General features: G+C 47.1%; 5 protein-coding genes across 7 annotated transcripts; 3 read left to right on the top strand and 2 right to left on the bottom strand.

The window, feature by feature from the left end:
• Positions 1–5,977: 5,977 nt before the first annotated feature.
• Positions 5,978–7,879, bottom strand: Cby3 (chibby family member 3). The gene is made up of 2 exons (XM_051167262.1): positions 7,829–7,879; positions 5,978–6,598 (listed from the first exon to the last, which is right to left on the bottom strand). The coding sequence occupies exons 1-2, from the start codon at positions 7,877–7,879 to the stop codon at positions 5,999–6,001; spliced, it is 651 nt and encodes a 216-aa protein (XP_051023219.1). The 3' UTR covers positions 5,978–5,998.
• Positions 7,880–28,534: 20,655 nt separating this feature from the next.
• Canx (calnexin) lies at positions 28,535–59,285 on the top strand. 2 transcript variants are annotated; one of them, XM_051167419.1, is made up of 15 exons: positions 28,535–28,702; positions 38,843–39,026; positions 40,161–40,234; positions 40,646–40,704; positions 43,762–43,903; positions 44,503–44,584; positions 45,368–45,560; positions 47,810–47,999; positions 51,947–52,060; positions 52,568–52,724; positions 54,160–54,375; positions 55,118–55,237; positions 56,388–56,508; positions 56,634–56,713; positions 57,912–59,285. In XM_051167419.1, the coding sequence occupies exons 2-15, from the start codon at positions 38,850–38,852 to the stop codon at positions 57,963–57,965; spliced, it is 1,779 nt and encodes a 592-aa protein (XP_051023376.1). In that variant the 5' UTR covers positions 28,535–28,702; positions 38,843–38,849; the 3' UTR covers positions 57,966–59,285. The 2 variants fall into 2 exon arrangements, with proteins under 2 accessions (XP_051023376.1, XP_051023377.1); XM_051167420.1 differs by having other exon boundaries at positions 28,540–28,702; positions 38,847–39,026.
• A 1,894-nt stretch (positions 59,286–61,179) lies between these two features.
• Positions 61,180–94,794, top strand: Maml1 (mastermind like transcriptional coactivator 1). Of its 2 annotated transcripts, XM_051167418.1 has the most exons (8): positions 61,180–62,223; positions 63,305–63,414; positions 69,193–69,201; positions 73,538–73,547; positions 83,043–84,458; positions 86,199–86,420; positions 88,807–88,903; positions 93,025–94,794. In XM_051167418.1, the coding sequence occupies exons 1-8, from the start codon at positions 61,900–61,902 to the stop codon at positions 93,996–93,998; spliced, it is 3,162 nt and encodes a 1,053-aa protein (XP_051023375.1). In that variant the 5' UTR covers positions 61,180–61,899; the 3' UTR covers positions 93,999–94,794. The 2 variants fall into 2 exon arrangements, with proteins under 2 accessions (XP_051023375.1, XP_051023374.1); XM_051167417.1 differs by lacking the exons at positions 63,305–63,414; positions 69,193–69,201; positions 73,538–73,547 and having other exon boundaries at positions 61,182–62,223.
• A 14,857-nt stretch (positions 94,795–109,651) lies between these two features.
• Positions 109,652–111,975, top strand: Ltc4s (leukotriene C4 synthase). The gene is made up of 5 exons (XM_051167429.1): positions 109,652–109,927; positions 110,892–110,991; positions 111,068–111,138; positions 111,226–111,307; positions 111,711–111,975. The coding sequence occupies exons 1-5, from the start codon at positions 109,870–109,872 to the stop codon at positions 111,850–111,852; spliced, it is 453 nt and encodes a 150-aa protein (XP_051023386.1). The 5' UTR covers positions 109,652–109,869; the 3' UTR covers positions 111,853–111,975.
• Positions 111,976–112,786: 811 nt separating this feature from the next.
• Mgat4b (alpha-1,3-mannosyl-glycoprotein 4-beta-N-acetylglucosaminyltransferase B) lies at positions 112,787–122,955 on the bottom strand. The gene is made up of 15 exons (XM_051167427.1): positions 122,647–122,955; positions 117,504–117,689; positions 117,273–117,413; positions 117,050–117,183; positions 116,525–116,571; positions 116,170–116,283; positions 115,895–115,970; positions 115,612–115,726; positions 115,258–115,388; positions 114,950–115,057; positions 114,663–114,856; positions 114,195–114,273; positions 114,028–114,115; positions 113,836–113,948; positions 112,787–113,564 (listed from the first exon to the last, which is right to left on the bottom strand). Exons 1-15 carry the CDS (start codon positions 122,741–122,743, stop codon positions 113,541–113,543), a joined length of 1,647 nt encoding a protein of 548 aa, XP_051023384.1. The 5' UTR covers positions 122,744–122,955; the 3' UTR covers positions 112,787–113,540.
• Between the last annotated feature and the right edge of the window lie 8,066 nt (positions 122,956–131,021).

Below are 131,021 nucleotides of genomic sequence, written 5' to 3'. Positions count from 1 at the left end.
CCCAGAGTCAGAGTGATCCTGTGCCTCCGGTTCTACAGGACCAGCTCCTTCACAAGCTCCGGCAGCTCATAGATGGAGTAGATGCTGGGGTGAACCAACTCACCGTGCCAGATCTGGGCATGGACGGTAGCTGAGTTGGTCGGCCTGGGCCTTTACCAGCCTGTGGGGCCTGCCTTCCCTCCAGATGCCGGGCCAGGTCCTTTAGTCTGTAGTCAAGCAGTTTGGTCATAGCTATGTAGTGATTAGTATGGCTAATACAGTAAAATATACAGTCATACTGGTTAATACAGTAATCACTAATGCAGTGATACACACAGTACAGCTCTGCATACGTTGGCTAGATTTTCTCAAATTTCTTACTTAAGAGTGCTGTCTCAGCCAGGTGTGGTGGCGCACGCCTTTAATCCCAGCACTCGGGAGGCAGAGGCAGGCGGATCGCTGTGAGTTCGAGGCCAGACTGGTCTACAAAGTGAGTCCAGGATGTCCAAGGCTACACAGAGAAACTCTGTCTCGAAAAACAAAAAAAACAAAAAAACAAAAAAAAAAGAGTGCTGTCTCTAGATGGCTCCGCCCACCCACCATACAAGATCTAATGTATCTCAAACTAGACCAGAACTTGCTATTTAGCTGAGGATAACCTTGAACTTCTGTTCCTTCAGCTTCCACCCCTCTAGTGCTGGGGTTATAGAAGTTTAACACTGCCCAGTCCATGCAGTGTTGGGGGTCAGCCTTAGGGCTTTGCACATTATAGACAAATATCCTACCAAGTGAGCTTGCCCTCTTACCATCACCGATTTTACTTATTTGTATTTGTTTTGGTTTTCAGGCAGAGTTTCATGTAGCCCAGGCTGCCCTCAAGTACACAAAGTCAAGAATGGCTTAACTTCTAATTGTCTTGTCTGCACCTCTGAGTTCTGGAATTACAGGTGGACGCACTGTGCCCTTTTTAGTTTATGCAGTCCTAGAGATGGGACAATTGGGACTGTATAATTTGGCGTCTATTCACAATCGTGTATAACAGTTGCCACACTCTGACTCCAAAGCTGTCCATTTTTCCTTAATTAAACCTTGCACTCAATTACATATTTACTCATTTATTTTGCCTCATAGTTCAAAGGTGTATTCAAGAGGGGCTCAGTGGCTCATACCTGTAATCCCAGCACTCGGGATGCAGAGGCAGGCCTACAAAGTGAGACCAGGACAGCCAGGATGACACAGAGAAACCCTGTCTCACCACCCCCCCAAAAACCCAAAGGTACATTCAATTCACCATGTCTAGGAAGGCTTGAAGCAGCTGCTAGCACTTGGTTTTTGCCAGTTTACAGCCCCAAGAATATCAGGACAGCAGAGGAAGGATCAGTATGACTGAAGGAATTGGGCATCCTGCTGAGCCAATTAGTACCGAATTTGTGAGAGAGTTAAGAAAGATCGAATGGGACTGGGTGTGGTGGCGCACACTTTTATGCCAGCACTCAGGAGGCAGAGGCAGGTGGAGCTCTGTGAGTCTGAGGCCAGCGTGGTCTACAAAAACGAGTCCAGGACAGCCAAGGCTAACACAGAGAGACCCTGTCTCGAAACACCCTCCCCCCCCCCAAAAAAAGAAAGAAAGATGAGCTGAATTAAGCATAGTGTTGAACACTTTTCATCTCAGCACTCAGGAAGCAGAGGCAAGCAGATCTCTGAGTTCCAGGACAGCCTGTTCTACATAGGACAGCCAGGGTCACCTAGTGAAGCCCTGTCTCAAAAATCAAATCAATCAACCAGTAAATCGTAGGCTGGAGAGATTACTTGGGGGCTAAGATCACTTGCTGTTCTTGCAGAGGATCCAGGTTCAGTTGCCAGCACAGACAGTAATTCACAATCATCTGTAACTTCTTTTTTTCTTTTCTCTCTCTCTCTTTTTTGTTTTTGTTTTTGTTTTGTTTTTTGAAACGGGTTTTCTCTGTGTAAGGTTGGCTGTCCTAGACTCAATTTGTAGACCAGGCTGGCCTCAAAATCACAGGGATCCACATGCCTCTGCCTCCCCGAGTGCTGGGATTACAGACGTGTACTACTGTACCTGGCCTAATTTTTATTTTTATTTGTTTTGTTTTGGTTTGTTTGTTTATTTTTGAGTCAGGGTTTCTCTGTATAGCTCTGACTGTCCTGAAACTCACTTTGTAAGTGTTGGGATTACAGGCTTTCCCACAACCTCCCAGCTAAATAATTTTTAAAATAACATTTGCAAGCCAGATGTGGCAGCACACACTTTTAATCCCAGCACTCGGGAGGCAGAGGCAGGCGACTTCCGTGAGTTCAAGGCCAGCCTGGTCTACAAAGGGAGTCCAGGACAGCCAAGGCTACACAAAGAAACCCTGTCGGGGGCGGGGGGGAAGGAAGACAGAAAAAGAAAAACTAAAGTTAAAAAAAATTACATTTGCAGCCGGGCGTGGTGGCGCACGCCTTTAATCCTAGCACTCGGGAGGCATACACAGGCGGATCGCTGTGAGTTCGAGGCCAGCCTGGTCTACAAAGTGAGTCCAGGATGGCCAAGGCTACAGAGAGAAACCCTGTCTCGAAAAACCAAAAAATAAATAAATAAAAAAAATTGTTTGCTCCTGTTTCTTGTGTTTTGTTAAACAGTCTAACCTGAAAATCTGAAATCCAGAACACTCCAAAATCTAAAATGATCTCACGAGTACAAAATTCTGCACTTTCATGTTTTCGTTCTGAAATAACCCCCAAAGGCCTACATGCTCGTTGTGTAGCAAGACTTTTCTTAGGTGAGGATGCAACACACATCTACTCATCCCATTTAGGGAACTTGTGAGAGGCCAATGTATGGCTATTATCACCAAAGCCCAATTTGGTGGAACCAATGATATGGTTACTTACAGGAATATGGGTGAGGGATTACTAATGGGCAGAAATGACTCAAAGACAGCTGAATCACCAAAGCCCACCCGGCATGAATGATGGCTCAAAAAACCAGGGCCCCGGAGCACACTGCACAGCCTGCAGGCAGCTCCACAAGTTGGATTGTAGCTATTCCAGGTGCCTTGGTTGGTCTCAACCTCTTCCAGGCGGCTTGGCTGGGTTCTGCTTTCTCCAGACAGCTGGTCTGGACTCACACTCTTGGAAGCTTTCCTCCTCGGAGAGTCTTCTCTGAAGCTCAGCTTGTCTGAGTCTTGGCAACTTAACTCTCTGAGAGTCAGTTTTTATTCACCTGAGAGGGACTCACAGCTTTTCCTGTTTTACTCTGCCAGGGATGGGCTTAGTCCATCTGCTCTGTTTCAGGGACTTCCTGAAGCTATTTTGAGTCATTTACCCTCCAGTTTAAGGAGCTTCCCTGAAAGACGGAAAGACTATAAACCTGCACGTCCTCGGGAGATGGAGGCGTCTTTGGGAAGTGGGATCTGGAAGAAGGCAGGTGGTCACTAACTACCTGTCCCTGAGGGGACGTTGGACCCGTCTTCTCTGCCTTCCTGCCTCTGAACAGATCTGTTCCTCCAGGTGTTCTCACCATGTTATACTGTGCAATCAAAGGGGCCAGAGACTAAGGCTGAAACCTCGGAAACTGTGAACTTTCCCCCTTTAAGTTACTGTTGGGGCTCAGTGGTCAGAGTGCTTACCTAGCATGGGTGAAGCCCCGAGTCTGATCCCTGGGATGTCTTAAATCAGGTGTTGTCATGGTGCACACCTATAGTCTTAGCACTTAGGAGACTGGGACGGAAAGATTGCCATGATTCTAACAAAAAATGAGAAGGCTACTTAGTGAGAATGTGTTTTGCTGTTGTTGTGTGGTTGGTTGCTTGGTTTTGGTTTTTCAAGGCAGGGTTTCTCTGTGTAACAGAGCCCTGAATGTCCTGGATTGTCTTTGTAGATCAGGCTGGCCTCGAGCTCATGGAGACCCACCTGCCTCCGCCTCCCGAGTGCTGGGATTGAAGGCATGCAGTATCACGCCTGGCATAGACCCTGTTTTAAGAAAAAAATAAATAATTAGGGGCTGTAGTAATGGCCCAGTGAATCTTGTTTGATCCCCAGAGCCCACAGGAAGACTCATAACCCATGTAACTTTACCCTTTTCTGGCTTCCACAGGGTCTGCACGCATGTGATGCACAGACATAAGTGTAGAGAAAATGCCATACACACTAAACAAATTACCTCAGGCTACATGTGTAAAGTGTGCATAAAATAAAACTAAGTTCTTGTTAAGGCTTGGGTCCTCTAAGATACCATATTATGCATATGCAAATGACTATAAATTAAAAATGACTCTAATACATGGCTGGAGGAAGGACTCAGTGGTTGAGCTTGTTGCTTTTACAGAGGACCTGGGTTCAGTTCTCAGGTGGCCCCCAACCATCCTTACCTCCAGTTCCAGGGGTTCTGATGACCTCTTCTAACCTCAGAGGGCATGAGACAATTATATGGTGCACATACATACATGTAGGCAAAACACAAAACAAAAATTTCACAAAATACAAAACAATAAAATCTGATATACTTCTGGTCGTAGGTATTTCAGAGAAGGGGTCCTCAATCCATTCTGAGTTTCCTTTTTGCTTGGTTAGTTTGGAGCTCCTGTATGCATGTACGTATTTGAAGCAAGGACTTACTGCAACTATGTAGGCCTTGTCTAGTCTTGAACTTGAAACAGTCCTCCTGCCTCAGATTCCCAAGTGCTACATGAAATTACAGGTGCAAACCAGTAACATTTTACCACTAGCCATTTTTTGCCTGGCTCCTCGCTCTACTAATCTGAGATGTAGGTAAAGGCTCTGGTCTCATGACCTCTGCTTTGAGCTCACCACCCGCTGTGGGATTTTCCTACAAGGGACGTGCATTTGGTCCCTAGACAAGAGCCTTCCAAAGAATCAAATACCCCTTGCTGTGACTCAGCCTCCCCTATGTGTCTCAGCGTTTCCACAACCACCTCCAGTGTATTAGAAACGAGTGTGCGTGGCTGTTTGCTGCTGGGTGTGGTGGTGCATCCCCTCCTCTGGTTTTTCAAGACAGGGTTTCTCTGTGTAGCCTTAGCTATTCTGGACTCACTTTGTAGACCAGGCTGGCCTCAGACTCACAGTGTTCTGCCTGCCTCTGCCTCCCTAAGGGCTGGGATTTTAGGCGTGTGCCACCATATCCAGTTGGTAATGTATATATCTAACCCCAATATATATATCCATCCCCAGTATATATATAACCCCAGTATATTTATATGTGTCTGTGTGTGTAATTATGCCACATGGATATGTGAGATTGTGCTGCCCCAATGCATTTGTAGTTTTTTGTTTTAGTTTTTCCAGACAAGGTTTCTCTGTGTAGCACTGGCTGTCTTGGAACTCACTCTGTAGACCTGGCTTGTCTCTTTTTATTTTTTCTTTGTTTTTGGTCTTTTCGAGACTGGGTTTCTATGTGTAGCCTTGGCTATCCTAGACTCGTTTTGTAGACCAGGCTGGCCTCGAACTCACAGCGATTTGCGTGCCTCTGCCTCCCAAGTGCTGGGATTAAAGGCTTGAGACACTATGCCCGGCTGGACTGGCCTCTTTTGAACTCAACTTGCCTTTGTTCCCTAAATGCTGGGATTTAAAAAGTGCGCCACCGCCAGCCACCCAGTTTCCAAAGCATTGCTGTTGTTGTTTTGTCTGTTTAAAATGGGTTAAACAGATTCCTTTATTCCCCTTAGAGAAAATTGGACCCTAAGGGAGATGATTCAAACAGATTCCTTTATTCCCTGTAGGAGAAAATACGACCCTGAGAGCAAACTATTCCTGCGAATGCCGGAAAACAGAATCTAAGGTTTCAAGAAAAAAAACCAAGCACAACCCCCAGCCTGACCACCGCTTCCCCAGCTCATGCGCCACATGCTCTCCGACTCCCGCACCCGAACAACAGGCCCGCACGCAACGCACCAAAGGCGCACCGGGTCTGCCCGCTACCAATGGACCACCAGATCACCCGGGCGAGGCGAGACGAAGCGCGCAAACGCAGCTCGGCTTTATGCACGGTTTTATTGCGTCACCGCGACTCCAGAGCGCGCGGCTGAATCATAAGCACGCCCGCATCTTCGGGCTTGCGCATGTTCCTCTGCCAGGCGCGCGCCGAGGCCGCGGGGTCGGCATCCCTGTCCACCTTCTTTTCCAGGAGATGCATGCGCGCCGTGGTCTCGGTCAGCATATCCATGAGCAGTTCTTGTTGCAGCTTCAGGTAGTTGTTTTCCTCCAGCAGCACTTGGTTCTTGATCGGCTGCGCCTGCGCCTTCCAGGCCTTGCCGGTGGGCGAGGACAGAGGCGTGCGCGCGTGTGCGCGCTGCACCTCCGCGCTCCAGCGGCCGCCGCGGAACACGAAGGCCATGTCGCTCAGTCGGGTGCGCGGCGCGCCGTAGCTCAGCCCCAGCTCGGTCTGGCGCGTGCGTTGGTCCAGCAGATAGAAGGTGGACAGGGATGAGATGCGGCGCAGCGGCGGCCTCCGCGGCGAGAAGCGGCGCGAGAAGTGGTCCGCCCAGAACTGCCGCAACTGCTCCCATAGGCGGCCCGCGTGGCTCGCGGCCAGGCAGTCAAAGGCCTCCAGGTTGAAGCGTGGGTGGGCCCGCGGGGGGTGACTTGGAGCCCTGCTGTCCTGGAATGATGAAGGCGAGCCAGTGGCACAGCTGAAAAGCAAATGGCTGGTGAGCGGCCCGTTCAGGATTGGCAGCCCCCAAACCCAACTTCCCCAGGACCCTTCATTTGTGGGTGCATAAGAGAGAGTATAGGTGAAAGTCTGGGAACCCCGTTCTCAGAGATGCAGCTGGAAGAGACCACAGGTGGGGATCAGGTAGAGCAGGCCTTTGCTAGGCGGAGTGGGAACAGAATGGAGAGCTTTGAGGAAGTGTGACTTGTGGGGCAAAGCTGTTGTTCCAGATGTGTGGGAGAGCCTGGGGATAGGGTTAGTTCTGAGAATTAGCAGAAAAGTAGGCTAGAAAGGTGAGCCAGGGCATCTTGAGGTGCAGTACAGGGAATCTGGATGGTTGAGTTGTCATTCTTTAAGGGAGGCTGCTGATGGTTGCGACGCGAGGGTTAGTATGGATTCTGCAGTGTCCGCTAAGGTGTCTAGTGTAATCGCATCTCTCAGGTGATGATATTCTTACACCGGCACCTGCCCCATGCCAGGTCTGGCCTGCACAGAGGATACCACCAGCACATCCTTTGTCTACCCTCGAGATGCTCCTGGTCCAGCTGGAAAGACGTGTCTTAAAGTTCAGTGTGGTCAGTGGTCACATCCCCCTGAGACAGGTGCCTTGGCCTAGACCTTTGCTTAGCTTTAAGGTAGCTGGGATTCTGCATACTGGAGTCGACTTCTGTTCCTAGCAGACCACTGCTTCAAGCAATGTAAAGGCCAGATAAGTGTCTTACCTCCTACAATTACTTACAAAGTGCTGATTCTACAGTGTGTGGTTTTTCATTTCCTTTCTTTTCTTTTTTTCTTTTTTGGTTTTTCCAGACAGGATTTCTCTGTGTAGCCTTGGCTGTCAAGGACTCGCTTTGTAGACCAGGCTGGCCTCAAACTCACAGCAATCCGCCTGCCCTCTACCTCCCAAATGCTGGGATTAAAGGTGTGTGCCACCACAACCGGCTACAGTGTGTTTTAAATACCTCTCCTGCCCATGCTGGGAGTAAAGAGAGATGCCAGCAGGGTCCCTCTGCCACACCTTCATTAAGTCAGCACACACTTCTGCAGGCAGAGAGAGGCAGACTGATTCCTGCCCTCTAGTTCATAGAGACCATCCCTACAAATACCTACACATCCATCCTGGAGGGCACAACTCCCCAGAAGACTGTTCCTTGACATTCTTTGCAAGGTGTTCCTCACCTGGAAGATGTGGTGGAGGTGCCCAAGCTGCTGTCCCAGGCTTGGCCCCATTTCTGGATCACTTCACCCCACTTGCCTGCCAGCTATGACTCACAATGCCTCCTAGGGTAGAAGAGGTGCTAACAGGGAAGTGTGTTCAGTAAAGTGAAATTATTGAGCATTTACTGGGCTCCCGGGACGCTGTTCTAGGGGGGGCGAAGGCGTTCTGTTAGTAAATAGCACTCCTTGTCCTGTTTAGGTCTTTGTTGTTTTGATCTGGGTCCTTTTGAGACAGAGCAGCCCTTCTCTGTAGCCTAAGATGGTCTGACTATGTGTCAAGCTAATAAGAGTCCTGCTGAGCAGGCCAGCGGTGGCACATACACCTTAATCCCAGCACTCCAGAGACAGAGGCAGGTGGAGGTCCAGGCCAGCCTGGGCAACAGAGTGAGTTCCAGGACAACCAGGGCTACACAGAGAAACTCTCAAACGACTTCATGCTTCTGCCTTCCAGCTGGATTATAGGCTTAAGCCACCATGCTCAGGTTTTTGTTTGTTTGTTTTGTTTTGTTTTTTGCTTGAATGTGGGAAGTAGTGATATGGGTAATGTGGCCCCTAGCCAAAGGTCAACATCCTTGATCACTCACCACCTTACTTATTTATGTATGTTTTTAGAGACAGGGTTTCTCTGTAGAGTCCTGGATGTCCTGGAACTAGCTATGTCAACCAGGCTGGCCTCAAACTCAAGAGTGTTGGGATCAAAGGTGTGTGCCAACGGCCCTGGTCTTCAGCCTTATTTTTTGAGTCAGGGTCTCTCATGGAACCTGGAGCTCCCAGAATCGGCTAAGCTAGGGGACCAGTAAGCTCTAGGGATCATCCATCTCTCTGCCCACCTTTGCCAGGGAAGTGTCTTCCGGAGTTGTGATAACACCAAAGGTGAGTGTCCAGGAGCTCCCAGAGATGGTATTTAGGAATTTCTCTCCCTTCCTCAAGTTCCAGATCTGTGCCCTGCAGAGTTTATATGTAGGGGTGCATGTACGTCACTCGGTGTCCAGTGTTGGCCTGTCTCTGTACCCCAGTTCCACCCAGCACTGGAATTATAGAAGCAGGCCGCCACACCCATTTCACTCTGAGTGCTGGTGTCTGCGCTCAGGTTCTCAAGCTTATGTGGCAGCACTTCACTCACTGAGCCTTCTCCCCAGCCCCTTTCTTGGGCGTTTTAAGTCCTGGTCTTACTTTATTAGCCTAGGCTGGCCCAGTCTCCTAGGCCTGAGTTTTCTGAGCAGCTCCAGCCCTTAGGCTCACGGCACACAGTTGGCTTAAACCACCATTTTTAGCAGTGGTGTGAAGTGGGAGGTGATCATAGGGAATCTGAAATTGTTCTGGTATGTATGTGGATTGTCCTGTCTTGACAGCTTAGTCCTTCCTGTGTGTGGCAATGGAACCTTTTGGGGGCAAGGGATTGAACCCAGGACCTCCTGCATAGTATTTGTATACTCTTCTACAGGCCTACACCTCTAGCCCCTAGTGGACCTTTAGAAGGACAGGTCTACTGAGGGCAATGAGCCATTGGGGCTGCTATACGGAAGAGGGATTAATGCTGGGCTTGCATGGCTAGTTCCTCAGAGACTGGTTTATAGAGTGAACCTGGGGCCCCACCCCTCCCTGAGGGTTTATATGCAGTTAATAGTTGATGGTGTGGCCACAGGTTAAGGTTCTAATGTTCCTGTAAAATAAAAAACAACACCCACATCCCTATCAGCATCCCTAATGAAATTCTTTGGCTCATTTTGAGCTTGCACAGGCTCCTGGTCTCTCCCCACACACATAGCACATACAACTTGAAAGTAGAGGAGGGCTAGTTGCAAAGAGGAAGGGACTGGTGATAGTGATGAGTGAAGAGAGAGTAAGGGGATGATGAAAATACCCTGTCTATTTATTAATAAGCTACAGTGAAACCTGCTATTATGTGTAATCTATACTACTAAAGCATTTTTAAAAAGATTTATTTATACAATATTTGGCTTGCATGTGAGCCAGTAGGCCAGAAGAGGGCATCAGATCACATTACAGATGGTTGTGAGCCACCCTGTGGTTGCTGGGAATTGAACTCAGGATCTTTGGAAGTACAACCAGTGCTCTTATCCTCTGAGCCATCTCTCCAGCCCCTACTAAAATATTTTTAAAGAGCATGAATGCCAGGCACAGTAGCCCCTACCTGTGTTTCAGCACTTAGGAGGCTGAGGTCAGAGGCTTACTCTGAGTTCATGGCCAGCCTAAGCTCGATCAGCCTGGAGTAGAGTGAGACTGACTAAATGCAACAACAACAAACAAGAGACCAAGAGAGTAAGCTTGGGATCAGCTTTTCCATGTGGCCCCTCCTCTTGAACCCCCACTGTGGCACTGTCTGCCATGTTGCGTTGCAGCCAGAAAGACCTCATCGGGCCAGAAGATATCAGTACTAGTCTCTTGGATGCCCCCACCCCTCAATAGTCAGTCAAAATGATTCTGTCTCTATGTTTTTTTAAATTTACTTTTGTTTTTTTGTTTTTTTCTAGATAGAGTTTCTGTATGATAGAGCCCTGGCTGTCCTGGAGCACCATTGTAAACAAGGCTGGCCTCAAACTTACAGAAATCTGCCTGCCTCTGTCTCCCCAGTGCTGGGATTAAAGGTGTGCCACCATGCCCAGATCTACTTTTTATTTTTAATGTTATAATGTGTGTGTGTCTGTGGGGTTTGTGAACGTGAGTGTAGTGCCCAGAAGAGGGCATCAGATCCTTGCCAGCAGTTACACGGAGTCGTGAGCTGGTCTTTGCGGTGCTGGAAATCGAATCAGCAAGTGCTCTTAACCTATGAGCCAATTCTTTAGTCCCAAATCTTCTTTTCTTTGCGAAGCATCATCTCAAGTGTGATAACAGAAAGCAGACTGATAGGGGGAGTTACCAGACAATCCGTCATGACATGGTGTCATGCAGCAGGTCCCCGAGAAGCACAGTATAAGATGGAAATTCTTGTTGAGGTGATTTATGAAGGATGTGCTTTCAGGAGAAAAGATGGGAATAGGGTAGGCTTAACACTAAAGGGAGACTGGTGTAAATGGAGATTAGCTTCTGTATGACTCCGTGGGCAACTCAGCACAGGTTGTACCACAGTCAAAAGAGGCCTCACAGTTACTGGCAGGGGCAGCTATGCGTTATCAAAGCCGCAAGAGGATGGATGGGACACCATCAATAGTAAGGTTCTGGGTGGAGGGTTGGAGAGATGGCTGGCAGGTAAGAGTGCTTGCTCTTCTAGAGAACTCAGGTTCGGTTCTCTGGAACCCATGTCAGCTGGTTTACAACTTCTGTAACTCCCGCTTCAGGGGAGCTGATGCCTTTGCTTGACCTCCACAGGCATATGTGTGTACGCACTTGAACAAACACACAGACAGTCCTGGTTTGTTTTATGTCAACTTGATATAAGCTAGCATTATTTGGGAAGGACTCTCACTTGAGAGTCAGGTGTCGTGGCGCATGCCTGTAATCCCTAGCACTCTGGGAGGCAGAGGCAGGTGGATCTTTGTGAGTTCCAGGCCAACCGGGTCTACAAATTGAATCCAGGACAGCCAAGGCTACACAGAGAAACCCTGTCTTGAAAAAAGAAAATCAGTCTGGATGCAAATCTGTAGTCCATTTTCTTAGTTACTGATTTAGCCCCTTATGCCGAATGGTACACAGTCCTGGTGCAGTCCCTTAACAGGTAGTCTGCCCAGGGTGCTCTAAGAAAGCAGGCTGAGCAGGTGAGGAAGGAGCAAGCCTGTAAGCAGCACTCCATGCCCTCCACTTCTGCTCCTGCCTCCAGGTTCCTGCCCTGACTTCCCAAACTTTTTCCTCCTCAAGTTGCATTTATTCATGGTGCTTTATTTCAGCAACAGTAACCCTAACACACCCCCACCATCCCCACACACACCACTCCCCAACACACACACACACAAGCCTTTAAACTAGAATGTGCTGGAAAGGTGGCCCAGTGGCTCAGACCATGCACTACTATTACAAAAGACCTGAGCTTGGTTCCAAACACCCGCTGTGGTTGGGTGGCTCATATTACCCATAGCTTCAGCTCCAGGGAATCAATCTCTTCTGGCCTCTGCCGGCATCTGCACAGACACGCACATGCCCAACGAGATGCTTAATTAAACATAGGAACAGGTGGTGGTAGCACACGCCTTTAATCCCAGCAGTCAAGAGGCTGCAGCAGGTGGATCTCTGAGTTCCAGGCCAGCCTGGTCTACAGAATGAGTTCAGGACAGCTAGTGCTACACAGAGAAACTTTGTCTTGAAAAATAAAAAGAGAAGTAAATCTTAAAAAAAAAAAAAAAAAAAAGAAAGAAATGCAAGCCAGGTGGTGGCGCATGCCTTTAATCCCAGTACTCAGGAGGCAGAGGCAGGTGGATCTTTGTGAGTTCAAGGCCAGTCCAAAATAACCACTGCTACTCAGAGGAGCCAGGCACAGTGGCATACACCTTCAGATGGACTGTGAATTCAAAGCCAGCCTGGCCTATGGAGCAAGTTCCAAGCCAGCCATGGCTGTACAGGCACTGTCTCAAAACCCAAAGTAAATAAATACATGGAAAATGGCAGGAAAATCATTATATGGAGAATAATTTCTGACTGTAATACATGGCAGTGAAGAACATGGCTTAGGACAGGTGAAGCGTGAGAACTTAGTTATTGATGTGTTGTTTGTTGTGAGACAGGGTTTCTCTGTGTAGCCCTGGTTGCCCCAGAACTTGCTTTGTAGAGCAGGCTGGCCTGCTACTCAGAGATGGGCCTGCCTCTTCTTCCTGAGTACTAGGATTAAAGGCTTATGCCACCACCTCCCCAAGAACTACTTTAGACATGGTACTCAGACAGGGCACTTAATTACCATGCCTAAGTCTTGAAGGATGACAGCGGGGAGACCTCACTGAAGATCTGCAGTCTAGACTGGGAAGACATTTGCCATCCATGAAGGCCATGTTTGGGACAGAGGAAGGAAATGAAACTGCCCCAAATGACTGTCTCTACTTGCTCTTTCTAATCTCAGTGGTTTCTTCTCAGGGCTTCCTAGTTAATTCACCTCTGCGCGCCCTAAGAGGGGTTGAACCCACCCCCAGGGGAATACTTGCAGGTGGCAGCACTGCTTTCTGGAAGTTTCTTTAACTGTTTTTTTTTTTTTTAACAACTAGTTTTTAAAAAAATACGTAAAGTAAAAAAAAATATGTAAAGTGACATTCAAGATCACATAACTTTTAAATTTTTATTTATTTATTATGTGTACAGTGTTCTGTCTGCACACCAGGAGAGGGCTCCAGATCTCATTATAGATGGTTGTGAGCCACCATGTGGTTGCTGGCAATTGAACTCAGGACCTTTGGAAGAGCAGCCAGTGCACTTAACCTCTGAGCCATCTCTCCAAGCCTCTCTTCAACTGTTTAAAGCCGGGTCTTTCTATATTGCTGGCCGTGAACTTCTGGACTCAGCAGCCCTGAGAACTGCAGAAACCCAGCACATCCACCCTGCCACAGTTTTATTGAGGTATAATTGATACAATAAACTGTATTTGTAATGTGCAATTTGGTATCTTGATAATTTATGTGACCAAAAGTATATGGTAATAAAAATATGGTAAAGGTTTACATTGCCTGCAGAAGTTCTCTGTTCTCATCACTGTAGTGAAGAGTCTGTGGAATTTTAGGTAATAGAATTGGTCTTTATGTATTCCTGTGCAAAAGGGAGGGAGTGGTTGGCTTTGAGGTATCCATGTTGTATTGACAAATCATTTCATTTTATAGGTGATTAGTATTCCATTGTATGGAGGTACCACACAATTTGTTTTTTCTGTTGGTAAAAATTTGGGTTGTTTCTAGTTTGGAAACAAGTATACATAAAACTTTAGTGCACATATCTGTACAAATCATTGTCTGAACTGCCCTCACCCCCATATACACACACACTCCGTTTCTATTGAATTATTACAAATATAGGAATGGTAGGGTCACATGGCAGGCATGCTAGCCTTTTCCTAATCTGCTTATAGCACATCCTTAATACCAGCAACCCCAAGTTTCAGCTCCTCTGGGCCTGGCTAAAGCTCGGTAAAATAGGAATTAATTTTAGCCATTGTTTTACCATGTCTATTTTGTCTAATCTGTGGTTTTGTTTTTTGTGGGGTTTTTGTATGTATGTTTGTTTTGTTTTTGAGACAAGGTTTCTCTGTGTAGCCTTGGCTATCCTGGACTCTCTTTGTAGACCAGGGTGGCCTTGAACTCAGTGATCCAACTGTCTCTGCCTCCCAAGTGCTGGGATTAAAGGTGCACACCACCACACCCAGCCCTAATCTGTGGTTTTAATGTGCAGTTTTCTAGCGAGGTGGTGGTTCAAGTCTTTTGCACTTGGGAGGCAGAGGCAAGTTGATCTCTGAATTTGCGACCAGCTTGGTCTATGTAGAGAGTGCTAGATCACCTAGAACTACATAGTGAGACTGTCTTCAAAAAAGGAAAAAAACCAAAACCTTTTGTTATGCTGGGGCTCGAGCCTAAGCCTAGCACATGTGAGCCACGTGCTTTGAACTGAATTATATCCCCAGCTGTCTGATCCAAACGTTTCATGGTGTGGAAGACTCATCCTTTCCAGACTCACCTGTTGTATATAGCTTATTTTATTACATAGAAATGGGGCGATGAAGGAGAGATAAACCTGTTTTTGTTATGATCCCAAGTGTGGGATTGGACCGGTCTTGTGAGAGAAGAGGTGAGGTTAATCCACTAGAAGACTGTAGGCTCTGTTTCTTAACAATTAAACTTTATTATACAACCCAACTAGCTTACACAAGAGGGAAAAAAGGTTAAAGGGAAAAAAGAGTGAACCTTCTGGTATCCGTTCCACAGGACGGGTCCTTAGGTGTCTCTGGCCTGCGTGCTGGTCCAGCCTGTTTGCTGATCCACGTGTGCTCAAGCCCGGTCTAAACCTGCTGCTGCTCCCTCCTCTCCGCCTGTCTGTGTCACGTGCGGAAGGGCGGTCTCCTTCTCCTGTTGAGGGTCGATTAGACAAACAATAGTCCAGGTGGAGTCCCCAGGTCTGCTTCCTGAATTCCAGGTCCAGGATGGCTCCACTCGGTCTATCTCAAGGTATCCATGGTGTGTCCAAGGGTAAAGCCCGCCAAGACTGCTTTCACCTGTGACAAAGCTTTCAGTCTTTCCCACAGAAGACCAACCACCTCGTGTGGAAGCTTGATTGTTGTCAGCGGAAAAGATCCATGAACAGACTCTGGGAGGAGATACATAAATGAGCCCAAAACTGGAGGCGGGGCCTTTGGAGACTTGGGATAATTTTGGCTGTTTATTGCTCCACTTTGAGATGCTCCTAGAGAGAACTGCTCGAGGGAAGGCTTTGGGGCTCCGGGCTCCTGCTGAGGTTCCGGGTTCTGGTTACTCTAGGTTCCAGCAGAAGAAATCCTGCTGACTACGCCAGGAGAATCGTTCCTCAGAACTGATATTCTTATGGTTTTGTTATTCTTTAATCCTCTTTTCCTATTGTTTTGGTTAGTCAGGTTATAAGGGACGTACGCTCGGTTAATAAATTCTTAATAAGGGGCTGGGGAGATGGCTCAGAGGTAAAGAGCACTGGCTGCTCTTCCAGAGGTCCTGAGTTCAATTCCCAGCAACCACATGATGGCTCACAACCATCTAGAATGAGATCTGGTGCCCTCTTCTGGCCTGCAGGGGAACAGGCAGGTAAAAACACTATATACATAATAAATAAATCTTAATAAATTCTTAATAAAATATATTGGTTAAGAAAATTGAGCCTACACTCACCCTTTTCCTCAACTCGTGTCTGTCAGTTGACCCTTAGCAAGCTCCTGGAAACAAGGATCCATTTTCTTCTCGATTGATTATTGATCTGTTTACTGTCGGTATGACTTACTTGGATATTTTTTACACACATTTGTTTATGGCATGGGCACACATGTGCTGTAGTGTACATGTGGTGGACATGCTGCCAGGGTCAGTTCTCCTCTTTCACCCTGTGGGTTCTGGGACTGCCATCAGGCTAGCTATCAAGTACATTTACATCCGGAGCAGCTTGCTTACTCTGATTTTATGTTTGTCTTGAAGATTTATTTTGTGTATGTGAGCCAGAAGAGGGCATCAGCGTCCCTGTAACTGGAGTTACAGGTAGATACGAACAACACATGTCAGTGCTGGGAACCTGACTTAGTCCCTCTGCAAGAGCAGCAAATGCATTTAACCACTGAGCCATATCTAACCACGCTTTTTACTTTTTTTGTTTTGTTTTATTTATTGGTTTTTCAAGGCAGGGTTTCTCTGTGTAACCTTGGCTATCCTGGATTCACTTTGTAGATCAGGCTGGCCTTAAATGCACAAAGATCCTCTTGCCTGTCTCTCAGAGTGCTGGGATTATGGGCATGCACCACCATGCCTGGCTGGGTTTTTGTTTTGTTTTTTGTTGGTGGTGATGGGTTTTTGTTGTTGTTGTTGTTTGTTTTTTGTTTTTTTGAGACAGGGTTTTCTCTGTGTAGCTGTGGCTGTCCTGGAACCAAGCTGGCCTCAAGCTGATAGAGATCCGCTTGCCTTTGCTTCCCAAGTGCTAGGATTAAAGGGGAGTACCAGTTCCTGTCTTGTTTTTGAGACAGGGTCCCATATACCATAGGCCTTGAATTTTAAAGCTTCCTGTATCTTCCAAGTGTGGGGATTACAGGTAGGTGCTACTGTTCCTGGATTAATTTATATTTTTCAGTGGTTTATAAGCCCTTCAGTTACTTTAGTCATGAGATGGCTAAGCCCTAACCCTGAAAAACTGGAGAGAATTTAAAACTACTCAGGGTCAAGAAGATTCTGTTGAAGGCCCACTTAGGCTATGAAGTAAGTCCCAGGCAACTTTGGCTGTATGTTGAGACTCTGTCTCAAAAAACAAAACAAGAGGCTTTGGAGATGGCTCACTGGGTAAAAACACTTGCTACTCAAGTGTGTGGAAGCCTGCAATCCACATAAAAAGTATGAGAATCCCCAGGACCCACAAAAAGGCTGCAGGTATAGCACAAGTGGCTGTGACCCCAATACCCTGACAGGGAAGGAAGAGGCAGAGAAGCCCCAGTTTGAGGGCCAGAGGCCTGGTACACACACACACACACACACAGAGTTAGGGCACACACACACACACACACACACACACAGAGTTAGGGCTCTGAAAGTTGACCCAGTGCACTAGAGCAATTGCAGAAATGTTTATCCAGGAGAAGCTTGGCACAAACAGCGTAAGAACAGTAATATTCCTGCCTGGGGCTCTTACCTTTCCTCCACCCTAGTCAACAGGGACAGTGTACCAAGAAAGATTAGGCAAAATGTACAAAGCAGCAGTCCTATTAGCAGAGGGGACTCATCTGGCCCAGAAGGACCCACAGTGAGATAGCCTCTCACCCACTAGGTTGCTTTCAAAGTGGTGGTCTACGCCTTTAATCTCAGCTCTTGGGAGGCAGAGGCAGGTAGATTGCTATGAGTTCGAGGCCAGCCTGGTCTACAAAGCAAGTCTGGGACAGCCAAGGCTACACAGAGAAACCTTGTCTCCAAAAAAAAAAAAAAAAAAAAAAAAAACAGATAATAGCAAATTTGCAATGACATAGAAAAACTGGAACCTTCCACAGGGTTCTTCCATAGTGGAGGACAGTTTGGTAGTTAAACATAAACCAATGAATCAGGAATTCTGCTATGTGCTATGTGCACAATAGAATTGGAAACATGCCCACGCAAATACTTGTACACAGACATTCATAGCAGCATTACTCATTACAGCTAGTAACTGGAAGCCATCAGATGTCCTTCAGATGATCAGTAGATAAGATGTGGTATATCCATATAATAGAATATTATTAAGCCATAAAAAGGGATAAAGTACTAATGCATGCTTCGTTGGGAACAAGCTAAAAAAAAAAAAAAAATTTCAAACCAAAAGAAATCAGATATTGCCAGTCACCAATAGCATATCATCCCTCTGCTAAAATGGAAATTCCTTAAATAGTAAATCCAAAGCCAAACAAAACATGATTTGAAAGTCAAGCAGCCAGTGACTTGATCACACATGGAAACCAAGTGAGACGTTACAAAAGCAGCCTAATTGCCTGTAGCTCAGTAAACCAGTTAATTGGTTACAGTTTTTTTTTTGTGTGTGTGTGTGTGTGTGAATGTCTGCATATATGCATATGCACCATCTGTGCGTCTGGTACCCAAAGAAACCAGAAGAGGTTATCAGACCCTTGGATCAAGAGTTAGGAACAAAAAAAAAAAAAAAAAAAAAAAAAAGAGTTAGGAATAGTTGTGAGCTGACATGTGGTTGCTGGGAACTGAACTCAGGTCCTCTGCAAGAGCAGCCAGGGAGTGCTCTTAACCACCAAGCTGTCTCTCCGGCCCCAGGTTACAGGTGTTTCTGTGTTTTTTGTTGTTGTTGTTCTGTCTTTTGTTTTTTGAGACAGGGTTTCTCTGTGTAACAGCCCTGGCTATCTTGGAACTCTTTGTAGACCAGGCTGGCCTTGAACTCAGAGATCCCCCTGCCTCTGCCTCCCCAGTGCTGGGACCCTCTGTCACAGTTTTGACGCTAACTGTAGCTTAGTTCACTGGTCACAGGGCCTTTTGCAACCAGTCCGAGCTCAATTACTGTGATAACGATGTCAGTTTGGTCAGCCGGACCCCGTGTGGACGGCCACTCCAAGTCCACAGCCTATTACAAAATATGATGTAAAGAGAGACACTCATTTCAGTTGTCGGGAGTTGACTGTCAATAAATACTAAGGGATTTGTTGGAGGTGCATATACTATATAAATTCAGGGAAAGTAACCACTCTTAAATTGGGTAACTTTCTTAGTTTGTAAACTATGTTTCCTAAAGATTGTAGTCCTAGGTAGAGTTGTCTGAGGCTGGGTAAAAGATCACTTGATACCAGGAATTCAGAGGCAGCCGGGGCAACACAGTAAAATGCCATCCCTAAACTAAAACACCATAAAATCATGTAAGTCTGATCCCATTTTACATGAGCACTTCTACATGATGAAAAGGGTTTTACGTGTGTGTGAATATCTCAGCACAAGGCAGCTAATGCCTCTGTTCCAAATTGATTCCATTAGCCCAGATGGTGCCTGGAGGAGCAGAGATGATATGGGCAGCTACTAAACACCAAGTCCAGCAGTCCAGAGGCACAGCACTGAGAAGCACAAGGCCTGATGAGACAGTGAATCGCAGGAGGGCAGCTGAGCATGGATCAGCGCGTCACATGTAGCTCCTGGATGACTGACTGGCTTTTTCTTTCTTTTGTTTTTGTTTTTGTTTTTGTTTTTGAGACAGGGTTTCTCTCTGTAGCCCTGGCTGTCCTGGAGTCCCTTTGTAGACCAGGCTGGCTTCGAATTTACAGAGATCCACCTACCTCTGCCTCCCAGAGCCCTGGGATTACACCTTGACTGGCTGTCTTTGCCACACCTTCTTTCACCCCACTGTAAAACCATCTCCCTACTGTGGTGTTGACAGTTTCTCCGGGGTATTAAACTGGTAAACTTCTCAGATGATTGACACTCTGAATAAAATACAACTTAATTCAAGCTGGGGCCTAGAGAAGTAGCTCAGTTGATAGCATGCTTGCTTAGCTTGCAGGAAGCCCTGGGTTCAATCCCCAGTACTGGATAAAACTGGGAGGAGAGGGCACACACCTATAATCCCAGCATGAAGGACTGGACGGCAGGAATTCAGAAATTCAAGATCATGCTTGGCTACATAGTGAATCCAAGGCCAGCCAGGAATACACGAGAACTGACCCTGTCTCAAGAAAATAATAAATCAAAATTAAGAAAATCAGCTCCAGCCCGGTGGTGGTGACGCACGCCTTTAATCCCAGCACTTGGGAGGCAGAGACAGGCAGATCTCTGTGAGTTGGAGGCCAGCCTGGTCTACAGAGTGAGTTCCAGGATAGCCAGAACTACACAGAGAAAGCCTGTGTGGTGGGGGGAGAAAATCAATTCCTACTTCTGCCCATTGGTCTTTGAGATATTTATAGTAACAGGAAGCATGAGATCCTCTATTCTGGTTATAAATTAAAAAAAACTTTTTTTCTTCAAGACAGGGTTTCCCACTGTGTAGCCTTGACTGTCCTGGACTTGCTTTTGTAGACCAGGCTGGCCTTGAACTCACAGAGATCCACCTGTCTCTGCCTCTCTGAGTGCTGGGATTACAGGTGTGTGCCACCGTGCCTGACTAACAGTAGATTTTATTTTATTTTATTTTATTTTTTTGGTTTTTCGAGACAGGGTTTCTCTGTGTAGCCTTGGCATCCTGGACTCACTTTGTAGACCAGGCTGGCCTCGAACTCACAGTGATCCGCCTGCCTCTGCCTCCTGAGTGCTGGGATTAAAGGCGTGCGCCACCACGCCCGGCTAACAGTAGATTTTAAAAAGTTACTCGTTTTTGTGACAAGGTCTTGTCAGGTTGGCTAGGCCAGTTCTAAACTCCCAGCCTCGTGAGTAACTGAGTGTGCAGTTTCATGCCATGCTTAACTGGCTGAGAACACACATTTTTATTTTGCTTCTACCATTATTTTTTATTCTATCTATCTATCTTTATCGTGTGTGTGTGTGTGTGTGTGTGTGTGTGTGTGTGTGTGTGTGTGTGTGTGTGTGACTACAAATATGTCAGAGTCAGAGGACGATTTGGTGAGACTTCATAATATAGGGTCCTAGGGATTCAGGTCCTTGAGTTTGGCTATAGGTGCCTTTCCCTGCTGAGCCATTTAACGACACCTTTTTGTTGGTTGGTTGTTTTTTGTTTTGTTTTGTTTGTTTTTGAGACAAGGTTTCTCTGTGTTGCCCTGGCTGTCCTGGACTCACTTCATAGACCAGGCTGGCCTCGAACTCACAGCGATCCACCTGCCTCTGCCTCCCGAGTTCTGGGATTATAGGCATGCACCACCGTGCCTGGCTCGTTTGGTATTTTTGAGAAAAGATCTTACTGTGTAGCCCTGGTTGGTCTCCTCTGTGGTAGTCTGCTTCTGTCTTCTGAGTACTGGGAATCCAAGCCTGTGTCACTGTACCTGGTTTACATTTTCTCATTTATTTTAATATTGAGACAGGGTCTTGCTGTACTGTCAGGCTGGTCTCAAACTCTTGGAATGAAGTGATCCTTGAGCCTCCACTTCCAACTGCTGGGATCATAAGCATGTACTAGCCTGCCCTGCTAGAACACACAGGTTTGGGGCTGGAGAGAAGGCTCAGCAATTAAGAGCACTTGATGCTTTTGCAGAGGTCATGGGTTCAGTTCCCAGAACCCACATGGTGACTCAGAACCATTTCCAGGGTTTCAGACACTCTCTTCTGACCTCCATGGGCATCAGGCACTCATGTGGTGCCCAGACAGACAGACAGACGATAGAATACACATTCTTTTGGTCAGCACAATTGGCTTGGTGGGTAAAGGCATTTGACCATCAGCTTGAGAACTTGAATCCAACCCCTGGAACCCACATGGTGGAAGGAGAGAACTGACTCATCACAGTTGTCCCCGATCTCCACAGTCACGTGGTGGCAAGTGTATAACACTCCATACACAAAATGTGAAGATTAAAAAAAGAAAAAAAAAAGAATTTATTATGTGTATAGTACTCTGCCTGCTTGTACAGCTGCAGGACAGAAGAGGGCGTTAGATCACATTATAGATGGTTGTGAGCCACCATGTGGCTGCTGGGAATTGAACTCAGGACCTCTGGAAGAGTAGTCAGTGCTCTTAACTGCTGAGCCACCTCTCCAGCCCTGGGAAGAACATTTTTTAAAGAATGCATGTTTTAGTGGTGGTGCACACCTTTAATCTCAGCACTTGTGAGACAAACTCAGGTGGATCTCCTTGAATTTGAGGCCAGCCTGGTATACATAGCAAGCTCTAGGCTGGCCAGGGCTGCATAGTCTTTTTGTATTTTTTAATTTTTCCCTGTTTTTTTGAGACAGTGTTTCTCTGTGTGTCCCTGGTTGGCTTAGAACTCACCATGCCCTGCTGGAGGCTCTGTCTTTTTTTTTTTTTTTTTTTTTTTGGTTTTTCAAGACAGGGTGTCTCTGTGTAGCCTTGGCCATCCTGGACTCACTTTGTAGACCAGGCTGCCCTCGAACTCACAGCGATCCTCCTGCCTCTGCCTCCCGAGTGCTGGGATTAAAGGCGTGCGCCACCACGCCCGGCTTGGAGGCTCTGTCTTAAAAAAAAAAAAAAAAAGAAAAAAGAAAAAAGAATGAAAAAAAGATGGAGACCACCAGAACACTGCTCCTTCCTACAGTTCTGCCTCAACATCGTGGCACAAGTCTCATCGGGCCTATGTCTGCATCCGTCCTGAGAGGGCGCGCCTCTTCTCCAGGTGGCCCGGCAAGAGTTCCTGACCACTGTTGTCTCCTGGGACACAGTTGGTGCAGCTCCATCAGGGGCTGGCTGTTGTGGTTAAATTACAAGTATGGCCTAATAACGTGTATTATTATTATTAGGCCTATAATTAGTATTGCGGCAATATTCTCTGACCTGCTAGCAGTCAATCAAGACACAGACACCTGTTATATTTTAAAACAGCCTTAGTTAACCTGGGGCAGGGCAGATATTAATCCCCTAAACTACCTCCCCCAGCTATGGGATGCCTGCCCCAATCCCATGCCTTCTCCTCTTAATTTCTATCAAGCTACCTCCCATCCATAATCCCAGATACTTCCTAATTAGCATCATCTGGGCCAAATCCTCCATCCACGCCAGCCATGTGCCTCTCTTCCCACCTCCCTATGAGGCAGCTTCTGTCCTCTCCTAGAGTCTCTCTCTCCTTCCATGCTTCTCCCTCTATCCCCCAGCCCAGGAACCTTAGCCATGCCTATCCCATTTGTCTTGCCCAGGTGTCATGGCCTTTTATTGGTCAAATAGGTTAGGCTCTTAGGCAAGGTACAAGTGGGTCAGAGACCGCAAGCAGTAATGAGCATCAGAGTACAGCAGACCAACCTCCAACAGCTAGCACTGGAGTAGTGTTTAGCAGCTTCGTTATTGGCTATGTGTGTCTCAAGCAGCAGCTCTCCCGCGCCATTCTGGGCTCTGCCCTCTGTAAGGCCACAAGGTTCTTCTGTTTCGTGGTCATTTCCTTACTTTGTCATGTAAGGCTCCACTGGGTTACCCGATGGTCCCTGATGCTTTGACTCCATGCCACCTCTGATATTAGAATGTGATAAAGTGTACCATTAAAGGAAGGAAGAAGGAAGGAAGGAAGGAAGGAAGGACCAACCTACCATAAAGATTACAGTGTAAACACCACAAAATAAAAAGAAGGGCTGGCAAGATGGCGCATCAAGTAGGGATACTTGCTGCCAGTGTTGATGGTCTGAGTTCAAGCCCTGGGATCCACATGTTAGAAGGAGAGAACTGACTCCTACAAAATTGTCCTATGATCTTCATACGTGATTTATGACACACCAGTGCATGTACGATATGTATAAAGAAGCAAAAACTAAGAGCCAGACATAAAGTACTGTAAAGTTGTCTGCCACCTGTCTGGAATCTGTCCTAAGGTGTTGCACAGGTGCCTGGAGCCTAAGCCACTGACGAAGCTTTTACATCTATCTTTGCTAAACTCATACACTCATGCTCATGGCAGTTAATTTATGGGCATAAGAGCTTAACAACAATAGCTAATAATAGGATAGTTGTAACTATACTGTAATAAAAGTTATTTAAAACGTGGTTATTTTTATTTCTGGAATTTTCCATTTACTAATTTTGGAGCGAGGTTAATTGAGGCAGCTGAAATCTTAGCAGGGCCTTGAGTAAGGGAAGGCTACTGGTGACTCTGTGCCTATGAAGCTCTATGAAAGACAGCTCTTACCTAGAGAAGCAGGTCAGTTTTGCTGATCCTGGTGGCAGGGAGAGACTTGGAATGGGGCAAAGTGTAGTCAGTACTGTGCTGTTCCTACCATGGAGTCCTAAAGCCTTTGACTTCCTGTATGATAGAAGGGAACCGAACCACCTCCCCTCCCCCACTGCACTTAACGTTAAACATGCTCCAAAGCAGATCGACCGGTTAAATGTGATTGTGCAGAGCCAGAAGGTTCCCCAGGTGAAGAGTCAAATTCTCTTGGGATGTCTTTAGCTCTTTAAATGAGCCATTGCCTACCTCTCTGTGTAACCCAATGTCCTTATACTTACTGAGTAAATCCTTTTAGAATGTACCAGCAAGAGGCCTATCTTCCAGAAGAATGTCATCAGATCACATCTGAGGCCTAGAGCAGAGACTTCCCTGAGCTGCTGTAGGCAGTTTACCTCATTTAAAAAAAAAAAAAAAAAAAGCCAGGCGTGGTGGCGCACGCCTTTAATCCCAGCACTCGGGAGGCAGAGGCAGGCGGATCGCTGTGAGTTCGAGGCCAGCCTGGTCTACAAAGTGAGTCCAGGATGACCAAGGCTACACAGAGAAACCCTGTCTCGAAAAAACCAAAAAAAAAAAAAAAAAAAAAAAAAAAAAAAAGATTTATTTATTATGTATACAGTGCTCTGCCCACATGTATGCTTGCAGACCAGAAGAGGGCACCAGATCTCTAGATGGTTGTGAGCTACCATGTGGTTGCTGGGAATTGAACTAAGGGCCTTTGGAAGAACAGCCAGTGCCCCTAACCTCTGGGCCATCTCACCAGCCCTTTACCTCGTGTTTTTTACCCATGTATTTCAGGTCTCTTGATTTATGGGTTTTTTGTTGTTGTTGTTGTTCTGTTGCTGTAAAACTTTCAGTAAAAATTAGGTCCCTGGGCCGTAGTTACTCATTTTTGGCTCCAGAATAAACATATTCCTTTTGAGGGGAAGATATGGAGTTTTGAGTTTTGAGTCATATCTTTGGCACGTCACAGAACCCCTTTTAGCCATTCTAGAGATTGTGCTGGTGAGATGACTACTGGTGGACTCGAGACAGCTTCATCATGAGAACTAGCGACCCATGTGAGCACTCCATGTGAGCACTGCCTTGGAACTTTCTATTCTTACTCTGGGGTGCGGGGTGGAGGGGAAGGTCTTAGAGGCTGAGTTCACTCACCTATGGCCAGTGATTTAATCAGTGATTCCGTGTAATGAACCTTCCACTCCTGCTCCTCCAACCCTGCCCCCCAAATCCAATAATTATAAAATCCTAGCACATAGAACTAGGACAGTTTCCCACTCAACAACTGAGGTACAAGGAGAGTACACACACACACACACACACACACACACACACACACACACACACACGGCATGGAAGCTCCAAGCACACACCCTATTGCCCATCTCTTGCTCTATGCATGTCTTCATTTGGCTGCTCCTGAGCTATATCCTTTAGAATAAACCAGTAAATATACATAAAACACCTCTCTTGAGTTCTGGGGTGATTCTATTTAGCAAATTATGGAGCCTGCGGAAGGTTGTCAGAATCCTCAGATTTGTAGTCAGTCCAGAAGTGTGGCTGGGTTAACTGGGCATCCTGTTGGCAGCTGGCATCTGAGGGGAATGCAGTCTTATGAGACTAAGCATATGGAGGCTGGTTTGTAATTAGGCAGTGTCAGGAGAGGATTGAACTGACAGAGTGATGTCAGAAACCAACACTCACAGGCTTGGTTGGCATCGGGAGAAATGGAAACAGCATTTGGGAAATGGAAAGATTCTCTGCCATGACAATGGTAGTGGTTAAATGGGATGTGTTGTACATTTTTCAAAATCACGGAAGTTGATGTTTTCAGATCCAGATCCAGGAGTTAGCAGATGGGTCAATGGGGGAAGGTGCTTGCATGAGCCTGACAGCTGGGTTCAAATCACTGGAGCCCACATAAATGGTGGAAGGAGGGAACAGACTTCTCAAAGTTGTCTTCTGACCTCCACATATTTGCATATGCACCCCACCCCCAGGCCATGCATACAAAATGAATTTTTTTTTTTTTTTGAGACAGGGTCTCTCTGTGTTAGCTTTGGCTGTCCTGGACTTGCTTTGTAGATCAGACTGGCCTCGAACTCACGGTGATCCCCTGCCTCTGCCTCCTGAGTGCTGGGATTAAAGGCATGTGCCACCACACCTGGCAATTTTTTTTTTTTTTTGAGACAGGGTTTCTCTGTGTAGCCTTGGCTATCCTGGACTTGCTTTGTAGACCAGGCTGGCCTCGAACTCACAGCAATCTGCTTGCCTCTGTCTCGTGAGTTCTGGGACAATGAAAATACTTTTATGGTTGGGGTGACCATGACACGAGGAACTGCATTAAAGGGTTTCAGCATTAGGAAGGTGAGAACCACTGCTCTGGGACATATTCTTAATAGTGATTTATGGGGGAGGGCCCAGCCCATTGTAGGTGAGGCTGCCCCGGCCTGGTGGTTCTGGGTTCTATACAAAAGCAAACTGAGGAAGCCATGGGGAGCAGCCAGTAAGCAGCAGCCCTCCATGGCTTCTGCATCCGATCTAGCCTTCTGGATCCTGCCCATTTGAGTCCCTGTCTTGCCCTCCTTTGAATAGTGATGGGAGTTTATGTGGAAAAATAAAGCCTTTCCTCCCGAAGTTGCTTTTATCACAGTAGTAACTCTAAGATAGCACCAGGCCTGATGACAACCTCAGTTCAATCCTTGGTATGTACAAGGTGGAAAGAGAGAATTGTCTCATGAGAGGTGTCATCTTTCTCAGACATGTAAAACATGAGCACATAAATAAAAACATGATTTTTAAATATTTAATTTAAATTTTATTTTGTATGTATAGTTATTTTGTCTGCATGTATGTCTGTGTACTATGTATGGGTTTGGTGCTCATGAAGGTAAGAATTGGGTGTCAGACCACATGGTACTGTAGTTACAGTTTTGAGCTGCCATTTGAGTATTGAGATTTTAAGTAGCAGTCAATAAAGCCAGTGCTCTTATTCACTGAGGTATCTCTCCAGCTTCAAGAACATTATTTGTTTAAAAAGAAAAAATAGGAGCTGGGTGTGGTGGTACATGCCTTTAATGCCCGCACTTGGGAGGCAGAGGCAGGTGGATCGCCGTGAGTTGGAGGCCAGCCTGGTATACAAAGTGAAGTCTAGGACAGCCAAGGCTACACAGAGAAACCCTGTCTCAGAAAAAAAAAAAAAAAAAAAAGTAAAAATAGGGCTGTGATGGCGCATGCCTTTAATCCCAATACTTGGGAGGCAGAGACAGGCAGATCTCTTTGAGTATGAGGTCAGCCTGCTCTATAGAGAGTTCCAGGGTAACCAAGGCTACACAGAGAAACCCTGTTTCAGAAAAAAAAACAAAAAAGATAGAATAAAGGAAATATATATGTGTGAAATTACTTTAGGATAAGTAAGAACACTTTGTATAAAACTAGAGCATGGTGCACATGCCTATGACCCAGTGCTGTTGCAGGCAGAGACAGGAAGAGCACTGGGTCCTGCTGGCTGGCAGCCTAGTTCGAAGTTCAGTGAGGAGATCCAGTCTACAGTGTCTCCTGGGATTAGGGTGAAGAATGGTAAGGATATAATCATCTTGCTTCCACATACACAGACACATGCAAGTATAACACACATGTACAGCCCTCAAACCCACACAAACCATAACACGAAAAAGAAAGAGAAAAAAAAAAAAACCCACAATGAGAAAAGAAGGTATAAAAAGAAAGAGCTCCTAATTTAAAACTTATAATGCACTCAGGAGGTAGAGGCAGGCAGATCACTGTGAGTTCCAGGCCATCTTGATCTACAGATTGAGTCCAGGACAGCCAAGGCTAACACAGAGAAATCCTGTCTCAAAAAAAAAAAAAAAATTAGAATTGGCAGTTACTAAATTGACTCAAACATCAAACCCTGCCTGCCTCTTCGGGTGGCTGAACAGTGCTGGTTTCGTGAGTTACATAGATGATAAAAACCTGCTGATTCTTTCCCCAGTGTTCAAAACGCTGGGTCACCAAATACAACCAGAGGCGATCAAGATGTTCAAAGATCTAGCCAACCGGTAGCCACTGCAATCTTACAGGGCTTTTAGCATACTGAAGATGAAAAAAGAGTGGGTTACGGAAATATGTATTTTAAACCTGCACATGGCATCACCTTTTTTTTTTTTTCCTCGACCCTGTCGCTAGAGTATGTCTGATTTTAATGGCCAAAATCAGGAAACGGCACGGGAATATGGGAAAGGTGACTTCATGTTGCATGATTAGGAGCCTAGATAGTGTTTTGTTAGGTGAAGAGGTCTAAGGCTCCAGGGCTCTGGGCGATGACTCCGCAGGAACGGTGGCGTCTGCTGCCCACAGGGACCTTTCACCATTTCTGATGGAGGCCATGTGTCCCGTAGCGAAAGGTAGCCGGGGCTGAAACAAAGTTCCTAATTTAATGGGTTGGAAAGGCGTCTTCTCCAGATGGCCGCCGACACACCTCCCACTGAGGAACCAGGGTAAACCCACGCGAGAACCCGTGCCAAAGCCGCCCGGCCTCGGGAGCGCGCACCCGCCCGTTTGATGATGGCCCGCCTTCTTTCCTGTTACCCAATCAAAACCCACTTCCTGCCTTGCTCTTGACCAATCATCACGCTCCACGAAGAATAGCCCTAGGGGGCGTATGGGAAGGCTCTTGGAGCGATGGCCGTAACTGCCAATAGAGTCTCAGATTTTGCGTGAAGGGGCGGGACTTGGCGTTTGTTGTAGCCACTCAAGAGCGAGGGGCGGACGCGGGGCTGGGCTTCGTGCGGTGGGACTCGTTCGCGCGGCGGCGGTAGTCGAGGCCTCTTAGTTCTGCGGCACGTGACGGTCGGGCCGCCTCCGCCGCCGTGTCCACTGCAGCGCGGGGCCGGGTGTGCGAGTGGGAGAAGGTGCAGGAGCCGCTTGTAGTCCCCGTGAGGCTCGAGGTGAGACGGGAAGCGTGTGCGGGGGGCCTCAGGCCTTGGACGAGCCCGGGGCGGGAGCCTGGGAGAGCGGCGCCGCGGCGGAGGGGTCGGGCGTGGCCGGAGTCTCGACGGCCGAGGGGTCCGGCGGTCTTTGGGGGTGGCGCAGGCCCGGGCAGACGCTCAGGACAGCGAGGAGAACCGCCAGGGTGGCTCGGCTGGCCTGGGCAGCGCCGCCGGGGTCGGGAGGCGTGGCAGGTGTCCTGGGGTTTCCTTTGACCTCTGAGAAAGCTAACAATTTCCCCCTAGCTTTGCTTCTAGAGTTTTCTTAGGCCCTGTCTCGGCCCACCCGGAGGTGGACTGAGTAGCCCGGTACCTGTGTAGAAGGAGAGCCGGGCCTAGTAGGTAGCCTGAGCAGTAGGGTAGGTGAAGTGAATCGAGAGAGAGAGAAGCGTTCCAGTTCCGATAGGAGAAAATAACTTGCCCGAAGCGAAGACTGGACCACAGCACCCTGACGAAGGAGTAGAATGTACTAGAACGTGTAGCGCTTGAGAAACTTAGGGCTTAACTATTTCAGCACCTGCCTAACTCAGTGGTGGATAGTAATCCAGTGGGGCTACTCACTGAACCTTAAAAGCAGGAAAGCCAAAGGAAAAGTTCGGGTTAGCGAGTGGAGGAAACTGAGGCCTAGAAGTTTGAATTGGCTGGTCCAAGGTCATGCAGGTAGTTTTAGTGGTCACGTTGGCGATGTAACCGAGGACTAGCCACTTTTGGTTTTGTAGTTAAGGTTAGAAGCTTGGGTTCAAACACCTAATCTGTTTTTTTTTGGTGGGGGCATGGGAATTTGGGAGATTTTTCTTCTTAGGACTCAGACCCCAGTCGTAAATAGAATGCCTCGTGGCCTTGTATTAAATTAATAAAGGAGATGGGAAGCTAGCTGTGTAGCAAAGGTTCAGTGGGTAGTCATTGCAGTGGCTTCTTGTCTGAATGCCTTGGTCCATTACACTGACATACTAATTTTTGGGTCAAGTCTTCTGTGCCAGGACCTGAAGACACATTCATCACACTTTGTGTCTTACCTGTTAGTCCAGACGATAGTGATTACTGGTTGTGTGAAGTTAAACCGAGCTGAATATTAAAAGCTTGAGGAACAAAGGTGAGCTACAGTTTCTGCACCCTGAGGAAATGGAAGATTCTGTTGGTTTTTTGTTGTTGTTCTGTTTTTTAATAATTTGCCCTTTTGTTATTTCTTACTTTTTTTTTTCCAATAATGTTTGAAAGGGCGCGAGCAGAACCGATTCCCATGTTGTGCTTGTGCTGTAATTAAGTTTCCGGGCCAGACTGGGTGCACAGCTTAGTCAGACCCTGATGAGCTGTGTTGTGATGGACCATCCACAGTAGGAGTTTCACCAGTCTCTCTGAAAATGGTGTCAGCGTCCCTTCTCCACCTTGCTATCTTAACCAAACGGTGCAATTAGCTCCTTATCTTTCAAGGGCCACAAGCACGTACATCTTGACAGAGTTGCCGGCGCTTTGACAGTCACACCGTTGCATCCTTGTCCTGCAGAGGTCACTTGCCCTGCAAGAGAGCTTTAAAGGAGTAGAGTGGCAGTTGGTAAGGATAACTATAGAATTCTGGGTCCAGTATGGTAACTTTGCTTCCTTTCCCTTTAAAATGGGAGTGAGCCTCCTACCTTCTCCACCTTTGAGGGGGCAGATACCATGAGACTGCTTTGGGAAGTGTAAGGAAGTGGGGAAGTAGAACTGGCAGCTCTAAGAAATAATTACAGTGCTAAGGATAGTTGTCGTCTATATAGTTTACTGTAAAAAGTGCTTATTGAATTCTCACCTACAAGTGGTAGGTGAGAATTAAAGTCTTTTTAGGTTTATTTATTTTTATTTTATGTGTATGTGTTTTGCCTGTGTGTATGTTTGTACTATGTGTGTGCTGCTTCCTGAGAAGGATGTAAGAGGCCATTGAATCCCCTGGAACTGAAGGTACAGATGATTGTGAGCCACCACCATATTGGTGCAGGGAATCAAACCTGAGGCCTCTGAAGAGCAGCCAGTGCTCTTTTTGTTGTAGACCAGGCTGGCTTTGAACTCACAGTGATCCACCTGCCCCTGCCTCCCGAGTGCTGGGATTAAAGGCTGCACTACCACACCCGGCCAGCCAGTGCTCTTAACCACTGAGCTAAGTCTTTTTAAGTCCTGATATTTTTCTTTTCTTTTTTTTTTTTCTCTTTTTTAAAGGAATCTAGAAAAAAATTTAAATCTCTTTTAAAAATTTATTTAATTTTAAAAGAATCTGTATGTAGGTGTGAGTATATGCAATATATTCATATCTTAAAGTGAATTAATAGGGGAAAAGTTGCTTTAAAAAATTATTTCTGGGCCAGGCGAGGTGGCGCACTCCTTTAATCCCAACACTTGGGAGGCAGAGGCAGGTGGATCACTGTGAGTTCAAAGCTAGCCTGGTCTACAAAGGATAGCTAGGGCTACACAAAAAAACCCTATCTCAATAAAACAAAAAATTACTTCTTAGCTGGGCCGCAGTAGTGCACACCATTAATCCCAGCACTCAGGAAGCAGAAGCAGGTAGATCTCCGAGTTCCAGGCCAGCCTGGTCTACAGAGTTCTAGGGCAGCCAAGGCTACACAGAGAAACTTTCTTTCTTTTCTTTCTTTTTTTTTTTTTTTTTGAGAAACTCTTTCTTGAAAAACTTAAAAGAAAAAGGTTACTTATGTTTCTGTCAATGAAAAAAAATACAAGAAGGTGGGATGCTGTAGCTCTTGCCTAGCAAGCTTGAGACCCAGAATTCTACTACCAGCAAGTGAACCAAAAAAACTCCAAGTCTGATATGTGAATAAGGTATTGCATATCTCATTTATAGAGCAGGTCTCAGATCACACTTTACAAGGGTGAAATCTAGGACCTTGAATTTAGCTATTAGGAAAACACTACTGCTTAGCTCTATCCCTGACTGCCACAGTGATCTTGAATTTCTAGGCTCACTCAATCCTTCAACTTTAGCCTCCCAAGTAATTTGGGGCTACAGGAGTGTGCCATCATGTATACCTAAGTTTATTTTTTTAATAGATGAGCATTTAGCATTATATGCATTTTCCCCTATTAAATATTTTTTTTTTTTTTTTTTTTTTTTGGGTTTTTCGAGACAGGGTTTCTCTGTGTAGCCTTGGCTATCGTGGACTCACTTTGTAGACCAGGCTGCCCTCGAACTCACAGCGATCCGCCTGCCTCTGCCTCCCGAGTGCTGGGATTAAAGGCGTGCGCCACCACACCCGGCTTATAAATAAATCTTTTAAAAAAATATTTAGCCGGGCGTGGTGGCGCACGCCTTTAATCCCAGCACTCGGGAGGCAGAGGCAGGCGGATCGCTGTGAGTTCGAGGGCAGCCTGGTCTACAAAGTGAGTCCAGGATGGCCAAGGCTACATAGAGAGACCCTGTCTTGAAAAAACAAAACAAACAAACAAAAAAAGATTTATTTATTATGTATGCAGTGAGTGTTCTGCCTACATGTACACCTGCAGGCCAGAAGAGGGCATCGGATCACATTATAGATGGTTGTGAGCCACCATGTGGTTGCTGGGAATTGAACTCAGGACCTCTGGAAGAGCAGACAGTGCTCCTAACCACGGAGCCATCTATTTTTCAAACTATTATTTATACAGTATTCTGCCTGCATATGGGCCAGCAGCAATCCAGAAGAGGGCAGCAGACCTCATTATAGCTGGTTGTGAGCCACCATGTGGTTGCTGGGAATTGAACTCAGGACCTTAGGAAGAACCTCCTGCCTCTGTCTCCCCAAGTGCTGAGATTAAAGGCGTGTGCCACCACACATGCCTGAATTTGTTTTTAAATTCTTACAAGAAGCCTGGTGCAGTGTAAGCCTGTAATCCCAGCACTGAGGAGGCAGAGGCAAGCAAATTGCTGTGAGTTTGAGTTTGAGGCCACCCTGGTCTATAAAGTGAACCCAGAACAGCCAGGACTACCAGAGAAACCCTGTCTTGGGGTTTGGGGGATCTTATAAGAAGTAGTCCTCGGGGCCTGGAGAGATGGCTCAGTAGTTAATAGCACGGGCTGCTTTTCCAGACAACCAGTTCTTAGCATTGACATGGTGGCTCACAACAATCTAAATGTGATACCCTCTTCTAGCCTCCTTGGCACCAGATACATACATGGTACATAGGCATACATGCAGACAAACACACACTCATATATATGATAAGAAAAATAATATATCTTTAAAGAATCCAGGCATTGGGCAGTACTGTTATACAGGTGCATAGAAAGAAGGAGGACTCCATACAGATGAGTTGACTGACCAAGGACACACAGAAGCTGGGGAAACTAGAAAAGTTTTCTATGACAGGACACATTACTGCTCTCCAACACTGAGCTGTCTTGATAATATGGAATTGAAGTTTCAAAGTTGGCAACCTGAGCATTGGTGCAGCTCAGAGGCAGCACTTGGGAGGCTCTGTTTTTTTTTTTTTTTTTTAATTATTATGTACAATGTTCTATTGCATATACACCTGCACACCAGAAGAGGGCACCAGATCTCATGGGTGGTTGCTGGGAATTGAACTCTGGAAGAGCAGACAGTGCTCTTAACCACTGAGCCATCTCTCCAGCCCGAGGCTCTGGTTTTGACCACAGTGCTGCACAGTAATAGAATCTAAAGTTTCTGCTTCTAGGGTTTTAAGATAATTTGCTCTTCTGAACCTTGAATGGATTGCAGTGAATTTTGAGTGCATTAGGTAGGTGGTCTTGAAGATGCCTTTGGCCTTGAAAACTAGGCTCTTTGCTTTGTCTTTGATAAGTTGGGGAGCATGCCTTAGTCTTCATGTTGTAAGCAATGTAATTTTTTTGGCTTTGTGTTTGATGCAGTCGAGTGATTATTTGATTAATGGAGAAGAAATCTAGGGCATTCACATGTTAGAGAAACGCTCCACCATTGACACCTAACCCTAAATGTTTTTGTGGGTATGTTTATAGGTGTGTGCATTTATATGGGTGGCCATGCATGTGTGTGCATTGAAGCCAGAAGGCTACCTGCAAGAGCAGTCCACCGTGTTGTTTAGGTAGGGTCTGTCTTTGGCCTTAGGTTTGCTATTAATATTAAGCCAAGGCAAAAATGATTAGTGATTCCCAGGAACATACCTATCTCTTCCCAGCCCTTCAAACCCCTTTAAACTGAGAATGACTAAATTTCATTAAGCTTACATTTCTTCTTTTTAAATTTAATGTATTGGGCCTGAAGAGGCGCTGGCTTCTGTCAGTACCCATACAGTGCCTTATAGGCATCAGTTCCAGGGAATCTGACCTCACCTTACTTTCACAGGCTCTAGGCCTGCACATTGTGTACAAACATGCAGGCAGACATTCGTAAAAAATAAAGTTAAGGTTTTACTATAGTGTGTATAGGTGTGCATGGATGTGGGTGTACATGCCATGCATGTGTCTAGGTCAGAGTATAATTTGCAGGAGTTAGTTCTCTCCATTATGTGGGTTCCAGGGAATGAACTCAGATTGTCAGTCCTGGGGGTGAGTGTCTTTACCCACTGAGCCTTCTTGCCAGCCTTTTTCTTTTAGCCAGTGCTGCTATGAATCCCTGGATAGGCTGGAGCTTGCTGGCCTTGAGCTCATGCTGGTCTTACAGCCATTGCTTCCAATTACAGAGCCATCTTCAGTGATTCAATAGTAATTGGGGAAAAAAAAAAACCCCTAAAGTTTTAAAGTAATTATATTTTTAAAAGAGCTGGCAAAAGTAAACCAGATACAGTGGTACATGCATTTAATCCCAGGTCCTGGCAGTGGAGGCAGGGATATCATTAAGTAGGAAATATGTTACTTTATAGGAGTAAGATAAATTCTGTATTGACTTCCCTTTGAGCCTTGCAAATCCAGGGAGTACTTGCTGCCTGTGGCCCTAGAGCTCTGCTAATTGTTTTTCACATTGAGCACCGAACCTAGAGTTTGTAGCATGTCAAGTGAGTGCTCTCTGTCAAGCTCTAATTGTCTCCTGCTGCTTGCTTTTTTTTTTTTTTTTTTTTTTTTAACTGATTGCTTGGGTGAGGAGGTGGTTCAGTGTGTAAAGATGGCTACTGCCAAGCATGATGCCCTGTGTTCAGCTCCCAAGTCCCACCTGGTAAAAGGAGAACAGGCCCTACAGAGTTGAAGGCTATTCTCCTCTGACTCCCATCCACAATCAATAAATGTTAAAAGCAAAGCCTTATTCTCTCCCTCCCTCTCTTTCCCTCCCTTCCTTCCTTTCTTTGGACAAGGTCCCTAAATAACCCTACCTGTCTCAGAACTTACTGTGTAGGCCAATCTGGCCTCGAACTAGACACCTGCCTCTGCTTCCTGATTTCTGGGATTAAAAGTGTGTACTTCCACTCTCTTTTGCTTTGTTACTTGTTAGAGATTCCTTACTGACAATTTTAGAAACTCTGGGAAACAACTCAAGTGTGCTATCTGCTTGGGAGACTGTAGATACAAAGATAAAAGATCTGGAGCAGGTTGCAGTGGCACACACCTGTGATCCCAGAACTTGGGAGGCAGAGGCAGGCAGATCTTTGAGTTCAAGGTCAGCATGGACTACAAAGTGAGTCTGGAGCTGGTCTGCCTCGCTTAGCTTCCTGAGTGTCACCTCTAGCTTCCACCAGCTTAGCACGCTGTGTCCAGCTTCCAGGCTTGTCTTGTATATTATCCTGTTCTCGTAGAATCACTGTTTCACGAAGTATTCTTTCCTTTTATTGGAGAATATTAGAAACTAAGATCTTGTATTAGGTCTGTTTGGTGGTTACAGTAATGTAGTGTCCTTCATTTCTGTGGACCTTCTGAGGTGACAGCAAGGAAGTAGTAAGCATTCCAACTGACGTATATATACAAATACATGCAAACATTTTTTCTTTTTTTAAAATATGACTGTATTAAGCTAAACAATCATACCATTGTCTCTAATTCTGTTTACTTTGCTATGTGAATACTTCCCACCAGCCTTTATTTTCTTATTTGTAAATTTTTATTCTAGCAGAGAAAGTTGCTACCATCCACCATCTACTTAATTGCTAGTTACTCTTGACACTCCTGGCAATATCAAAATCATTGACCTATCTGCTGTGAGAAGTAGCTCTTTGAGCTAGTATGGTACTTTGAAAGGTTCATTTTTACTGAGCACTCTCCCTTCACCCTCAGTAAGATTGTCTCTTGGTCAATAAAGCTGTAGATCAGTTTGTCTAATTGTAACTGTTTTCTTTGATCAATTGGCTTCCTAAATGTTTTAGTTTTTAGGGTTTTTGTTTCGTTTTGTTTTTACAAATTTTAAAGTAAATTTCTATGTGTTACAATGTTATGGGTTATGATATATACACAGTGTTATTTATATTCATAATCAAAAGTATTAACAGTTTAAATGCCTTTTAAAAATGCCCTTTTGCCAGGCATCATGGTGCATGCCTTTAATCCCAGCACTCTGGAGGCAGAGGCAGGAGGGTCGCTGTGAGTTCGAAGCCAGCCTGGTCTACAAAGTGAGTCCAGGATAGCCAAGGATACACAGAGAAACCCTGTCTCAAAAGAAAAAGAAACCCAAAATAAATAGATAAATAACCAAAAAAAAAAAAAAAAAAAAAGTAAATAAATGCCCTCTTCACATAATTTATCTTATGGTAGTCTATAGTTCTGCTCCTTTCAGAATGTTAGTAATTGGGCTTTTGCAGGCTGACCTCTTTTGTTTAGTTAGCAATACACTTTTAGATGCACCTGCATCATCTTCGTCTTTGAGCACTTCTTTCAATGATTGAACAAGATTTCATTGTATGGATGAGCTATCTTATTTTTCCATTCACCTGCTGGAAGTATTTTGGTAGCCTATTTTGGGTACAGGTCATTGACTCAGCTCGGCCTCTCAAAGAGCTTTACCACTGAACTATACTCCCAGCTTTTGCTTAGTTCTAATTGGGTTCTTGTATGTTGAAGTTTATTTCTTTGTATGTTTAAGTTAAGTCCATCAGATATGTGCTTTGTAAATATTTTCTCTCGGTTTGTGTTTTTTTGTTTGTTTGTTTTTGTTTTTTTAGACAGGATTTCTCTGTGTGGTCCTGGCTGTCCTGGAACTCACTCTGTAGACCAGCAGTGTGTTAAGAGAGTAGAGGGGGCTGGATACATTAATGTGTATGAGGGAGGTGGAAAATGTCTTGACTGAAGTGAGTGAGGGTTTTTGGGATAATACTATGCAGAGCAGCCTGAAGGAAAGGTCTGATTGCTAGCCAGAGAGTGTACAGTGTCTGCAGATACAGACTCCATACACAACAGTGCTGTGAGGTGAAGAATCTCATCTGGGTGTAGGGTGGCTTCAGAAAGGATAGGACGGTAAGTGTCCTGATGTTGGTAATGGAGAGTGAAAGACTGGGGTTGCCTGGGTGACTGTGAGAAAGAGACACTTGTGCCCTATCGAGGGCATGTCTGCTTGTTTTCCCCCCAGGATCTTGGCTGTTTTCTCAGGCCCCATCTACTCGCAGCTCACTTTTTGTGCCTATAGAGCTCAGCTTTTATTTCAATGGAGCTGTGATCCATAGAAGGAACGCCTTTCTACTATCCATGAAAGGCTAATACCCAGACTGGAGGGCTTAGTTGATGAGACATTAAAGTAGCTGGTACTCTGATTAATATTCTTGTTATGGAATACTAATTTTAAAATGTGCACACACCTGAGAACTGAATAGCAGCAGCAGTATCCATAATAAGTCTGTAATTGAAGTGAATTATTACAATACATTGTCATTTCATTTTGTTTGTTTTGTTTTTGGTTTTTGAAGACAGGGTTTCTCTGTGTAGCCCTGGCTGTCTTAGACTCACTCTGTAGACCAGGCTAGCCTCGAACTCACAGCGATCCACCTGCCTCTGCCTCCTGAGTGCTGGGATTAAAGGTGTGTGTCACCACGCCGGCTGTCATTTCATTTTAATGTTTTAATCAGTAGACACTGTAAATTAAACATGAAAGAGCATTTGGACATTATGAAACAGTTTGGGGTTACCACCACCTGATGACCTAAGTCAGATCCCTAGACTCAGGCGGTAGAAGGAAAGGTTTCTGCAACTTGTCTTTTGACAGCTCTCAGGAAGAGGGTACACAGTTAGTTGAAAGACACTGTGTGAGAGAAAGAGACAGGCAGGCAGGGTTTCTTTTCTTTTTTTTTTTTTTAATATTTTATTTAATTTTAATTTCTGTGCATTGGTGTGAGGGTGTCAGATCTTAGAGTTTCAGACAGTTGTGAGCTGCCATGTGGGTGCTGGGAATTGAACGCGGGTCCTTTGGAAGAGCAGGTAGTGCTCTTAACCACTGAGCCATCTGTCCAGCTCCAAGGCAGGGTTTCTTGTGGTTCAGGCTACCCTTAGATTTACTTTGTAGCCAAAGATAACACTGAGCTTCAATGTCTTACGTATGCTTCCTGAGTGGAGGACTGTTGCAATTTATTTTATTCTATTTTGACAGCACTTCACGGTTCAGGAAGGTGTTTAATTCAGAGTTTTCTTTCCTCTGCCATCCAAAGTATGCAGAATACCCAGTTTATATATATGTAGTTATGGTATATATATGGTATAATTAGATATGCTTGCATGTCCCCCCCCCAATTCTTTTTTTTTTTAAAGATTTATTTATTATGTATGCAGTGTTTCACCTGCATGTACACCTGCGTGCCAGAGAGGGCACCAGATCTCAGTATAGATTGTTGTGAGCTACCATGTTGTGGCTAGGAATTGAACTCAGGACCTTTGGAAGAGGAGCCAGTGCTCCTAACCTCTGAGCCATCTCTCTGGAATTTTTGAGACAAGGTTTCTTTGTGTAGCCCCCAGCTGTTCTGGAACTCATTCTGTAGACCAAGTTGGCCTTGAAATTAGAGACCCACCTACCTCTGCCTCCTAAATGTTGGAATTAAGGCTCCCGCCCCACCTGTCTTTGAATGTTGTTAATTAACTGATTTTAGGAAACTCCTTTTTATCTCCTAGGTTGAAATATAATGCTTCTTTTAGCTGTATGATTGGAAACCTTGATTTTAAATAAGGAACAGGCAAAGGTTAGTGGTTTTATGGAATTTAAAGTGAGAGGTAGCATATCTCACGTTCCATTCTTTGTGCAGGTAGGTCATGGAAGGAAAATGGCTACTATGTTTGTTATTACTGGTCCTTGGAACTGCAGCTGTTCAGGCTCACGATGGACATGATGATGACATGATTGATATTGAAGATGATCTTGATGATGTTATTGAAGAGGTGGAAGATTCAAAATCGAAATCAGATACCAATACTCCTCCATCTCCAAAGGTTTGAAGTAGATCAATCTTCTATACTTTTCTTTTTGGTTTTTATGAGGCAGCGCATCTCTTTGTAGCTCTGGCTGTCCTGGAACTCACTATGTAGACCAGGCTGGCCTAGAATTGGGATTAAAGGCACGTGCCACCATGCTTGCTTGCCAAAGCATGTGTCAGCACACCCTGCTTGAGGTAGATCCTTTTATCTTTTGGCTTAAAAAGCAAAAAATATGAAGCCAGAGGCTGAGAATATATAGTTTGATGGTAGAATTCTTGCCTAGCATGTGTAAAGCTCTGAATTTGATCCCCAGGAAACCCCACCCCCTACCCTACATACACCAAAAAATGATTGTTTTTAAAGGCAAAGCAAAGTTTTTTTGTTTTTCGAGACAGGATTTTTCTGTGTATCCTTGACAGTCCTGGACTCAGTTGGTAGACCAAACTGGCCTGGAATTCACAGAGATCCACCTGCCTCTGCCTCCCGAGTGCTGGGATTAAAGGCGTGCGTCACCACTGCCTGGTTCAAAGGAAAATTTTGTTTTTGTTTTGTTTTTCGAGATGGGCTTTCTCTGTGTAGCCTTGGCTGTCCTGGACTTGCTTTGTAGACCAGGCTGGCCTCGAACTCACAGGGATCCGCCTGCCTCTGCCTCCCGAGTGCTAGGATTAAAAGCATGCGCAACCATCTGGCACAAAGGAAAAAATTTAAAAGATCCTTGTTAAGCTTTCTGACAGCCTTTGGTACATGAGGATTGAATCCAGGGACAGCTGTGAAAGCTTTGTGACAATTGAAAACAAACCACACTAGTGAATTCTAAGGAATGTTACTAAATGCCCCTCTTCTCCCAGTACAAATAGTCTTCTCTAGGGCTGGATGGCCTGGGATTTGAGATCTTTCTGAAGGGCTGGGATTGCAGGCTTGTGCCACTGTGCTTGGCTAAAATTTTACTTCTTAAGATTTTGTTTTGTTTTGTTTTTTGAGACAGGGTTTCTTTGTGTTAGCTTTGGCTGTCCTGGACTTGCTTTGTAGACCAGGCTGCCTCGAACTCACAGTGATCCGCCTGTGTCTGCCTCCCGAGCGCTGGGATTAAAGGTGAGCGCAACCACGCCCGCCTATGATTTTACTTACTTTGTTTTATGTTTAACACAGGTCACCTACAAAGCTCCAGTTCCAACAGGGGAAGTTTATTTTGCTGACTCCTTTGACAGAGGGTCTCTGTCAGGGTAAGTTTTCCCGGGGATGAAAGTTTGAGAGTTGAATGTCTTGTAAGTAAGAGAATAGTGGGAAAACTCTGGACCTTTTAAAAAAGCAGTATTGGGGTTGAACCTGGTGTCATGTGTGGGAGGCAATTGCTCTGCTGCTAAATACAGCCTTAAAATGTGGGCCCCTGGAATAGCATGTCCCACTGTATATCTCTGGTGTTCGTTGTACATGGAAGTTATCTTGGGACTCTGCCTCTTGCTGCCTTCATTCCTGTTCCTCTCTGCTACCCTAGATTTCATTCTTGGGAGTTTTCTTTTCAGTCTTGTTAAGTAGGCTAGCTTTAACAGGAAAGAGATGCTGCTTGAAGCAGCATTTACAGTCACTTAAATTTTAACTTTGGGGTTGTTTTTTTTTTTTTTTTTAAATTACAGGTGGATTTTATCTAAAGCCAAAAAAGATGACACTGATGATGAAATTGCCAAATATGATGGTGAGAATTCTGTTTGTTCTAGATACAGTGTGATAAAAAAGTAGCATCTTGCTCCATGGCATCTCTGTCTCTTTAAAATGAGCTTATTGGTTTTTGAGAATTTTATAGATGCATATTAATGTATTGATCACATCCTTCTCCCACTCTCCACCTCCTACTCCTCCCAGATCTTTTACCTCTCCCAACTTGAAGCCCACTGATTCCAGTTTGTATTGCGCATATGCTCATGGCTGGGGGTATCCACTAGATCCATGCCATCTCTTAAGATTAGCTCAAGTCAGGTGTGATAACATATGCCTGTAAGCCCAGCCTGGTCTACAGAGTGAGTCCAGGACAGCCAAGTCTACAGAGAAACTGTCTCAAAAACAAACCAAAACCAAAACCAAACCAAACAAACAAAAGACTAGTTCAGAAGATCTTTGGGGCTAGAGTGATGGTTCAGTAGTCAGGAGCATGTATTGCTCTTCCAGAGCCATGCTTGTTTCCCAGCTCCCATGACAGTGCCTCACAACCATCTAACTCAAGGGTATTCATATACACAAGCATACACAAAAATAAAAACAATACTTATTTATTTAAGAGATATTTTTTGTAATTAAAATACATTTACATTTTTTCCTCTTCCCTTTCTTCCCTCCAGTCCTTCCCATGCACTTCACTGCTCTCTTTCAAATTCATGATCTCTATTTCTTTATTATGTGTTTTTCTGTAAGTATCTAAGTGCAGCCTGCTCCCTTTTATAAAGTTATTTGCATGTATATGATTTTCGGGCTGACCACTTGGTAACCAATTTGGGGATTCTTCTTTGGGAAGACTGCTTATCCCATTCTCAGCATTCCTTAATTGCTTATACTTGTTTGTCTAAGATTGAGGCCCCATGAGATTCCCTCCTTCGAATTAGTATGTCTGTTGGTGTCCTTGTTTAGGCAGCCATACTGATGAGACTTAATGAGATAATATCTCACTATGTGTCCTTGCCTGTCCTAGAACCAGCTATGTAGACCAGGCTGTCCTTGAACTCATAAGCTTGCCTTTGCTTCCCAAGTGCTGTAATTAAAGGCTTTACCACCAGGCACTGCTGAAAAATAAAAAATTTGTTGCTTGGGGGTTTTTTTGTTTTTGTGTTTGTCTTTTTAGACAGGGTTTCTCTGTGTAGCCTTGGCTGTCTTGGAACTCGTTCTGTAGACCAGATTGTCTGTGAGCTCACAGATACCTGCCTGCTTCTGCCTCTCCAAGTGCTGGGATTAAATGTGTGGGTCACTACCGTCCAGGTTTTTTGCTTGGTTTTTGAGACAGGGTTTCTTTCTGTATCCCTGGCTGTCCTGGAAGTCACTCTGTAGACTAGGCTGCCTTCAAACTCTTTGTGCCTCTGTTTCCTGAAGGCTGCAATTAAAGGCTTGTTCCACCATACCTGGCTGAAACAGTAGTATTTTTAAAAAGCAGATATTTTCAGGGCTGGAGAGATAGATGGCTTAGGCTAAAAGCACTGACTGCTTGCTTTTCCAGAGGATCTGGGTTCAATTCCCAGCACCCACAAGGCAGTTCACAACTGTCTGCAACTCCAAGAGCTGACACCCTCACACAGACATGCATTCAAACTAAAATCCAGTGAATGTAAAATAAAAATAAAAAAGGAGGTATTTTCATATTTTTTTCCCTTGGAGAGATACCATCTTTGTATATGACTTTATATGTGATAGGATTAGTTAGACTTTTTTTTTTTTTTTTTTAATGTATATAAATCTAGTTATAGATGGTTGTGAGCCAACATGTGGTTGCTGGGAATTGAACTCATGACCTTTGGAAGAGCAGTCAGTGCTCTTAACCTCTGAGCCATCTCTCCAGCCCTTAGTTAGACCTTTTAATAACTACGTTAGAAATGGAAGTTTCTCTTTAAGTATAATGAATAGGCAGGCTACAGTTATTTCCAAACCATGTACTACTATTTGACAGATACACATGACTCTATAGTATTTCATCTCACAGGTAAATGTAATGGCAGACATTGATCATTGTGGTAATTATACAACCTGGAATTTAGTTTGTTACCATTTAAAAGACCTTAAATGTTCCTGGAGTGCTGGATGTAGAGCTGGAGGGCGTAGGGTGGTTTCCTGTGACAGTTGTCTAGAGCACTTCTGTGCCATCTGCTTTCCTGCTTACTCCCTCCATAAGGTTTCAGCTGATGGGACCCTCAGACCATTTCACAATCTTCAGTGTGAAGAAGGGACACTCACCATTTTTGTTCCACTCCAGCTCCTCTGTTTGCCCCTACAGTTGCTCATTCCCTTTACTTTCTGGATGCTGAGGATGGCGTGAGAGACGGAGCAGGGGCAGGGTACTGGGGGCAGGTGCAAGCCTGGGAACAGTAAAGCTGCTGTGTCCCCTTCATCCTTGTTCTCTCTTGTTTTTCCTCTGGAGCCAGCTGACCAAGTGTAGGACTTGATGCCTTAAAGCAAGTGGCCACAGAATACTGCAAAATATCCTTGATGGGAGCATGGAGTAAGGCAGTTCTCTCAGGTCTAGCGGTGGGGGTGCAGGGGCAGGGAGGTAAAGTTGGGGACCTAGCTGTCCCTTCAAGCAGCAGCACCTTTACTATGGGGCTGGGTATGAACACATGGACAAATCTCCAGGATCCCCATTTCCTCTGCTGGACTCTTCCTGTTCACTGATGTAGAAATTTTGCTCAAGAAGACAGCCCTGGCTGCAGCACCTGCCTCATGAGTATGGGGCAGGATGGCAGTGCTGGTCTAGCAATGGTGGGGGGCATACCAAGAATCCAGGGATGGAGCACAGAGGAGGGCACACTGGCCCTGCACTCCCTCTGCTCATAGTGGGACCCTCTCCCTCATCTGTGACCATTCCTACCTCATTTGGCTGTGTGCTGTACACGTGCACATTTATCTCCTGTCTCATGGTGCTCTGCAGTCGGTGGTCAGTCTACCTCAGAAGAGACTGTATTTTAAAAGAAAACATTACATAATACTGAAGTTTAAAAAAAAGAAAACCTTAAATGCTGTGGGTAATAGTCAAGAGCCTTTTTGTATTGTCTTGTAGGAAAGTGGGAAGTAGATGAAATGAAGGAAACAAAGCTTCCAGGGGATAAAGGACTTGTTCTGATGTCTCGGGCCAAACACCATGCCATCTCTGCTAAACTGAACAAGCCCTTCCTGTTTGATACCAAGCCTCTCATTGTTCAGTAAGTTCAGTGCCTCTTTGATACTTTTCTAGAAAGGGTACTCTCAGGTGACTGTATAAAACTTAACATACACTTAAAAAATCATATGTTTACAGTAGAAATTTTGTATCAATGTGAACATATTGACTGGTTTGTTTTTAACTGCTTGCCTACAGTCTAATTGTTTACCTTCTTAGAAGTAAAAAGATGTCTGGATTTTGCATTAAGGATTACTTTTGTGGGCTGGAGAGATGGCTCAGAGGATAAGAGCACTGACTGCTCTTCCAGAGGTCCTGAGTTCAATTCCCAGTAACCACATGGTGACTCACAACCATCTACAATCCTGTCTGATGCCCTCTTCTGTCCTGCAGGTGTACATGCAGACAGAGCACAGTATATACAATAGATAATACATCTTTAAAAAAAAAAAAAGGATTACTTTTCTTTTGTATTCTGATTTTTGTGTGGTTGAGTGGCCACATGAAAGCAGTAGAGGATGAAACCATTATGGAGCTGATCATTGGGCTTGTGATGAAACGGACTGGGCTGGGGAAAATCAGTTAGGAAATGTGGTCTTTCAAAACTCTATACAACTCTTTTTCTCTTCTCTTTGAAACTAGATATGAGGTTAATTTTCAGAATGGAATAGAATGTGGTGGTGCCTATGTGAAGCTGCTTTCCAAGACTGCAGAACTCAACTTGGTAGGTTCACAGTCTGCTTACATAAAATTTGTTTTGTAATTCTTAGAGCTGACCATGCGAGACCTATGAAAATAAAGGCTGCCCTGCTACTGAACTGTCATTGATGTGCTTTTGACTTGAAAGGGTGACTGTTAAAGCTTTAGTTATATTTTATTTCTGGTTTCTTACCTGTGGACTTCTTAGTTTTTAGTTAGTTTGTTTTGTGATTTTATTTATCTATCTTATTTTTTTGTTTTTTTAGAGACAGGCTTCTGTGTAGCCTTGGCTGTCCTGGACTTGCTTTGTAGACCAGGCTGGTCTCGAACTCACAGTGATCCGCCTGCCTCTGCCTCTGCCTCCTGAGTGCTGGGATTAAAGGCGTGCGCCACCATGCCTGGCTATCTATCTACTTTTTGACACAGGATCTCACTGTATATTTCTGATTGACCTGGAACTTGGTGTGTAGACTAGACAGGCCTCAAAACCCAGAGATCCACCTGCCTCTGCTTCACAAATACAGGGATTAAAGGCGTGTGCTGTTATTTTTTAGTTTTCTCAAGCTTATGTCTTGTTTTTGAAAAAAGCTTATATCATATAACTTTGTTTCCTTTAGCATTTTACTATTTCTGGTGATTGCTAGTTATTTTTCATTGATACTATAAAATCATGAGGTTTTTTTTTTTTTTTTGCAATAGATTGATTTGTATGCAGTTTTAAAAGAGGAAGTATGATAACTTTTCAAAGTTTGCTTTTTTAATTCTTTGACTAGAGTTCACTTAAAGCATTCTACTTTTGTCTCTGAAGGATCAATTCCACGACAAGACTCCCTATACTATTATGTTTGGTCCAGATAAATGTGGAGAGGACTACAAACTGCACTTCATCTTTCGCCACAAAAACCCCAAGACAGGTGTATATGAAGAAAAGCACGCTAAGAGGCCAGATGCAGATCTGAAGCCCTATTTCAGTGACAAGAAAACGCATCTTTACACATTAAGTAAGACCATCCAGCTGTTTGGGGGGGTTTAAGACATTACATACCTAGCATCTGGTTCATGTTAAGATTGCATACTTTAAAGCTTTTTTTATAAAGAACCTTTAGAAAAGACCCTGTGTACTGCCTGCCAATGAAAGTGGATAACAGGCCATGCTCCTGCCTCACCAGGAAACTACTAAACTAAACCTCTGGGACCAAAGTAGAATTTGAAGGGAAGGAAAAAAACTGTAGCTGAGAAGGCACCATGCCCTGTGGGAAATTTACGTCTCCCATGGTCACCCGTTTACTACAGAAAGCAAACATGTGCTAACACCAGGAGCATTAAAGGCCCTGCTGAGGACCCAGGCTAGTGTGCTGAGAAGGAAATGGTGAGGTCAGTTTTAGAGAGATCCCCTCACAGATGTTAATGTGGGCTGTTCTGCTATAAGGCTGATACACTAATAGGTCCACCTCTTAGACAAGAAGTTTTCAGCTGCACCTGAAATTGCACTAGAACTTTACTTTTCTGGGTTTTTGAAACAGGGTTTCTCTGTGTTGCCGTAGCAGTCCTGGAATGCACTAGAACTATTAATGACTGAGAACTTCCTATTATAATGCGATACTAGTTTTTCCAATATTTAATACCTGTAGGTCAGTTAGTGGTTTTGCCCTGTATAGAGTATGTTGCCATAAGCATTTTAATTACAAAGTTGTAGAGTAGATTTGTCTTTTGTTCCCCCTTTTTTTGGGGGGGGACGACAGGGTTTCTCTGTGTAGCCCTGGCTGTCCTGTAACTTGTTTCTGGCCTCAAACCAGCCTCCCAAGTCCTGGGATCAAAGGCATGTGTCACTACTACCTGGCTGTTGTTCTTATGAAGCAGAGTCTTTGGAACTCAGAGATGCTCCTGCCTCTGTTAACTGAGTGCTGGGTAAATTGAAGGCTTGTGCCACCACACCTGGCAATCTGAGAAATTAAAAAAAAAACCTTTTTGGCTGGCTGTGTAGCTCTGTTGGGAGATTGCTTGTCTATTATATATGTGTGTGTGTTTGGTTTGGCTTTGGTTTTTTGTTTTTTCAAGACAGGGTTTCTCTGTGTAGCCTTCACTGTCTTGGACTTGCTTTGTGGACCAGGCTGGCCTGGAACTCAGAGATTCACCTGCCTATGCCTCCCTAGTGCTGGGATTAAAGGCGTGCTCCACCACTGCCCAGCTTTGTCTATCATGTATAAAGCCTTGGTTTTTTATCCCCAGCACTGTATTACAGTGGGCATGATGGAGCATACTTGTCTAACCCTAGCACTGGGAGATGGAGGCAAGAGTTTCAGAAAATAAGGATCATTCTCAGTTACTTGTCTTTTGAAGGCCAGCCTGAGATAAATACATGCTGTATCTGAAAAAAAAAAAAAAGATAGAAAACATTTTTGACTTACCGTCTTAGTAAATGAGCTTAGTTGGTTATCAATGAAAGAAGCTTCTCTTCCTTAGGTTGACATAAAAATGAAGTTTCAGGCAATTTTATGAATGTTTTCAGGGAGCTGGGTAGTGGTTTGGCACTCCCAGCACTTGAGAGGCAGATACTGAGTTCAAGGATATCCTGGACAAGTTCCAGGACAGCCAGGGCTACACAGAGAAACCTTGTCTTGAAAAAGACAAAAACAGTTTTCAGGGTATTTATTTTTTTGAGACCCTCCCACTCTTTTGTTGTGGTTGTTTTAAATAACCAGTTTTGTGTGTTTATATGGTGCTAAGCCCAAGGAACCGAGTTTATTTCCTAGAACCTACCTGGTAGGAGAGTGAACCTGTACATTCATGTAATGATGCTTCCCCCATTCCCCCCCCCCCCCCCCCCAACCCCAGACAGGGTTTCTCTGTGCCTGTCTTGGACTCACTTGGTTTTTTCAAGACAGGATTTTTCTCTGTTATCTTGGCTGTCCTGGACTTGCTTTGTAGACCAGGCTAGCCTTGAGCTCCCAGCGATCTGCCTGTGTCTGCCTCCCTGAGTGCTAGGGTTAAAGATGGGCACCACCACACCTGGCACAGTAATAGTTGTTTCAGACAGTCAGGGCTATGTAGAGAAACCCTACATGATGGAGGTGGGGATGAAGGAAGTAATTTCTAGGAACACAAGGAAATGGCATTGGTGCTTGAGGCTCTTGAGAAAAGGCTTTGTTTTATGACTAACCACTGGTTCTTTCTCCAGAAGGAATGAGTTGTTGTGTTGGATTGAAAGGGATGTTGGATTGAATGGCTAAGTCAGTATTTTTAATTGCAGTCTTGAATCCAGATAATAGTTTTGAAATACTAGTTGATCAGACAGTTGTGAACAGTGGAAATCTGCTGAATGACATGACTCCTGCTGTAAACCCTTCACGGGAAATCGAGGACCCAGAAGACCGGAAGCCTGAGGATTGGGATGAAAGACCCAAAATACCAGATCCAGATGCTGTCAAACCAGATGACTGGTAAATCTTGGAACTCCATCTTTGAGTATAAGCAAACATTTTTCGACATATCTTGAACAATTAAATGTTGATTTAGTGAGATCTGATTGTTTAAAGAATCTCTGATACCATCTAGGAATGTTAGCACATGCCTGTAATCCTAGCTAAAGCAGAAAGATTGTGAGTGTGAGGCCAGTGTGGGATACACAGTAAGGCTCTGTGCCCCACTTGCAAGAAGAGAAGAGAGGGCTACTTAATCTATTTACAGGAGAAAGGTACCCAGCAGTAATAATACAGATTATTATTCACCATTTTATAAGTTACTGGACACTAAAACTTTTGTGGTTGGTTTGTGACAATCTCTTTGTTTAGCCATTTGTTTTGCTTTTTGAGATAGGGTTTCTCTGTGTAGCCTTGGCTGTCCTGGACTCACTTTGTAGACCAGGCTGGCCTCGAACTCACAGTGATCCACCTGCCTCTGCCTCCCGAGTGCTTGGATTAAAGGCGTGTGCCACCATGCCCGGCCATTCTGGCACTTATTTATTGCTAGTTTTTATTGGGTTAGGTGCTAAGGATTGAACTGAAGGCCTCCTACATACTAAACATGCTGTGTTGCTAAGTAATGATGTAATGATCCACATTTAAAGCTAAGTTTTTGTTTTGTTTTTTGAGACAGGTTTTTTTCTGTGTAGCCCTGGCTATCCTAGAACTACTACAACTAACCTTCCAGCTCTGTAGACTAGGCTGGCCTTGAACTCAGAGATCCACGCTGCCTCTGCCTCCCTAGTACTGGGATCAAAGACATGTGCCATCACTTCCTGGGTAAAATTTATTTATTTTACAAGATTTATTTATTTGTGGTTTATACAGTATTTTGCCCTCATGTGTGCTTGCATGCCAGAAGAGAGCATTAGATCACATTATAGATGGCTGTGAGCCACCATGTGGTTGCTGGAGATTGAACTTTGGAAAAAACATACAGTGCTCTTAACCTCTGAGCCACTTCTCCAGCCCCCTAAAATTTATTTTTGAGACAGAATTTCACCATAAAGCCCTAGCTGTCCTGGTCCTGCCTATGTAGACCAGAGTGGCCTTAAACTGAGAGAGATCTGCCTCCCAAGTGCTGGGATTATAGGTGTGCACAACCCAGCTAGCAAACTTTGTGTGTGTGTGTTTATATGTGTTTGTATGTGTTTCTGTTCAGGCACATGCAGGGCACAACATGTTTGTGGAGGTCAGAGGACAACTTGAGTCTCTTCTGTAAAATAGATAACTGAATTCAGGTCATCAGGCTTCTGCCTTTATCTGCTGTGACCTCCAATGCAAATTTTTAAAGAAAAGATTTATATATTTATACAGTATTCTGCATGCATGTGTGCCAACAGGCCAGAAGAAGGTACCAGATCTCAAACATGGTTATGAGCCACCATGTGGTTGCTGAGAATTGAACTCAGGACCTTTGGAAGAAAAGCCAGTGCTCTTAACCTCTGAGCCATCTCTCCAGCCCCTGAAATGTAAATTTTAATTTGAAAAATACCATTGCCCTAAGTAAACAATACTCTTAAAGCCTGTTTTCTGGGTTGGCAGTGCTTCCAGTGTATCTCCCAGCTTTTTCCTCTCTTTAAATTTTTATGGTACGCTAGGTTGACTTGTATATATGGTGCATATTATATCTGGAATCAGTATTGTATTCTGCAACCAATGTTTTTCAATATTAGGAAGAAAGTATTCAGCTTTAAAAGACCAGGTAAATGTTACACAAATCCTTTAGGTTATCACAGAGTTAATTTAAAACTAAGAGAGTTCTAAAACAGTATGTGCTAAGCAGGTTACTAGTCAGTGGTAGAGCACATGAGGCCTTGAGTTCAGTGCCTGCACAAAATAAAACAATACAACCTGAGCACAGGTAAAATATTTTTGATTACTAGCTGAAGTAGCACTTTTATAGCCACTATATACAACGTTGTTTTGTTGTTTTATGTGTATGGGTGATATGCCTGCATGTATGTCCATGCACCATTTGTTCTGATTCTTTTTTTTTTTTAATATTTATTTTATTTATTGCATATAAGTGCTTTATCTGCAGAAGAGGGTATCAGATCACATTATAGATGGTTGTGAGCCACCATGTGGTTGCTGGGAATTGAACTCAGGACCTCTGGAAGAGCAGCCAGTGCTCTTAACCTCTGAGCCACCTCTCCAGCCCCTGTTCTGATTCTTTAGGCGGCCAGAAGAGGGTATTATTGGGTCTTTTGTAACGGACTGTAAGTGGTTGTAACCTGCCATGGAGGTGCTGGGACTAAAATTCAGATCATCTGAAAGAGCAGCATATACTCTTTAACCACCTAATGATTTTTTTTTTAGCTTGAGTATTATTTTAGGTGGTTATTTTTCTTCCTCTGTTTTTGTCAGCTGTTTGGGGGGGGGGACCCACAGACCTTTTCTCTGTAGTCCTGGTTAGTTTCAAAGTCCGGACTCTGTCTCAGCCTTGACAGTCCTGAAATTGCCACATTTACCACCTTGACCATCTTGGGAGTGCTGTTTTAGATGCACAAGACGGTGTTGTTGACGTATGTGCAACCCTGTACCCTGCTGCCTCACTGTAGAGCCTCTTCACCATCACAGGACACCCACTCTGCTGTCGCTTCTTGCCCAGACCCTGGCCACCACTAATCTGCCTGTTCTCTTCTGAATTTGTCTATTGGGGACATTTTATGGAAATGACATTGAATAATATGCGGCCTTTTGTTTTTGGTTTTGTTTTTTTTTTTGAGACAGGGTTTCTCTGTGTAGCCTTGGCTGTCCTGGACTCGCTTTGTAGTCCAGGCTGTCTTTGAGCTTACAGAGATCTGCCTGACTCTCTGACTCTGCTTCCTGAGTGCTGGGTTTAAAAGCGTGCGCCACCATTCCTGGCTTATGTGGCCTTTTGATTTTCTGTTTGAATCCCCACCCCCACCCCCCACCCTCCAGTCGGAGTTTCTTTGTAGCCTTAGCTGTCCTGGAACTTGTTCTGTAGACCAGGGTGGCCTCAAACTCACAGAGATCCGCCTGCCTCTGCCTTCCAAGTGCTGAGATTAAAGGCCTGCACCACCATTGCCCCACTTGCATTTGATTTCTTGTGGTCAACATTAATGTTTCAACATATCGAAACATGAATAAATACTTCATTTCTTATGACTGAGAACTACTTCATAATTTTGGTGAGTGTTTATCCACCTTATCTGTTATGTGATTGATGTGTAGGTTGTTGCCCCTTTTGATGTATTGGCTTCTGTGTATGTGTTTATTTTTCTTGGATATAAATTTAAGAATTAAGTTGTCAGGTCATGTGGTAACTTTTATTTTGAGGAACTACACCATTTTTTTTTTTTTTCCCCACCAGCACTTTTTTGGTTTTTTGTTTTGCTTTGAAGTTTTTCGAGACAAGGTTTCTCTTGTGTAGCCTTGGCTGTCCTGGATTCACTTTTTAGACCAGGCTGTCCTCAATCTCACAGTGATCCACCTACCTCTGCCTCCTGAGTGCTAGGGTTAAAGGCGTGCACCACCACTATGTGGCCTGGTAGTGGTTTTGCTTACTTGCTTGATTTCTTTTCTTTTTTCTTTCTCGGTTTGTTTATTTACTTTATGTATATGAGTGCTATATCTGCATGTACGCCTGCTTGCCAGAAAAGGGCATCAGATCCCAGTATAGATGATTGTGGTATATTACCATGATTTTAATTTTTATTTCACTGATGACCAATGAAGTTAGGCATCTTCTCCTTTAACTCTTAATTATTCCTCTAGTTCCACTAGAGAAATATCTACTTGATCTTTGGCTGCTGTTTTCAATTCATTCTTGTTCTGGGCCGTAGCTCAGGTAATGATTTGTAAATATTTTCTAGGATGAATTAATTCAGTTTTTAAAAGGAGGCTACAGTGCCTGATTCTCTGGCTAGTGTTGTCATAATTGGTGTTTTCTGTTTAAGGGATGAAGATGCCCCTGCTAAGATTCCAGATGAGGAGGCCACAAAGCCTGAAGGCTGGTTAGATGATGAACCTGAGTATATCCCAGACCCTGATGCAGAGAAGCCAGAAGATTGGTGAGAGTTTGCTTTTAGAATTACCTGGGTTTTGTTTTAAAATTTATTTTTATTTTATGTGCATTGATGTTTTGCCTCCGTGTATGTCTCTGTGAAGATGTTAAATGTGATTGATAAATGTATAGGTTGTTGTTTCTTTTGGGCCTCAAAAGCAGCCATCTCTCCAGCTGCAATTAAAAGCAAGCCTTTATCTTAACAGAGGAAGAGGTAGGTGGATCTCTATGAGTTCCAGGACAGCCAAGGCTACACAGGGAAACCGTGTCTTGAAACCAAAAAGAAAAGGAAAAATAGCAGTTAAATACAGCCAAATGCCCGAGTTTAAATGGAGACCTCTACAGACTTTACTAAAGTCATTGTATAAAAACAAAATAAGTCATTTATAAAAGATAATTGTTACTGGGAGTGAGAAATGAGGCACTGTTCTGCAGTATGCTTCTGGTATAGCTCCAGTGGCTTCTTCAAAGCACAGGCTGGCTGTTTCTTTGTATAACTTATATATCTCCATAGGGATGAGGATATGGATGGAGAATGGGAGGCTCCTCAGATTGCCAACCCTAAATGTGAGTCAGCCCCTGGGTGTGGTGTCTGGCAGCGACCTATGATGGACAACCCCAATTATAAGGGCAAATGGAAGCCTCCCATGATTGACAATCCTAACTACCAGGTTTGTGTCTCTTGATGGTTTAGTTGTTTTTATTAATCTGTTTGTATCAGGGTAGACGGTTGACTAATAGATAGTGAGGCCAGTAGGTTTGATGACTATATTCAAGCTATTAAATTGAGAAAGTATGATGGGCTAAACATAGCACCTAAAAACAGGAGTGTAGTGTTCACAATTGCTATGTGACTGTCGTAGTTTGGATTTCCGTTGCTATGAAGAGAGATAGCATGACTACAGCAACGCATTAAAAAAAAAAAAAAAAAAAAAAAACACTTAATTGGGACTGGCTTACAGTTTCAGAGGTTTAGTCCATTATCATCATGGTGGGAAGTGTGGCATCATGCAGGCAGACATGGTGCAGGAGGAGCCAACATCTTGATTTGCAGGTAGAAGAAGGGGACTGTGTTCCACACTGGGTGAAGCTTGAGCATGGGCCTCAAAGTCTACCCCAACAATGGCACAGTTCCTCCAACAATGACACACCTCCTAATAGCGAGACTCTCCATGGGCCAGGCATTCAAACACAGGAGGCTGTGGGGGCCATGCCTACTCAAATCAGAACTGTGACCTATGTTTAAACATAAAAGTACAGTAGAAGAACTTAGGGTGTGGGTACCCTATTGGTGAGTGTCAGCGTTGCCTCAGCCACAGGATCAAGATATAAATTGGCCGCAAAGGAACTGTGATGGGAGTTGGATTTTGCCATGTCAAATTAGCTCATTGCTTGGTCTCATGGATTTTCTTCACCTGCCAAAAGATAGGTGCACACGAAGTGGTAGGAATATGTATAGTGAAATTGTGAGGCTCCAGTCGTGTTCTGAGAATGTACCTATTCAGGTCCTTGCCTGGCTTCAGTTTCCAAACCAAGGAAACTATAATCGTTCATTTCTATTTAGACTTTTAGATGTAAAGTACATCTGTGCATATATTTTATATGTCTTTACTGTAAAATGTTTTTAGTTGTTCATCTAGATGACTAAGATGAAATAAAAACTGTGCTTTAGCTTGTCCTTTAGCTATCTGGATATAGGTACATGCCTATGTGGGGACCAGGAGTTGAAGGTCAACTTCAGCTCCAGCTGGGAGGATTGTACAGTCCAGGAGAGCCTGGACTATGTGAAACCCTATTTAATAAAGCTGGCAGCCAGCTAGTGAATTGTGTTTTGTTGAGAATTAGTATTGAGACTGAATCAGTTGTCTCGTGTGTGCTAGGCAAGCTCTGTGCCTCCAACCCACATCCCCAGCCAATCACTGTTTAGAGTGATTTGTTGTTCTGCTAGTCATTTAAATTTGACAAAGTTAGTGCTTATCTTCTTTGATTATGCAAAATGAGTCTTAGATAGAGTTTCTTTATTACTATCTGAAATGTTTTGAAATGTCTTCTACTTCCATTCCTTTTATCCCACCCCCACCCCCTAAAAAACCCTCCCAAAATTAGGGTGTCTGGAAACCAAGGAAAATACCGAATCCAGATTTCTTTGAAGACCTGGAACCTTTTAGGATGACACCTTTCAGTGCTATTGGTTTGGAGCTCTGGTCCATGACATCTGACATTTTTTTTGACAACTTTATCATTAGTGGTGACCGAAGAGTAGTTGATGATTGGGCCAGTGATGGGTGGGGCCTGAAGAAAGCTGCTGATGGTGCTGCTGAGGTTAGTGATTGTTCATTACCTGTGCATTTATAGCTGCTTTTGGGGGAGACCGATTGCTTTGTAAAAAGCAGTTTTTTAGTGTCTCCCCCCCACCCCTTTATTATGTCAAAATGTATAACTGCATATCTACTAAAGATAAAATACTGGGTTTTAGACCTGATTCTATTAGAATCATGTTCTGGCGTTAAGAGTCCTATGGTTATGTGCAGGGTTTGCCTGCGTGCGTGTGTGTGCGTGCGTGCGTTTAAGGTGTTTTGTTTGTTTTGTCTTCAAGATAGGATTTCTGTTGTGTGGCCCTGGCTGTTCTGGAACTTGTTTTCTAGACCAGGCTGGCCTTGAACTCAGAGATCCACCTGCCACTGTCCCTGGCTTAATGTTTTAATGCACTGAAAATGCTCTTAGTTTACTTCTTGTATGGAATTTTCAATGGTGTGGCTGAGCTGGGGTTTGGAGAGCCAGAAGGGTAGGACAAAGACATTCTTTATCTTTGTTTCCTGCGTAATGGCTTTCTGTGGTTATTACAAGCCGTCTTTTGCACCTTTGAAGGTGAAATGTCATGATGGTAAGAACAGGAAAATGAGGGCTTTTTCCTATTTTCTTTATGTGCATCTTAGTTTGACTCCTTTGGAAAATAAGGAGCCTAAATTGCACCATGCCTTGTCTGAACATGGAACAATCAGTCTAGCCTGTATTTCTCATGTGTGAAACCAGTACTCTGAATTATTGTTGTTTTCTATTTCAGCCAGGTGTAGTGGGGCAGATGCTGGAAGCAGCTGAAGAGCGCCCATGGCTGTGGGTGGTCTACATTCTGACTGTAGCTTTGCCAGTGTTCCTTGTGATCCTCTTCTGCTGTTCTGGAAAGGTAGGCATGTCTCTTTAGAGCTACCTTTAGAAAAAGCTCTTTTGATGTTAATGAAAAATAACTAATCATATTGACTGAGACTTTCTATAGTAGTACTTTGATAAATACTAGGACATTTTTTTCTTCAAAGATTTATTTATTTATTATGTATACAGTGCTCATATGTACACCTGTAGACCAGAAGAGGGCACCATATCATATCAAAGATGGTTGTGAGCCACCATGTAGTTGCTGGTAATTGAACTCAGGACCTTTGGAAAAGCAGACAGTGCTTTTAACCTCTGAGCCACCTCTCCAGCCCCACTAGGCCATATTTTACATTGGCTTCTAAAAGCTTAGTCTCATGGCTCCTTGTACCCGTGTGATGGCAGCTTTAGATTCCCTTGTTTTTCATTCCACTCTAGTACTCTCCTTAATATTTGGTGGCAGCCTTTTTTAGAGAAAAAAGAACATCTTGGATGTAAGATCAGCCATCTGGGCGTAAAACAGTTTTCCTCCTGATGTTATTTCTATTCATTTACTTTGTAATTTGATCTCTAACTATTTAACTGTGGTTCCCTCCCTGTTTTTCACTCTCTCAAAACAATACATGTCAAAACTATGCAGGTTCTCCAGCCTCAATGTTTTTCTAATTCAGACCTTGTTGCATACTGCCTCCTATTAATTTAGGATTCTGCTTACATTATGGCACTTTGTCAGATCCAAGGGTCCATTTTCCCCTCACCCTCACTGCTCACTGTGGGGTATTTGTATCTGAATGAGCTTGACAAACTAGGCCTGTACTTTCTTCCTGAGTCTTTGCTCTTTATTTATTTATTTATTTATTTTTAATTTCCTGTTTTGATGATACCTCCTACCATCCCTCCCATGGGGGGGGTGGATATGTAGAGTAAGGATAATGTCTTGAGCCAAGGTGTGGGTGGCGCACACCTTTAATCCCAGCACTCGGGAGTCAGAGGCAGGCAGATCTCTTTGAGTTGTAGGCTACACAGAGAAACCCTATCAGAAAAAAAGAAAATTTTACTTTTATGTGTACATGTCTTCTGTGTACATAACCTTCAATATAAATTTGCCCAGAGACATTCAGAAGTTGAGGGGTAATATATTTGTGACAACACAAGCATGATTCTTAAATTTGGCGGTATTTCAGAAACAGTCCAATGCTATGGAGTACAAGAAAACAGATGCTCCCCAGCCAGATACGAAGGAGGAAGAAGAGAAGGAAGAAGAGAAGAACAAGGGTGAGGAAGAGGAAGAAGAAGAGAAGCTTGGTGAGTGGTACCTAGAAATCTGTCCTAAACCATGATTAAAAAACAAGATTGTTTTTAGATGATGCTCTAATCATTGTCAAAGCCAGATGTGAAATTCTGTTCAGTAGTTTTATTTTCTATCTTAGAAGAGAAACAGAAAAGTGATGCTGAAGAGGATGGTGGCACTGGCAGTCAAGATGAAGAAGATAGGAAGCCTAAAGCAGAGGTAAGCAGGGGCATGTTTAGTAAATGTTTTTTTTTTTTTTTTTTTTAAAGAAAAAATTTGTGTGTATGTGCAATGTGTGGGTATGTACAAGTGAGTGTACATGCCAATGGACATTTTATTTACATTTCAAGAAGTTTTTCTGTGTGTGGAACATGTGTTTTTTGTTTTGTTTTTAAATAAATAGAAGTTAGAAGAGAGAAAAAGAGTACCAGGTTTCTTAATGGCCCTGTGACATTTATGTCTCGTCATTGTCCCCTCAAAGGTTTTTCTTGCATATTACTACTGAGGACCGAACCCAGAGCCTTGCGCTTGCTAGGCAAGCGCTCTACCACTGAGCTAAATTCCCAACCCCTACTACTGCATTTTAAACTTTTTGGTTTTTCAGGACAGCATTTCTCTGTGTAACCCAGGTTAGCCTGGAACTCAGAGATCTGCCTGCCTCTGCTTCCCAAGGGCTGAGATTTAAGGTGTGCAGCACCACCACATGGCACACTTCAAACTTTTTAAAAAATATTTTTATATTTATTATGATAAAGTGTTATACCTACATGTATACCTACCTGCACTCTGGAAGAGGGCACCAGATCTCATTATAGATGGTTGTGAGCCACCATGTGGTTGCTGGTAATTGAACTCAGGACCTTTGGAAGAGCAGCCAGTGCTCTTGAACTCTGAGCCACCTTTCCGGCCTCAGTTTTTAAGACAGGGTTTCATGTAGCCCACACTGACCTTGAACTCTGTGTAGTCAAGGATAATTGAACTTTTGATATTCCACATGCCAGGTATTATAGGTATGTGCTCCACCCTCCTCTGTTTTCTGTGGTGCTGTAGGGCTCTTCAGAGGACCTGGGTGTAACTCTCAGCACACAGGGTGGGTCACACCTGTCTGTAACTCCAGTTCCCTAGGGATTTGATGCCCTCTTCTGCTCTGAGAGTGCCAGGCACACACAGGGTGTACAGTTACTGATCCAGGCAAACACTCAAAATATAGCCTCTCTCCCCCAAATTAAAATGTTGATAGGTTTTAAGGAAAGTACATTGTTTTGGAAAATAAATACTAAAATTGGTTACCTATAATTCTACTACTTTTGATATATTTTTTTGCCATTTGAGTTACTTAGTTTAAATGGTTTTAGAAATTTAGCAACACTTGTTTTTAAATATGTTGATTATATGAACTTCTCTTTTCACCTAATAGGAGGATGAAATTTTGAACAGATCACCAAGAAACAGAAAGCCACGAAGAGAGTGAAACAATCTTAAGAACTTGATCTGTGATTTCCTCTCCCTCCCCTTCCCCTGCAAATGTGGTCCTAGGAGAGAGGGCCTGGCATACCTTAGGTGGGAATTCAGAAAACCTCAAGACATCACCATCTGCAGGTTCCAGTGACTACTAGCCTGTAATTTGAAACATCTAGCAGTAAATAATTACAGTTGTAATGTAAAGGACCCTGTTTCTGTAGAAAAGAAAACACTTAACATAATGGTTGTGAAATGTAACATGAAGCAACTAACTTGTGTTTTGTTTTGTTTTTAAAATCTTTGGGTTTTTTCTTTTTTCTTTTTTTTTTTTTCTCCTTTTTAGATAGAATGATAGAATTTTTGCCAGTTTAAAATCTTGGCTTAATTTAATATATTAATCTTTTAATGCAGAAATAACACCAACACTAGGAATGCTAGGAAGAATGAATTGCAGTTTTTATAACAATTTTTTTTTTAAGTTTGGTATTAAAACACTCACGTGTCTCTGTCCCTAAAATTGTAATCACGTTCAAGTTCAGTCATTTGTGGTTATAATCTTGTTTTGTGTGCTTCTGTTAGTTACTTCTCCTCTTAAGGACATGAGAGAGGGATTGGATGGAAGCCCAAATTCATATCAGAGTTCCCTTTACATTGTATTAAATAGACCCAAAAAGAACCAAAAGGAGACTTGGTGTTGGTCAGATCATAAAGTGCAGTGTTCTGTTGCCCTTGGGACTGCTCCATTCACAGACAGCTTTGCAGAGGAGAGGAGAGGACCTGACTTAATGCAGCAGTCATACTCCCACACAGAAGGCCAGACATCTCGGGTCCTCTGGAGCACGAGGCTTTTTAAGGAATTCTGGTGGTGCCTAAGTATACAACTTCATCACTTGTTCCACTGTGTTGACACTGTTTTCCTCATGGATCTCCTCATTCCCCAGCTTTCTCTGCTATGCATTTTCTTCACAGCGCAGCTTGCCGTCCGTTGCTGAAAATTATTATAAGCTCTGCATAGTGTTAGCTTTACTGTGATGACTTCTGTTTCTTCTTTTTAAGCAGACCCACACCTTTCCAGGGTCCAACTACAGGATAGATTACAGACTTTCCATAGTGTCTATTTCTTTTACTCTGTGCAGACTTTAGAAAGTCTAATCCAGAGATGGGCCAATTCAGAATTGATTATAATTGAACACAGGCTAAAATGTGTTTATGGGAGGATTGACACATAGCATGAGTTATTTTACTTTTGTAGGATATTTAAACTTTTCATTTGCAGTTCGTGTAACAGTTTCGTCTTCAAATTCACACAATAAAGCAGTCCTGTTCAAAATGTTTTTATGGTGGCTTGAAGAATTTTTTTTTTTAAAGTAGATTCAGGTCCGTGTCCCCCCCCCCCCCCCGGAATGCAGATGGGTGCTAGAAGAGCCTCCCCCACATCACTGTAGTGTAATATTATTATTACACCACACTGAAATGTATTCAGAAACAGATGTTTCAGTTTCACTCTTTCTCCAGAGGCGTTCCATGTACCGATGATACTGTTCCTTGCACTGAATATATACACACACACACACACACACACACTCCACAGTGTTTATATTGGGGTGATACTGGGAAAGAAATATATTTGTAAAGGATGAAGGCTGTATCTGTTGTCTTTTTAAACACTGGTTCATTTCATTTCTTGAGGGTGGAATGCATTTTCTTGCTGTTCAGTGCTTTAATCCCCATCTGTTGTTTGTGGTCACAGTGACCATAGCTGTATAGCGGATGTTCTCAAATGTATAGAGTGAAATAAACAGTTACTAGCAAGAAGTGAAAAGATGTCTGTAGGTTTCTCCTTGAATCAATCAAACGTGGGGATGATTGTTTTTCTAGAATCTGCTTATCTGTTTGATCATTCTAGATTAGTAAAATGACAGGTTTATTTATAATCATTGGTTGTGTTCATTGCTATCTGGGTCCCTCTTCCTCCCTTAGGGCTTCATGGGAGTTACAGCTTTCTTAAATGTCCGACACATTAGTGAACGGCCAGCAGCTTCAACTCTTTACAAAAAGCTTAGAGGGCTGGTATTGACACTCAGTAAGTAGAACTGCAAAGTATGTGCGAGGCACCATAGGCTTGGTTCCCGGCACTGAATAAAAAAATAAAGGCCCTTATGTTATTTTATATGCTGGATTCCTTGTTGCATTTTTGTAAAGTGCCCACTACTTGAGCTGTGCTCTATTTTGTCCACAAAGTACTCTTCACTTTCCAGATTGTCATGTTACTAAATGGCATTACATTAAAGCCCTGTGTTACATGTCCTCTTTTGAACTTCATGATAACCTTGGATGTATATTTACTGTTTGAATAGTGGTTTATTCTTTTCATTGGCTACTGTAGGTGAGAGTAATTCAGTCTTGTTTTTTAACTTCCTCTCACCAGCGATGGTTTAGTCATTTCTGTTGTGTAAAACGGACAACAGCACAGAAATGGGGCAGCTGGGGTTAAGGGTGGGTTGTATGTATGTTTTTTTCAGTGCTGGTATTTGAACCAGTGCTCTACCACCGAACTACCTTCTAAATAATATTCTTTAAGATGTATAAAAACTCTTTAACATTTTTATTAGCAAATAGCTTTGCTCAGGCTCCATATTTGAGGATATTATTGAAAGTCGTGCCCTGATTATTTTGTGTTTATTAAGGTTTTAGCTTATGTCCTGAATTGATACAGTATGTATAGTGCTTTTAAGAGTTTTTGACAACCTTTCAATTCTAACTGGTCATAATTTAACCCCAGCATTCACAAGACAGAAGCAGGCCCACTTCCTCCACCAAAAAATTAGAATTTCTATTTTTTCTACTGCATTTGTATAAAAACATTTGGTTGTTAGCTCTCGCCCCCCCCCCCCCCCCGTGGTTTTGAAAGTAAAGCGTTTATGAATCCTAGTAAGTGGTAACATGTTTGAGTGGCTGGTGGTGCCTTCTAGTGCGCAGCCTCCCAGCATCTCATGTGGCAGTTGGGGCGTCAATATCTACTTAGAATATTTTTTGATCCTTCCCTGGCTTTTTTCCTTAGCCCATTTGCTTGCTAGTTGCATCACTGGAACCCAGGGTCTTTAGGTTGGATGACTCGGTTTTACATACCAATCTGTTTTAAGTGTAAGTCGCTGGGAATCTAAGTAACTCTAGTCCCCTCTAGTGAGGCTGAAGACTAAGCGCTCTCCTTTCAGCCCCGTCCAAGTAATGAGATTTTGCTGACAGTACCAGAGATTCCCACCTCTACTAGTCCACGCCAACAGTATGTATGTAAGGAATGAGGTCAGAAAGTGGTTGACGTCTAATAGTGTGGGCTGACTGAAAAAGAAGACCGCATCAGGCTTCTGGGCTCAGCGATTTCCACAGCACTCAGATTTACCCCGCGTCCCCCGCGAACCCGGAAGGGACAGCCTTCTGGGGGCGGTGTTCAGAAAACGTGGCTCTTCTTGGATAGGTTCATGTCAGTCACAGTCAGCTCTCGCGCTCTGACCCCGCCTCGGGGCTGCCCTTTGCTCGGCTCCCGAGTGTTCAGTTTAAATACCCGAGGACCCTTCACTTGCTCGTCTCCACGCCCTTGGACGGCGGGCTTGGTCTGATTGGCCAGACCGCCTGTCCGTCAGGAGTGACGCGGGGTTCGCCGGCCCAGGCCCCGCCCTCTTCCGAAAGCCCCGAAAACAATTTTAAGATGGCGGCGGCAGCGGCGCGGAAAACAATGGGCCAGGGGTGTAGGGGATAGGCCGAGGCCTGAGGCAGGCAGCGAGCGCTGTCCTGGAGTCGGGACTAGCGGGGTCGGAGGAAGACCTGCCGCCGCGCCCGAGCCCGCTCCGCAGCCCGCCGGGGCATGGCGCGGCCGTGAGCCGCCAGAAGCGGAGGAGCCCGACGTGCCAGCCGGCACCGGGAGGCCCGGGCCCGGCCCGCGCCCCATGGTGCTGCCCACCTGCCCCATGGCGGAGTTCGCGCTTCCGCGGCACAGCGCGGTCATGGAGCGCCTCCGCCGGCGCATCGAGCTGTGCCGGCGGCACCACAGCACCTGCGAGGCCCGCTACGAGGCCGTGTCTCCCGAGCGTCTGGAACTCGAACGCCAGCACACCTTCGCCCTGCACCAGCGCTGCATCCAGGCCAAGGCCAAGCGCGCCGGCAAGCACCGGCAGCCGCCCGCCGCCGCCCCGGCCCCGGCAGCCGCTCCGGCCCCCGCGGCCGCGCGCCTGGACGCAGCCGACGGCTTGGAGCACAGCCGTCCGGTCGCGGTGAGTAAGGCTGCCTCCTGCCGCGGGACTCCTTCCTCCCGAGAATGCCTCTCCCGGCGCGCATCGGGCCTCGGGGAAACTTCCCAGGGTGCTCCCGTTTCTGGGTCTGGGTTCTGGGAGGAGGCTAACATGGCAGGGAGCTGGGCGCTTGTCATTCTCGGGAAGTGGCACTGCAGTGGACTTGGGGAAAACGTTACCGTGAGGACTTTGAGTGAAGTCGGGGCTGGAAAAGCAGGAGGTTAGTTGGTGATAAGCTTTTCTCCCAAACTTGACTTCCAACTGTTGAGAACTTCGTCCTGGAACAGACCCGCGTTGAAGTTGCCTAAGATGTAGGGCGTTCTTGCACTGTAGGCCTGGCCTCGTTTAGTCTCCCAGTGTTGATTGGATCCTTGCTGCTTGGAAGGTCCTGAGCAGTAGGCCGGGTTAAGGCTTTAATATGGAAATAAGTTGCCCTTCAGTTGACAATATCCTAAGGCTTCCGAATGGAAAATCGAAATGCCTTTTGGAAGCCTTAGTATGATCTGCTCATTGAGTGGAATAAAAAGTATTTTTCTTTATTATTATTTTTAAAGGAAACCCAAGAATTAGAACGCGAGATTCCTGCTATACTATTGGCAGTTCCAATTTTAACCTACTAAGCCTGTTTAAAAATCTCTGATCATATTAATAGTCGTTGAACAGAGGAAATGACGGTAGTTGTTGGTCAGCTGTGCCCTTTGGTTTGTAGTAGCTAATCCCAAGATTTACTGGTTAGAAGTTTTGCCTCCCTGAAACTGATTTATAAAACTGGAAACCTGTGTGTGTTGGGTGGAGGAGGGGGGCGTTACAAAATTTGTGGTAATTTAAAGGTTAAAAAAAAAAAAACTGACAACGCTTAAGTTGTTCAGTAATTCTAATTCATGTCTTTATTGTCTCTCACTTGGTCCATTGTAATGCTTTTACTTGTAAAACTCTTCCCTAAATCTTTCAGGCTTAGTACCCTTCCTCTTGAAATGTTAGAGACCCTTCTGAGGCCGAAGGGGATGAAGGGAAAGCTTTTGGGGCCAGCCTGACCTAACCTATCTTTCCATGTCCCCCACAGAAATACTGTTTTCCTTCTTTACCACACTCTCTCCGCCGCAGGACTAGAAGACAGAACACTTGGGTTCTGACCCAGCTGGTCAAGTCTTTTCATCCCCTCTTTTCTCACCTGTAAACTGAGGGTATGTTGGGCTTCTTACAAGGTTTCGTTAAGGAATCAAATGAGTATGAGGTCAGGTGTGGTGGCTCATGCCCAGAGGCAGGTGGAAGGAAGAAAGGAATTTATGGATGGGAGTGAATTTCACAAACTGAAGGGCTGTTTGTAGGGTCTTTCTCAACGCTTCAGAATCCTAGCATCCTTCCAGCCACAACCCACCCTCCTTTGCAGTTAGTTTCCGAAAACCCAGCTCACAGCAGAACCTCCTCCATCAATATAGTTATGAAATGTAGCTACACATGGTTTTGTTTTATTTTTTCCAGAAAGGGCTCGTTTGTGTAGTCCTGGCTGCCCTGGAACTCGCTCTGTAGACCTGGCTGGCCTGGAATTCAAAGATCCCCCTGCCTCTGCCTCCCAAGTGCTGGCACTAAAGGTGTGCTCCGCCATTGCCTGGCTTATGCTTTTTGTTTTTAACACAAAGTCACATGTTACTTCAGCCATCCTGTGTCTTGCCAAGTAGACTGTAAGCTCTTGGAATCAGAACAGGCTTGGGCTAAGTCCCATACATAGTTTAGGCCATCCATATGTTTGTTGAGTGATTGATAATGAACTTGGTTGTGTTTACCCAAAATTACTTAACTGAATGAGTCACCTTTACTAACAAATGTTGCTTGGAGGAAAGATCTCCACCTCCTCCCCAGTCGCTGCTGCGGACTGAGCCCAGGACTTTGTACTTACTGGATGGCTTAGTCAGGTTTCTATTGCTGTGAAGAGACACCGTGACCACAGCAACTCTTATAAAGAACATTGAATTGAGGCTGGCAGACAGTTCAGAAATTTAGTCCATTACCATCATGGCTGGAAGCGTGGTGGCAGCAGGCAACAAGACGAGACAGTGGCACTGGGCTTGAGCATCTGAAACCTCAGAGCCCCTCCCCCGCCCATGACACACTTTCTTCAACAAGGCCACAGCTCCTAGTGCTGCCACTCACTCTCTGTGGGCCCATGGGAGCCATTTTCAAACAAACCACCACACTAGGTGAGTAGTGCTTTGCCACTGAACTACACTGCTAACCCTAAAGACCTTTGAATCCAGTAGGTAGTCATCCCAATTGAAGTAAATTATGAAAGCTCATAAAAAACTTAACTTGCACACAAAAACAGTTGCCTTGAACACCTTCGCAGAAAGAATAGTAATAGTGTTTGAATTTCTTTTTAAAATTATGTTAAAGGTTTGACTTGACATAGTTTTATACTTTTTTAGTATATAAATTCAGGTTTATTGGAAGCAACTCTGGGCAGACTTGCAGGTGGAGGGGGAGAGAGAGAGAAAAGTTATGTAGAGAGAGGATAGGGAGAGAAGAGATGATTTTATAACTTTTAATTTCTTAGTCACTGGAGAAAAAATTGAGTTCTCGCCGAGGGTTCCAATAAGACATAAGCAGGACTTGAATCCAGCAGGTCATAGTGGTACATGCCTGTGATCCCAGCACCTGGAGCAAAGACAAGAGGACAGCTGCAAGTTCAGGACCAGCCTGGGATATGTAGTTAAGCCAGCTATGTAGGGAGAAGGAGTCTCAAAGGAAGGGCAGGGAGAGGAAGTCTGGTGAGATGCTCAGCAGTTAAGATCACTAGCTGCTCTCTTACAGGAACTAGTTCCGTTTATAGCATCTACATGGCAGCCAACATCTGTAACTCCAGTTCCAGAAGATCCAATGCCCTTCCTCTTCTGGCTCTGAGGACATTGGTTACATAATTCATATACAGACATACATTTAGGCACAACACTCAAATTGTTTAAAAAAAATTTTTTTTCCTTTCCTTTTCTTTGTTTTGTTTTTTTGAGACAGGCTTTCTCTGTGTAGCCATGGGTGTCCTGGACTCGCTTTGTAGACCAGGCTGGCTCTGAATTCACAGAGATCTGCCTGCCTCTGCCTCCCGAGCACTGGGATTAGAGGTGTGCGCTACCACACCCAGCCCCGACTTCTTGTTTTATTTCCTGAGTAAAACATTAAAGACATGGGCCACTAAGCCTAGCTAGAAAATAAAGGTTAAAAAGCAATTTGAGTCTGGCTTGTCAGTAAATCTTTTGAGTGTGAAGCCCTGACCAGATTTGCCATGTCAGGTTGATGTTACCACGTTAAACCTTGACACGAAGGTTTTGGGAATTTAAACTTTGAGTGGGTAGTGCTGTTCTTTATCTCTTTAAGGAGGAAGGACCTCTCTTCAATCAGGCTGCAGGGAGATGCTAGCTGAGCTGTTCAGCCTTAGGATTGGACCCAGAAAAGGAGTATCACTAAGAGAACAGTGGTGTTTCCATTTTAGTGGCTCCTTTAGAGGGGAAAAGAGGCCTTGCTTGACTCTGTAGGAGTTCGATTTGGAAAGCACCACTTTGAATTTTAACTACATAAAAAAAAAAGTATGTGGGTGCATAGGTGCATGCCACAGCATGCCTGTGGAGACTGGAAGATAGCTTGCTGGAGCTGGCTTTCCCCTTCTCAGTGGGTCCTAGGGACTGAAATAAGGTGATCAGGCTTGGTGGCAGACACCAGTACTAGCTGAGCCATCGTGACAACCCAAGAACACAGCTGCACAGAGAGATGAAAAGAGAAGAGCACCTCTCACTCCTGGTTTTTGACAATTGCATGTTTGTTTGGTCTCAATCTTTTCAGAAAGGCTGCTGATACATCCCCCATGAGGCAGTCACTGCACAGCCAGAGTTCCCTAACTGGCATGCCTGTGTGTGACAAGACAGATACTGCTAATAAGAGTTCCCCTTTACTTATTGTTTTCTTCTTAGGATATTAAGGATATTACACACACACACACACACACACACACACACACACACACACACACCCCCCCCCCCCCCCCCCCAGCAAGGACCTGACCACTATCACTCTGTTAGAGGTGAATCACAAACAATACTTTAGACTTTTTCTATCCTGGCTTTTGGGAATAAGCCTGTTAGGTTTTCCTTATAATCTGCTATTGAAAAAAAGTACTAGTATTTTACTTTTGTTTTTCTGCGTGGGGAGTGGGATATGTGCACAGGTACTGGCATATTACAGTGTGCGTGTGGACACTGAAGCACAATTTTCAGGAGTTGGTTCTCTCCTTCTGCCATGTGGGTTCTGAGGATCAAACTCAGGTTGCCAGGCTTGTGGGCAAGCACCTGTACTCACCGAACTTGCCTTGCCTTTTTTTTTTTTTTTTTTTTTAATTAGGCTTGCTAGATTATAGCAAAGTATCCCGCCCACTTCATACAAACCTTCATTCTGAGTGAAAACAATCTTCTACAGAAGCATAGTTTATTTCTCTAACAAAATGTTATAAAGGTTTATTCCCAATACTTCTATGCACTTTTGTTAGACTTTTGCCACTGGGTCAAGAGGAAATTACCCTGTGTGGCTTTGACAATTGCATTTCAGCCTATTCATCCCTAAAGTCCCTTTCCCCATCTCATTTAGTTATGAGCAGCTCCTCCTTTTTTACCTTTTATCGGTCTTGTCTCTTTGGTCTGGTTTAGTTTTTTTGAGACAAGGTTTTACTTACTACAGACCTGACAGGCCTAGAATTTAGAGCTCTGGCTGCCTTTGCCTTCTGAGTGCTGGGATGGCAGGTGTCCCCCAGCACGCCCAGCTTAGCTTGTCCTTCACGGAGAAGCACTGCACCAACAGTACAAAGAACACTTTACCCAGATTGGCCTTTTGTTACTTTTGAGTTCCTGTTGCCTGGTCATTTGCACCCTAAATTTCTCCTCCTAAATTCCCTCCTTGCTTTGTTCTGTGAGCCACCTAAAGATGCACACTTCTCTACTCCCAGCTCCCCAGTGTGTACTGCCTAAGAGTAAGACCGGAAATTCATGTAAGGGTTATGCCAGTAAATCAATTCAAAGAATACGTCTTTCTAAGCATAAAGAAGCTACTGTACTTGATTGTGCAGGGCAGCCTTTGGTTTTTAAAGATGACTGATGTGGCTTCTGGATCCATTTTCCCCTGAGGCATCCCGCCTTCTCCTGTGATGCTCCTCCTTTCTCACCAGCTCTTTCCTTTAGCTTGAAAACAAGAGCATTTTCTGCACTCAGTCTTTTCCTCTGTGCTTTCTCACTCTTAAGCTCACGTGTTCTTCTTCCCTTTGCCCTCTCCACCTGAAATTACCAGCTCCTTGTTATCTGTTGTTTGCCCCTCCTACTTTTCTGAAATTGCCCTCTTTAAACACACCAATTTGGTATTGCCAAATTCAGTGGCTTCTTAGTCATTTTTCTTGACTTCCTCCTCCAAAAGACTCTTAGCTTCTGCTCTCTGCTGATTTTCTCTCCTGCTCTGACGCTGTGTGTGTGTTTGTTTCTCAGTCTCCTTTTCCTTAGCTCATGTAACAAATATCTGAGTTCCTACTGTGTACACCAGAATTTCTAGGTACTAGAAATATAACAGTAAACAAGACAAATTAAAATTTGTCTGCCATGGACAGAAAGGCTCAGGATTTTCAGAAGTTGATTCTGTCTAGGAGTATAGATGTGCACTTTTGAGCGCAGCTGCTCAGAAGGTTGAAGGGAAGGTTGGAGACCAGCCTAGATAACTTAGTGAGACCCTGTTTCAAAGTAATTAATTGATAGACAGGCGCTGTGTAGCCCTGACTGGCCTAGAACTCACAGGGATCCACCTGCCTTTGCCTCCTGAGTGCTGGAGTTAAAGGCGTGGCCACCACACTACCAAGATGTTCTGTTGTTATTTGTACCTAAAAGGAGGCCCTTGGCTAGCAGAAAGTCTTGGGAAAGGACATCTCAGATAGGCCTGGCAGCAGAGATGTCTGAGACAGGAGCTTTGAGTGTCCTGTGCAGCCCGTCCGGTGGCAGCGAGCAGCTTTGCTGGTCAGCAGAGAAAAGTCAGGTTCACTGGGCAGTCAGCAGCAGAACAGAAACAGACGGCTTATCCTCAGGGTTTTGTTTTTAATTTTTGGAAATGTATTTATTTTATTTTTATGTACATTTGGTCCTTGGCTTACATGTATGTCTGTGAGGGTGTCAGACCCTCTGGAACAAGTTACAGACAGTTGTGAGCAGCCATGTGGGTGCTGGGAATTGAACCCAGGGCCTCTAGAAGAGTAACCAATACTCTTAAACACTGAGCCATCTCTTCAGCCCCTATTTTTAATTTTTACTACGTTTATGTATTTACTGTATGGGAGAAAGGTGCATTCATGTGATGGCGATTTTCTCCTACCATGCTGTACCCAGGGCAACTCAGGTATCAGGTTTGGTAATAGTACTTTACATGTTACGATCATTTTGGTGCCAGGTAGAAGGTAGCAGGTTGGTGAACACAACAGATCCTGAAGGCAAAGGCACAGGTCTCGACTGCTAGACTAGGTAGTTTGGCCATGTGGAGAAATAGACATTACTCAGTTGTCTTAAGAAAAAATGGGGGTGGAAGGAGAGCAGGAGAGCTGGCCAGATGCCGAGTGATTTAGAACACTTCACCGATATTGCAGAGGACCCAGGTTTGAGTCCTAGCACCCACACGGTAATTAACAACTATCATACAACTAGTTCTAGAGGTTCTGAGGCCCTCTTCTGACATCTGTGGGTAGTGCTTACATGTGGTGCATAAAACAAGCACACATACGAGCACGTGTGCGCGCACACCCCCCACATACATGCACACACACAAAGGCATAATACTCATACATGTAAAATAAAAATTAAAAAAAAAAAAAGCTGGGCGTGGTGGCACATGCCTTTAATCCCAGCACTCAGGAGGCAGAGGCAGGTGGATCTCTGTGAGTTCCAGGCCAGCCTGGTCTACAAAGCAAGTAAGTCCAGGATAGCCAAGGCTACATAGAGAAACCCTGTCTTGAAAAACCAAAAAAAAAAAGAAGGAAAAATTGGGACTGAAAGTATGGGTCAATGGTTAGAACATTAGCACAAGAATGACCCTGAGTTCAATTGCCAGCTCTTCAGAAAAAAAAAAGCAAACTTGGAGGTAGCGGCACATATTACTCAGAAGGCAGAAGCAAATGGAGCTCTGTGAGTTTGAAGCCAGCCTGATCTACAGAGTGAGTTCCCGGACAGTTAGGGCTACACAGGGGGAAAAAAAAAAAAAAGAAAAGAAAAATGAAAGGAAGGAAAGAAAAGCAAACCAGCTTTCCTTTGCTTTTTTGTTTGTTTTTAGGGAGAACAGGATCTCATGTAGTCCAGTCAGGCTGTGTAGCTAACACTGGCCCTAAAATCCACATTCCTGGCCTCCACCTCCCAGGTACTGGGATTACAGGCACCACACCTGGCTTTATTTCTCCCTCAGATTTCTTTCTATGTGTCTGCATATGCACACAAGTGTGCAAAGGCCAAAAGAGGGTATCAGGATTCTCTGGAGCTGGAGTTGCAGCCTCCTGGGAGTGGAACTTCTGAACTCCACAAGAGAGGCAGTGCTCTTAATCACTGAGCACCTCTGCAGCAGACTCCTCCCCCCTTTCTCTTTCTGACCCAGGATCTCACTGTTACCCAGACCATCTTGAACTTGTGATCTTCCTGCCTTAGGCACCAAAGTGCTGGCATTACAAGCATGGGGTATTATAACTAGGCCTTTTTTGCACATTTAAAAATGTTGAGCTGGAGAGATGGCTCAGCGGTTAAGAGCACTGGCTGCTCTTTCAAAGGTCCTGAGTTCAATTCCCAGCAACCACATGGTAGGCTCATAACCATCTATAGTGAGATCTGGTGTCCTCCTCTGGTGTGCAGGCACACATGCTAATGTTAATGTTCCTAAGCAATTATCTCTTCCACTATTTTAAAATAAGTGATATTTTTAAGTATTGTCATTCATTCTTTTCTGGCTTTATATGTTACCTGTAAAAATAATTTTCAGTCATCCAGGCAAGATCCATATTTTTGCTAGTCTACTGGCCATTCCCATGTTTATTCCCAGCATGTCTAAAATGGACTCTTCTCCTCTACCACATGTCTTCTCTTTAGCCAGTTACACAAAACCCACTTAGCTACCTATTCTTTCCTTTGCTTCCAGCTTTCAGGTGCTTGTACTTTCCACAGCAATATTAAGTTTCTCCTGGGAGCCAAGAATTTTAGATACTGGGTATATCAACAGCTTGATGGGAAGGGAAGACAAAGCTGTGACAAAGGTGGTGACGCCTGTGTGGCTGTGGGGGAGCGGATGCCTCTTGGGTGCACTTTGGAACAAGATGAGTCTTGATTTTCTTTTTCTTTTGTTTTGTTGTTTGTTTGTTTGTTTGTTTTTAGAGACAGAGTTCCTCTGTTTAGGCATACCCACCCTGGAGTTCACATCTTCCGTGGGTACTGGAGATTATGCTCGGGGGATCAGGCTTGCACAACAAGCACCTTTACCCTGGAATATTATTTTTAAAAACGTATGTGCACCACATGTGTACTTGGTGTCCAAGAAGGTCAGAAGAGAGTGTTAGATCACCTAAGACTAGAGTTGTAGACAGTCGTGAATCACCATATGGGTGCAGGGAAAAAGACTGGGCTCCTGGAAGAGCAACGTATTCTCTTAATCATTGAGGCCATCTCTCCAGCCCCTGGAATATTACTTTTAAGAAAATTATTTATTAAGTATACAATGTTTTGCCTGAATGTACATCTACACACCAGATCTCATTAAGACTGTTATGAGTCATGTGGTTGCTGGGAATTGATCTCAGGGCCTTTGGAAGAGAAGGCAGTGCTCTTAACCTCTGAGCCATCTCTCCAGCCCCCAGAATATTATTTTGAAAAGAAGAAAATCCTGTATATCTTTGTGTGTGTCTGTGTGCGCGTGCGCACGTGTGCAGACCAGAAGTCTGACATCATCAGAGGTATTATTTATTTATTTATTTATTTATTATGTATAGTGTTTTGCCTGCATGTACACCTGCAGGCCAGAAGAGGGCATCAGATCACATTACAGATGGTTGTGAATCACATACACACACACCCCTCCCTCTCATGGTTGCTCAGCTCTTCGTGTTTGCACCAAAGGCAGTCTACTGACTGAGCCTCATCTCCCAGCCCCAGTCTTCCCATTTTTAACATGACAAACCCAGAGGTTCACCAAAGACAGACTACATAATTCCACTTGTATGAGATACTTAAAAGAGTCAGAAACTGGAAGGTTGGCTCCTGTGGTCTGAGGGAATGTCCAATGGATAGTGAGCTTCAAGGCTTTGTGGTTGATTTGTTCTTAGTGTTGGATCCAGGGCCTTGTCATGCTCACAGGTGCTCTCCCGTGGAACATCTGTAGCCTCAAGGTTTTATTTCTGGAAGACAAAGGCATTCCAGTGATTTTGTTACACAGCAATGTCTGTAGGTGTTTGTGAGTCTCCTCCACTGGACTTTCTACATGGGTTTTGGGAATGGAACTCAAATGGTCAGGCTTGCATGGCTAACACTTTTGCCCACTGAGCTATCCCCATCTTGGATGTGTTTTTGATAAGACAAGTTATTTTATTTATTTGTTTGTTTATTATTTGTTTTTTGAGACAGGGTTTCAATGTGTAACATCCCTGGCTGTCCTGGACACTCTTTGTAGACCAAGCCTGCCTCTGCCTCCCATCCTGGCTCAACAAGTTATTTTATAAGCCATGTGTCCTGACATTTTTTTCTAATACTGTATTGGAGAGAGAGAGAGAGAGAGAGAGAGAGAGAGAGAGAGAGAGAGAGAGAGAGAGAGAGAGAGAGTGTGTGTGTGTGTGTGTGTGTGGTAACCCCTCAGTAGTTCTTCCACCTTACTCTTTAAGGCAGGGTCTCTCAGTCAAACCCTGAGATCCTGGATGTGGTTAGTCTTGCTAAGCAGCCTACTCTGAGGACCCCACCCCCACCCCCATCTGCCTTCTGAAGCAGATTTACAGGCAGGTTCCCAGCCCCACCTGGCATTATATGGGATCTAGGGAATCTAAACCCACGTCCTCAGGAACCACTGAGGCATTGGCCCCATGCCCTGTATGGGATTAATAAAAGTATAGATAATTGCCAGGGTTTTTGTTTGTTTGTTTTGTCTTGTTTTGGTTTTGAGGGGTGTTAGTGCTGGCTGTCCTGGAACTCATTCTGAAGACCAGGTTGGCCTGCTCCCCTAGTGCTAGGATTAAAAGCATGCTCCATTACCACCTGGTCAAAGACATTGTCATTTCAAAGGCAAGTCAAAGAAAGATGGCCATGACTTTCTTCCTACATATGAAACAAGGAAAGCCTTTGCTTATCTCTTATTATTCACTTCAGTCTCACAGAGTAGACACTGATTGTCCAATTTACATGTAAATAAAATGAGATTTCAGGTAGGCTAATTTGACAGTTACCTGCAAAGTGTAGAACCAGAATTCAAATGAAAAGCCACTGTCAAGGCTCTTTCTTTTTTTTTAAAGATTTATTTGTTCTGTATACAGTGTTCTGCCTGCATGTACACCTGCATGCCAGAAGAGGGCACCAGATCTCATTATAGATGGTTGTGAGCCACCATGCGGTTGCTGGGAATTTAACTCAGGACCCTTGGAAGAGCAGCCAGTGCTCTTAACCTCTGAGCCATCCCTCCAGCTCCCTTATCCTTTCACTGGGTTATTTAGTTTCTGCAGATGGATCATATATGGGAACACACTCTTAAAAATTACACATTTTTAGGAAATAAATTGCTGGTTATTTTATTTAATAAAGACCAGTGGTCTTGCATCAAAGGCGTTATGGCAGAGGTACAGCAGCACTTTGTAACTATTTACCTTCTTGCCATCCCTTCCTCTCAACTTTGTTGTTTTTGTTTGCTCTGAGTCTCATAAAGCCTAGACTGGTTTGAAGTATGCAGCTGAGGCGGCCTTGAACTCCTTGTCCTCTTGTGTTCTCCATCAGTTCTGGGCCTTTAGTTCTTACGGTTGCTAATGAGCTTCAGTGATGGCGATGTCCCACTCTTAGTAGTGTGGGAGTGTGTGCTTAGTTCAGTTCATTACACACGCCCTTGCCGTGCCTCACAGAAGACGGAAGATGCTTCCTCATCCTGTTATATTGGGTTTAGCCATATGCTTTTCTTTGTCCACTAAGATGCTGCTTGAAAGCTAAAGAATACATACTAAAATTCAGGAAAAAATTTACAACATTAAACGTATATGTGTATTACACACATGTAATAGGTATGTGGGCAGTAAGGGTCGTGTAGCACTGGCTCTGTGCTGCAGTTCTAAGTTTTTTTTTTGGTCCGTTGTTTTTGTTTTGGTGGTTCTGGGAGTTTGAACTCAAGGCACTGTGCTCCTGCGCTGTGCCCTCAGCTTGTTTGGTGTTGGGAGATGAGGTCTTGGTGAACCCTCAGCTAGACTTCCCACTTGTGACTCTCCTGCTTTCCTCCCAGACCCTGGGATTTGCAGGTGAGTACCCCCTCCAGCTGCACAAGTTTATTTCTATCTAGGCATAGATTATGAGGTAAATGGAGATTTTACAGGGTCTCAGACAGCAATGCTGTATTCCATCAGACACAATTGAAAGGGGATTTTCAGAGTTCTACTGTGAAGCAAGAAGAAAGACTTGGTTGTGCTGCCATCATGGTCGTGTGGTACAGCTAGAGCTCATCCTTAGGGATCCACACCTGCCTGTCGAGACGGTCTGTGAGAGACTGAAGGGCAGCTAGATCTGTGCCCTAAAGTCTGATGGGTAGGTGAGCTGAGCACAGTGAACCTGAGGATCCTGGGACATGGGGGGCCGAGTGGCGGCAGGGTGCACAAAGACCCCTGCGGAACAGGCTGATTGCACCCTGGAGAGGGGAAGCTGATGTACGCCCAAGGCAGCCTGTATTCACGGTGGAGAGAAGAGCGGCTCCAGCTTCTCATCCCCAAACAGCCTTTTGCCATTTATTGTTTGAGATGGGGGTGGGGCGGGTACGGGGGGGGGGGGGGGAGGCCTTGCTTTGTAGCCTAGATTAGCCTCAAACTCCTGCCTCTTTGCTAAGAGTGCTAAAATGACTGTGTGCAACCATCCTTTGTTGTGTTTGGTTTTTTAAAGAAAGTCTCACTATCACCTAGTAATGGTCTTGAACTCCCAGACACAAGCAGTCATTCCTCCTCAGCCTTCAAGTAGCAACCACCTTACCACTTTTTTTTTTTAATAATGTTGGAGATTGGCCTGGGGCCTTGTCGGGCTAGGCAAGGACTCCACACTCAGCTACATCATCAGCCCTGTAGCTTATTTTTCAGCCATGTTTCTAACAATATCAGAGGTGAGGCCTGGGGGCTGGAGAGGTGATTCAGTAGTTGAGTTGTACTGGCTGCTCTTCTAAAGAATCCAAGTTCAGAGACTGGAGAGGTGGCTCAGCGGTTAAGAACACTGACTGCTCTTCCAGAGGTCTTGGGCTCAATTCTCAGCAACCACATGGTGGCTCACAACCATCTATAATGTGATCTAATGTGCACTGTATACATAATAAATAAATCTTTTAAAAAGGATCCAAGTTCAGTTCCCAGCAAGCACATGGTTCCTCACAACTGTAACTCCAGGTCCATGTGGTCTGATGTCCTCTTTGGGCCACCATGGGCACTGCATGCATATGATGCACAAGACCATCCTTACTCAGCTTGGGGGGGGGGGGTGGCCACAATGTGGAAGCAGGCAGATATCTGAGTTTGAGGCCAGCCTGGTCTACAGAGTGAGTGCCAGGACAGCCAGGGCTCCATTACACAGAAAACTGTCTTGTAAAAACAAAAATACCTAACTACAGTGAAGAAGAAAACCAAATGAGGTAGAAAAGAGGATGAAACTCAGGCATGAGAGCATCTACCTCTATCCTAGCACATAGGAGACAGAGGCAGAGGGACTGAGGTCAGCCTGGGCTACAAAGCAAGATCTTGTATCTAAAATAACAAAAGAAGGGGCTAGAGAGAGAGCTCAGTGCTTAAGAATATGTACTCCCTGCACTCTGGGAGGCAGAGACAGGCGGATCACTGAGTTTGAGACCAGCCTAGTCTACAAAGTGAGTCTAGGAAAGCTAAGGCTACACGGAGATACACTGTCTCAACCAAGAAAAGAAAAAAAGAAAAGGAAAGAACATGTAATGCTCTTGTAGTCTAAATTTGGTTCGTAGCTTGCATATCAGGCAGCTCATGAGCACCTATGACTCCAGCTCTAGGAAAGCCAACATTCATGTTCACAGACTACATACAGATACACAAATCTTAGAAATAAGCAGAGGAGCTGGAGGGTGGTGGCGCATGCCTTTAATACCAGCACTCCAGAGGCAGAAGCAGGCAGACCCCTGTAAGTTTGAGGCCAGCCTGGTCTAGAAAGTGAGTCCAGGACAGCCAAGGCTACACAGAGAAACCCTGTCTTGAAAAAAATCAAATAAATAAAATAAACAAAAAGAGGAAAATCCAGCCAGGCATGGTGGCGCACGCCTTTAATCCCAGCACTCGGGAGGCAGAGGCAGGAGGATCGCTGTGAGTTCGAGGCCAGCCTGGTCTACAAAGTGAGTCCAGGATGGCCAAGGCTACACAGAGAAACCCTGTCTCAAAAAACCAAAAAAGAGGAATATCCAAGAAAAAAAAATTGGCAAGATGGCTGACTAAGAACATGTTGCCAAATTTAACCACCTGAGGACCATCTTGGACTCCCACTTCCACACACATACCATGACACACCAAATCACACAAATAATAAATAAATGTAAAATAATTTTTAAAGAAAAAAGGAGGCAAACATGGTGGTAACACAGTTTAAATTCCAGTACCCAGGAGGCAGAAGCAGGTGGATCTCTTGAGTTTGAGGATAGCTTGGTCTACAGAGCACGTTCCAGGACAGCCAGGGCTACACAGAGAAATCCTGTCTTGAATAACTGGGGTGGGGAGAGGGATTTGGAGGACCAGTGCGGCAGTCCCAGGATCAGAATAATAGAAATTACAGTAAAAGAACAACAGTGGGAAATTACCTACATAGTTCAGTTTGACATCTGCAAGGAGTAAGCTGCCATATTAAAGGGCATGCTTGTGCCTAGTACTAGGTTAATGAAACCCACCCATACCAGTCATACCATTTTAAACTTCTGGAAGGAGGGTCCCTTGTGACATATGAAGACCCACACCAGCAGTAGGAACTAGAAGACAACTGACCAGGTCTTCAAAGTCCTGAGGGAGGATCTAGGGAAATTGTTGGTGAGAAAGCATGTGCTGTGCACGTGAGAGGAACTGAATTTGCTTCTAACACCTAGTAAATGCTAGGTGAGCGTAGTGGCTCACCTGTAACCATAGCACTCAGGAGCAGAGACAGATGGGCAAGTAGACTCAGCTAGACTTTTCAGTGTGGACTCTGGGGTCATGTGAAAGACCCTGGGTCAGTGGATAAGGTGGACAGTGATTGAGAAAGATACGTGGTTTCGGCCTCTAGCCTCTACTTACACGCACACACGTATGTGGGTAAGAGGGCAACGTGTGGGGCTCTGGGGAACAACCTCAGGATGTTAGACTCGCCAACAGCCCTTTACTCAGTCGTCCAGCTGACCCTCCCTCAGTTTTATTTTTTTTTTTTTTTTTTTTTTTTTTTTTTTTTTTTTTTTTTTTTTTTTTTTTTTTTTTTTTTTTTTTTTAAGATTTATTTATTTATTATGTATACAATGGTCTGCCTGCACGTACAGTACAGGCCAGAGGAGGGCATCAGATCACATCATAGATGGCTGTGAGCCACCATGTGGTTGCTGGGAATTGAACTCATGACCTCTGGAAGAGCAGTCAGTGCTCTTAACCGCTGAGCCATCTCTCCAGCCCCCTCCCTCAGTTTTAAATAAGGGCTTTACTCACATGCCGTATCATTCTCTCATTTCAGTTACCCAGTTCAGTGGGCATTTTAGTGTATTCATAGCTTGTGGAGCCATTACACTGTCAGTTATAGGATGTTTTCATTGGAATAGCAAGACATCCTATATCTCCTTCAATCCTTCCTCCTCCATCATCTCCTCCCCATCAGTCCTGCCCCCTCCTCCTCAGTCTCCTTTGTAGTTTCCTCTTAACCTGAAATTATCTCACAGTAAACCCTTAGCAGACAGTGGAGGCAGGCAGCTCTTTGGGTGCTGCCAGCCAGCTTGCTGCCCTTTACCAGTGTACTTGATAAACCTGTTTTCTTCCTAAAGAAATCCATACAGTGTGCATTTGTAGCATGCCAGTAGTGCCAGCTTTTGGGATGGCAAGACAGGACAATCAAAAGTTCAAGACTCTAGGGGCTCGAGAGATGGCTCAGTAGTTAAGAGCACTGGCTGAGCCAGGAGGTGGTGGCACACACCTTTAATCCCAGCACTTGCAAGGCAGAGGCAGGCGGATCTCTGAGCTCGAGGCCAGTCTGGTGTACAAAGCCAGTCCAGGACAGCCTGGGTGACACAGAGAAACCCTGTCTTGAAAGCCACCCACCTCCTTTAAAAAAAAAAAAAAGCATTGGCTGCTCTTCTGAGAGGACCAGTTCAATTCCCAGCACCCATATTGCAGCTCACAACTAGCTGTAACTCCAGTTCCAGGGGATCTGACACCCTCACACAGACATACAAACAGGTAAACACCAATGAGCAATGCACATGAAAGAAAAATAAATTATTAAAAGAAACCTCGGAGCTGGAGAGATGGCTCAGAGGTTAAGGGCTCTGTCTATTCTTCCAGGGGTCCTGAGTTCAATTCCAAGCAACCAAATGGTGGTTCACAGCCATCTACAGTGAGATCTGGTGCCCTCTTCTGGCGTGCAGGCACACATGCGGGCAGAATACTGTATAAATAGAAAAAGAAATTTCAAAATGCTACCTCATAATAACTCTTCAAAAAGTACATAGGCATCAAACTGTAAAGTCTTCTGAAGTGAACTTTCCATCTTCTGGATGGAAACTCTCTGCCAAGTGGAAGGAGCCTCCAGAGCCCTTCTGTCCACCCCAGGCTGGGTTGTTTGCATTCTAACCTAGAGGCAAATGATACAAAATTGGAAACTTTTAGTAACTGGGTATATTATAGGCAGTTCTGCTGTATTCCTTTTCCTTTAAGGATCTTCCTTGTTTTGAAACAGGGTTTCTCTGTGTAGCCTGGCTGTCCTGGACTCACTTTGTAGCCCTGGCTGGCCTCAAACTCGGAGATCCTCCTGCATCTGCCTCCATGAGTGCTGAGATTAAAGGTGTGCACCATTACTACCCAGCTCCTTTAAGTGTTTTAAAAAGAATTGCTGTGGGCTTGCTTTTCTAATGATGACACCTGGATGGGGCTCTTCGCTCTTTGCTGAGGGGAACATTTGCGTGGTCTGGAACTCTGATGCATGCCATTTGCCCACTGGCATTTCATCTGCAAGCCTGAGTTGAAGGATCTGAAACAGACCTCAGCACTACACAAGGTTCCTTCCCAAGACAGCTGAACAATGAAACCTTAGAAACACATGGAGTTCACTGAGTTTTATTGACTGTAACACAGGAACAAATGGTCTAGTGTGCTAGGGTTGTTTGACTATTGAATGGGTGGGGCTAGAGAGATGGCTCAGAGGTTAAGAGCACTGCCTGCTCTTCCCAAATCTGGTGCCCTCCTCTGGCATGCAGGTGTACATGCAGACAAAACACTGTATACATAATAAGTAAAGCTCTTTTTAAAACATTATTTTTAAAAAAATATTGAGTGGAATCCCAGATTGAGAGACTCAGACAAGTTGGGCAGTGGTGGTGCACACCTTTAATCCCAGTATTCTCTTTGAGTTTGAGGACAGCCAAAAATAAATCATAGTAACAGGGAATGAGAGAGTGGCCTGGAACACTTGTAAATAATGGGTTTCCCAACAGAAACAGTAGCAAGGCTTCTTACTGCCTATATGCAGAGTAGAGCCTGTGGGGAAGGAAGAGGCGAAGTTGAAATTGCCAGTATTTAACAGTGTTTACCTTTAAAATTCTAGACAGCAGCTGGAGAGATGGCTCAGAGGTTAAGAGCACTGGCTGCTCTTCCAGAGGTCCTGAGTTCAATTCCCAGCAACTACATGGTGGCTCACAACCATCTATAATGAAATTTGATGCCCTCTTCTGGCCTGCAGGTGTACATGCAGATAGAGCATTCATATGCATTAAATAAATAAATCTTTTTATTTTTTTAAAGTGTTCTAGCCAAGTGTGGGTAACTAAGAAAACCCAAACCAAATTTGGGAAGCTAAGAAAGGAGGCTGTGAGTCCAGGCCAGCCTGGGCTATATAATGAAACGTAGTTTGGTGGGGGGGGGGGGGGGCGGGGGACGGGACATGAGGTTTCCTTTTTGTTTTTGTTTTAACCTGTGTTCTGGAGGAGTCCAAGGAGCCATAGCCTTGGTACAACTGTGGTGTGGCTGGAGAGACGGTGCACAAGGACAGCAGAGCCAAAGCTTGGGGCTGTGAAGACTCAAGCATAACCAGGAGCCACAGAAGGGCAAAAGAAAAGGACTGATCACACATTTGCTTGTCGCTGCCATTATTTGACCCTGAAGTCCAATGTGGGTGGGAGCTAGGCTGCAGCAAGACTGGTTTTAGAAATCATTAAAATAGTCCAAATAAGAGAAGCTGCTGGTGTTAGTGCATGTAGCAAGTAAGTGAGATGAAGAGACGGCTCAGAGGAGACTGAAGGAACTGAGAAGGCTGGCAATGGTGGCACATACTTTTTAATCCTTGAGTTCCAGGACAGCCAGCGCTGCATAGAGAAACTGTCTCAAAAAACAAACAAAGCCCAAAAACCAGCAGCTCCCAGTTGACACTAAAGCAAGACTATGGGCAGGAATGTGAAGGAAGAGCACTTTTTAATTTATTTTTATTTTTATTTTTTTAGACAGGGTTTCTCTGTGTAGCCTTGGTTGTCCTGGACTGGCTTTGTAGACCAGGCTGGCCTTGAACTCTCATCAATCTACCTGCCTCAGCCTCCCGAGTGCTGGGATTAAAGGGTTGAGGATGCCATGATGGAGGCCCTTGATATTCTGCAGATCATGGCATCCTGTTGAACTCGTCATTCTGGAATTGCAAGCACCTCTAGGCTGAGCATATACAGGCTCCTATTCATAGAGGGAGGCCAGTTGTATTACTATGCAGCATTCACGTAACTTTACTGTCGTGTTGGGGATGGAACATACAATATCACAGATTGTAGGTGAGCACCTTGTTGCTGTGTCCCATCTCCATCCCAATAGGTGGCCATTATTTAACCAGTTCAGATTGTTTTCTCATCTCCTTTGTAACTGTCTGGGCTCCAAGGCTTCCCCACCGCTCCTTCCACCACAAGGACTTTGCCCATGTTGGGTATTCATGCAAGTGCCCAAGGTTTGTGAATCGGCCAGGGCTACCATATTTTACGATATCATACCCCCAACCCCTGCCTACTCCAGGTAAATTTTTGGCTAGTTGAGGATGTGGCCCAGTAGTTCTGTTGGCTGAAAGCAGTGGATGTTAGAAAAATGAGCTGTTCCTTTGGCACTTGTCTGCAGCTGTTTGCATGTGGTTACTCAGAGGTCTTATGTTTGCTGGAGTGGAGAGAGGGGGTCTGTTCTAATCCAAGGCAGCTGGCTGGCTCATCAAATGACTTGACACCTTTGGTGTCTACCTTCACTAGAAAGATATGAAAGTGACCAACCCAGCAGTGGCTCTGTGGGGCAAAGGATGGTAGTAGGGAAGATAGAAACAAAGGAAATGTTAGAGCCTAGTGTGGTGCCTCACACCCTAATCCAGCACCTGAGAGGCTGAGGCAGGAGGAGGAGAATTCAAGGCCAGCCTGGGCAACATAGAAAAAGCCTGTCTCTAAAAACAAAGAAAAGAAAACTGGGTGTGGTGGTGCACACCTTTAATCCCAGCACTCGGGAGGCAGAGGCAGGCAGATCACTGTGAGTTTAAGGCCAGCCTGGTCTACAAAGCGAGTCCAGGACAGCTAAGGCCACACAGACAGACCCTGTCTGGAGTGGTGGGAGGTGGGTGATATTGGCAAATATATTTTCTCTGAACAATTAAAGAGGGATGGAGGATATATTTACATTCTTCAAATAAAACTTTTTGAGCCAGATTTTATGAGGAATGCATTCATGAGGGCGGCTCTCTTCTCCCTGGCCACCCTCTGTGGCAGCAGGAAGCAAAAGAACCTCCATGGAGCAGTGCAACACCTTTTGGTTCCAAGGGCTTGTTCTTTTAAAAAATTTAATCTCTTTTGTATGTGTATCAGTTTTGCCTGCATGTATATATGTGCATATCTGATGTCTGAGGAGGACAAAAAAAGGGTGTTCTTGGAATTGGAGTTACATGTGGTTGTGAGCTACTCTGTGTGTGTGTGTGTGTGTGTGTGTGTGTACACGTGCGTGTGCTATAGATTGATCCCAGGTCCTCTAGAAGAACAGCCAGTGCTCTTACCCACTCAGCCATCTCTCCAGCCTCCAAAGGCTTGCTCTTAAGTTGGATTCTTGGACTGATACTGTGTGGCATACTCTGCCCCAGTTGCCTTTCTCAGTCAACTATGTACCCATATATGAACTTAAAGGAATGCCAGCTAGCAGCTGAGCCATCAGCTCAGCAGTTGACAGTGCTTACTGTCTTTGAGAGGACTCAGGTTCCATTCCCAGCACTCCCATGGCAGCTCACAACTGACTCTAACTGTGGTCCCAGGGGATCCAATGCCCTCTTGTGGCCTCCACACAGGCAAAACACCCATACATATAAAATGGATTTAAAAAAAAAAGGTTGATAATGTAGGAAAGAAGGATGGCAGCAATTGACACTGAGCGGTGGAGGAAACTGTCCTCTGTGACCAGAGCACAGGCTGTTGACAGTGCCTTGGTCAACAGCTCATCAGTGCACACCTACACTCTGCTTCTAAGGCAGGAGCCCTTCTCTGCAGACAGAGTGGGATAGTGTGGGTTCTGACTTGCTCTGACGCCTCTAAAAACTGAAAATTAAAACCTGTTAGGAACTTTTCTTTTTCTTTTCTTTTTTTGGTTTTACAAGACAGGCTCTCTCTGTGTTAGCCTTGGCTGTTCTGGACTCACTTTGTAGACCAGGCTGTCCTCAATCTCACAGTGATATGCCTGCCTCTGCCTCCCAAGTGCTGGAATTAAAGGTGTGCACCACCACGCCCAGCTAGCAACATTTCTTTAAAACAACAAAAACCAAAAATCTTCAAAGGCCACCCCCAGCGTCTCACCTCCTCCAAAGCCACACCTCCTAGTCATTCACCAACAGCTCCACTAACTGTGGGCCAGGCATTCTAATCTCTGTCTGTGGGGGCCATTCTCATTCAGACTGCCACAGCTCCTTTGCTTGGAAGTAATAGAATCCGTATCAACCTAAGAACAAGAGAAAAAAAAAATGTATTGGTTCATATGAGTGGAAAGTCGGGTGGGAGAGGGCTGGGGTCATTGGCAGGTCTTGGGTATAGCAAGATACAGGATTCCTGTGATGATCTTCTGCGGACCCTCAAACTAGATGACGATGGCCATCCTCATGTTTGTGTCCAGCAAAAGTGCTCACTTTCCCACAGCAAGCTAGATGTACAGTTCTGACTGGGCAGGGCAGCCCTGGTGAGGAGGTAGAAGTAAAGGGAAGCAGACGTGCAGGGAGGTCTGAGCCCACAGGGAGTGCGGCAAGACTGCAGGTCCCCGGTTGGAGCCACTGTTGGAAGCACAGAGGATCTTAGACAAGGTACTGTGTCCTAAGTCCACTGTTCATGTGTTTCAGCATCTTCATGAGACAGTGAAGAGGAATCTTGACAGCGCTGCCTCCCCTCAGAACGGCGATCGACAGAATGGCTATGGAGATCTATTTCCTGGGCACAAGAAGACCCGCAGGGAGGCTCCTCTGGGCGTCAGCGTGTCTGCCAATGGGCTCCCTCCTGCCTCACCCCTTGGGCAGCCTGATAAGCCTCCTGGGGGAGATGCCTTGCAGTCTGGTGGGAAGCACTCGCTGGGGCTAGATTCCATCAACAAGAAGTGTCTGGCAGACTCGAGCATCCACCTGAATGGAGGAAGCAGCTCCAGTGAGCCATTTCCTCTGGGTCTGAGTAAAGAGCTCAAGCAAGAGCCAGTGGATGACCTGCCGTGCATGATCGCGGGGGCTGGCGGCTCCGTGTCCCAGAGCAATCTCATGCCCGACCTCAACCTCAATGAGCAGGAGTGGAAGGAGCTCATTGAAGAGCTGAACAGGTCAGTGCCTGACGAAGACATGAAGGACCTGTTTACTGAGGACTTTGAGGAGAAGAAGGATCCAGAGCCCCCTGGTTCTGCCACACAAACCCCCTTGGCTCAGGACATTAATATTAAGACTGAGTTCTCTCCAGCAGCCTTTGAGCAGGAGCAGTTAGGTTCTCCACAAGTGAGGGCTGGGTCTGCAGGACAGACCTTTCTGGGACCTTCATCTGCCCCTGTAGGCACAGATTCTCCAAGCCTTGGGAGCTCTCAGACTCTGTTTCATACCACTGGTCAACCTGGGGCAGACAATCCCAGTCCAAACCTGATGCCGGCATCAGCCCAGGCCCAGAATGCACAAAGAGCCCTCGCAAGTGTGGTATTGCCCAGCCAGGGCCCAGGAGGGGCCTCAGAACTGCCCTCTACTCACCAGCTCCAGCAGATAGCTGCCAAGCAGAAGCGTGAGCAGATGCTGCAGAACCCACAGCAAGCTGCCCCAGCACCTGCCCCGGGCCAGCTGTCCACATGGCAGCAGGCGGGGCCCTCCCACAGTCCCTTAGATGTCCCTTATCCCATGGAGAAGCCCACCAGCCCTCCTGGCTATAAGCAAGACTTTACCAACTCAAAACTGCTCATGATGCCTAGTGTAAACAAGAGTTCTCCTCGGCCAGGAGGCCCCTACCTCCCCCCCAGCCACTCAAACCTGCTGAGTCATCAGTCACCAAGTAACTTGAATCAGAGCTCCGTGAACAGCCACGGGTCTGTGCTAGACTATGGCAATACAAAACCCCTCTCTCATTACAAAGCAGACTGTGGGCAAGGCGGCCCTGGGTCTGGCCAGAACAAGCCAGCTTTGATGGCGTATCTTCCCCAGCAGCTGCCTCATCTGAGTAATGAGCAGAACTCCTTGTTTCTGATGAAACCAAAGCCAGGAAACATGCCCTTTCGGTCACTGGTTCCACCTGGTCAGGTGAGTAGGAGCCTTCCCTTCCCACCACTCTGCTATGGGCTCGGGTGAAGTCCCCTACTAAACTAGAAGTCAGTGTGCAAGAGACAGTGGTGGGAGCAGCTGCTGTCACCATTTGAAGTGGACACTGTAAAAAATAGGCCAGGAAATTGTCAGAAATGTTTTGTGCTCATTCAGCCCTAGCTGGCTGTGCAGCCGAGCCGCTCTTGAACTCTGGATTCCTCTGCTTCTACCTCTAAGTGTTGAGATTACGGGTGACTGGAATTGATCCTTAGTAAAAATAGAGTAAAGTTCCTTAGTATAGTTGGCTAGTAGTGGCACAAGCCTTTAATCCCAGCACTCAGGAGGCAGAGGCACACGCATCCCCTGTAAGTTCGAGGTCAGCCTACTCTATGGAGTAAATTCCAGTACAGCTGGGGCTACCAGAGAAACCCAGTCTTGAAAGAAAAAAAATATGCTTTAGTATAACTGACATTAACTACATAGACATTTGGGAAATCACCTAGTTTAGTTGTCTGTTTCATGCCAAACAACTACATAAAGCCCTGTCTCAAAAAATAAAAATAAAATACAAAAACAAAAACAAAAACAGGCATGGTGTCATGTCTTAAATCCCAAAAGTCTGGGCAGAGGCATGGGGCTCAAGGCCAGCTTGGTCTACATAATGAGACACTTGTCACAAAACAAGAATCCAGTTGTGACGGTTCACAGTAATCTCAGCACAGGGAAGTTGAGGCAGCCACAAGTTTGAGGCCAACCCGGGCTACAGTGTGAGGCCATGCTTGTTTTGGAGAAGGGGAAAAAAAAAAAAAAAAAAAAATGGGGGAAGGGATGTAGTAAGGTTACATAGCATTCAGCATGAACTCAAGAAAGGCAGAGTGTGGAGCTGTGGGCAGTGCAGTCGCAGTGCTGGGGCTCGCAGCCAGGAGCCAGTCCAGCCACATTGGGAAGCTCTGGGTTCAGTGAGAAATGCTTTCTCAAAAACTGAAGTGAAACAATTAAGAAAAACACTTGATATTGACCACTGCTGCACACAGAAACGCTAAATAAAATTTAAAGTCTAAACATATAAAGTATCTGAAAAGAGCTATCCCTGTTCTCCCAAAAAAATACATGTACAAGGGGGCATAAAAAGTGATTTCATGCTGTTTGGGGGCAGCCATCGACCAAGTCTCCTTTTTAACAGCACAGCGTTTGGTTTGGTTTGGTTGCGAGGTGGGTATGATGTTTGTAGGGCAGGTTTGTTTTTGTTTTTTATTGTTTTTATTTTTTTGGTTTTTCGAGACAGGGTTTCTCTGTGTACCCTTGGCCATCCTGGACTCACTTTGTAGACCAGGCTGGCCTCGAACTCACAGCGATCCTCCTGCCTCTGCCTCTCGAGTGCTGGGATTAAAGGTGTGCGCCACCACGCCCAGCCTGGTAGTATTGTTTTTAATGAGGGCTTTTGTTTTGGGTTGGTTAGTTTGGGCTTTGGGGGCGGGGGTATTGTTTGTTGAGTTAGGGTCTCATGCATCCCTGACAGATCTGGAACTCAGAGTTCCTCTCGCCTCTGCCTCCCAAGCGCTAGGACTTACGATGCTGCCACCACATACACAAAGGACATTTCATGTCCAGACTTTTAACAGTGGGGAAGCAGAGGCTGGGAGTTAAAGACACAACAGTGAGCAAGGCTATCACTGGGTGAGGCTTCCCTGCTGGGTCACTCATGCCACCTCACTTGGATCACTTCATCTTTGTTGACAGGAGCAGAGCCCCTCCAGTGTCCCTGTGCCAGCCCCGACTGCTAGTGTGGGGACCCAGCCTAGCGTGTCTGCGGCCAGCACTCACAGCAGCTCCCAGTATCTCAGCAGCCAGCAGCAGGCTGCTGTGATGAAGCACCAGCAGCTGCTCCTGGACCAGCAGAAGCAGCGGGAGCAGCTGCAGCAGCAGCAGTTCCTGCAGAGGCAGCACCTCCTTGCTGAGCAGGTAACAGGCACAGGAAACCATGCAGGCACCCAGTGTCGGTGCTGTGTCCTTTAAAATCCCATTTAGCCCAGCAAGAACCCAAAGCAGGTAAAGTGCTTGCTAGCCTGCCTGATGGCCTGAGTTCAATCTTCAATCCCTGTGATCCACATGCATGTGAAAGATGAGATCACCTCCACAGGTGGCCCTCTGACCTCCACACCCACATACCCCAAAGCGTGAATGTCCATGATATAATGCTAGATTCTTGTTTTCTTAGCAATTAGGACTAGCTAGGCTAAGGTCTTTTCTCAGCACCTACATCAAGTGGCTCACAACTGCCTATAACCAGTTCCAGGGATCCAACCACCCCTCTCACCTCTGTGGACACCTGCATGCATGCGGTACACAAACTCACACAAAAATCAGTTCTGGGGATAATGGTGAACACCTTTAATCTCAGCATTTGAGAGGTGGAGGCAGGTGGATCTCAGAGTTTGAGGTCAGCCTGGTCTATAGAGTGAGGACAGACAGGACTACACAGTGAGACACTGGATCAACAACAACAAAGACCTTTAATAGTAAATCTTAAAAAAAAAAAAAAAAAGCCAGGCTGTTTTGTGGTGGCATACGCTACGGGTCCAGGACAGCCAAGGCTATACAGAGAAATCCTGTCTCGAAAAACCAAAACGAAACAAACTAATAACTCCATTACTATGGCACACATTCATAAACATACAAGTAAATAAAAATGTTTCTCAGTGTTTACTTATTTAGGTTTTTCATTTGTTTGTTGTTTAGTTTATCAAGACAGGGTTTCTCTGTGTAGCCTTGGCTGTCCTGGACTCACTTTGTAGTCCAGGCTGGCCTTGAACTCATAAAGATCCACCTACCTCTGCCTCCCCAAGTGCTGGGATTACAGGCGTGCGCACCATGCCCAGATTATTTCATTTTTTTAAAAAAATGCTAAAAAATGTTTTTAATACTTAAAACAAATGAATAGAACCCCCTTTCTAAGGCAGTAGCATTGCTTAGGCAGGTTTTCTGTGGGAGCTACTGAAGGTAGTATCTTCATGCAGGCACACAGGCCACCAGTGCATTTGTTGTAAACATGAGTTGTGAGGAACCGGAACAGTAAAGGTGCCCCTGACGTCCTGAGATGAAGATGCTGGGTTACAGGAATGGAGTGCAGACCCCAGCAACCATGAGCGCCTTTGAGAGGTTTAACCACATCTTCTAATGAGACAGGAGCCAGCTGGGCATGGTGGCTCTCACCTGTAATCCTAGCTTTCAGGAAGGCAAGGCGAGAGAGTTGCCCTCATGGCTTGGCTACAGAGTTAAGTTTGAGGCCAGTCTGGACTAGAGCGACTGTAGCTAAAAAGGAGGAAAGAGACCAGGAAGTGGTTCACAAGCCTGAGGCCCTGAGTTCTTATCCCTGGTACCCATGTAAAGCAGGATCCAAATTTGTAAGCCCAGGACTGCTAATTGGAGCTGGGAAGCAGAGACAGATCCCCTTGATGCTCCTGAGTTAGCAAGCCTGGCTTCCGTACTGAACAGAAAGAAATCCTGTCAAAGCCAATGAAGGCAGCAGAACCCACACGCAGTTTTCCTCTGGCAGAAACCATGGCGCACACTCACCCACACATAACACAGACACACACAGACACACACACACACACACACTCTCACACACACAAAGACAATACTTTAAACCAACTCCAAAGACTACACTTTGCTGAGGTTGGTCATTGTCTCAGTTCCACCATTTTTTTTTTTTTTTTTTAATTTTTGGTTTTTCTTTTTTTTTTTAAACATTTATTTATTTATTATGTATACAGTGTTCTGCCTATACATATACATACACAGAAGAGGGCACCAGATCTCATTATAGATGGTTATGAGCCACCATGTGGTTTCTGGGAATTGAACTCAGGACATTTGAAAGAGCAGCCACTGCTCTTAACCTCTGAGCCATCTCTCCAACCCTAATTTTTGGTTTTTCAAGACAGGGTTTCTCTGACTGAAGTTCTGGCTATCTTGGAAATCTGTCTGTAGGCCAGGGAGCTGGCGTTGAACTCAGAGGTCTGCCTCTGCCTTCTGAGTGCTAGAATTAAAGGTGTGTGCCACCACCACCACCAGGGCCACCATCTTTTAAAAACGAACTGCTCATGTCATATGCAATCTATTTTGGCACACTTCAGTGGTTTCCATTGTAATTGTGCAGTCACTACCAGAACCCACTGTTACCACCCAGACACTTCCCATGAGCACTTCCTTCTCTGCACCCACAGGCGCCTGTCTGTGAGACACACTAGCTTGTGCACCTTGCTTTTCTGCTCATTGGTTTTTACTTCAGGCTTACATTGAGTTTTCGTTTTGTTTTACTGTTTCTATTCTTGGCACATTCTAGGAGAAGCAACAGTTTCAGCGTCATCTGACCCGCCCTCCCCCCCAGTACCAAGACCCAACACAAAGCACCTTCCCACAGCAGGTTGGACAGTTCACAGGTAAGGGGATGTGAAGGAGGTTGTGGGGCAGGCAGTTTTGGGCATAACGGTGGGTGGAACTCATGACCTGTGGTGCTGATGAACTCCTAAGTTTACCTGCTCATAGACTTTGTGGTTTGGAGGAGAGGCCTGAATTTTTAGTTCCTTTGATGCACAAGGAGAAGAGGGTCTCCAGAGTTGACTGAGGATGCTCACAGTTAAAGCATGCTTTTGAAGCAAAATTATTACTAGAGGGCATTTTATGTGTGTCTTTCTTGTTTTGGTTTGTTTTTTTGAGACAGAAGTTGTCTGTATAGCCCTTGCTGTCCTAGAACTCACTCTGTAGACCAGACTGGCCTCAAACTCGTAGAGATCCACTTGCCTCTGCCTCCTAGTTATGAGATTAAAGGTGTGTGCCACCAGCTGGTTTATGTGTAAGTCTCTTTGGTTTTTCGAGACAGAGTTTCTGTTACCCTGGCTGTACTGGACTGGCTTCGTAGATCAGGCTGGCCTCGAACTCACAGAGATCCACCTGTCTCTGCCTCTGCCTCTGAAGTGCTGGGATTAAAGGCATGCACCACCACTGCCCAGCTTAATTGTTAAGTCTTAATTAAGATAGTTCTTTGTATCTTCAGAAGAGCCCCATAGCAAGCTGGGTGTGGAGGTGCATGCCTGTAATCCTAGTACTTGGGAGGTGGAGATAGGAGGATCAGTTTAATATCATCTTCAGCTTCTTAGTGAGTTTGAGGGATCTTGTCTCAAAAACAAAACTGATTTCCAGATGGAAGAGTTTATTCTGATGTCCTTTGTGTGGGCTTTTGCTGCTTCTATCTGCTCACTTTGGTGTCACAGGGAAAGCAGGCAGCACCTGAGCCTTGGCATCACCTCTGAGGTGTGTTCAACAGCTTGTTTGGGTGGATATTGCAGGTCACATATCATTGGGTGTGCTCTGGCCTTGCCCTCCTTCGAGACTGTTACAGTGAAGTGTCACAGAGAAACTAGCCACAGCCATGTAAAACTCTAAGTGGGGTCTCCTGGTGTGCTGGCTGTGAAGATGGAGTTGAAGCCTATGGCTGTCACAGAACCTGTGGCTGGCTTGGGTCTCCATCCCGTGGCACATTGATACAGGCTTTAACAAAGTGAAGTAGTCCATTTCAGCTCTCCCCTTTTCTTTAGAACTTTTTTTTTTTAATTATTATTTATGTATTGGCTTTTCGAGACAAGGTTTCTCTGTGTAATAGCCATGGCTATCCTGGAACTCTCTTTGTAGACCAGGCTGACCTCGAATTCATAGAGATCTGTCTGCCTCTACCTCCCTAGTGCTGGGATTAAAAGCGTGCACCACCACCTGACTAGAACTACTTTTTCTTTTTAAAGATTTATTTATTTATTTTATGTATATGAGCATGCCATCTTCATGTACACCAGAAGAGGGCACCAGATCTTATTATAGATAGTTGTGAGCCACCATGTGGTTGCTGGGAACTGAACTCAGGACCATCTGAAAGAACAGACAGTGCTTTCAACCCCTGAGCCATCTCTCCAGCCCCAGAAAACTATTTTTTCAAAGTTATTTTTATTATGTCTACATTTGGGGAGTTATATACACTTGTGTTGCAGGTGCCCATGGAGGCCACAGCTGTTGGATCCCTGTGGAGCTAAAGTTATGGACAGTTTGAGCCACCTGTTGCAGGTGCTAGAGACTAAACTTTCATGCTCTGCAAAGCTTAGGCCGTAACCAGTAGGCAGCAAGCTCCAGCCAGACATGATGGCACTTAGGAGATAGAGGCAGGAGGATCAATCAGGAGGTCAGTACACAGGTCTCTATAGAGAAAACTTGTCTCCAAAAATAAGGGGAGAGGACTGGAGAGACCTCAGTGAAGTATCTGGAAGGACGAGGACCTAAGTTGTTCCTTGGCACCAATGTAAAAGCCGTGTGTGTGTGTGTGTGTGTGTGTGTGTGTGTGTGTGTGTGTGTGTGTGTGTGTAAAATGTGTAATCCAGGTATCACAAAAACAGAGGCAGACAAATCCCTGGAGCTTTCTAGCCAGTCAGTCTAGCCTACTCAGCGAGCTTCAGGCCAATGAGAAACTGTCCCAAAACAAGGAGGACAGCCCCTGAGGAACTATGCTTAAGCTAAACCTTTAACCCTCCACATGCACAGATACACACATGAACACAAAGGGCAGACAGCAAGTTTCCTGAGGACAAAGGCTTGTGCTCAGTAAATACCTGGTAATTCCATGCTAGATTTCTGCCTCCCTCAACCACATTATGTCATAAACAATAGGGTGAGAGGCGTGGCTTCAGCTATAGCCCTTCCCACGTGGCTACTGCCTCATCCAAGTCACCCACAGCCACATCCCAAAACTCAACTGCAGTCTCAGGCTTTACTGTGTGGCTCTTGACACACCCAGCTATGGCTAGCTGCTTAATGTCCCATAGCTTGTCACAGTTCTGTCCCTTCACAGCCTTTTGTGTTCCAAATGCCCTTTAAATTGCCATTTTGTGAAACCTGCATGTGAGTGCACATTTATGTGTACATGTGTGCATTTGTGTATGTATGCATTGTGAGTACGTTTATCTTCATGTGTGTATGTATGCATTTGCATGGACACACACATGCATGTGTGTTTTGTGCGTGCTCAAAGGTCCTGTGCATGCTAAGTAAGCGTTTTGCCTACTGAGCTACACTCCCAACCCTAATGTCAATTCTAAGCCCTCTTCTTTCAGAAGATTTTCCAAATGTTGGGCACAAAGCCTTCAGGCCCCTGCATTTCCTCTAGCCTGCTGTTCAGGCTTTGAGCTTTGACCTTGTCACACCACCACACTGTGGTGGTGGCTTTGCCTTTCACAGACAGATTCTGTTTGTCTCAAAATTCTTAGTCCCTAGCTAGATCCCAACTGAGAAAAAAACAAACAAACAAAAACGTTGCTGGCTACTTGATAAATAAGTGGACAAGACACGGCTTTCCCCTCTGAGCTTCATTCCACCCTCTGTCTGTGAGTACTGTCATTGTCGCACTGCTCATAATGTGTGAGGTTCTGACTCTTGTGCCTGTGGAAAAGGAACCACAGCTTGGGTCTCAGAGATATCTCCACCATGGTAGTCGGGAGTGCAACATGGGCTGCTAAGATGGCTCGACAAGTAAAGACATGTACCACCAAGCTTGATGGCCTGGGTGTGGTCCCTAGGTCCCATATGGTGGCAGGAGGGAGTTTTCTATTGATTAGTTTTATGTCATCTTGACACAAGTCAGAAGAGGGAAGAGGGACTATTAATTGAGAATTTGCCTCCATAAAAGTAGCCTACAAGCTGAGTGGTGGTGGTGAATGCCTATAATCCTAGAACTCAGGTAGGCGAATCTTTGTGAGTTCAAGGCCAGCCTGCTCTGAAAAGCAAGTTCCAGGACAGCCAGGGCTACTCAGAGAACCCTGTCTGGAAAACGAAACAAAAATGCCCCAGAACCTTGCCTACAGGCCAGTCTTTTTTTTGGGGTGGGGTGGGGTGGGGAGGGGAGCATCAAGACAGGGTTTCTCTGTGTGACCTTGGCTGTCCTGGAACTCTCTTTGCAGACCAGGCTGGCCTGGAACGCATAGTGATCCACCTGCCTCTGCCTCCCAAGTGCTGGGATTAAAGGCATGTGCCACCACACCAGGCTGTGGGACATTTCTTAATGATTAATGTGGGAGGGCCAAGTCCACTGTGGGTGATGCTTCTCCTGTGCTGGTTGGTGTTCCTGGGTGTAAGAGGAAGCTGAGTGAACAAGTTGCATCCAAGGTTCCTGCCCTGAGTTTCTGCCCCTGACTTCCCTGAATGATGGACTACAAGCTAAAAGATGAAATAAACTGCTGGATGTGGTGATGTACGCTTTTAATACTAGCACTCGGGAGACAAAGGCAGGGGGATCTCTGAGTTCCAAGACAGCCAGAGTTACATTGTCAGAAGCTGTCTCTGGGGAGAAAAAGATGAAATAAACCCTTCGCTCCCTAAGTTGCTTTTGGTCATGATGTTTATCACAGCAATAGAAACCACACACACACACACACACACACACACACACACACACACACACACACACACACGAAAAGAAAAAGAAAAATGCCAACTTGATTACTAGAACTTTCTTTCTGTCTTCTAGGACCTTCTGCTGCTGTGCCTGGCATGAACAACTTGGGTCCATCCAATTCGAGCTGCCCTCGAGTGTTCCCTCAGCCTGGGACTCTGATGTCAATGGGTCCTGGACATAGCGCTGTTTCCTCTCTTCCCTCCAGCTCAGGCCAGCAGGACCGAGGAGTGACCCAGTTTACTGGCTCCCAGAGCTTGCCTCAGAACAGCCTTTATGGCATGGCCTCTGGCCTAGCCCAGATAGTTGCTCAGCCCCCAGCACAGGCTACCAGCACACATGCCCACATTCCACGGCAAACCCCCGTGGGCCAGAATGCCTCCGCTCCAGCTGCCTATGGACAGACCTCTCTGGGGAGTGCTGGCCTCTCCCAGCAGCACAATAAGGGAACCATGCCTCCTGGTTTAGCAAAGCCTCAAGTCCCACGGGTGTCAGCAACCATGGGAAGCCAGAATGCCTCATGGCAACATCAGGGAATGCCAAACTTGAGCAGCCAGACACCTGCAAACAGCAGCGTGAGCCCCTTCACCACAGCTTCCGGTTTCCACATGCAGCAGGCCCACCTGAAAATATCTGGCCAGCAGTTCTCCCAAGCCATGTCCAACAGGCCCATGGCCCCCATGAGTTCAACAGGTACAGCGGGATCCTTGCTGCCCCCAGTGAGCACGCAGCAGAGGAACAGTGCCCCTGCCCCTCCCCAAGCAGCCCCACAGCAAGGCCTGCCTGGCTTAAGCCCTGCAGGGCCTGAGCTAGGGGCCTTCAGCCAGAGCCCCACTTCACAGATGAACAGCCGGGCGGGGCTGCACTGTGCTCAGGCTTACCCTGTGAGGACCATGGGCCAAGAGCTGCCCTTTGCCTACAATGGACAGCCAGGCAGCAGTGGGCTGTCCAGTGTGGCTGGACACACTGACCTGATCGACTCGCTGCTGAAGAACAGGACTTCTGAGGAGTGGATAAATGAGTTGGATGACCTTTTAGGGTCACAGTAATGGAGATATTTGTGGTGTTTAGTCATCTTACATTTTTGTTCTCAGATTCAAGAAAGAGTGACTACTTTGGACCAAAAGCCCATGGCCCAAAGAATTGGGCCACAGCTGAGGCCAGCTCTGGTCAGTACCTGCTGGTCCACTGGGCTGGCCCAGCCCATTGGCATCACTACCTGGGTTTGGGACAGCAGGATAGAGGTTTGAAAGGTGGCTTCCTACCCAGACGACCAAAAAAGCCAGTGGGAATAACTAAGCCCCACCATGTTGGGCTTATCAAGAATATGTGCCATGTTTTTTATCAAGACTTCTCCACTTGCCTCAAGGCTGGGAACAAACTTCTGTTGAAATTTTAAATAGGATTATTTGCATTTTATAGCATAGAAGTAATTTTTTAATTTAAGATTTTTAAGCAGATTAGAATAGGTGGTGGTTGTATTTGTAAGTGGCACTGGAAACCTAGAGTTTCCTTATGAGTCAGAGCCTTTTTTATTTCTGCTCTGTCAGCTTTCACAGTCACTGGGAATCACTGCCATAAGTACAGGCTCTGACTGCAGATGCCAAAATGGTCAGGATGCCACAAGATTGTAGATCTAGTGGTCCAGATAAGGTCCCTCCTCAAAGCTCCTCCTACTTCCTGGCTGCCACTCTTGAGGACACTGGCCCCCTCAGAGTCCCCTCCATGCCCTGGCATGGCTAAATGCTGAAGTGGAGATGTGCAGTCCAGCCTTCTGCTCGTCTCTGACAACCGTATTTACAGTAGAAGTGCTGCTGTTCCGTTGTGCACGTGGCTTTCCTCCTCCGCATCATCCCCATAACCCTCCTTTCTGCCTCCCCTTCCTCTTCCAGCCAAAATGGGGAAACAGTGACTGGCTTTACTGCATTAGAGGAAGATTCAAACTCCTTAGGGAGCCTGAGCCTGGCATACGCTTGGGGAAAGAAGGCTGCAGGCAGCCTGCTGTCTAGGAGTCACTTTATTCTTTACCTGCCAGACTTCTGCTCTTCCACAGCTGATGACTTGCACTTTTAAAGTGGTTTTATAACACTAACCCATCCTTGCTAAAGACATGTCTGACCAGAGAAACCATGGAATAGAATATGGCATGTGGGCTTCTGACAGCAAGATTGAGCACTTGTCCTCATCACAAGCAAGATGCTGAGCACATAGACCTGAAACAGGAGGGTGGAAGGAAAGGTGTTTTCTGGAGTGACTTCCAGGCAGCGTGGTCTAGGGGAACCAGAGCTCCTCCCATTGTCCTGGTGTCTCAGCCAAGGAAATGACAAGAGCAGCCTGCACACTTGGAGGAGTCAGAGGGCATGCACACTGCTAACTAGTTTGCACCAGCAGTGCCTTTCACTGAGGGCAGCTGAGCTCTCAGGTCCTTGTCTCATAGCCATTGCTCCTGCTACCCATTCTCCCCAGAAACTCAGCTCAGCTCTCAAAGAAGCAGGTGTAGACCCCTCTGATAGGTCCTCAGCTGTCTGGGGAAGAGGGTAACGTCAGCGGGTTCTCTACCAAAAATAGGGCCAAGGCTGAAGACGGATCCTGGTTCCTCTTCCAGCCTTCTGCTATAGCTGCCACCTCCTGCCTCCCTTGCAGGGGCACACCTGCTGGCCCCAGCACTCTACCTTAGCCCCAGGCTGGCCACACAGGCAGTGGGCAGCTCACTGCTGCAGTGTCATAGCAATAAAATGTGATTATTGGGGTCCCCCCAGAGCTGCCCATGGCTTTATTTATGAGTGGCTTTGAGGAGTTGGGAAGAGGTGACCCACTTCCTCACACATCCCATCTTCTCAGAGCCATGACTCAAGAAGAAAAGGGTGCTCGGACTTTCTTATACACATGTGCTTTGTGTAAATAAATGTTTACAATTTTATATTGAAGATGAAATAAGTGTTAGAGCGTCCAACTGTATATTTTTTACTTTTATAGATTTTAAAACTGATCCTTTATATGTGTTTGGAGCTATGATGAGTTTTATGGCAAGCAGTTGGTATTGTTAACCTTTTATGATCATCAAACATGCATAAAAGTCCTATTAATCCCCCTTACTCTGCTTCCCTTAGCTCTGGTGTACACCAAAAAGAAATCTTTACTTTCCTTGTGTTATAAAAATAATAAAAATATTTTACTAGTATGGAAACCACCAGTGTGTTTGACTTCTATGGGGTGGGATAGCATTTCCCTGATTTCCTCACTGAGGGAAAACTCAAAGAAAAGTAGCTGTTAGATGGAAGAGAAAGGGAGCAGACATCCAGACATGCAGTTATTCTGGGATGGAGTGGTCTGTCTTGGTGGGTCCCAAGTCACCAGTCAGATGCATCCAGTAACACTCAGAGCATGTTCCATTTACCAGAAAGAGAAAGTACGCATGGGCAGCCAGCCTGGATCTCTCTGAATTTTTGTTTCTCCTGGGCCAGCCTGCTAGACGAAAAGGTGCCCTGTCAGCAGTGAAGACTCAGGCTCTAAAAGGAATAGGGCCAGGAGGCAGCTCAAGACCTCACTGAAGCTAGATGGGGCCAATTATGGTAAGCCCGTGAGAGGATGAGACAGAAGAATCACTTCAAGTTCCAGGTCAGCCTGGGCTACAGAGGGAGACCTTGTCTCAAACACAAATACATTGGTGTGCTTATCATAGTAAGTGTCCAGGCTGGAGGGGTAGTTCCTGACCTTTCACGAATGAATGAGGGCGGGCCTAAGGGTACCTACAGCCAGTTCCCTTCTAAGATGCTCAGTTAGTGATTACTCTGCTTTTCCATAGTGCGAATGCAATGTGTAGTCAAGAGAAACTGCTTCAGAATTGAGTTTGGGTGTTTTCCCAGTCCACCCACACAGCACTGCCTCCTCATGATGCTGGGCTGACGCAGTGCAGCTCATGGGTGCTGCAGCATCTCCAAGGAAATGCTGTTGCTGAGCTGGCCATGTGCATAATAATAAATCTAATAAAATTAAAGCCAGGTGTGGTACCGCATGCCTTTAATCCCAGCACTCTGGGGAGGCAGAGGCAGGCAGGATCGCTGTGAGTTCGAGGCCATCCTGGTCTACAAAGCAAGTCTAGGACAGCCAAGGCTACACAGAGAAACCCTGTGGGGGGGGGGGACTAAAACAAAGGAGCTGGGTGGTGGTCCCACACGCCTTTAATCCCAGCACTCAGGAAGCAGAGGCAGGTGGATCTCTGTGAATTCGAGGTCAGCCTAGTCTACAGAGAGTCTAGGAAAGCCAAGGTACACAGAGAAACCCTGTCTCAAAAAAACAAAACAAAACAAAAAAACAAAAAGACAAGAAATTAAGCAAACACGTTGAGTATGAGCAGTGTAGAGTGTGTCTAACTTTTACCACTCAAGAGGCTGAGGAAAGGCTCATGTGAGTCAGCCGAGGAGTTCAAGGCCAGTTTGAGACAGTACAAAGGAAATGAAGAGGCTAAGAGTTGGAAGGGTTGATTTTTAAAAAGGAAAGATGAGGAGTGGGTAGTTGCCTTAGCAATTACTGGTTTCAGTTCCTAGCACCCACGTGGCACCTCACAACCCTCTGTAACTCCAGTGCTAGGGGATCAAATATGCTCCTGTGACTCTGGGGGCATCTGGCAACACGTGGTGCACATACACGGAGGCAAAAAACACTCAAAAATTGTTTAAGGGTTTATTTATAGTGTTCTGCCTCCACATAACACCCACAGGCCAGAAGAGGGCACCAGATCTCATTATAGATGGTTGTGAGCCACCATGTGGTTGCTGGGAATTGAACTCAGGACCTTTGGAAGAGCAAATAGTGCTCTTAACCTCTGAGCCATCTCTCCAGCCCCTCAAACAATCGTTTGTTTGTTTTTTGTTTTTCAAGACAGGGTTTCTCTGTGTAGCCTTGGCTGTCCTAGGCTTACTTTGTAGACCAGGCTGGCCTCGAACTCACAGTGATCTGCCTGCCTCTGCCTCCCGAGTGCTGGGATTAAAGGCGTGCGCCTCCAAGACCAGCTCTCAAATAAATCTTACGGCAGAGAGAAAAGATTGGCATTGGATCAGTAACAGGAATGGAGAAAGAATCCCAGAGAGCCTGGAGCCGCTGAAGTTCTGCTCACCTAATTACCATGGCAACACTGAGAGAGCTGCAGCTGCCAAGGCCAACTCCAAACACCCATCACTACTGCCATGAATAGCAACGGTAACACCCAGTAATCACCAGCTCACACCAGTTCCAACCCCAAGCCTAGTATGGCAAGCAGCACTGGCCAACGTGGCCTGAAGTCTGAAGTGCCTGGTGACAGGGCCAAAAAGATTATCTCAACGGTAGAACGGTTTGATGTGAGAAGCAGATAGGAAGCTGCACATGATGCACTCCCTTTAATCCTAGCACTTAAGGGGCATGGGAGAGGGGTGGATCTTTGCTACTTTCAGGCCAGCCTGGTCTACACAATGAAACTCTGTCTCAAAAAAAAACAACAACAAAAACCAGGCAAGCCCCTGGAAGTCGCTGTGGAGTTCAATGCTGACATAGAAATGGATTTAAAGGCAGCCAATGTCACAATCCCAGGGGGAGGGACAGTCCACAGCAGTACACACAGCAAAGGGACACTGTAGATACTATCTGCTTCCTAGGGTCCTTCATGCAGTTATCAGCAGGACTACCCCAGCAGTGGGGGAAGGGATGTCACTTCAGCACTCCTGAAGGCCAGGCCCAACACCACCAGCCCTGTTCCCTACTGCAGGGAGTATATAAGAAGACTGCGCAGACCAGTGTCCAGCCCCCAAAGCTTGGAGAGTGATGGAGTCTGCTACTTACAGACCACAGGTCCACAAAGCCTTCCTTGCCAAGGCCAACCTAGAGGGGATGGCAAGGAAAGTCAAGGACCCAAAGTCAGCAGCCAACTCAGGGTCAGTATCGACAACTTCAACTGGCCACACAGATGCCAGAGAGCCACAGGATGACACAAGACCAAAGCTGCTGGTCCTCCAGCTGAGAACCTGACCCCTCCTGAAGCTGAGCAGGGCAAGGCTGAGCAAAAGCTGGCCTAACATCTCAGCCATCGTCTGATTTTAAAAATCCAAGAAGAAATGAGACTGCAATGCCATTTGTAAGAAACAACAGAAGCCTGGGTGCAGAAAACCTCCAGTGCTCAGTTTTTGCCCATTGACCAGAGAGAGACCACAACTACCCACATCTCCACACAGCATGGGGTTGCCATCGTGTTTGCCAAGGTAATGATGTGGTAAGGATGCTCTGTTGCTTTCTTGTCACAGTGTTAAACACAGTGGACAATCCCCTCTTGGAGAAGAAGGGGGTCACTTCATCTTACAGCTCTCAGGTCACACTCCACTTGAGCAAAGGGCAGGAGCTCAGGGCAGGAACCGAAGCGGCAAGAAGTCAAAGAGGACCTCTGCTCACTGGCTCACACTCCAAGGCTTGCCCAGCTTGTTTACTTACCCAGCCCAGGACCACCTGCCCCGGGCTGGCATGATACACAGAGGGCTGGGCCCTCTCACATCAATCTTTAATTGAGAAATCACTCCCACACACATGTCCACAGGCAAATCTGATGAAGGCAATTCAACTGAGGTTCCTGCTTCCAAGGTGACTTTGGTTTTTAGCAAGCTGACAAAACTTAACACAGTTTACCCCCATTTCACACACAAAGCCTCACTGTTACACCATGACAGCTCTTCTTTTGCTTGTGCAAGATCATGTTAATATTAACATTAAGCATAGTATAATTTTAGACTTTAAAAACTTAAAACATTTAAGCCAGGTGTGGCGACGCACACCCCTAATCCCAGCACTCTGGAGGCAGAGGAAGGCAGATCTCTGTGAATTTGAGGCCAGCCTGGTCTACAAAGCGAGTCCAGTACACAGCCAAGGCTACACAGAGAAACCCTGTCTCGAAAAAGCAAAACAAACAAATTCAAACATTTAGCTGGGTGTGCTGGTACACACCTTTAATCCCAGCATTCAGGAGGCAGAGGAAGGAAAATCTCTGAATTCCAGGATGGCCAGAACTACACAGAGACTGTCTGGGGGTGGAGGGGTGGTAAACAAGTAAAAAAAAAAAAATCAAACCCACAAACAAACAAAAAATGAAAAATAACTAAGATGACCCTTTGGATCCGCAAAGCCAGTAGCATATGGAAGACTCTTACACATTACCAGCTTGAGGTGCAGCCTTGCCCTTCCCTCTCTCCACTGGGCCACAGCTGACCCTCAGTAAATACTTCACAGAAGATTTTGCCCCAATGATGCCAGTCTTTTCTTAGTCACAGCTGATTAACGCAGAATCAGTTGTCCCAGTGACGCAAAGCTTTCACCTCCTCAGATTTTTATTCCAAAATATCATATGAACAGCCCTCTAAAGCAGCGGTTCTCAACCTGTGGGTCGCAACCCTCTATCACCAAAAATATTTGTATTATGATTCATGTACATGATCACATATAATTTTATGGTTGAGGTCACCACAACATGAGGAACTGTATTAAAGGGCCACAGCGTTAGGTAGGTTGAGAAGCACTGCCCTACAGCCTCACAACCGGGGAGCAGTTGGGGGGTTACTATCCATGCTCTTGGCATTATCTTCCAAGCGCTCGCAGCAGTTCAACCAGCTCTGAGCGTTCGGTGGACTTTCCTGACCAAAGCTCCAAAAGCCTCCACCTTCCTCCGATGAACAGCCAAAGTTTAAAAGGTCATATCCTGCCAGACCTAATCCCAGTAGAGGCAGGTAGATGTCTGTGAGCCCGCCTGGTCTACAGAGAGTTCCAGGACAACCAGGGCTACAGTGAGAAACCCTGTCTCAAAAAACTAAAAGTCAGCCAGGTGGTGGCGGCGGCGCACACCTTTAATCTCAGCACTTGGGAGGCAGAGGCAGGCAAATCGTTGTGAGTTCGAGGCCAGCCTGGTCTACAGAGCAAGTCCGGGATAGTAGTCAAGGCTACACAGAGAAACCCCGTCTCAAAAAAACAAAAAGAAAACCAAAAGTCAGGTCCCTCTCAGCAGCATCCCACGGTCCTTTTACCAACCTCTGCTCTATTCTTTCCTGTTTCTGGGATGAACACTGTGAGCAAAAGCAATTTGGGGAGGAGAGAGTTGATCTTAACTTACAACTTGCAAGTCATACTCCACGCACAGGGACAGGACGCCTGGGCAGGAACTTGGGAGGTAGGAACTGAGGCAGATTCACCAAAGGACGCTGTTTACGGGCTTGCTCACTCCTACAACCCAGGACCACCTGTGCAGCAGTGGCACCCACCACCCATAGTGGGCTGGGCCCTCCCTCCGTCCCACATCAATCATTAATCAAGAAACTATCCCACAGACTTGCCGACACACCCATCTGATGGAGGCCGTTTTTCAATTGAGGGTTCCTCTTCCCAGGTGACTCTAGTTGATATCAAACTGACAAAAACTAACTAGCATAACTGATAAACATATTGTTTTGTTTTGCTTTGTTTTGAGACAGGGTGGCTGACCTGGCTGTCCTTGAACTCACAGAGCTCTTCCTGTCTCTGCCTCCCAAGTGCCACCATGCCCAGCCAAATAAACATATATGGGGGTGAGGGTAAGGGGTTTCAAGACAGGGGTTCTCTGTGTAGCCCTGGCTGTCCTGGAGCTCGCTCTGTAGACCTGGCTGGCCTTGAATTCAGAGATCCCAAGTGCTGCGATTACAGGCATGCGCCACCACGCCCAGCTTACTGAGCAGATTTTTCAGGCACAATTTTTCTCAACACGCCTTTAATGCTTTAATATCATTTCATATCTGGTCAAGATGTGACTTTTTAAATGTATTTATTATGTATACAGTACTCTGCCTGCGTGTACACCTGCACACCAGAAGAGGGCACCAGATCTCATTAGAAATGGTTGTGAGCCACCGTGTGGTTGCTGGGAATTGAACTCTGGACCTTTGGAAGAACAGACAGTGCTCTTAACCTCTGAGCCATCTCTCCAGCCCCAAAATGTGATTTTTAAAAAAGAACACCATTTTAAATTTCTAGTAAAAGTTTAAAACTTCATTTTTTAAAGAAACAGTCGTTTCTTCCCTGCTCCCCCCGTCCCCCGTCCAACAGGTCTCTCTGTGTAGCCTTGATTGTCCTGGACTTGCTTTGTAGACCAGGCTGGCCTCAAACTCACAGCAATCCACCTGCCTCTGCCTCCCGAGTGCTGGGATTAAAGGTGTGCGCCACCACGCCCGACTCTAAAACAGTTACTTTTAATAAAAGTCTTAAGTGATTTTACAAAAACATTTTAAAAATTAAAAACAAAATAAAGCTAGAGTTGTTCCTGCAGTCACACACACACCTCTAAAGCAGTGGTTTAGAAGGTGACACCAGCCGGGCGTGGTGGCGCACGCCTTTAGTCCCAGCACTCGGGAGGCAGAGGCAGGCGGATCGCTGTGAGTTCGAGGCCAGCCTGGTCTACAAAGTGAGTCCAGGATGGCCAAGGCTACACAGAGAAACCCTGTCTCGAAAAACCAAAAAAAAGCCGGGCGTGGTGGTGCACGCCTTTAATCCCAGCACTCGGGAGGCAGAGGCAGGCGGATCGCTGTGAGTTCGAGGCCAGCCTGGTCTACAAAGCGAGTCCATGATGGCCAAGGCTACACAGAGAAACCCTGTCTCGAAAAACCAAAAAAAAAAAAAAAAAAAAAGAAGGTGACACCAGCCGGGCGTGGTGGCACACGCCTTTAATCCCAGCACTCGGGAGGCAGAGGCAGGCGGATCGCTGTGAGTTCGAGGCCAGCCTGGTCTACAAAGTGAGTCCAGGACAGCCAAGGCTACACAGAGAAACCCTGTCTCAAAAAACAAAAAACAAACAAAACAAAACAAAAAACCATCCTGAGCCTTAGGAGGGGAACTGGAGTGACAGACTAGAAAGCACCAAGTGTGAGCAAGGCACAACTCCACCTCTGTACTCTTAGGGGCTCAGCCCAGTGGAGGCTGAGGCAGGAGGATTACAGCAAGTCTGAGACTGGCTGGGATGGTGTGAGACCCTGACTTAGGAAACAAGAAAATTAAAAGTGAAAGGCAGGAGAGTTATGAGTCCCGTGTCCAGATACTGTGGGAACTCTTTTGAACTCCACCTTCATCCAGATATTAACTGGAGCGGGGTGGGTCAATCCAAGGACAAAGGTCAGAAACTGCTGACAGCAGTGCGGTCTCTGCACATCTCACTTCATAGCAAGCATGCAGCAGACACCACCCCACACATAGGCATAGGGCTATTGTGTAACTCAAATGCTGATTTCTGCACCCCCACCCCACATCTGGTTGCAGTCCTAGTTCTGAGAATCTCCTATCTCAATCTTGTATAAACATTGCTCCCCAATTGTTCCATGATACGCCAATAAAGCAGCTTACAGGAAAAAAAAAAAAGAAGAAGAATCAAAAGAACCGTATTTTGCCAGGCATGGTGGCGCACATCTTTAATCCCAGCACTTAAGATGCAGAGGCAGGTGAATCGCTCTGAGTTCGAGACCAGCATGATCTGCAAAGTGAGTCCAGGACAGCCAAGGCTACACAGAGAAACCCTGTCTCGAAAAACAAACACACACATACAAACACACACAAAAACACAACAAAAAAAAGTACCGTATTTTTCGGACTATAAAATGTACCCAACCATAAGATGCACCCAGTTTTTAGAGCAGAAAAACAGTTAAAACAGCAATCAGACCATAAGGCGCACCCTAACTCCCCCCCCCCACACTTTTGGGGGGAAAAGTGCATCTAATGGTCCAAAAAATACGGTATGCACTATAGGCCGGGTGGTGGCGGCACACACCTTTAATCCCAACACTCAGGAGGCAGAGGCAGGTGGATCTCTGGTCTGGTCTACCGATAAAGTGCCAGGACAGCCAGGTCTACAAAGAGAAACCCTGTCTCAAAGGGAAAAAGAAAGTGTGCATCATCATGCCCACACAAAGGCCCTTCCTGCTCCAAGTCCTACTCCCAGTTGGTTTTCCTCAAATCTAAGTGGGTCATAGTGGGATTCCCATGTGAAATCTGCTGCCTTTAGAACCCAAAGGGGCCAAATCTTTTTCTATTTCTTTCTTAGACAGGCTTTCTCTGTGTAGCCTTGACTATCCTGGACTCGCTTTGTTGACCAGGCTGGCCTCGAACTCACAGCGATCCGCCTGCCTCTGCCTCCCAAGTGCTAGGATTAAAGGCGTGTGCCACCACGCCGGGCTTTGTTTTTCTTTTTTGGGAGAGGGTTCCTCTGTGTATCCTTGGCTGTTCTGGAACTCTGTAGGCCAAATCTTATTACCCACTTTCAGTGATAAATGGTTAAAAATCCCAATAACTTACATTTCTTTTAAGGGGGCCCCTGACACTACCAGATGGTAGACCTCCCTGAGAGAGCAACCCTGAGACCCCAGCTGTGTGCAGGGTTCCTCACCCGCTGCAGTGTTTGGTCTTATCCAGCCTCCAGTGGCTGCAGCATTACTTGCCCAACATGTTAGTTAACATGATGTTGTCAACGTAATGGCCCAAGTAGATCCTACAGAGCGTGTTTCCCCCTGAGCCATGTGTGATGGCTCACATTTGTAATCCAGCTCTCAGATGCAGGAGGATTGTCACAAGTTGGAGGCCAGCCTAGTCGTATATAGAGATCCAGGGCAGTACAGGGCTGTACAGATACACCCTGCCTCAAAAACCCACAGCCAAACAAACAAAACAGGGTTTGCAGGATAGGGTGTCACTCAGTTGGGAGTGCGCATGCCAAGTGTTTGTGGAAATCAGGGTGTGACCATTGTCCAAAGGACAGAAGAACCAGAAACTCAAGGCCATCCTCAGCTACAGAGAAATTTCAAGGTCAGCCTGGGATAGACTCACTCTTCAACCAACCAACCAACCACAAGAGGAGCAGCCACCTAACATGAACAGTTGTCACGCAAAACTGTCTGTGTGGAAGGAAGGTCCCTCATTCCACAGGCAGCTGCGCTGAGGGCAGGGGCGGTTGCGGATGAGGAGGCGGGACCCGTGAGTATCTGAGCATCACACTCTGTGACCACAGAGCCCAGCAGCTGGCAGCCAGCACCCACTTGGCTGAGTCTGCAGGAACGTACTGCTAGTAAGGGCCCCCTTGCTTCTTACAGCGGCCAGATGGTGAAAGAACTGATGTCACCATGGGAACCACCCATCCTCTGCATCCTTCAAGGGGGCTTCTAAGTCTTCCTTCCTGGTTACCATAACGTTCTGGAGTTTCTGTTTTGTTTTGTTTTCTTATAGTGCTGAAGATCAAAATCAGGACCTTGTGTGTGCCACTTACAAATTCTAACCATGCAGCCGAGGCTAGCCTTATACCCAACCACTTACAAAGTCTCACCATGCAGCCCAGGCTGGCCTTATACCCATGATCCTTTTGCCTTCACCAACACCCAGATCACAATATGATTTTTGAAACTAAGAAGACACTTTCTGTACATACAAGGCCCACATGTGAGGATACAACCAACCTTGAAAGACAGCTATTCAGAAAACAAACACTTGCAGGGCACATACAAAGCCCTTCCATGGGCATTATTTCCCCAAACCATAAAAGTATTTACACAATGCTCATGTCATATTAATAATTATAAGCGAGGGCTGGAGAGATGGCTCAGCAGATAAGAGCACTGTCTGCTCTTCCAGAGGTCCTGAGTTCAATTCCCAGAGACCACATGGTGGCTCACAACCATCTATAATGAGAACTAGTGCCCTCTTCTGGCCTTCAGGCACACATGTGGGCAGAATACTGTATAAATAATAAATAAATAAATTTTAAAATTAAAAAAAAAAAAAAAAAAAAAAAAAAAAAGAATTATAAGCCAACCTAGCACTGGGGAGGCAGAGGCAGGTGGATCTCTGTGAGCCTAAGGCCAGCCCGGTCTACAAAGCAAGTCCAGTACAGCCAAGGCTGCACAGAGAAGCCCTGTCTCAGGAAACAAACAAACAAACAAACAAAAAATATATACACACACACACACATACCATCTAGACATCGTTAAAGCCCATAGAAGGGTGTGTATAGCTTACATATAAACACTAGCCCGTGTTATACAAAACTTATGTTTACAGATTTTAGCATCCAAGGGGTTCCTAGGACCAGCAGGCCCTGATGGATACCCAGGGATGACAAACTCTCCATAGTGAATAGCAGATCAGATTCTATTTGACTGTCTTACTCTGATACCTCTCAGTCTGTAAGTCAAGGAATCAAAGTGGGGTTCTGCCTGCATCGGGGAGGCTTGTGGGAAGGGTGCTCAACTCAGGTTGTGACTCATTATGAGGAAATGGTACAGAGTGGGCTAGAGGTGCAGCTCACGCGGTGGCATACTTGCATGAAGCTCTGGGTTCAATCCCTGGCATCAGATAGAAGCCAGGCACAGTGGGAACAGCTGATACGCCAATAAATAAATAAATTAATTAATTAATTAAAAACCAAAAGTTCGGGCTGGAGAGATGATGACTCAGTGGTTAAGAGCACTGACTGCTCTTCCAGAGGACCCTGGTTCAATTCCCAGCAGCCACATGGCAGCTCACTGTCTATAACTCCTGTTCCCAGGAATCTGACACCCTCACACAGGCATACAGGCAGTCAAAACACCAATGCACATAACATGAAAATAAATAAATATTTTTTTTTTTTTTTTTTTTTTTGGGGTTTTTTTTTTTTCCAAGACAGGGTTTCTCTGTGTAGCCTTGACTGTCCTGGACTCACTTTGTAGTCCAGGCTGGCCTCGAACCCACAGCGATCCGCCTGCCTCTGCCTCCCAAGTGCTAGGATTAAAGGCATGCGCCACCACGCCCGGCTAATATTTTTTTTTTTAAAAAGACCAAAAGTTCAAAGTCACCCTTGATTACAAAAATAAATAAATAAATAAATAAATAAATAAATAAATAAATAAATAAATAAATAAAACATGGTAGCGGGGACACACAAACAAACGAACACACGTAGATTGGGTCAGAATAATGAAGACAAAGTATTGCTATAACAACAGTACACACTCCCAAAAATAGGTTTTGTAGAAGCAGCTGAGGGTCAGAAAGGGAAGTTTGTTTCCAAGGCCACATGGACTGGAATCCCAGGGTCCCATCGTGAGAGACTTCCTTCAGAGCTTGTCAACTGTGAACGCCACGTCTAGACATGTGACGTCATCACAGATGGCAAAACAGTGGAGTTGGTTTGTTTGGCATCACCTTTTAAGAGGGACACGAAAGGATTCAGCTATAACTGAGATCCTTCCACCCGGGTGGCAAGCCTCCGTCCACACCCTGCAGGCAGTCCCGACTCTGAGCCCCACCTCCAGTCCTCTTATTTCTTATTTTGAAACAGGGTCTCACTAAGTTGCAGGTTTTGAATTTGTGGTCTTGCTGCCTCTGCCCCACCAAGTGCCAGGATCATAGGTGTACATGACCAATTCAATATTGGCTTTATTTTAATGATGATGACATAAAAATATTTTTTAGGGGCTGGAGAGACAGCTCAGAGGTTAAGAGCACTGACTGCTCTTCCAGAGGTCCTGAGTTCAATTCCCAGCAACCACATGGTGGCTCACAACTATCTATAACGTGATTTGATGCCCTCTTCTGGCCTGCAGGTGTACATGTAGGCAGAGCACTGTATACACAATAAATAAAGATCTTTTAAAAATATTTTTTTCCTAAAGATTTAAATTAAAATGTTCACATTTTTCAACAAAGACTAATAAATGGAGTCTGCACATATATAAAATAATTATATACCATGACCAAATAGCAATTATAGCAAGAAAGGAAAGTTAGTTTAACCTTTAAAAACAAAACAAAAAACCAGCCAGGCATGGTACCAAATGCCTGTAATCCCAACCACTAGGTGGGAGGTAGAAGCAGGAAGGTCAGGAGTTAAGTCATATCAGCTAAGTACATTGTGAGTTTGGGGGCTAGCCTAGGCTACATAAGAACATGAAACCTTGCCTCCTGCCCCCATACCAAATATACAATATTGATTACAAAGACACTAAACAGTGTCAAGATGATGAAAAAATCCACACGTGATGGCGCACGCCTTTAATCCCAGCACTCGAAAGGCAGAGGCAGGTGGATCAATGTGAGTTCGAGGCCAGCCTGGTCTACAGATTGAGTCCAGGACAGCCAAGGATACTGGCTGAGAGACCCTGTCTCCAAAAACAACAACAACAACAACAACAAAAAATAGCACTTGAGTGGCGGAGGGTGGGCATGCCCAAGAGAGCCCTCCGAAGCTGGGCAAACTCGGAGTACAAAGAAGAAGAATCAAGAAGAATCAAAGGATGTAGGAGGGGGGTCAGAGGCTGGTAACCCTTGCCTCTGCCCTGAACATCCGCCCAGAGACTTCCTGAGAAGTTGCTGATGTCGAGCCTCTGTTTCCTGTTGCCAGGCCAGAGAGAATGAACACTGATGGGAGGACATGTGGGCCTCAGAAGAAATACAAGCAGGGCCAAGCTTGTAGCCTGCAGCCGTGAGCACCCGCACTCACAAGCAGAGACACATGGACGGGTTCATTTGCTGATGGGCCACGCAGACAGGCACACGCACCATTCACATGGGCCTATAGGAACACAGCCTGCCAGATGCATGCCAATGTCTGGGTTCCAAACTTTAGGGACTTCCAGGTGATACTGGAGGGGGTACAGATCAGGAGCCTGCAGTCCCGGCAGCTTCAGGGAGGAAGGAGGCAGAAGGGTTAGGCAGACCATAAGGATACACAGTTCATTTTGCCCCAAACACCTCTGTCACTGAGCATCAAAGCAAGGACCAGCAGAAGACCCAGCTCTGTCCTCGAGGACCCTGGAGAGCCCCAGCTGGGAGTCCTCAGATCTCCTATGCTGTGCTAGTTTGGGTCCTTCATGTGCGGCTCCACAGCTCCTGTCATTCCAAGCTGGGTTGGGCCACTGCCGACCAGATTCACCTCAAACCAACTTCATCAGAAAAGAGAAGTGACTATTTCGCAAGACAGAACAGTCCAGGGGCGCATATCAGACAAGGTGGCCCCCGGGGGGACTCAACAACATGAGCCTTCGGCTTCCCTAATCTGAGCTTCCTTTCCCAAAGTGCTAATGAGGTTTCCAGAAGTGGGTCTCTCTTTCTTCCCTCAGCCTTGGCACATGTGTATATACCACAAACTTGGCGGGGGTCGGGAGCACAGGGGTGGGGGTGGGGGGCGAGTAGCTTGTGCCCGCTCTGTCTGGCGTGGGAAGGTCTGAGCTGAGGAAGGGAAAGATCACTGCCTGAAGCTAAATGGAATGCTGGACAAATAAACGGGCCTAGCCCTAGCTACAAACACTCTCCCACAGCCCAAGGATGGAAGATGTTATTCATGAGGCTGTGTCTGTGAGGATGTACGGGTGGTGGGCCTCAGGATGCCTACAAGGAGCAGAAGACACCAGTAGGTCCACTGTGACTGGAGACAGCGGGACAGCATTCTGAAGCAATAGGGAGTTGGGAAGGATATGTTAACCCTATACATTACAGGGGACACGGATACAAATTAAGCAACTGTGGGGCTAGGGTAAGTCCGGGTTGGGAGTCCAGGAGCACAGAGCCTAAAACCGAAGGCAGGATGAAGGGGAAGTCTGAAAGGCCAGTGGGAAACCTCCCGAGGGTGTGGGCCTGAGTGAGACGATGGGGCCTGGGTGAGCAGTGTGGACTCTGCCATCACAGGACTACACACGCAAGGCCAAGAACGGCTGGAGGGAAGTGGCCAAGCTGTCCACTGCCCTGGTTTCTACCTTCCTGGCCAGGCTCCATGCCTCTGTGGATACAGTCATGCCCTCACCCCTCCCCGCCTCTCTACTGAGAAGGGGTGGGGAGTACCGAGGCTCTTCCTGTCCTGGGACAGCAGCTGAGTAGCACACTGGGCTGATAAGAACCCTGCGGCTACCTCTGCCTGTGGCTGGCACCATGAAGGACGACGTGGCTCTTCTGGCTACAGTCACTCTCTTGGGAGTTCTGTTGCAAGGTGGGCTGGCTCCTGTCCGGGAGGTGGGTGGATCTTATACCCAGGCGGCCTGCTCTGTGTCTTTCAGGGTCTAGGGGTGGGGAATAGGGGTGCCGGCAGGCCTAGGTCCAGGTGAAGGACAGGCAGCTTCCAGCGCAGGTCTTCAAGAGCTACTGGAGTCTTTGGGTGTACAAGGGCCTAAGTCCCAGCTGAGGAGCCCACACTTGCCTGCAGTGGGAAAGAAGCCTCAATGGGGTTTCTGAAGGTGAGCAGTGGAAAGCGTACACGGGTCAAGGTCTAGAGGGAGGACCAGCTGAAGGATGGTAAAGATTGCCGAGGAGCCACTGAGGAAAGCATGTCAGGTGCCTGCCTTGCGGCGGGGGCTGGTGTCTGCTTGGGGGTATGAGGGCTAGGAGGGCAGCTTTGGGCTTAGGTTGGGAGAGTTCAGGCTACTACAGGCATCTGGAGCAGGGTATCTGCCAGAGTTAGGGCTGAGTCTATGATGTCTTTTCAGAGAAGCTGAGAAGTTTATGCCGTTGTTTGGATGGTACTGAGACTCAAGCTTGTGTGACCCTGGCCTGAGGCAGGGTCCCTTCTGGGCGACTCTATAGGTGGGAAACCAGGGTCCCTTAGCTACAGCGAGTGTACTTCCTTGTTCCGTAAGGAATATAGCCACTTTTGTCCCAGGACACGCCTACTCAGGCTAAAAGACTGGGGTCCAGACCTGCAGAAAGGGAAGTGGGTATTTACAAGTCAAATAGCTCAGGAGCTCCTCCCACCGACAGGTGTTTCAGGCCCGCATCACCCGAGGCAAAAAGCCTCAGGCCCACTGGGCGTCTCCATTGAGCATCACTGATGGGGCAGGTGGGAAGGAGTTGGGAGGGAGTCACTCAGGGAGAGACAGAGAGAAGGGGACGGGGTGAACCCCGTCCTCATCCCAGGGCTTCGGGCGCCACACCTGACTCCCACATCCCCACGGCCGCAGCCTACTTCTCCCTGCAGGTGATCTCTGCGAGAAGGGCTTTCCACGTGTCGCCGCCGCTCACCTCTGGCCCTCCCGAGTTCGAGCGCGTCTTCCGAGCCCAGTGAGCGCGGCGGGTCCGGGCGGGTTCGGGTGTCAGCCCAGCCGGTCTGCACGCTCACCAAGCCTGCCCCACGCAGGGTAAACTGCAGCGAGTACTTCCCGCTGTTCCTCGCCGTGCTCTGGGTCGCCGGCATCTTCTTCCACGAAGGTGCGGGACAGCGCGGGAGGCGCGATCCGGGGTTGGTCCCCCGGGTGGCTGGAGCGCTTGCTCACCGCACCTCCTCGGCCCTCGCAGGCGCCGCAGCGGTGTGTGGACTGTTCTACCTGTTCGCGCGCTTCCGCTACTTCCAAGGTTACGCGCGCTCGGCACAGCTCAGGTAACTCGGGACGGACTTCCGGGAAAGCGCTGCTGGGGAGGGTTGCTCCCAGACGCCACTCAACGGTGGGAGGCGGCAATCGGCCGGTGGGGACCAGTGGAAAGAGATTGCCTTCGGGCACGGTGGGTGGGTGGAACCAGCCCTAGTGAGCTGGACTACCCCGGCGGGGGCGGGGCCTAGGCCTGGAGGCAGTCCTAGGGCGGAGGGGGCGGGACCTAGGCCTGGAGGCAGTTCTGGTGCGGAGGGGGCGGGGCCTGTGTCGGTAGGGCGGGCTTAGGCCTGGAGGCAGTCCTAGGGCGGAGGGGGCGGAGCCTTGTCTGTAGGGAGGGGCCTAGGCCTGGAGGCAGTCCTGGCGCGGAGGGGGCGGGGCCTTGGCTTCGCTCCCGCTGAGTGCCGCCCACAGGCTGGCTCCTCTGTACGCGAGCGCGCGCGCGCTCTGGCTGCTGGTGGCGATGGCTACGCTGGGCTTGCTGCTACACTTCCTCCCAGGCACGCTACGGGATGCGCTCTTCCGACGTCTCCAGGTGCTCCTGCCGATGGCCTGAAGGCATCAGAGGAGCTGGAGAAGACCTTAGAGCAATATGCTGGGGTGTCCACCTCCGAATCCCAGTTTCTAATTAAAGTTCCCACGACGGTCCTTTATGCATTCTCTGGGTCTGAGAGGGTCGCTTACCGCAGACTGCGACGCCTGGAGGGCCCCCGGGCTGGAAAGCTGTAGCCTGGCTTTGGGAGGCGGAGGTGGGGGTGGTGTGGGCAGGATTGGATTCATCCTCCTCTCCCAGCACTCTTCCTCTAGACAGCACCTTGTCTACCTCTGTCTTGACATTTATTTCCAGCGATAGAACCTTCCACCCACCTTTCTGCGCTTGGGGCTCACCTTCCTTTCAGCCTGAGCCTCAGCTGTGGTATTCTTTCTTGTATGCCCGAACCCACCCACCACAACCCCAACTTCACAACTAGAACCAGTTGGTCTTTCCCTGAGTGAGAAATGGGTCCATTTTAGATCAGTACTAGCTCCCCAACATGAAGTCAGTGTAGGTAGGTGTTCAGGACACCCCTGCAGAGGCCCACAAAGCAGTGAGCATGACCAGAAATGTGGTCAGTGATAGGTACTCTCAAGTGGACTCAGGGTGCTTGAAGGGGGCCAGGCTTCGTTGGGTAGGCCTACTGACAAAAAAAAAAAAAAAAAAAAAAAAAGGCTCTAAATGACTTTTAACCTGACAAGGGGACATGCCTCTCAATCGATGTGTGAAAGACCCTGCGGTAGGTGGAAATGGTGCATTTATTTTAGAGATAACCACAGCATGAGCCAGGTGTTGTGGTTCATGTTGTAACCCCAGTACAAAGAGGTTGGCCAACTCTTCCCCCCTGAGGCACTGAGGTCTGTGCAATAGATGGGGTGAGTAATATGATGCCAGCCTAAGGTGACATGTGGGTAGACAGGCACAAGGCTTAGGAGCAAGGAACCCCAGTTACTGGCTAAGATCTTCCAGCTAAGTGGGGATGAGGTTGTGTTGGTATGCGACAGTTGACATGGTAAAGGGGGTCTGGGAATCAGTTCTTGGCATGACAGTGGCCAAGTAGCCAGCCAGTATTGGATGAGGGTCTCACAGCACAGGTGTGCCACATATACCCCACATGCCCACCACCAGCAAGTTTTGGGAACGCATGAGGATAGGCCAAGCAGACATTAAAATGCCTGGCCAGAACTGGGAACATTCACCTATGAGGCACATACTTCATTAACCCTTTATTACAAGTCACGCTCTTATAGAAGTATATGCGAACTTACGTGAAAAAATCAAATGTATCCAAGAATAAAAAACACAGCACATAAAGTAGTGTATGCATTCCAGTGTTTGCGCCGCACACAGCGGGCACCCTAAGAAAAAGCTCTTCTAACGGCCTGGCTGAAGACGTCCGGCCAGGGGCAAACAGTTCGGTTCAGTTCTTTTTGGGCGGCAGCAGGCCAGCCCTCAGGCACAGTGTGGGAGCCGCCTGCCTCTCCCGCGGCCCGGCGGGCAGGGGCAGCACCAGCTTCTGGGGCCTCCGGGCCAGCGGTGGACCCCAGGCCAGCCCGAGCTGCCTGCCAGGCAGAACCCTCCACGTGGGGTGGATATGCCTGGTCCTCTGGGCTGGCGGCGGCAGCAGCAGCAGCAGCAGCAGAGGCAGCAACATCCTCGGAACTGTAGGCTCCAGAGTCGGCCACAGAGCACCCTTGGAAGCCTTCCGCTTAGTCGGCCTTTTTCAGAAAGATCTGGAAGAGTCAGGCTTGCGATGAGCAAGGGCCTTTGGGGCTTTTTTTTTTTTTTTTTTTTTTTTTGGTTTTTCGAGACAGGGTTTCTCTGTGTAGCCTTGGCCATCCTGGACTCACTTTGTAGAGCAGGCTGGCCTCGAACTCACAGTGATCCGCCTGCCTCTGCCTCCTGAGTGCTGGGATTAAAGGTGTGCGCCACCACGCCCGGCTCTCTTTAGGGCCTCTTAAGGTCTAGCTGGTTAGTCCCATCCCTGCACCCAGCTGATCTCACCTCACTCAAAATGACCCACACCGGGGAGTCCGTTTGGATGGAGAGGCGCAGTGCTTCTAGGGGGCCAAAGGCAGGATCCACTTCTCCTTCGGCTACGCCCTTGTAGAAGGAGCCTGTGGGATCGCAGTACCTAGGGGTAAACACAAAAGCCACACCGCAAAGCCCAGCCCACGCAGGCCCTGCCCTACTCACCAATCTGGAGGTAGCCATCAGGGCTCCGGGGGTACCGGAGAGTGGCTGAGCGGCCCTCCTGAAGCGCCTCCTTCTCTGACTGGGGATTCTGAGGGCAAAGCAACAGGGTTGGAGCGGCTGGCCAGAAGGGGGCACCCTCAGCTCCCACCTATACCCACCATACTCACATCAAAGGGCAGCACCTCCACAGAAGTGTTGAAGAGCTTGTCTTCTGGGTGCTCAATGTTCCCGCTTCGGAAGAAGAACCTACAGGTGCCAAGCAGGCCGGTGAGCTGTGGTAAAGGTGAGGTACTACCCGGGCACACTGCCCAGGCCCAGGAGCAAGAGGGCCATGCCTGGGCCAGTAATAATACTAGGTGGGTCTCCAGGTGCTGGGGGAGGCCGAGCACCATTTTGGACAGCCATGGGCTGTGCAAGGCAGCTGGGGCCGTGGCCTGAGACTGTGGTGATGGGTGTCACCCGAGTACCTAAAGATCTGCCTGCCATAGTTCTTACAAGGTAGTGCTTTTCAATAAGGAAACTGAGGCATGGTGGGGTCGAGAGAGACTATAGGCAGGGTACCTAAAGACCCAGAAGTATATGCCGAGGCCTCTAACTGCTATCCACCCTGTCCCCTTCCCCCAGGGATCACTGACCGCTCCAGGCGCAGTGGCTGGAAGAAGCGGAAGCGGATGAAGTCTCCCGCGGCGGGTGTGAAGGCCCAGAAGAAATCCTCGCGCAGGTAGGCCTTCTCCAGGGTGAAATGCTGGTACGTCTTGAGGCTTGTGCTCACCTCCGCTGGCGGGTTCACGTGCTCCTTCCGTAGAGCGTGCTTCCCGAAGTCTTTATCCTAGGGAGGGACACAGCAGGTGTGAGGGCCACCCTCCAGTCCTGCCTGCCTCCCACCGCCCTCTGTCCAAACTCCGAGGAAGGCACAGCCCACCTTCAGTTTTTGGATCTTGCCGGCCAGCGAGGAGTGCGTGCCCACGTGCTGGAAGAGGGACGGCTTGAACCGGATCCGGAGGTTGGCCTTCTGCCGATCGCAGTGTTTCTGTGGACAGACTGGTGCCTTAATTAGGGTTCAGCTTGGCCCAGACTCTAAGGATGGGGCCTTTCCTTGGGATAACCAGGGGATTTCCTCAGCCAGCAGTGTCCTCTCCTTGACATGGAGGCATGGCCAGGAGCGCGGTGTGCGCTGGCAGCTGAGGGCCCACCTTTTCCCTGTGTTGGTTCCAAGCCTCCCCTGCTCACCGCATCCTTCTCAGGGTTGCAGACTTTCACCCACAGGATGTGGTCCAGGAGCCAGTCGATGGGCTTGTCCCGGTAGAACATCAGGATGAATTCCACAATCAGGCTCAGATCCAGCGACTTGAACATCTTCCCTGAGGGTAGGAGTCAGGGAAAAGAGCTCTGAGCGGGAAAATACTGCGTGTGGACCCAAGAAAACAGGGCAGGTCTGGAGACCCTGGGATGGCCGCATACAGAAGATACTTCCAGCGAGGCTCACTAGCACGGTACTGGGGCTGAGAGATGGGAGACGGAAGGGCACAGGTGGGACTTCCGGGCTGTCCTCTGGCTAGTGGGGGCACTACAGGGGCGGCCTACCAATAAAGCCCAGCTGAGAGAACTCTAGGATCATCCAGTCCTCGGAGGGCTGCTGGAGGGCAAAGTTCTTCATCGTGCTCAAGTAGTTGGGCTTGGCTATGATGTCATCCTCCAGCTGCACAGAGAGGAGCAGAAGGGGGCGAGGACTCAGGATTGGTGGAGGGCAGAAGTGGGTCCCTCACCCAGGTGTGACCGTGTGCAGGATAGGGTGAGAAGCCGGACAAGGCCAGACACTCAGGTCCAGCGGGGGTCAAGGTGGGCAGGAGAGAAGCATCAGGCTGACCTGCACGTAGTAGATGCCTTTGGACTGAGCATACATCATTAGGAAGCAGTAATCGAGGTTCTGTTTGGTCCTCCACCTATGGGCCAGGGGCAGGTAGCCTGAGAGGCAGAGACAACTCCACCTCTGGTGGACTACCACAGCGAAGCCACTGAGGTGGGTAGGACCCACCCTGCCCACTCCCCACCCCATACCCATCAGATGGGGTCCTCCAAGGAGACGGTGATGGTTGGTGACCTAGCACCAACAGACTGTTGGGGGCACTGAGTGTTAAATACCTGACTCTCTCCTTGGGGTCTCCAAAGGACTCTCGAAGGCGGGAGAAGTCCGGGTAGAAGTGAGGGGAAGGGGAGATGACTTCCAGGAGCCCGGAATGGATCTCTGTGGGGAACCTACGTGCGGGCGGGGGAGATGCAGTGTAGCCTCTAGGGGCAAAAGAATGGTAGGATCCATCCACACCTGCCTCTAAGGGCTCTCCAAGCAGATGGCCCTCCTCCACTAGCCTACAGAGGCACTGGAGCTCCGGAAAGGCCAAGGGCCACACACAGGCCCTCCCCCAACACAAGGCAGACCACCAACTTAAGGGAGGCAGGTACCGCCCTCCAGCAACCTTTCCTGGTTGCCCACACTCACAAGGCCTTGATGTTCTCTGTCACTGCCGATGTGTACTGTGGATCGGTCTGTGGGAAGACCAAGTACACTTAGCTTAGCTACCACCCCCAAATGGTCTGGGAGAGGGAGGGGCAGGACTGCGAGCTTCAGATATTCCCCCGCCCCCCCCCCACGTACAGCATGACAACTTCCTGTCCTGTGTGCCAAGACAGATGGGGGCTGGGGCTGGCTGTGGTCACGATTAACCTCAGTAAGCAGCCTTTTTGAGAGACTGGCCAGTAGGGTGAAGGGAACCAGATAACCAGTTTCTCCACAAGGGGGCGCAAAGATGCATCTTTCTTTTTAACTTTTTGTCTTCATCTACTACTGAGTGAAACTTAGGTCTACAATTCTGACTGTTGTCCGTCCTGTCCCGCAAACCTGCCCCACATCGCCCATCCCCCCCACCCTCTGCCACCCCACCTCCCCCTGCCCCAGGTCGTTCTGGTCCCCCGGGGGATTGTTTTGTTTTGAATTGTTACTGTGGGTCTGCCCTGGACCACTCGCCTCGGCGATCAGCACCACGATCACTGAGTCTTCCTTCTCCTGTGGGCTCAGCTCCGAGATGAGCGAGTGCAACGTGTCCGTCAGGTACGAGTGCACCTCGCGCCGCACGCTCGGAATGCCCATCACCACGGACACTGCAGGGGCGCGGAGGGGTGACACTGGACAGGGCTCCAGGGGACAACCTCTCTGCCCGCCTCTCGCCCCTCCCGGGCCACGCCCATACCTCCGGTGCGGCCCTGGCCCACTCGCACTGCGGGCTGCAGGCTGCTCTCCTTGGCCAGCAGGTGCGGCAGATGGTGGAAGACGGTGGGCAGATGAAGCACGTGCCTGTGCGAGACGTTCCACGGCTTCAGTCGCGGATCCTCTGGGTGGTTGGGAAAGGGACGGGTCAGATTTTGCTGGGCCTGAAAGCTGCCCAGCTCTGCAGACCTCGATCCACCCCCATCCAGCTCACCTGTTAGGCGGCCCCAAGTGCGATTGCCCTCTCCTTCCCGCAGCGCCTGCCTCTCAGACACCGCCCTCTTGATCTCTTCCAGCACCAGGTTTAGCTCCTTGGAGCGCTTGAGGCTCTCCTGCTCGGCCGCGTGCAAACGGTCTCGCAGCGCCAAAAACTCGCGCTGGTAAATGTCCACCACGTCACCTGGTGGGGAGGGGAGTAGGGAGGTGACACACACAGGCTAACACCAGGAAACAGCTTCCTGAAGACCCAGTCCCACACAGCATGTCATCACTGAACACCTGTCTGTGCAACAGCACACCTGAAAGGGGATGATGCCTGCCACACCCAGCTATCTTGGGGCATATACCAGTTCATGTGAAGCTACACTGACGCTCAGCCTGGGGTTTAAAAACCCACACCCACCCACGCACCCACCCCCTCCCCACCATAAAGAGTAGCATTCTGCCAGGTAGTGGTGGCAGGACCTTTAGTGTCCCTGCACTTGGGAGGCAGAGGCAGGCAGATCACTGTGAGTTCGAAGCGAGCCTGGTCTATAAAGAAGAGTCCAGGCCAGCCAGGGCTATTACATACACACACACACACACAGACACACCCTGTCTCAAAAAAACAACAACAACAACAACAGTAAATAAATGACTTTGGGCGCAGGACCTGTGACTATGTGTCCCTGCAGGATGGGGGTGGAGGGGGAGGGCGCTCCTCCATCACGGTTGTCAGTAATTGCTCATTCGCTGGGTTTTTCCCCCATCACACCCTCCCCAGCCCAGTCCACCCCCCCCCCCCCATGCTCAGATCAAGAGAAGAAACTGACTAGCCCAGGGGTTGCTCAACCAGGCCACAGCAGACACCCCAACCTCAAAAGACCTGTGCATGCCACCCCAACGAGAACTGTCAGAACTTCAGCTATACAACCCCAGAGCTGACAGCAGTAGGGCCCAGATGTGAGCACTGTGGGGATACTTGGGACCCTGAGTCGAGCCGCCTGAGGGTGGAGACAAGTCCCCAGGATGAGAAGCACCTGGTGCCACTGGCCTGGCAGGGGTCAACAGCAAGAGGGAAAACCGCATTTTGGTGGCTAGGGGCCAGCAGCTCCTGCCAGCCCCAGCACTCAAGGCCTTTGGCTGATTGGGTTCTGCCTTCCATATTTGCTATTACATACACCGCACCCTGCTTTATCAAGTGGCTAGCTTCTGCACAAGCTGTTTCTTCTGCCTGAATCCCACACCATCTGGCCCAGCCTTCAAGGCCTTGTCTCTAAGTCTAAGAAAGCCTTTCTAACTCTCATCCCATCCCCCAGGCACCAAATCCTTGGTTTAGGAAACACCCTCAGAAGGCCTTGTGGGGTATGGGGGGGTGGGGGAGAGGGGGGAGTTGCTCCTAGAGCCCTGTAAACCAAAGGTGAGGCTTAAGGCAAGTTGAGTCCCTTCAGGACACACTTCCTCCTGGGAGCGACTAAGGCAGAGCTCTGAGTGCTGCTTAAGTCACAGGCAAGGAGTGCAGAGGGAAAAGGAGAGAGGTCTGGAGATGGAGGAGCCAGATGGGCTCTGTTGAGGCATCCTTACCTGAGGAGCACTCCCGCCCCATATCTTACACCCTGTCTTATCCAGGGCTAAGGTCCCAGGCCCACACCCAGGCTTAGGGACACCTGTCTCCCCGCCCCCGGGAAGAAGGAGGAGGAGTCCGGTTTCAGGATCTGTGAGACTCAGAGCTCAGCTCAGGGGCCAGGTTACCCTGGAAACCTGACCCCTTGAATACTGAGAGCCCACCCCCAAGCTCACCCTCCAAGCACTGGGCTATACCAGCAGCCACCCAGGGTGGAAGGCTAGAAGTGCCCAGGCTGTCAGACCCAGCCAGGGAGGTAGTTCACAGCTGCCTAGACAGCCAGGTGCCTGCCCCTTAGCCTGCCTGAAAAGTCCCTGCCCTCCCCTCACAGTGAAGCTAAGGGGCAGCCTGGGCCACTGGCAGCATCCCAAGCAGCGTTGTGGCAGAGCCATGAGAGGGCACGGGGAAGTCACCCTGCTCAGACTCCCTGGTCTGCCTGTTTCCAGCAGACTTACTCTGCTCTGGGAGGAAGCTGAGCCTGCATTAGACTGCCTCAGGTAGGTTATGGTGGGTGGCACTTCTCTGAATCATCCTGATCATCCAGGCCTGGGCACAGCTGGATCCCTGGCCCAGCCTCCCTTCTTCCTAAGGCCTGTGCTGCTGTCTGTTTACCAGCAGGTAATGGGCCCCTTGGGTTCCTAGGCCTGGCTGCTGCCCACACACCAAGCCAGCTGCCATTCCTCAGAACCCCATAGGCCCTTTCACTTAGCAGCCCACCATAGTGTTCTGACCCTGTTCGGCCTGCTGTTGCTCCCTATTGGTCTGGTTCTCAGACCTCTGATGGGGAATGCGTGTGGGTGTGGGTAGGGGCTCTGCCGTTGTACCCTTCAAATCCAGAAACTTAAGCTGTGTGATTATATCCCTATGGGTTGTTTTCTTTCTTTCTTTTTTTTTTTTTTTCCTGGTTTTTTGAGACAGGGTTTCTCCATGTTGCCCTGACTATCCTGGAACTCACTTTGTTAGACCAGGCTGGCCTTGAACTGGGAGATCTACTTCTGCCTCTGCCTCTGCCTCCCAAGTGCTGGCCACCACCACCTGGTAATGGGTTGTTCTTAAAGCAGGGGACTTTGCTAGGCCATCCTGGCACCCCACATGTCTGCTGGGCTGGAGAGTAAGGATGGTCATTGATAAGGCCTTGGGGACTCTTTGATCTCTGTGGGTGTGTTGGATGTGTTGAGCAGGTTGGGATAGGCCTTCCTGGGAGGCAGAGGACTTTGGCTTCTATCCACACCCTCTAATCCCAGGGAAGCAGGTTGGAGCTGGCCTCAGGGAAGGAATGCAGCAGTGGCCACACCATAATAGACTAAAGTGGTTATGGGAACTGGGATGCCCTGTAAGCAGGCAATTAACATGCCCTGAGGCCCACAAACTGCAATATTCCACCTGGCTCCCTCTTGGCAGAAAAAACAGATTTCAGAGCCAAGCTGGGGTACTAAACTTTGTTCATTGTATTTAGGGAGGGAGAATAGATTCTGGGCCTTAGGGAGTTGCCAGGCCCCGCCAGAGGTCTGCTATGGACCTACAAGAGGGTAGGAGGTAAAGGCGGAGAGAGGCAGGTGTCTACTTGGCCTCCAGATCTTACAGCCTCCAAGAACTCTAGAGGAACTGTCCATCACTGATATCCAGCCCAGTGGCGGAGGGTGGCCCTGGACACTGAGGAGGGCTGTATGGATCTGTCTCCCCTTCAAGTGCAAGCTCAGCAGCTGTGTGGCTGAAGCTACAGCTTGCTCCCTGCGGGTCTGCCTGCTTGGACAGCTGGGTTTGAACCTTGGTCCTGAACCCTAGGTACATCTGGCCAAGTCTGATTCTTTCCTATCCTTAACCCAGGCTTCCAGGGTGACCCCTGCTCCTGCTGGCTCTTTCCTCTCTGGCCCCCTGCCTACATCCTTGCTTCCGGTTCTTCTGCTCTTCTCCTAAGCACTTGGGCTTCCTCTCCTGAGCCCTGTGTCGGCTGCGAACTGGAAACCAGTTCCAATCTAGTGGCTGAACTGGTGAGCATGGCATCCCTATGAGCTTGCTACTCAACTGTCTGCATGGAAGAATGAGAAAGGTTCACAGCCTAGACACCTGGCCCCGCTGGACACCCATGGAAACAGGACAGGCCCTGGGCAGGGTGGGCCTGGTCACTACTACTCCCTCCATGCCCACAGGCTCCTGGGCTTGTCTTTCAGGAGGAAGATCTCTGCATCTGAACCCTACCCTTCTCTGGTTCTCCTGCTCCCCAGGCCCTGAGAGTGCCAGTCTCCTGGTTACTCCCTTAGGAGGTTTCCTGACATCAGATGGTGACATGTGACTGTTGTAGGATGCACACAGGAACCACTACCGATGAGATGACAAGGGGCTAGCGGCCCAACCCACAGTGGGGCAACCTGGTTCCAGTTCTTCAGACGCGGCGGCTTCACAGCAGCCTTCCCCGCCTTTCATGGCCACTCTCCCTACCCTTCGGAGAAGCCTCCCCTGATAGCCCATCCCCTCCTACAGCCTCAGCCCTCACCACACTCCCTCTGTGGCAGGCCCTAAGGAACCTCTCCTCAGAGTTCCTGGCTTGTCATTCTCTCAAGGCCAGTTCAGGCCTTCACCAAAACAGGACAAGCGCTAGACAAGGCTGGGCTAGCAGGAGCCTGGTGGTCGGAGAACATACCCCATGACTCTATCCCCAGACCCATTTTCTATAACCTTGGTGGGGAGGGGGGACAGAAACCCCGCGTGAGGGAGAAAGGGGGCCAGCTGGCCTCAGCCTGACAGGACAGGAAGCCCACAAGGCAGGAAGGAAGGAAGCAGCTTTTCGCAGAGTCCTGTGTTCAGGCTGGGTGGATTCATGGCCTCCGAGATCCTCAGCTCCCACTTTAGCTCAAACCACTCAACCTAGTCAGGAGGACCCCTGGCAGCCCTAGGGCCCGTGCCCCTCTACTCCCCAGAGGGCTGGCCAGGCTCGGAGGCCATAGTGTGTACTGGCCAACCTGCTCAAGCTTCAGAGGTGTTATCAGGGAGCTGGGATGGGTCAAGGAAACCCCATAAAGTGATCACATATCAGGGTTTCTAGGCGAGCTGTTCAGGAGGCCCTCCAGAGGAACCCTGGGGCTCGGTGCCATGGAGGAGGCTGTGGGCCCCCAGGGTGCAGCACTCCCAGGAGCGGGGCTGCTGCAGAGCACAGCAGTGAGTGGGGCAGGGGAATGGATGCCTTGGCTTTATCTCCTCACCTGTCTTAACAACCCTGTGCCTGCTCTTGTCCAAGAGCCTGCCGCAGGTTCTCTGGGTCCACCTGGTTACAACTACCTCTTTGACCTTGTGTCTCGGCCCCCCCGTGAGAACTCCGTAAGTCCTTAACTTGCCAGTGGGAGCGCCCACCCCTGGCATGGGATAACCGCAGGCAGAGGCCAGTCCTAACCGCCACACGGAGGCGGGGATCTGCCAGGCCGGACCTGGGAATTTCGTTTTGCCAGCAGCAAACAAGTGGGGTGAGGATGGGAGGGGCTCAGGTGCTCCCCGGGCAGGCCTGCGCGGGCGGCGGCAGGGTGGCGGCGGGGGGGCTCACCTTTCTGGCCGCTGAGCGCCGCGTACCAGGAGAGCGAGAGGAAGGCGCACAAGCAGAAGAGCAGCAGCGTCAGGAAGGTGCCATTGCGGAGCCTCATCTCCCCCGGTGCGCGGCGAGCGCCGGCGGGGCCGAGGCCGCATGGCCCGGGGGACCGGGGCCGGGGCGCGGGGGCCGGGAGGCGGCGGGGGGCCCCGGCCCCGGAGCGCGGAGGAGCTGCGGGCCCGGGAGAGGTGGCTACTGACTGGACGGAAATGGGGACGAGCGGGAGCCGTGCGGAATGCTCCTCCGCGGCGCGCGGCGCTGACGGCCTCGGTCAGAGGCTGGGCCGGGGCGGGGCAGGGTTGGGGCAAGGCGGCAAGAGCCGCGGCCCGGCTGGATCCGGGACCGCCGCCGAGTCGACGGCGAAGGGCGGGGCGGCCGGGATTTAAAGGGGCCGCATCACCCGCTGCCGCTGGGAGCACCACGAGGGGGCGGGGTAGGAGGCCAGCTCCGGGGATCGGGGGAGGCCCGCCTTGGGACCATGGCGCGCCCGTGGAATAGTGCGCCTTAAGGGAGAGGTGGTCTAGCCTCAGGAAAGTCGAGGCTACGGTGGTATTGAGTGAGGGTCAGCTACTGCGCAGCAGTGGTGGACGGCGGAGGTGCCTGCCCCCACAAATCTCCTTTCCGGAAGATCCCCCGAGCAACTCCTTACACACAGACCTTCAAGCCAGACCCAGAGGGTCTAGGCTTGGGAGGGGCCGGTTGTGACCGAGCTTAGATTGTCTCCAGCCAGCTGGCTAGCCAGGAGTGCCCGCCGCCCTCTCCTGCGCCCACCAGTACTCCCTGCTCAGGACGTTCTCTGCTGCACCCCGGATGGTATGCAAGGGACCGGGGGTGGCGCTCCGACTTTATGGAACAAGGACAATGGGCCGCTCTCAGGAGTAACACAGCTGTTGTTTGTAGGTGTTGGAGCACCCTTCTGAGCCCAGCTCGCTAGCTTCCCAGTGCCGGGGCTGCTGTGGGCGGGAGTCAGGCTCAACCTGCAGTTTAGCGGGGCACCAGGTCCGTAGGGTGACGCGGGCCTCTTGCTCCTATTTGTAGAGCAGCCGCCTCAGACTTTATTGCTGGTCTCTTGCTGCGCCTTCACGTCAGGACTCATTACAGACCTCTCCGCAGGCCTCTGCGGAACCAGGAACTGAACACACAATGAAAGGACTGCCTGGGCCAGGGCAGCCTCTGGGCGTGCATTTTGGAAGCGCTGTGTTTACTTCCCTGCTTGGGTCTCACTGACATTCAAAATGGAACCAAACGCTGCTGCTTTGTAAAATGGAGCTACCTAAGAACAGAGTGATGGCTGCTGTCAAGCCCGGGTTCCATCCCTCACGATCCACCGGCTGGAAGGAGGGAAATGACCCCTGCAATTTGTTCTCTGATCTCATGCTCACTGTGGCACGAAAGTGCTATCCACACATATATGTGTGTGGGTGATGTCCCGGAGGTCGCTACCTGGGATGTGGGGTGTATATATGTGTGTGGGGGTGGGGTGAGGGCAATCAGGAAAGCAAAAGCTACAATGGTGGTGATATGTGTGTGTGTGTGTGTACATTGAGTGCACTGGCCCACACCCAGGAGGCAGGAGGATCCTTATGAGTTTGAGGCCAGCTTGATCTAGCCAAGGCTGCATAGTAAGAACTTGGGGGTGGGCGGGGATGGGGAGGCACAGAAGGCAAGACCCAGCCTGAAAGCCACTGTTTTTGTTTTGGTGAGGTTTTTTTTGTTTTGTTATTTTTGGTTTTTCGAGACAGGGTTTCTCTGTGTAGCCTTGGCTGTCCTGGACTCTAATCCCACTACTTGAGCAGCAGAGGCAAGCCTAGAACTCTGTGAATTCCAGACCAGCCAGGGGTATACAGTGAGCCCCTGTCATCCCCCCAACCCCCTAAAAAAGTTTGGGACCAGCTTGATATACATAGAAAATTCAAAATTCTAAGCCAAGTAGAGCTAAACAGTGGAACTGTCCTAAAAATAGTAAGGCTGGAGAGATGGCCCAATAGTTAAAGGTTAAAGTACTTAACTGTTTGCTCTTCCCGAGGACCCGAGTAAGGTTCCTACCTGCCGTATCAGGTGGCTCACGACTGCCTGGAACTCTAGCTCTCTGGGGATCAGGCACCTCCAAGCTTAACCTGAGTGCAGACACACACTTAAAAATAAATCTAATAAACCGGGCAGTGGTAGTGCACGCCTTTAATCCCAGCACTCAGGAGGAAGAGTCAGGCGGATCGATGTTAAGTTCAAGGCCAGCCTGGTCTACAAAGCAAATCCAGGCCAGCCAAGGCCACACAGAGAGACCCTGTCTTGAAATAAAACAAAGAAAAGAGTCTATCCCAGCTGGAGATGTGGCTGAGTACTTTCCGGCAACATCAGTATCTGTCTGCAGCACCCTGTAGCCCTGGTTCTGTATATGCACAACAAAACGTGTATTCGCGCTTTAAATGGGATGGTTTAAGGGAGATGCTACAACTATTAGACCAGTGGGTGTGAAGGAGATGGGCTGTAGGTGACCACATTTGATCTCCCCCTCCATCCTATTACTACCTTGGAGGAGGGGAGCAGGGATGAGGACAGCCCCGAAGGCCCCTGGTGTCTGGGGAGCATGGCCTCTGTAGACACAGACTACATGAGGTTCGGTAGAGCTGGCGTTTCAGGGTGAGGACCTCACAGCAGCCTCCTTCTCCCTTTAAAACTGCAGCAGTTGCCTGGCGTGTGTCCTATTTTCCACTGTCTTCGCCTTAGTAGTAATTAATTAATCTGGGCCTTCCTGCCACCTAGAGTCCCTCCAGGCAGTTCCTAGCTTGGCGGTTTGCCTTGAAGCTGGTGAACCTCTGAACACACCTTTATCTGGAGTTCAGAGGTTCGGCTTCAGGTCCTGGGGACCCACATGGGCCCTGAAAATTCCTGCCTTCCAGCCGGGCGGTGGTGTCGGTGGCGCACGCCTTTAATCCCAGCACTTGGGAGGCAGAGGCAGGCAGATCGCTGTGAGTTCAAGGACAGTCTACAAAGTGAGTCCAGGACAGTCAAGGCTACACAGAGAAACTCTGTCTCAAAAAACCATAAAAAAAAAAAAAAGCAAAACAAAGCCAGTCCAGGACAGCCAAGGCTACACAGAGAAACTCTGTCTCAATAAAACCAAGGGGGGGGGAATTGTGGGCTGTTTCCCCCTTTGTTCTCCTCACTTTCCACACAGTGAAAACACAGTAGTTGCCCTCCCCCCCAACCCCCACTCCCCTTCCTTTTTCAGAGTCAGTGGCTCACTCTGTAACCATGGCTGGCCTGTAATTCACTGTGCAGACGAAAGCTGGCATTAAAAGCCCACAGGAGCCCCAGCTGTTCTGATTGCAGGTTCAGTCCATGGTCTGGGACAACCTGTGGAGGTGGCGTAGGGGCTCCCAGCCCTGGTGGGAATCAAGAACAAAGCAGAGGGAAATATAAAATGCATGCATGTTTCACTATCCTTTAAGTGAAACTTGATGTGTCCTTCAGTTATGAATTGGAAGAGCATCCTGTGGATTTCCCAATCTGTGGTGTGCCGGTCACAACGGAAATCACAAGGATTTTCATCTACTTCCACTAGAGCTGTGGCAGGCAATTCAAAAGAACAGATGCACTCACTGTATGGAACTTATTCTGCACTGACAGCATTTGAAACAGGCTTTTATTTATCTATTTATTTTGGGTTTTGTTTTGTGTTAAAGGTGTACGCCACTACTGCCTGGCTATTAGGTTGGTTTTTAAGAAAAATGTATTTATTTATTATTATGTATACAGTGTTCTGCCTGCTTATACACCTGCAGGCCAGAAGAGGGCATCGGATCACATTATAGATGGTTGTGAGCCACCATGTGGTTGCTGGGAATTGAACTCAGGACCTCTGGAAGAACAGGCAGTGCTCTTATTAACTTCTGAGCCATCTCTAAAGCCCCCTTGTTGTCATTAATTTAATTTTTTTTCTGGGGCTGTTATAATACAAGAATTGCCCCACAAATTAATCGAGCACCAATGACAGATATTGATGGTTTATTAGAATGCCACACCCTAAGACTGACCATATCCAGGGACACAGTGGACTGGGAAGCCTGTGATGCATGTCTGTTTATTTTCTTTCTTTCTTTCCTTTTCTTTTCTTTTTTTCTTCTTTTTTTGGTTTTTCATGACAGGGTTTCTTTGTGTAGCCCTGGCTGTCTTGGACTCACTGTAGACCGGGCTGGCGTGGAACTCACAGTGATCCACCTGCTTCTGCCTCTCAAGCGCTGGGATTACAGGTGTGTGCTGCAGGTCTGTTTCTAAGGCAAGCTTTTTATAAGAAAGACTGTAACCAGATAACAGCCAGGTAACCAGGTAGGAAGCAAGGGGGAGGGTCATTTTGATTAGCTAAACACAAGAAGAATTGATTTTGTTCTGAGCATAATATCCAGGCAGCTAGACAAAGCATTTTAAGGTGATTGGCTAGGATATAGGCTTGGGGACTGTTCAGTTCCCCACCATCCTGCAGTTTTGGTTTTGTGGTTTTGTTTAAGTACAACATTAATCATTAATTCAAGCAGAATGTTCAGCCAGCATTGAATTGTGAGTAAAAGGCTAGTCAACTCCCAGCCAGGCAGAGCCTGAGAACATGAACTTAATTAATTTCACTTTATGATCAAAATGGAGACTCGGAGGCAAAATGGCTTCTGATCTGCTAAAAGCCACAGAGAGCTAAAGTAGCTCTCAATGGAGCAGTTATAGAGTTTAAGCAGGTTATAACATTCCCTCATTAACCATTTTTATAAAACAAAACCAATACTTTTGTTTTGCTTTGCTTTGTTTTTAAGTCAGGGTGCACCACCTTCCTCCCCAACAAAACCAAATTTTAACAGTGTAAGCAATCTCTAAAATCAATTTCAGCCAGGCAGTGGTGGCACATGCCTTTAGTCCCAGCACTCAGGAGGCAGAGGCAGGTGAATCAATGTGATTTCGAGGCCAGCCTGGTCTACAAAGTTAGTCCAGGACAGCCAAGGATACACAGAGAAACCCTGTCTCCAAAAAAAAAAAAAAAAAAAACAAAAACAAAAACAAAAAACAAACAAGCAAACAAAACCAACAAAACAAGCAACTAAGTCAAGGGTGAAATGGTCAGTGAATTAAGTTTGGCCTTTTTCCCAGAACATGAAGCACATAACAACAATCTAGTAATTAAACATACACTGACATAAATCTAACACTGGGGAGGCAGAGGCAGGCAGATCGCTCTGAGTTCGAGGCCAGCCTGTTCTAGAAAGTGAGTCCAATACAGACAAGGCTACACAGAGAGACCCTGTCTCAAAAAACAAAACAAACAAACAAACAAACAAAAAAACCAAAAACAAAAGACAAAAGCAAAAACTGACATAAATCGACAGATATGCACAGACCAGTAAAGAGTTAATTTTTGTTGTTGTTGTTTGGTCTGGCTTTGTAGAGCAGGTTGGCCTTGAACTCACAGTGATTTTCCTGCCTCTGCCTCCTGAGTTCTGGGATTAAAGGCATGCACCATCATGCCTGGCTCCTGTTTTTCTTTCTTTCTTTCTTTCTTTTAAAATTTTTTTTTTTTTTTGGTTTTTAAGACAAGGTTTCTCTGTATAGCCATGGCTTGGCTAAATTCACAGGCCTAACACAAACACACACACACACACACACACACACACACACACACACACAATGTCCAACAGAAGCTCACCATTCCGTACTCTAACGCCAAACAGTTAACAGCCACAACCACCAGGACTGTGGAGATGGCTCGGTGGGTATAGCCATTGAAGGCTTTAGATCTGCCTTTGACTCTCCCAGACCCACATGGTTCCTGCAAGTTGCCCTCTGACCTCCACATTCACACTGTGGCATACACATACAAATACAAACAGGTAAGTAAAGAAATGCGATTAAACTTTACCTTAATTTCACAGTCCCCCTCCCCCAAATAGACATAGGAAGGTAGAGGTCCCTGAATAGGCACGCAGGGAAAAGATGGTCTGGAATGGGATGGGGGGGGTTTTAATAAAAGTATGCTCATCATCAAAGCTGCTTGTCCATCAAGGACTCTGACAGCTCTACTCCTTTTAGTTCTTGCCCAGGCCTCAGGGTTAGCAACTGCGATAATGCTTTGCTGGCAGAGGAAAGAAAGCTACAGATGCTTTGGCTTTAGCAGATAAAGAAACACTTGCCTTGTCACTGGCCTTGGCCAGAGCTAATCACATAGTTGGTCTCACACTAAGGGAGCGGGCTGATTTTATAGATATGTAACACTCAGTTTCCTGGCATAAAAGATACATGAGATGATTACTCTTGCTATTAGGAATTACAGTCAACAGAAATTGCTGTTGGTGTGAGGGACAGGGTGTAGCCACAGGCTTCTAGGCATTATCTCAGTGGCTTTCTCTGGAACTCTGGCGTAGAGGTGGGGTCTGCAAATAAGGCAGCTTAGTACTCTTGAATACTATTGATCCAAACCTAAGGTGTCCACACCTGTCACCTCAGCATTCAGGAAACAGAAGCAGGAGAATTACTGACAGTCTGAGGCCAGCCTGGTCTTAATAGTAATTGCAGGCCAGCCATCTTAAAATAAGTAAATAAAGTAAAAATAAAAAAGCTGGGGAGATGGCTTACTGTGTAAAGACTCTTGCCATCCAGCTGGATGACCTAAGTGGTACCACCCCAAAGACCTACATGGTAGAAGGAGAGAACTGACTGCCAAAAGTTGTCTTCTGACCCTCTATAGGGAGCTAATTCTATTTTGATTTTTGTTTGTTTTTTGTTTTTTGAGACAGGGTTTCTCTGTGTTAGCCTTGGCTGTCCTGGACTCAATTTGTAGACGAGGCTGGCCTTGAACTCACAGCGATCCGTCTGCCTCTGCCTCCATATATAAACTGATCTAATGCCCTCTTCTGACCTGCAGGTGTACATGCAGGCAGGGCACTGTATACATAATAAATAAATATTTTTTAAAAATTATTTTATTTATAATGTATGCAGTGCTACATCTGCATGTATACCTTAGTGCCAGAAGAGGGCACCAGAACTTATTACAGATGGCTGTGAGCCACCATGTGTTTGCTGGGAATTGAACTCAGGTCCTCTGGAAGAACAGTCAAGTACCCTTAACCTCTGAGCCATTTTTCCAGGGCCCCCAGAATCTTTTTTTTTTTTTTTGCTTTTTCGAGACAGGGTTTCTCTATGTTCTCTTGGCTGTCCTGGACTCCCTTTGTAGACCAGGCTGGCCTCGAACTCACAGCGATCCTCCTGCCTCTGCCTCCTGAGTGCTGGGATTAAAGGCACCTAGAATCATTCTTTTTTTTTTTTTTTTTTTTTTTTTTTTTTGGTTTTTCGAGACAGGGTTTCTCTGTGTATCCTTGGCTGTCCTGGACTCCCTTTGTAGACCAGGCTGGCCTCGAACTCACAGCGATCCTCCTGCCTCTGCCTCCCGAGTGCTGGGATTAAAGGCGTGCGCCACCACCGCCCGGCTCCTAGAATCATTCTTAACATGTGGCCTAGCCCCTAGCTTTGGGAGCCTCAATCACATGGGAAAGGGGTGGAGTTAGGAAAAGACTCACAAAGGGAACGAGGTCATCAGATCCCTGTTTTTCACTTATCTGAGTCTCAGACCCCGTACCTAAGGGTGCAGCACCCAGGAGAGGGCCAGGGACAGGTTTGACTTCAACATTGGAGAGGAAGCAGAACGGTGGCCTTACATGAAAGAATCTTGAAAAACAGGTTGGCAAAGTGAAGGGTCAAGAAGGAGCCCTGCTGATGCACACACATGTGGGGGGGTACATAGAGAACAGCCTCCCCCAGGTAGTCTGCTGCCCTCCTTCCAGGGCTCCTCCTCTGCCCTTTTGGGGTTCTCTTGTACCTCTTCACAGGGAGTTTTCTGCCAACTTGGGCCTCTGAGCTTTGCATCTGTGTATTCACCTTGGGCCTTGTTCTGCTTCCCTTTTCCCTCTGGGTACCAATAACAGCTTCACCGCCCCTGTGTATTGTGCCAACCCCCCTTCCCTCCCCTCACCTTGATGAGCATGGATTCATGCTAGAGTCAAACCCCAACCCTGTGGCCCTCTTTCATCCCACATGGGTGGCCCAACTCCAGAGGGGCTGGAGGGTCCTTAGATTCTGCGGCCCCGACAACTTGGCATTATGGAACTCTCTCTGCTGTTCTTCTTTTAGAATAATCTTAAGAGCCTTTGGGCTGTGTCCCCACTCCTGCCACAGGGCCAGGCACCTCATGCTTGGGCTAAAAGAGAGGCTGGGGATGTGTGCCTGAAGGGAGGCCCTGGGTTTTCTCCCTGACACTACCAAAAAACAAAACAAACAAACAAACAAACAAACAAAAA

Source organism: Acomys russatus, chromosome 25, assembly GCF_903995435.1.
Source record: "Acomys russatus chromosome 25, mAcoRus1.1, whole genome shotgun sequence".
Classification (NCBI taxonomy): Eukaryota; Metazoa; Chordata; class Mammalia; order Rodentia; family Muridae; genus Acomys; species Acomys russatus.
The sequence above is the reverse complement of the archived record's forward strand: the minus strand, read 5'-3'. Positions and strand labels throughout refer to the sequence as shown.

Bases quoted from the DNA above. Each gene is read 5' to 3' on its own strand.
- Canx (XM_051167419.1), top strand. From the start codon at position 38,850: ATGGAAGGAAAATGGCTACTATGTTTGTTATTACTGGTCCTTGGAACT. The intron at 40,705-43,761 runs GTGAGAATTCTG...ATTGTCTTGTAG, and splicing joins TGAAATTGCCAAATATGATG to GAAAGTGGGAAGTAGATGAA. The intron at 54,376-55,117 runs GTTAGTGATTGT...TTTCTATTTCAG, and splicing joins CTGCTGATGGTGCTGCTGAG to CCAGGTGTAGTGGGGCAGAT.
- Cby3 (XM_051167262.1), bottom strand. From the start codon at position 7,879: ATGGGGCCAAGCCTGGGACAGCAGCTTGGGCACCTCCACCACATCTTC. The intron at 6,599-7,828 runs GTGAGGAACACC...TCATCATTCCAG, and splicing joins ACCTCCACCACATCTTCCAG to GACAGCAGGGCTCCAAGTCA.
- Mgat4b (XM_051167427.1), bottom strand. From the start codon at position 122,743: ATGAGGCTCCGCAATGGCACCTTCCTGACGCTGCTGCTCTTCTGCTTG. The intron at 115,058-115,257 runs GTGAGCAGGGGA...GTCTGTCCACAG, and splicing joins GCAACCCTGAGAAGGATGCG to AAACACTGCGATCGGCAGAA. The intron at 114,857-114,949 runs GTGGGCTGTGCC...GTCCCTCCCTAG, and splicing joins GCAAGATCCAAAAACTGAAG to GATAAAGACTTCGGGAAGCA.
- Maml1 (XM_051167418.1), top strand. From the start codon at position 61,900: ATGGTGCTGCCCACCTGCCCCATGGCGGAGTTCGCGCTTCCGCGGCAC. The intron at 62,224-63,304 runs GTGAGTAAGGCT...TGTCCCCCACAG, and splicing joins AGCACAGCCGTCCGGTCGCG to AAATACTGTTTTCCTTCTTT. The intron at 84,459-86,198 runs GTGAGTAGGAGC...CTTTGTTGACAG, and splicing joins CACTGGTTCCACCTGGTCAG to GAGCAGAGCCCCTCCAGTGT.
- Ltc4s (XM_051167429.1), top strand. From the start codon at position 109,870: ATGAAGGACGACGTGGCTCTTCTGGCTACAGTCACTCTCTTGGGAGTT. The intron at 109,928-110,891 runs GTGGGCTGGCTC...CCACGGCCGCAG, and splicing joins CTTGGGAGTTCTGTTGCAAG to CCTACTTCTCCCTGCAGGTG. The intron at 111,139-111,225 runs GTGCGGGACAGC...CGGCCCTCGCAG, and splicing joins CGGCATCTTCTTCCACGAAG to GCGCCGCAGCGGTGTGTGGA.